This window comes from Pungitius pungitius, chromosome 5 (genome assembly GCF_949316345.1).
Source record: "Pungitius pungitius chromosome 5, fPunPun2.1, whole genome shotgun sequence".
NCBI classification, from domain to species: domain Eukaryota; kingdom Metazoa; phylum Chordata; class Actinopteri; order Perciformes; family Gasterosteidae; genus Pungitius; species Pungitius pungitius.
The window spans coordinates 13,131,620-13,275,798 of NC_084904.1; the positions used below are offsets into that span (position 1 = coordinate 13,131,620).

At 43.2% G+C, this 144,179-nt stretch overlaps 1 protein-coding gene across 12 annotated transcripts; it reads right to left on the minus strand.

The window, feature by feature from the left end:
- Positions 1–6,145: 6,145 nt before the first annotated feature.
- Positions 6,146–70,677, minus strand: mef2cb (myocyte enhancer factor 2cb). 12 transcript variants are annotated; one of them, XM_062562374.1, is made up of 12 exons: positions 70,442–70,677; positions 63,130–63,259; positions 40,935–41,148; positions 33,015–33,218; positions 19,546–19,689; positions 19,206–19,343; positions 16,674–16,851; positions 15,831–15,878; positions 11,060–11,232; positions 9,590–9,719; positions 9,247–9,382; positions 6,146–8,846 (listed from the first exon to the last, which is right to left on the minus strand). In XM_062562374.1, exons 3-12 carry the CDS (start codon positions 40,986–40,988, stop codon positions 8,600–8,602), a joined length of 1,452 nt encoding a protein of 483 aa, XP_062418358.1. In that variant the 5' UTR covers positions 40,989–41,148; positions 63,130–63,259; positions 70,442–70,677; the 3' UTR covers positions 6,146–8,599. The 12 variants fall into 12 exon arrangements, with proteins under 12 accessions (XP_062418358.1, XP_037339515.2, XP_062418354.1 ...); XM_037483618.2 differs by having other exon boundaries at positions 6,146–8,942; XM_062562370.1 differs by having other exon boundaries at positions 16,674–16,854.
- Between the last annotated feature and the right edge of the window lie 73,502 nt (positions 70,678–144,179).

Below are 144,179 nucleotides of genomic sequence, written 5' to 3' on the forward strand. Positions count from 1 at the left end.
CACACACACACTCACACACACACACACACACACACACACACACACACACGCACACACACGCACACACACACACGCACACACACACACACACACACACACACACACGCACACACACGCACACAGCCTTGAGAAAGAAGGACTACGAAAGATAACAAGTATTTACCGTAAAAAAAAGTTGAATGATGCGACCTGTCAGTAGCGTCTGCTTTTAGCTAATTCTCATTTATGTTTTATTTGTGAAAATGTCATAATACCGGACTTTTTTCTGTAAAGGTGTAGAAGTGTCTTGGGAGCTATAGCCGCTACATTTCCCCCGGTCTCAATTTTTCCAGTTATTTTTCTGAATTGAATGTCTATAACAAAAGCATCTAATCGTCAAGTGACTGAAATTACATTAAACTGGGAACGCACCCCCCCCCCTCTCCCCTAATTGCAGGCGTAACCATTGGATTCACGTTTTAGTTTAGTAGCGAGGGCACGTTCAATGACGTAGACAAGCATATCAGCTACGTGCAGCCATATTTAAATACATCAAGGCAATTAGCGCATCAAAATATGCAAATCCCGCTTACTACATAGTCCGCCTGACTGCAGTCGGAGTAATTTCCCCCCAGCCAGTTCTTGGGTTTTTGTTTGCGGTGTTGAAAGCCGACATAGCCTTGTTTGTTTTTTCCAACGGGCTTCGTTAATATGAACGGGACGGACGGGAGAGAAGAGAAGAGAAGGGGAACCGCGGCTCCTGCGTGGAAAACCGCCCATGCGTAATGGGACGACCTGCTTCACCATTCGCAATATTCCAACGCCGTTGGCTCTGGTTTGCGTATTATATTTAATATTGATGCACATTCAGTTTGTCGATTTTTCACCACGCACTTATCGTTCAATGTTTATTTTGAGTACTTTACATTGATGTAAGCCGTTGTGTATCCAGTTCTGGCGATTACGTGTAGTACCTTACAATGCCATGCTTCAATTCACATCGAAGATGCTGCAGTGGCACGATGTCATTGTGGTCTTAATAGCGGCTAAAGTTATTTCTTTAAGCTGAATTATCTAATCGCCAGAAGGCTTTGGACACTCATATGCAGCATGCATGCGTGAACAAAGAGCTCTCCGGTGGGCAAACAATAGAGGAGATCCAGAGGTAATACCGAGGAGGTGATGCTTTAAGACGGAGACAGCTGCCTCGAAATAAGACAATGGCACGGTCTCTGCAAAAACTAATAACCCCAAAAGTATCATGCCCAGTTTGTAAGAAACCCAGTGACGCAGCGCTGACATTTAGGCGACAATTGCACCGGCTGTCTGTGCACGCGCACTGTGCCAGGGACGAGCGTACGCACGCGAGTGCACTGCGCATGGAGAAATACATCTTCTATTACGACATAACATAACACAGAAGACAGATATTTCCATTCAACTTTCTCTTTTGTTGTTGATGCTGTATTTGAGACGCACTTGCTGCACGTGTGGATTTTCCACAGAAATCAAATGTTATCACTTACCTCTAATTAACTAAATCCAACCGTCCCGCTGCTGCGACTCGGCGCATTGTTACGATCGACGTTTCTTTGAAGGTGATGACGGGACGTTTCGCGACCTTAATGGCTTGCCTGCCACAGTAGATGCGGTCCCCGAAGGCTACTTACTCACATCGTCATCGAACCTTGCCCTTGCTCGTGGCTTAACACCAGGGGTCAAACCGGCTCATTTAAAGATGCTCAAAGTCCAAAACAACTTTTTAAGTGTTCCATACAAAGTCACGTTCACTCATTTCTTGATGTGTAAAATGAACTCGTTTGGAGCTTGAATAGCGATCATCTGTTCTATCAAAAAGGGACCACATAAACCTTTAAAATAAAAATAACCAATTTTGCTGAGTTAACAGTCTGGGCCAATGGATACAATTACAGTATAATACATCCGGTAATATAAAGATGCATTTATTTTAATGAGTTTATGACAAGGGATCAGGAAAGTGTGTGTTGTTAATTGAACTAATCAGCAGCCTATAATTCCTTCGATTGGTGGGTGTCATCTTCCCATTTAAAAAAGGTGCAACCACTAATTTCTAGGAAATGTGCACCTTTAACATTAGCAGGACGACTCGCACGAGGTTTATTGCTCACCTTTATTTTTTAGATACCACTATATCTCTCCTGACTGTAGACGGATCGGAATGAGTCTGTAAGGGAGTGAGGGCGGTGCTCATTTGAGTCATGAATAGAAGAGGGGCCATTTATGTACACCGGCTACTCTCCGTGGTCCTGTGGATTGAACGACTTACGGTAGTATTTAACGGCGTTTTGTCAAAGCACAGACACCAGGCCGCGTGTTCGAGTAAAAGAAAAAAAAACACATGCTTCTAGATTACAAACCAATAAATTGATCTGAATTTAAAGAGGAAAAATAAGAGATTTTTCCGTATATACATTTTTCTTGTACTGTGTTCTGTGCAAATGGGATGTGAGCCAATCATTTGGAAACCGGGGCAAAATGAGACTGGGCACTGATTTTTTTTTTCCAGAAATCACCAGTAAGAACAAACAACAATATATTAAAATATGCGTTTCTCCCCAGTCTGTGGCCACACATCCGCGTTATGGTGTAATATGATTTGGTTTGTGCAGAAAAATTAGACCCGGAAAGGTTTTTTTTTTTAAATTAGTGTATAAAACACCTCCAAATAATAAAACAGATTTCCGTGGCTTAATTGTATTTGACGTGTCTCGCGCACCGTACACTTTGTGCTGTTAAGTTATAAGGGAAATATACAGATTTCCATAGCTCATGTGTTTTATAAATGCATATTTTTGTATTGTTGTTATTATTTGTATTGAAAATAATGTTTTAATATTATCAATTTATTATATTTAACGTTCTTCGGATTATTATTATTATTTTTATCATTATTTCAATTGATTTCAACTTCTTTTAAAAATCGGATCAATAACAACAACGTGTAGATTTGAATGGTCAGTAAGGTATATATGACATTTACTTTCACCATGATATTAGTTTCATTACGCTGATAGTGGAGAATTAACAGGCAAATGTACGTCTGTTCAATCAACAAGGAGACTGAGGATGAGGACGGTGAGGGTTAAGGGGCGTTGACTAGACAACTAAATGGTGACATCTAGCGGTGGTGCTGGAGAACGTTGATGCAAATGCCCCCCCCCCCCCCCCTCCGCTGGAGGTAGGCAATATGGACACTTGCTGGCGCCGCTCCTCCACGTCCAAATGAATGCATGCATAATTACATACCCAGTGTATGCACGTGCACACTATTTAAATGCAGTTGCTTTTTGGTTAAAAAAAGACTAAATTGCCGCAGCCCAGTCGGATACACATGATTGCTGTGGCATTAAATCGGATATTCAGTTGCAGTTCAGCTTTCTGCAAAAAATATTCTGGCGTACTCGTTAATATTTGTGCTGGCTAATATAAATATGCTGCATTGTTTTTTTTGTAATGGCATTTAGATTAAAACTGAAATGGCCTTGTTCTTCTCTGACCTTCTTCATCGTTTGTGGCCTTGCATCTCTAGCATTTAACGAGTGATTGGCATGATTTGGTCAAACGGGGACGAGCTTTGCATCAGCCTGACCTTTTGAGGAAATTTTTAGATCTGATGTAACAATCGATTATATGTCACCCATAATACATTACCTCCACTGAATCTACGAACCTGTGGTTCATCCAACACTGGCGACAGGAAATTAACCCTTCAAACTCACGAGGAGCTTAACGTGATAGAGGTAGAGGGTGGAGCGCGGCCTAATTCAAACCTGTGAGTGACACGCGAGGGATCTTAGAATTCATGATTCGTTTGTTTACATTTATTGCAGTAATACTTATGGCACACGAACTACCAATTTAGTGCCCTAAATCATTGGATGGTTTTTAAAGGGAATTATTTTCGGTTGCAGCATAAAGAAAACGGGGAAAGGATCTAACTGCGTTATTATTTTGTTCTCTTCGATCGTTTTCACGCTTAAAATAAAGGTATTTGTATTCTTAGTTCCATTAGATATATTTATGAAATTAAACAAAACATTCTCGTCCGAAGTTGGCTGGGATAGACTGCAGCCCCCCCCCCCCCCCCCCCCCGCGACCCTGAGTGCAGGATAAGCGGTTTGAAGATGGATGGATGGAACAAAACATCCAAATAGAGATCCCCCTTTTGAAGAGACGTTATGACAACATGGATATTTCTTAGATTTTTTAAATTCATTTTGTTACCATTGTTTCTTGCATGTGAACGTATACAATCATATAATGTATACGTCATCATTAATCTCTCTATATATAATCGATGTGATTGTATATATTTTTATCACGTAAAATATGTGTATAGCACATAAATGTATAATACTCTAACGAAAAACCAAACAATAACTATGAAGCCACCAATATCATACAAACAAGTCACTGCAGGGAATTTCTAAAGGGAATGTTTTATTACGAAAACATATCTTAACTCAAAAGAAAGGATAAACCCTTGAAAAATGGGTGAATAAAAAAATCAAAATTGCGTTCCATTATGTAAGCAGAAAATAAAGTAGTTAATGACGCATCAAACCCCCAGCTCGCATCAAATGACCCTAATTTGTATAAGCAGTGATTGCGTCTCAACACCGTCATTTAATCACACCATTATCTCTTAATAAATGCACGCGTACTTCCATTTTCATAAGAAAAGGTGACATCCACTGTCGTTATTTTTTAATACGCAGTTCTTGAAAGCTCCACTGCATCTTGTGTGCGTCAGACGAACACACGCGATCGTTACATGTTGACACGATAAAAAAAAATAAAGGACATGACTCTTTCTAATTTCATTCCCCTTTTCTTGTCTGACTCACTCTTCGTTTGTAATATGAGACAGTCCTGAGGCCTAGATCGTTTGAATGCAAGTGGAATTTGATAAGCAAATTACTGTTAGGGACATGCACCGTTTTGTTAAGTGAGATGGACCTTGGCTTTTAATATTGAATATTTGTTTAATGAGAAAGTCATAGTTTTGAATGTAAATGGAAGGAAACAAATATGAAAATGGCGCCATTGTCTTTTTTTTCAATGTAATAAACATGAAAAGGGAGGTGCTACCTGGCACCTTACTCTGGTTTTCATTGATGGGGTATTTTCATGTTGACATTTTTATTTTCTGTTTGAAAGTCTATCCATAGTTTGGAGATGCATGCAGAAAAAAGTCAAACACAATGAAATCACACAAAGGCACATCAGGGTAACTAAGAGAGCCAGCAACTTTACTGAAATCCCTGCAAAATACAAATAGCCTTCCCCTCCAGCAGATGAGATTTTGATTTCATCCCCAAACGTTTCCACTATAAAGCTGAATCTTGAGTTACAGAGATGTGGATTTAATTTAATGCCATCGTAAGTCTCAAGTGGCGACAAAGGCCAGCTTATGCCGCTGAAAGCCGCTCTCGCGTTCCAGAAAACATTAGTTTCAAACCTCCACCATGTTCAGGTTTATGCAAGCTAAATTTGGTACTACATACTGACTTTTTAAGCATTTCAACATATTAGTCTTTCGGAAAAAAAATGTACTTTTTAGCTTTCGGATACAACTTAAATAAACCACAAACACGGCACAGCAACAACGTATCCCAGGTGAATGTAGGGACCTTAAGCAATGGTATTACATGGTTATTACACATGGCTGTACAGGTCTATAGTCTCCTCTTTTCACTGCAAGTGACTTCTCAAAACATCAGTTGAGGTACTGCCTGGGTAAATTCTGAGGCACCAACATTTGACCTATTATAAGTAAAGACAACAACTGGTCAACAGATGATGATGAAGAACGCCTTCAAATAAAACAATTAAAAAAGATACAGAGTTTTTTTTTTTTTTTTTTAGTTAACTTATTGTCGAAACTACAGCAATGCAATGAACCGTCATTATTTCCATGAGTGAGCCAGCAGGATGGTAGCGTGTGGTGGCTTTGATCAAGTGGGCAGCAAGCATGTGTTCACTTGATCAGAACTGGATGATTTTGCTGATCTGAGCAAATTGTGAATACAAAATACGTTCTTGGATATAATCTTTTAAATGCACTGAGCAACATAACATCGACATCGAAAGCTACATTTGACTGACTGAAATATGAAACCGATTGTACATTTGAGCAAATTCTTTTATTGTCTTGTTTCAATGCTTGCAAAAACCATAAATGAATGTGAAAATAAAGTTGAGTTTACAACACAGAAATGCCACTGGCTTTGGTTTCTCCACACTTTTGCTGCCTGAAACATCATGTTCATTTTTTCTTAACCATTTTGTATTGAATAAAAAAAAAAGAGAAGAACACCATATAGAGGCTCTGCCCCTTTTTGACTACACAGACTGTATACAGTAACAACATAGTGAACCTGCATGAAATATGCACATAGAAATATTATAACACTTATGTGACAGCAGATACGGGAGTGGGAGGCAGAGAGATGTGTGGCTAGTTTCATTGTTTAAAAAAGAGTAAATCTAAACAGCTATTTATTTCAAAATAAACAATTGTGCTTCTTTCATACCAGCATGGTCAATTAGTCCTTGTGTATCTGACGCTGAACTGTCGTGTGAAATATGGTAAATTATGTGGAACCCTGTTCTGAAGAGTGGAACATGAGGTGTCACAGGACGACACCGAATCAAATTAAGGTTTGTATATTATTGGGGTAGTTACTCAAAAATAAACTGATAAAATGACATATAAATATGATTCAAAAGAAAAATGGTACTGATTGTGTCAGGGCTTGTGAGACGTCTGGAACACAAGCTAAGAAGATTTGGAATTGAACTGAACATTGCTACTGCCAATAACAAGTTTCACAGGATTAACGTATGCCGTGAGATAAATAAGGCCAAGGATGAACTATCTGATGCATTCAAATACATCTAGACATGGATGGAGGGTCCTATTTTCCTCGTCACTATCACAATCGTGCACATCATCATGTGTCAACTCTTATTTCTGTGTCATCCCCAGTTCCATTCTAATGACATTTTCCACTAGCAGGTTGTGTTTTAGCTTTCAGGCCTGTCTCTCCTCCGTCACACAAAGCCCAGCGATGCTTTCCAGCTGGTTTTGAAGGTTAGACTAAATACACGCCCCAAACAACACCGTTCAGGGCTCAAATGAAACCAACCAGACAGCATGTGCCACAGCACATAGAAACTCCACTAAGAAACCAACAAAATCATTAGTATATATATTTATATATTAGAAAGCTATACACAAGCATGTTAATTTCACAGATTTTTTTTTAAAGAATCTTAATTTTACCATTATTATATATAATTAGAAATACACAATTAAAAACAAACCTCTACAAAGATAAAACAGTTCAGCAAAGCATTGGATCTCAGTCTGTCTTTAATGGCTTAGGGCAGCAAAGCCCCGTCAATTCCCCTCTGGGCAAACTATCCTTCTCTTATTAGCAAAGCTATCAAAAAACACATTCTGGCTTATAGAAACTACAAAAAGCCACAAAAATGCTTTGCATTGTATTCCTTTCATATGAAAATATAAGCGAGTGTATCGTACAATTGTTTTTTATTTTAAATTTTTTTTGTTCATTAATACTGAATATTAATACTAGATCCAGAGTTTTCTTGAGTACACGAACGCAGCTCTTAGATCAAAGGCTGGTCCTCGCTCAGCTCCGGTGGTTAAGGGGAGCGCTAAGATCATCAAAGGTTCCACGCCTCTAGCATTGGGTCTGCCTGTTTACCTGTACAATTCTTCAAATGTTGCATAATAGCTTTTCATTTAGTGAGTAAATAAATCTTGTAATGTCTGGCAACTTTTGACCCCTGTCCTGTCCCCCTCGACCCTCTATTTACATAAATACGTTGAACCTGCAACATGACATCATCTAATGTTAACACACATTTTTGCAAGGGAGAACTGCAGAGAAGGTATATAGCATGAAACTGACACTGTACACATGTATTGTTTGTCCAACTCAAGTGCTAAGGTGTTTTCCATTGGACACACTCACTCTGATGTTTTTTTTTTGTTTTTGTTTTTTGTCACTAGTCATCGCTGAGGCAAAGTGTAAGTACGTTTTATGAAACAGAGTACCTGACTATTTTTTTTTGTTTATTTGTTGATATGCATATATGTACACATACACTCACGTGTAAAGATATATGCATACGTGATTCTTTTTATCCACACACAATACAATTTATGCATAGTTCCCCAACGGAAATACCCCAGATGCCATTCCAGCCAACACCCACCCTCCCCAAACCCCCATTACAACACCCCACTGCTTTATATAATGTCAATATGTATAGCACACACACTCAGCAAAAAGAAAAGAAAAAAAAGGAAAAGAAATTACAAACATATTTTAGAAAAAGGGCTGTCCCTTTTAAATTCCTTCAGCGTTAACGAGATAAAAGGAGATAGGCCTTGGGGTTGGGTGCTTACTCGTGATATTAGATGAGAAGAGGAGGAGGAGCTGACTCAGGGCGGGGAGAGGGGGGGGGGGGGGGGGCATCGTTACGCTGCGTTGCCGGAGGCTTAGGCTAACTCGGGGCAGTGCCGGGGGACGGGCCGGAGCTTTCATGTCGCCCATCCTTCTGACATGCGCACCCGTTTGATGGAGGGGCTCTCGCGCTCATCCATTGCGGGCCGGCCCAGTCCCAGAGGCGAGTGGAACTCGTTCCTGTGCTCATCGCGGTCGCTGCCCTCGTGGGAGCTGCTACAACTGCTCAGGCTATCAACAGGGGAGCGTCCCGAGTCCTGGCGGGACGAGGGGTTCTGGGGAGGTGGCACCCCACCGTAGCCCCCCGTGCTGCTGGTGCGATCTCTAGGAGGAGAAACAGGTTCGGACTTGATGTGCAGGCTTTGAGCAGAGGGCAGGGAGAGATTTGAACCCTGACATAAGTGAGAGCTAGAGCAATTTCTGTAGGAAGGAAAGGACACGCAAAGGGGTTACAGAGTTACAGAGCAAGAAACAAAGTGATTTTAAAGGCAATCTGTCAGAACCAAACATGCACGCCGGCATGCGCACACACACTCATACACACACAAACTCATATTCAAGAAAACAGGGAGTTGTGACATTTATATTGGATCTTGCGGGGGGGGGGAAGTTGAAAACAGTGAGGGAGTCTCGGGCGTATCTAAAAATTCTCTCTTGTGATTCATGTGTTACATCATGCATTTCACAACAGCGCAACACCTCTAATTAAGTTCAATGCACTCACCCTAGCTGGCCGAGGGCTGAATGCTGCATGTTCTGAAGGTGTTGCTGTTGCCACCCGCTCATTGAGCCGAGGTGAAGGGAGCTGCCACTGTTGAAGCCAGACAGGGAGGACAGGTCTGCGCTATTCAGGGAATACTCTGTGTGCAAACACACAGGAGAAAGAGGGAGCAGGAGGAGGATTAAAAGAGTCCAAGTTGCCAAGAGAGGAGAGCTCTGATGAATGCTCCTGTACTCTGGTAGATAGTAGCGCCCTCTGCAGTTCAACCAATGTATTATATTCACAATTGGGAAATGTGTGCAGGTTGAAAGTATTTTAGACCACGTTGATATGACTCGGTACTTACCGGTACCATAAGAAGTAGAGATGGCAGACGGGTAACCGCCCATACCCTGTCCTGGCAGTGTGGGAGTTGCTACTGATACCACTGGAGTGGCCAATGACTGAGCAGACTGAGAGTTGTTTATTCTCTGGTTCTGTGACAGAGGAAAGGAAGACACAGAGAGCAAGAGAGAGGGAACAGGCTTGAGAACATATAAACCAACTCTAAGACAAAACCAAACAAAAAACTACAAGAAATGAAGAAACTTTTTGTCTTTCATTTTCTATAATCTCTTTCTTATACTCAACAGATGCTGATAGAATGAATTTGATGCCAACTTCTGGAGAAATTAATCACTTGACATGCGGTACGGCTGAACCCTGCCAACCCTATCATTTACCACCCTTTCCGAGGGCCCACTGTCGCTATAGTAACGCCATCGGTCTCCAAGGCAACTCAGGGTAGCGACGGCAAGGGAGAGACACTTTTCTCAGCACAGGGGCAGATAATAATGGTGGATTCATGCAAAATAAAAAAGTGCTGTTCTGTCTATTCTGAGTTTCTAAATTGAATTATTATTATTTTTTATTCTATCAAAAAAGATGTGAACTAAATGTGTGCTACTCAAGTTTGTGTATGTTGCTGAAAAGAGTAGGGTCAAAACGGCTAATGCAGAAAAGAGGCCAGGCTGCTTTTACTCTAACGCACCACTGGATGGCACTACGTGCCCTCACAAAACGTCTTAACGGGGGACATTGTAGCCTTCAGCTACAGAGTCAGAAACAATAAAGGTTAAAGTTGCTCTGGAGTCAAGACGGCTTTACCCAAAAACGTGTGTTGGTTGATGTGAACACTTCAGTAGTGAGGGAAAAAAATTGAATTAAATTCCGGATGTCAGACTCAGATGACTGCAAGGTGACTGCAAGGCGCTCAGTTCTAAAACCACATTATTCTCCCAAGAACTGTCTTAACCGTCTCTTAATAGTAAATCTTTAAGGTTTAAGATTTCTGAATCTGACAGTCAGTCTGACTTACCAATAGCAGATTGAAATCCTCAGACTGACGGCATTAAAAGGGGAGGGTAATAGATTCAAATTAATGAGTGTGACTTAATGGAAGTAGTGGCGCATCTAGGGAAGGAGCAGCCATAAGATTGAGACAACAGACATAGGAAAGTAAGTAGAGAATGCTATTGTGACTTTACTCATTCCTACTAGAAAAAGCGGAGAAATATGAGGGGCTAATGTAACACTATACGGACATATAAGGGGAAATATAAAGGACAGTATATCAGACTCGGACTAAAGTATTTTTTTAAGATGCTGCCAAAGAACATGGAAACACAAAAGTCCAAGGACAATCTCATCGACCTCAAGTCTGATATAAAGCGATGAAAGCAGCAGAGGGAACATGACAGGTAATCCACGACTGCAAATATACCCGGAAACCCCCCCCATCCCCAATATACACCAGCGGTATTGAAAGATTACTCACGATGGAGGGCATGTTGTTCTTCGCGCCGGGAGGGATGAGCACACGTAGGTCAGGTTTGCGGTTGTTCATGCCTAAATTCATGGGCGGGGGAGACTTAGTCTGCATGTTCTTGTTCATGCCACCTGGAGACACCAGCAGACCTGGTGAGTTGCGATGGTTTCCATATCCATTTCCTGAGAGAGCAAACAAGGGGGGAGGGGGGAGAGAAGCATTAAATATACTTGAATGGCACTTGAAACAAAGACACAGCTACATGCTATGAGACCTGCTTTTGAAGTTTGATAAATGTTGGATATCCTGCTGTTCATGACAATGAAGCCCGATGAAGAACTGCAGGACTAGATTTTCCCTTTGAGCTCCTTTTCACTGTTCCGCCCCCATCTATACTTCCTGTGGTGGACATTTTATTAGCTCACCACTCTGAAGGGAGTTATAAATGGTGTTTTATGAAAGTGGCACACACTGGCAAGGCAGACAGTCAAACAAGGGTTCTGTTTTTTGCCTCGGTGATTACCACTGTTTGCTTGGCAGACGTACGAAGGAGGCACCCGCTCGAGAGGACCTCACCCTCCACCTCTGTCACTGTCAATGAAGGCAACATGTGTCCTGCAACAGCCAGTGAATCGTGTAAAAACATCTAATTACGGGTAGCAAGACCACTGAGGGATGGGACCTATCATTTGGCCATCAGAGCTAAACACATGTGTGGTTCTTCCAGACAAAGACCCTGCCTTGGGGTTTCCACCAGTTCAGTCCCCTAAATACGGAGGACCAAGCGCAGCACCCATTTCCTCCTTAAAAACCGGTGGGGCAAAATCCAAGCAGATCATTAAAAAAAAACTGAAAGTGGAGCATTCTTGCAAGGAACGTAGTCTTTGTTTCTAACCCAATCCCACAGGCTGTTTTTCCCTCTGCTTTCCAAGGGGTGGAACACAGGCCACTGTGTGGACGTTCCCACTTGAAAGAAGGGCAGGAATTATACGTTAGACATGAATGAATTTCCTAATCATATACTCTAGGGGAAAATGAGATGCAGATGTCTTCCTGGGCAATTTCCCTCGCTGATCTTTGTTTAATTTGAGAGCGAGGTTTTGTGTTGTTTGGAAATGAAAAGTCTCAATAGCTCAATTTGATCAATCTGAAGAGTAAACGACCGCTAGCGGTGAGAGAAAATGAGAAAAACAGCGCGTGTGACTGCCGGAGTGTGTTCGTGTTTGTGCCTTTGCCGCCATGTATGATGCGTGAGCACTTACAAGTCGATATTAACAACCTGCAATTTGTGTGATATTCCATGTATTGCCGTGTACAACTTTCAGAAATTGCAAAATTCTACACAAGTGACATTCCACTGTCATGCTGAAAGTACACATGCACAGTAAGACTTGAAACTCCACGAGACATGCTGCATGACTCCTTAAGCACGGATCGTGCATATGAATGCACGTGTGTGTTTTGTATTGGACCCTCTTAGTTCCAGTGTCAATTTCACATTAGCAAGGAGGCAGCTGCCTCTTCAGTTTTCCCGCTCTTTCATTCTCGTGGCTGGTCCTTTGTGGAATTGAGTGGGTGCATGTGGAGATAGATGAATGAGACCTCAAACACACATAAAACACACCCACACCCACACCCGTCCACACACACACACACACACACCACACATACACACACTTTTGTAAATAACTCAGCAGGAAGTACATCGGTGTTTCTGTACAGATGAATTAAAAAAAAGGCGCTGAGCTCCAGAGAGACATTAATACACGCTTTGGTCATGATAACACGGACTTCATCTTGGTGACTGTTAATCAGACATCTGTGTATTGCCACCCCGTGGAGCTGGCTGCAGTCCAGTCAATTATGTGCTGGATGGCTGTGATCATGAGTGGCAGAGACCAGTCCTTAGGCTCTTAAAAAGTAAAATCACTGGCTAATTAAGCTAACAAGGCAAGAACTGCGACTCAAATCCTTCTATTCTGCGGCTCGATCGCCGTGCTTTTAGGAGTTTGGAATTAAAGACGTTCACATTGGCGCAACTATAAAACCAGTAGAGCTCTTTTCAACTCCCTTCTTCAAATGCTGCTCTTCACAGTCGAGGTGCGGCGCATGCTGGCGTCAACCGTTCACAGGAAGTACCAAATTTAAACGCATCTTAGCAAGGAGTCTGTTTTTCTGCAGTTTTGAATTCACACAAAGAGAACAACATCTGATCTGAGCTTACGATAAACAGCTTTCGGCTATTTCTGAGGTGTGGAGGTAAACTTTGCGGTCAAAACTGAAGGATAACGATCTGTCTCTATAGGTGACATGTTGATAACTCATTGGCTCTTTGAGGTACATGTGTTTGACAAAAAAAACCTGGAGCTTTTATTCTGTCTCTCCCTCCCTCTGTCACACACACACCTACACACACACACACACACACACACACACAGGAGAGGTGTGTGGTTAAACTCATACATTTTACTGTTACTGAACAAATTTCTGATGTCCTGTTGTGGTCTAACAGGCGCACTCCGTTCTATTCCCCAAACACACACACTCTTCCGTTTGCGGTTTGGCTAAATGTGCATTCGACCCTGAATTCTCCAACTGAACTAAGGTGTCAGAGTGACGCTTAACACTCGAACAGTTGGTGTGAGGTGCTGCCAAGACGGAGACAAGCATTGTATGATCCGCTGGAGCCGACTTGTTGTCACTGCTTGCATGTATGCCCATTAGCTTGTAAATCTTTTTGTTTTTGACCAGAGATGTCTTCAAGATGCAGTTTGCGCGCGACCCATTTGGGGGAGTAATCGTTGCGTGATAAAGCTGAGAGGTGGCTTGAGTTTCTCGTTAGTTCCTCTCAGCGCTCTGGTGAGCACGGGGCTGATCGGAGCCCAGGCGACAGCTACATAATTGCATAAATGGAGGTGGAAGATTTTTACAAGCTGGGCCCGCAGTCCGCAGCTCTCTTCGTCAGCTCTCTTTCTCTCCTTGCCTCACCTTCCGTCCCTCACCTTGCACTCTCTGCACGCCAGCAAAAGGTGATGACGAATTGCCCACCAGCTGTACACAAGCATTCGAATGCACGTACACATCCACATAATATTTCCATTGGAGCGACACAAGGACTCAGTAAAATGCCCCAATTATGCACAGAGATTAATAGTTATACATTAGTAGCTACATTAAAAGACATTTTCCAGAGATGAGTTTTGTAAAACTTAAATCAGGTAAATTCCCCGATTGAGGACATTGCTGATAGTTGTGTGATTAAACTTCCCTCCTAACTACAGGAGGACCCAAGGCAATGCTAATTTCTTTTCAGCTGTTATTTTCTGTCTCCATAAGTGCAACATGACATCTGAGACACATAAGAGGTGTTATGTTTATGTGCATCTCTGAATCACACACTACACACACACACACATATGCAAGGCACCTCCTATGCAACTTGGGCCAGGCCACTTAAGACACTCATAGACAAGCCAGACAACTGCTTGCACTATCAGCTCATCAAAACTTACTGTGAGGAGAAAAGGGAACATTTAAACGGACTTTGTGGTGCCGCAGCGGCTGGACCACCTCACACTGAGTCACTTAGAGGAACATCATTAAAACGGCTGACCAAGTTCACCGAACACTTCCATCTGTGTTCCCCCCACTGTTTCTGCTTTGCACACATGCTTCCACCATCAGTGGATATTCATCACTGGGGTTTCCCCCTATCCCCTAACCCCCCCCCCCCCCTCTGGATGAGATTTAAGAGAGCTTTGAATGGAATCTTTTAGCTCCCGCATGACTCTCTCTCCACGTCGTGTTTTTCGCCGCTGCTGAGCGACGCGCGGCTCTCACAGAGCGCCTCTGTTCCTTCGCCGCGGTTACACAAAGGCTACATTTGAAGCATGCTCTGCAGCACGCCGTCGCCGAAACACACGCCACAACAAATGGTCCTGTTGTCTGTGTGTGTGTGTGTATGTGTGTGTGTGTGATGAGTGACCAGACAGAGAAGCCAGGCATTGAGCCTTTGTGATGGAGCCCTAGGGGCCAGACAAGGCTGCCCAGCTGTACCCCTCTGACTGCCCCCCCCTACCCCCCCACTCTCAATTTTTACACTCTGCACAGTAGGTCAGGGCTGTAAAACTTAACCCGGTTGAATCGAGTCTCTTTGGCGTAAACGTGCGCGTGACATGTCCTCAGGGACAAATACATGGACACAGAAGCTAACACAAAAGATTCCTTACATATGGTCCACATGATCATTACGGCATGGTGAGCCACTCCAAACATTGAATTCATTTGGTCGCAGACATATGATAGTGGTTACTCTGTAATGGATTTGTGTAAGCTCCAAATGGTAGTTAGGGGTGTTGACATTTTGAATTATCATCCAAATCTAACATGTGGTAGAAAGGAAGAGATGGCTCATCACACAGAGAAACAGAAATAATTCAAGAAAACATTCAATGGTCAAGAAACTCTTCTGACGGCCTGTCATTCAATTTGGTGCTTCACTATTTAGTGTGATTTTGTTTCCATTTCGCCCACACTTGTTTTATAGCAGAACGCAGGCAGGATGTGTCGCAGCCCCAGCACTGGGCAAACATTCCCAGATGAACTCCGCGACCACTAACATCAACACATCATGGACAAGTCTCCACGTGGGTTTGGGTTACTATTAGTCATGCATTTTATGGCGCAGAGTGGGTTAGTGAGTGCCATGTATGCGTCTGTGTGTGTGTGGGTGTATGTGTGATAGCAGACAATGTGAGCGAGAAGAGGAGGCCATTCTTACCAGCACTGGTGCCTGCGCCAGTGGTGAGGTCAGCACCCATGAGGCCACCTGAAAGATGAAAGAGAGGAGAAAGAGAGAAAACCATTAGAGGATAAACGCCCACGCAACATACCCGATGCCTCCTGTCTCTTACCTAGGTGGCCTTTTAGAGGCTAACTCAATTTCATCACAATCCATTTTGTGTGTATTTCTGTTTCAGTACATCATGATACCACCAAGTAATACAACTTCCCACTCAAATCGTACAACTCGGAGCAACTGGACACAGCGAGTGGATACGTCGAGCTGTCGTCCAAGAAAAATGACACATTATTATTTTTAAGCCATGCGAGGTGGAAGAGTGGGAGTGTCCAGAACATGCGCGGTTTGGTGTGGATGCTGCGAGCGCCAAAACTCATATTTATTTTGTTCTAGCATCGAGTCGTAATGACAGGGTTAGGGTGTGGGCAGCAGCTTTCGGACCAGAGGGACAGAAAAAGGACGTTGGACAACAATAACAAACCAACAGACTAGATTTGCATATGCCACCACTCAAAGCCTCTATGACTAGACATCCAATGTGTAGAACCTCACATTAAAGCAATACGATTAAATATGTTATTAAATCTTCAACTTTCTTTGAAATAAGTACTGAGGGAGAAATCTCTGAATGTATATATATATATATATTGAAATTAATTAATTCACTGCTTTGAGGTATTGCAGGTTGCTGTGAACTAATACATCACACAAGATTGTATCTATCAGCATCACTGAAGGGTACACAGAGTTGAGAAGGTAGAGAGATTGGATAAAAGCGTGTACGTGGGTGCATGAGTGCATCAGAGGTCCTATTTGTGTTACCTGCACTGGGGGGTCTGTGAGTAACTCCGGGAGACATGCTGTTTCTCTGTAAGCCGTGGTGAGCCAATGGCAACAGGTTGTGGTTGCCTAGGGAACCACTGGGATGGCTGTAAATGAGATTGTTCTGGTTGCTAACGGGAATGGACACAGACATGTCATAGTTCGATTGGGGCACGGCCTGCTGAGAAAGAGACAGAAAAAGAGACAAAGAAACAACTGTGATTAGATTACAGTAATGAGAAACTAAAACAAGGCCTTCGAGCAAAGGAATGGACACTGAAAAAGAGAAACACACAATTCAGAAACACTGTAGGAACACAAAGGAATTTAAATTGTTTGGCAATCTGCACTTGAAACAGTCAAAAACAAAAAGAAAGAAGATAGGGACAGCCAAGTTTGAAAGGACAAACGAACAACAGCGACAAGAACAGTTTCCAAGACTGAGACAAAGACTAAAAATATGAGACAAGTATGTATAGTGGAGGGGAGCACTGAAATGAAAGGGTACGCATCCAGAACACTCCTCCTAGAGTTACTCAAGTGACCCCATGATGATTGGTTAGAAATTCTCCCAAGTCACTAAAACTTGAGCTAAAACTGGTATACATTACATCTCCTGAAATGTGTCATTGTGGCGGCAAAAGGCTGACTTGGAAATATTAAGTTGTGGACACTCATTGCCGGTTTATTATATTAGAGAAATAAGAAGGATGTGGCTCAACGGGAGGAAAGCCAATGGCATCCTCATGTTCTTAAAAAGCTAAAGATAATCCAGTTGGTCTTTACCTCACTAAAAAAACAAGCAATGTTTCTTGCAAAAGTAGCTGTAGGACTGTAGAATTGAACGCAATTAGGGATCCTTTGTTTATCCCTAACATGGAGCTAAGGCAAAGTGTTGTTAAGGGGTGGACTCAGATCAGTCAGCATTCTCATCAGGAGCATGGGCAGAGGTAGCCTGTCGGCCCCAGGCGTCTAGTTTGTCATGTTTATTGTGTCAGTTGGCTTTAACCTAGGGAGTGCCCTGGAAGTGGTTCATCCTGCATGTTAGCTTAAGGAAGTAGAAAATAGGGCCTAAAATTACTGCCATGTGTCTCAAAGCCATGGCGGGTGTGCATCGGGGGGGGGGATCATCGGTCTGTAAGTGGAATATGTGCTTTAGCCGCTTTTTGCCGGCAAATATTGTGTCACTGCATGCGGGCCTCTAAACGTTTGGCTTTTACTGCAGCTCCCTTTTAAGTGAGGCGCTTAAATTTGTTCAATATTTTCAGTCATTTCTCTCATTTTGGATTCCGTTGTTGGAGGTTTTACACCTCGAGACTTCCCCGTGAGGTTTCTTTTTAAGCGTGGGGCCACTGTCTCAATGTGTGCCAATTTGGGTACACACACATCCCTTCGGTGGGTGTTAGGGCCCAGTCGTTGAGCTGTCCTCTAACTGGTGCCATCCTTCCTGTTTTCACTGATCTTCCTCCTCGCCTCTCCCCTCAACAGTCTCCTGCAATCCAGAGGCCCAGTGTTTGGCAGCCACCCTGACCACACACTGAACTGCCACTTGTTGTCTGCAGAAACCCCCACACCCCCCCCCACACACACACACACACCCCACACCCCCCCGACACCACCACCCTGCTGTTCCACCCCCATCCCCTTCCAGCTCTGATCCCAAAACCACCCTACGCCGCCACGCCATCCCAGCTCACCAACCCTTGCATTGCTTCTAACCACATCTCCCCCTGCTCCACGTGGCTCAGACACTACTGTTCTTTTCTAAATGATGTACCATGGAATTATCTCTTTCTCTTTTAAGGCTACGGCCCTGTAACCATTCCAATATGGTGCTTTCTGAGTGAAGGGCGGGCTCAGTTTACATGGAGAGCGGCCTTCATTTTGTGGTTTCTGGCCACTGGCAATGGATTCGATTCTTTTGTAAAATGAACACAATAAAATACAGATTCAGCAGCTTACATGTTTTGAGGTCTATTAACAGAAATGTTATTAGGCTACTGAAGACCTTGTCTTCTATTATTCCGATGGAGTGGAGATGATTCAGTTTTGAGAGGTACAGAGATATGCTTCAGAGTTTGTGGATTTCTGCTGCTGTTTCATGGCCACAATGCCTGTCCATGTTGTTACGGGAGTACTGTGTTTTGGTGCAGGAAAGGCGCACACGGACCACACCTCCCCTGGGAACCAGGCAAGACATTGTGGGTAACGGGTTCAAGGAGGGAACCCAGTAAGGTTGAAATTTGTCACGAGAGAAAGTCTGCAATCATACAGAAGTAATGCTTGCTAGTTATGGTTACAGTTGTGTCAAATTAGAGGACCGCTCCTCAACTGTAATCAAGCAAAATCAAACAACTGTAATCCTTTTTACTGTAAGTATACAATATCAATTCACTGTTGTCTCCCTCTCACTTTCTGTATTTATTCCAGAGGCAAACAACGGTGGTTAGCTGGGTTAGCTCAAGAGTTACTGGCAAGTCAGCATTTTGTTAGCCTGCTGAGGATGCGGCGTGGCGTCCACCCAGTACTTACAGGTATTTTATGAGTTTTAATCATGTGATCAAACTCCTCGTTAATCTGTTTGTATTTCTCCTCAGTGCTTGGGGTGAGGAGGAGAGCAGTCTCGAGCTCCGGGCTTTCGCTGCCTTTGTTCTCCTTCTTGCTTAATGCCTGCCAGGTCCCACAACCACAAAGACGGACAAAGGGAGACACAAATGAGGGGACAGATAGATGGGTGGCAGGAAGATGGCAAAAAAAAAAAACGAGGAGACAAGGACGAAGCGACAGAAAGCGTGGGGGGGGGGGGGGGGGGGGGGGAAAGAAAGGAAATAAAGGTGAGAAGAAGGTTCGGGGATTAACAAGAGGTACTTACACACAGTCTCTGTCTGCTGATCATCAGATCAATGTCCTCGTTTATTTTCCTGTACTTGTCCTCGGACTCAGGGCTGTGACCGACCGAGTCGTCTGCGTCGGGGTCCGGGCTGTCACAGCCGTTTAGGCCCTTCTTTCTCAATGTCTGCAAACACAGCAGTTGCACAATATAGTTGAAGGGTTTTGGGACGGGGAACATGACCCAAGTGAACGTCTCGGGAGGGACCAAAACTAATAAACGATGAAGATGTACCCTTTCGAAAACATACAAACATTAAGCACTAACGATAGAAAACGTAAAAAGTATTTTTTCATCATCATTCTAACCTAAATGAAAAAGTGGTGATGCCAGGATACACTGGCTGCTTTCTGAACAAGAAAACACTGAAATGGCACAAAGGACTTGATCACATCTAATAACGTTACATTAAAACTGATCAAGCTCTTCCCCAAATAACAAATCATTGGACCTTAAAACCTTATAAATACAAAGGAAAAGGAAAAGTCGTACATTTTACAACCGTAATCATCAGTGTTTCATGAAATAGAAGTGAAATGCAGTTGAGGTACTTGAGTTTGTGACCGTGGTATATGTGCTTTACAAGTGGCAGTTTCTGTTTTGGCCACCTGATGGCCACCTGCCCCCATTAAAGAGGCCAGAAAACAGCAGCCAGGCAGAGCGGCGCGCACTCCCTCCGAGTGGAAGAGGGACACAGACAAAGAAAGCTCACGAGGGAGAGAACTGCCTCGGTCCCTTTTTAGATATTGTTGACAACCATAACAACAGGGATACGTTTCAGAGGACATTACTGTGTGTGATGGCACGAGGGTGTGTTTGTTTGAGCAAGTAGGCACGTACCGATAGGTGCTGTGTTCATTCGGCTTAAAACGAGACAAAGACACAGCGCAAGAGAAAAAAAAGTGCAGTACCTGACAGTTAGAGATCTCATCAAAGCCCCCCCCCACCCTCCCAAACCCCCCTCCTCTCCAGCCTGCTTTCACCCTCCTCTCCCCCTCCTCCTCTCCTCCTGGCTTTAATAAAGGAGATTAGTCTACAGGCGGAATATCACGGGCCTGCTCCTGTCTGTGCCGTCGTCGCTTCACACCGCGCTCTCCTACTTTCATCTGAAGCTCCATATCAGACAGACGTAATTAAATTTACTTTAGCACACCCTGTATTTGATGCTGATCAAGAGTGCGGGGCTCTCTCTCTCTCTCTCTCTCTCTCTGTGTATATGTTGTAGTGTGTATGTGTCTGCTGGTGTGCGTGTGTCTTTGTGTGGGATGGGAAAGAGAGGAATGAGTCTGCGTATGTGTGGGTGTGTGAGAGTGGGTGCTAGCGTCAAGAAAAAAAAAAAAAAGACAAGAGAGACTGAGCAGGAGCAAGGAGGAAGATAGATGCTAAGATAAGTTAATCTCAGCGAACTTCTTCCTCTCATTTGTTTGTCTTCACTCACAGAAGGGATACGTGCGCTAGCTCCTCCATCACAACCAGCAGCCAACGTGACAGGGAGCGATCTGCCTGCTTAGAAAACAAATAACAATCCAGTCATCTCTCATGTCAGCACAACAAAGGCCTGTTTCGAGTGTGGTTTTAGTGAACTTAGAGGGCTCCTTTTGTGTGTGAGATAACCGTTTGAATCCTAAGGCGTCTCGTGGCGAGGCAGCTACTGTAAGCGTGTCAACATTTGCTGGCTCTCCTCTTCTCTCTCTGAATCCTCACTTGGCCCCCAGAGTGGATATCTGGAATTCTGAATTTGAAAGCGTCCCTCACATCTTTGACAGGCTTCAGGAAATCACACCAAACAAATCAACCAAGGCGGTGCAGGAGATCTGACTTCTAACAGACCCACAGTGAATCAGGCACTCTTGCTCCATCAGAGGTGGATGAGTCAAAAGAACAAAGGGGTTGAAAAGGTTTAGCATGCTGTCTTTTTTGGCAAAGGCGTGAGATGTAAAACTTTTGCTGTTTCTTTGGTGTAGTTTCGTTCTGGCCTTGGCGATGCATCATATCGAGCTGACAAGAGCTGAACCGATGGCCTTCTTCTGTTCACATGAGAATGCATGCAAGGGAAGAAAACTTTTCTTCCTTGCACAGATTTCTACCACCTACCGCCGCCAGCTGAATTCATGAGAGATTCATTTCCATTCTTGGAAGAATAGCAGGGGGGCACTGCTGAGGGAGGAGGACGGGGTTAAGGTGACACCCATATGGGGCAACAGAACTAGTAGTCTGATGTAGGGTTGGGAAGTGGTTGCGTTGGGTGTTGATTGGCTGCAGGCCACGGGTGTTATATGACTTTGGAGCATGTGGCCGAGGCTAAGCTTTCCATCGGGGCTCAGCACATTGAGGGAGCGGTACAAGGACGGTATGCCACTCATCCCAGTTATGCCCACCTGTTTAAAGACATCGCACCTGTTGCCAAAGGCTGACACACGAGCTACCAACCAATCAGATCTGCTGGAGTGCTCCCAGAGCCATAGAAGGGCCTCTCACTCTTGCGCTCTCCACCTCACCGCCCTCCTTTCGCCTTCCTATATATCCGTCTCTAATAGCTCATTGCTTAATCTGTGCCCTGAATTTGTTATGTGTTTCATGGCTCGGCGCCACAGGCTCATGGACGGCTGCTCTTGTTCAATGACATCAAGACTATATAAGATCATTGGGGGTTTGTAGAGCTAGCATGAAAATATAGTCTTTGGGGAATATGCTAATAAGATGAGGATTAAGCAAAAACACTTTGGGGCAGATCACTTGTTCCGAGAATTCTTTGCACAAAATATTTCCCTAAATGATCATTCTCATATTTAAATAATATGAGAATAAAATAATATAATTTCTTTCTATAGGACTGCTGGCACAAAAGCATTTTTATAGAGCATTGTCCACATTTATGGCAATTGTAATGCTTCTGATGACAAAAAGTAAAACATTGTCCCTTTTATTTTTTATCAATCTATCAATCTATCTATCTATCTGTTTTTTATTATCTATCGAGTTTTTAGTCAGTCACTTCATTTTAAACTAGAAAGAAGGCTAGGATTCAAATAAAATGTCCTGTACAGTCTAACCCAACAGAACATGTGGAAATGCAGCTCATGTGAGCAGTCAAAGGGCATGCTATATGTGAGAAAATACAAGCAAGAAGAAAACGCATTACAGAGAAGAGAGACTGCAAAATAAGCTGTGTAGGCTTGCTTGGCTCTGTGTCTTACTCTGTGGCCCCTTTGGAGGCTTGCTCCTAATTAAACTCCTTCTTCATGATGCTCCCTCATGGCTGGAGTTGTCACAGGGCCTGTGTGAAGCCGGCCCCGCATAGACACGGCGTCCTACATATTTAGACACGCGCTACTCTTCAGCTCTGCAGCCTCGGCTAGGCTGGGCTAAGATGGGCTAAGATGGGCTACAGGACTACAGTGAGCAAGGCTGAGTAAGGCGGCCGGGGCTGGATTGACAGAATCAGACTCAGGTGTGCACCACAAGGGGACCCGATCATACTACATACTGCGCGGCGTTAGTACATCTGTCAAAGAATTATTATTTTTTTTGATATTTTAATTGCAGGAAAAGATCCAGCCATTTACTCCTTTCATAGTTTAGTGTGCGGGTAATAACTTTGTGTAGCTTTTGAAAAAAAAAAAGCGGCGGAGAGTATTTGGGTGTGAATTCAGGGTGGCCCCAGGGGGTCTACAGGGGACAGCTGACGCCGGCCCAGAGCTCCTGCCATACCAGGATCCGTCTGCTCGGCATTCTGCCACCCTGCTCGCCCTCTCTATCCCTCTATCCATCTTTCTGCCCCCATCTTTCTGTCTCAGTCTGCTGCGCAGTCTGTCTCTGTCTCCCTACTTCTGTCCTCCCCCCCTCGTGTGCCGCAGTGCTGCTGCCGAGTCTCAGCAGAAGCCGGGTCAAAACATTGTTGGCTTGATGGGCACATCTTTATTTCTGATAGACTTGGACTAGTGGATGGGTTGTGTTTGGAAAGAGCGTCATTTCTGACCATTCCCCTCTGCAGTTATCTTGGCAGTGGCTGAAGGGTACGACACATTCAATATTGTGTTTATGGCTATTGGCGACAGCGAGGCTAGTGAATGTTTCTCAATGTCTTCAACCCAACGGCTGACAGCTTCAGCGAAAAAAGAAAAAAAAACACTCTGCAAAAACAGCTAGTTATAATAGGCCTTTTATATCTTTGCCAGCACTGAATGGTCTTCAGAATACACATACTATTGTAATCAAACCCAAGACTTGTAAAAGAAGATGGTTTAGCACCAAAGCACAAAGCATTTTCCCCAATAAATGGAGCAGTTTATGGTTTACAGTATATTTCAGCAGGCGATGAAAAACAAGTTGCCGACACATGAGTACAATATGAAAGCGTTATAGTCCGTGCCACTTGTGGATAATCCTATTTCATAAGCTCTTAAATTAATAAAATTGTTAATATACGGCTTTGCCTAGAAGGGTCTCAGCCTCTGTTTGTCATAATGTTAAAATTGGTTTATAAGAGATTGAGTCACTCACAACTTGACAGCGGGCAATTTATACAAACCTTCTGTCACTATATGTGAGCATTTTGAGGTGGAATGATACCACAAGGTGCCTCTACCGTATGCATCACAATAGAAGCACCTTGCGGTACCATTTTAGGACGGAAAACTTAATTACAATGGAAAAGTTCTCACAAATAATCTTCAAATAAAGAAAAGGTCCTCCAAAGTTTAGGCCTACAATATTCTAATCATCATTGTAAAATCAGACAATGTATACATGTGTGAATGGGTTATAACCATAAACAGTCTACGGCATATGTCCTTTGACTGGTCTGTCCGATTTAGACTGTTTAAGGGTAAAAATATCCCAGAAAGAGGAACAGTTCGGAAAGTCACGTGACCAAGGAGCAAACTCAGTTTTGTCAGAGCAGGGAAAGAGCAATGCTGGTCGGTGTCAGTAAGGGTGAAGCAGTGTGGAGGAGTGGTGTTCCTGCACATTACAAATCACAAGATGGATGTAACCATGTAGTGGTGCTGCTGCGGATGAGGACCCCCCCCCCTAGCATTACTGCACAATAAGCGCACACAGGGAGGCCTTGCAGGCGGCACAGATCGAGTACCAGCATGTTTGAGAGCTCCGATTTGCTATTTTTTCTATTTCTTTTTCTGTCTGTCTGGATCATTCTGACTTGCTCTCGTTTTGTGTCTCGCCCTCACTTTCTCTCCCTGGCTCACTCTTTCTTTCTCTCTGCTTTTCATAGTGGAGGAAACATCAGAGGGATCAGGCTGGCTTAGCTTATTGGAAGCAGATGGCAGACCAAAGGCAAAAAGGCCACAGTTTCATGAAGCGTGGTTTGAACATGCCAGGACCATGTCGAGGGGCATGCCCACGGATGATGGCTACACAGTGTGTGTGTGTGAGCAACATTTTGAGGGGAGGGGTGGGGCGGGGGGGTAGTTGATTTTGTAGGTTACCGATCTGAGGAATGGGACCCCCAAATCACAGCCTGTCATCATCTGTGCATCCGTATTCACTGGTTGAGGCGACGTTTGAAAAACTATGCATCAATGGGCTGGTGGCTTTGAAGCTCCCTACTTCTGGTGCCCTGCTGCACTATAATCAGGATTCAAAGGCTGGCGCCTGGGATCCATCATCCTTTGCAAAGTGGTCGCGTGTTCAGTAATAATGCTGGCTAACTGTGTATGTAATGACTATTGGGAATACTGGGTTGACCAGCCGTTAAACAGGGAGTGAGAAGTGAAGCACTAATTTGAGAGCAGGGTTAAGAGTATAAGTGAGAGAGACAAAGGGGACTGTGCGCAGCAAGGTCGCTTCACATTTCTCAAAACTTAGGTATAGTGATGGTGGAGTTGCTAAAAACACACCGTTATGAAGAGCAAAGGAGAGCCCACTCACAGACGGACAGTCTTAGCCTGCCAGTACATAACACAATACCAGATGGTGCAGTGTTTCCCATATGGAATAGACAAATACTGTGTCTAATGTCAGAATCCAACACTGTTTGCTCCAGCAGCATCCCTGCCCTGGGAACAAAGTGGTCATTCAAACTAGTCACTACACTGTATAATTACCCAGATAGACATTATGAGACACAATGCCAGCTCAGTGAAACTGGATAAAGAGGGTACTTATGTCTGCACCCCAACCTACCCATCTTCCATCCTGTCTACGCTCCAGTTTCATAATTTGTCTGGATTTTAAAGAGAAAAAGGAGAATGTGGCTCTATGTATTTCTGATTTGACATGAAGATCAATTCGCCAGGCCTTAATTGTATGTGGAAAACACTCTTGTACTTGCTTAACATACTGTAACCTCATATGAGCATATTTCATTTATTCTCCCATGGCTCTATCTGAATGCACCAGATGAAGAGTTGAAATACATAGTTTAAATCACCACTAGATAGTTATGGTTTCATCAACATAAGTCCTGCTCTGGTTGAGTGGCAATGGGTAAAGCTCCAGCGACCCTCTATTCCTTTTTTACCCCCCCCCCCTCCCCTTCCCTCCACCAATCGTCACTTATCGTCTTTTGTCTCTCAGTCTCTTATCGTGCGGTGCCACAGCAGGAAAGGGAGCCTGAGGGAGGCCTTGAGTAACAATGACCAGTCAGTTGAACTCTATACTGTGCCCTTGACTTTCCACACCCTGTCCGAAGCTGTAATCGAGGCAGGGGAGGGGGCTGAGGCCAGAGGGTGGGGGGGGGGGGGGCTCTAGGCAGGGCAGGGAATGCTATCTGTAAAAATAGATCTTCATTATTCGGGATTTTCCAGAAATAGTTTCAAAGAACAAGGCATCATTTCATCTTAATGGCTGGCGTGAATTGTTTCGGGGCGGTGTAATGGAAAAGCGTTGGCTCTTGGCAGCGTGGCCTCAGAAGTGGCCTGCCTTTTTCACCGCTCGACACCACAGGGACCACATATTGGCACATTTCAACTGGTCTATTTTTAAAACCTCTTTTGTTGTTGTGTGCCTACCTCAGACTTCCGCTTCAGTGTATTGACCTTAAAAAACACCTCTGACAGAAATCCAAGTGCTACTTAGTTTATTGTCTGAGGTTCTGCTTTTCTCCGCAGCCGGCGTCTGATGTGGAATAAAATGCTGAGACTGTAGATCATATGCATTATTTGTCATGTTGCTTTTAGCCACTCTCAAGAAGTGAAAGAGGTGTCTATAAAAAAGGAACTCAGCAGACTTGCTCGCTCTATCTTGGTGGCTGGCAGACAGATGTGTTGCAGTGCGCCAGCCTAATGTTCCGCTGTTTGAGGAGAAGGACTTGGTTTTCTCAGGGTCTGTTACTTATATCACACACAAACTGGATTAAAATGCATTGTATTCTATTGACACAGATAACGTAACTTTCCAGGAATTTATTTTCCCTGTAATACACAAAGTTTTTGAAAACAACAAAGTGTGGGGGCAGAAAAACAAGTGAATTAAATAATGGACTTCTTTATCCAAGGGATCTGATGTTTAGACCCAGCGGGGTCTCAGATCAATGGCCTTACGCATGTGGTCGCCGAGGGCAACTCTTCATGGTCGGTCCTCAGAAAGAGAGTCTGAGGCTGAATGAACACTCAGACACTTCGCTTACTCACTCCTCTTTTTCAAAAACAACCCCCACCCACCCTCAAACACAACGAGTGGGGAATGAAAGAGAGAGAGAGAGGGAGTGATTCCATGCCTATTCTCCTACCCTCTCCCAGCAAAGGCCGCCGGCTGGGCAACTATTTTTAGCTTCACTACACACTATTTTTAGACCAATGCCACTTTTTTTGAGGCATTTAAAAAGAGCACATCAAATAAAGGCGTGATGCTTGTGGTTGTTTGGGGGTGGCGCTTTATTTTCACGATCTGACAAACTATTGTGAAAGACATGAAGTGACTAAACATTGGTTCTTTTTGTTTATTACTTTATGCTTTTTGTCTCACCACCCTTTTCCATGCATCATAACTAACAATTGTCTATCTTCAATACTAAACCAAAGACGACATGGACGGGGGGACGAGGTCAAAGGCATGCCTCTGTTTGATATATTTACCAGACTTTGAACAACAAAAAGTGCTTCCCATATGTTTAAACTCTGTGGTTTCTTAACCCAGGAAAAGACTTCCAGAGCCAACTGCACCATTGTTATTTATCCTGTAAATATAAAATATAATCTGAATTTAAACATGTGTGAAAGGTTATTGTTAGCCAGTGATTCTCAACCCTGGCATATATATATTTTTTAAGTTAAACGCTGGCTTGTACACAAACCGTGTTCAGAGTTTTTGTTTTAACAAACTGTAATACTGTTAGCTTTCCAATAAGGTTAATTTACTTAGTTTGTCAAAGAAGCTAGAGACCTTAATCCACTGCGCACCGGGAAAAGCAAGCCATGCTGCTGATCTCTCCGTCACCGGCAAACACGGAGGCCATGTGATCTCTGTCACAACATGCAACATCCTCTCCTTAAATCCTCAACATGACTCCACGCACAATTACTGTGGACAACTGGAACACAGAATATATGATATGACCCTCTTATTTCTCCTGGATGCTTACACATGTCAAAGTCATACAGGGGTAAATTAGTAAAGGCGTTCAAGGCCAGGGCCAATTATACAGAGTTTGAAAGCCATGAGAAGAAGTCATTCAGTGGGTTGATCAACACGGAAAACTCCTTAAGGCTAATGTTCTCCACGCTGTTTAGAAAACAAACACGAACATAGAATAGCACACATGCTGGAAAATATTTTCACAAGAGCGAGGCATGAGAACATGAGCACACTGGCACTTCAGAGAGGGAGATCACATGTCCTGTTGACTAGCGTGAATATTATGGGAAAGTAGAGAAAAGGATGCTTGAATCAATAAAGACAGGACGTTTTAACTAATGAGAGTGAAATTAAATCTCTGTAGTGTTTAAAATGTGAAGGAAATCAAGTTGTGTTGCTAATTAAATAACATGGTGCAAGGCATGCGTTGAGCTGGTGTGGATTTGCTACATTACTCGTTTTCTTTTTGCCATCTTCCAGACATCCTCGCTTTCTCTCTGTGCTTCTTCATTTCCAGCCAAGCACCCCCACCACCTCTTACTTTCCTCCGCCTCCCTTCCTACATTCTCCCTCCCTCCCTCCCTCCCTCCCTCCCTCCCTCCAGTGGACTGTCACTGTGGTGAAATCACACCTGTGCTTCTCACACATCTCCGCACGCGGGTGAAACATACGCAGGGTGAAACATGGTGAGGGAGCTTTGCTGAATCTCATTAGCCAAGCGGGTAGTCATTAACAGAATGACCTTTGGAAATAATTACCAGCCTTCCTCCCTCCATCCCTCTTTCCCTCCCCCCTTTCCTTCTCGCGCTCATCCATCCCTATGCCCCCCACCCCCTCCCCCTCCTTCTCCCCCTCGCTCAATAGTTCCTCCTAGGTGCGAGGGAGCGGGCAGGAGAAAAGGAGGGAGAGAACGGGTGGTGAGGCAGGTCCCTGCTCCTGCTGCTGTTTAAGATTACAGGGTGAGCTGAACTTTCAGATTAGGTTAATCTGCTGGAAATGGGATTTGCCAACAACCTTTCCTCTGGCAGGTAGGCAGGTCAGCTCAGTACCAAGAGAGACATGTGCCGCTCCATGTGATACCTGAGCCGGTGTCATCGGGGTTTGCTGTGCCGGCAGAGGTCCGACCAATGGCGTCGGCCCTGCAGGGTTCGAGTCCATTGTCACCGCGTACGTACACACGCCGCGCAGTCACACGGGCTCTTTCATTTGTTAACGCAATTAACAACCCCGGTACTGTTATGATAAATCCTCAGAAAGAGGTCAAAGTGATTGTTCTTAAGCAGATATGGATAAAACAGAGACGAATAAAGGAGGATGGATCCTTTCCCAAAACGGCTTCTCAGTTCTCCTCTGATGCCGTTCGTATGTCCAGGAAACGGGCCTGGCACACAGCAATGGGGAATCTATCTGCGTGTTTGACTGTTTTATCTGGAGCCAGACCCAGAGTGTACTCTAGTAGAGTTGCCAAGATGACACATTTGAAGCCCGCTCGGACATCCAATAACGGGAGGGTCCCCCTCTGTGTTTCCTTTCATCAACCTACGAGAGCCTTGATCAGTTTACAAGTCTCTTGGAACAATTGGCATTAATTAAGGGGATTTACCTGCTTATTTTTTGCAACAGCTGAAACAAGCATGTAGTACATGTTTTATCGTTTTATCACAGTCTCTAGGGGGGGGAGACTAGATACAGCTGTATCTTGCACATGTGAGTGTTTGAAAAATATATATTTAGGGAAAAGGCCTAAACTGTAAGTGGACCTCAAAGTACTTTTTGTGTTTGTGTGACTGAAGTTAAGCGTTTCAAAAACACACACCCCCAGTTTGTTTCAGATTGCCACTGTATTCATGTGATTATTCTAGAGAGGCATCATACACAATAAATGTGACAATACCTATTTGGATTAGCAATGCGTCACCTGATTTTCCCACTTTGCTACTGATTTATCAATGCTCTCTCTTTATATCTTTCTTTCAACCCGCTATTTCGGGTGTCATACATACACCCATTGACCCATTCGTAGATTGAACCTAATACAAAACAATCTTTATAGAGATTGTGTGTGCAAGAGTAAGGGAGGGAAGAAGAAAGCCCTCCAGCCTCTTGTAAACATGCTGCAGCTAGAGGGGTTGTGCACCGCTCTCAGTGGCACTCTCTGAACAACGCTAATTATCAACCAAAGACATCCTAATTACATAGAGCCTTATTGCTAATGTAGCAGGCCTCTATGCCATCCGCCCACACTGTGAGCTGCGCTCCCCTACCTCTGCCTCTCCTCCCACTACACCTTCAGGCACAGCAACAACAGAGGGACTGAGATGCAGGCAGTTTGTATACCTCCAGATAAATGAAATCCCTACAAACTCCAAATTAAATATGTCACCTATCAAATGTCATTTTTAAGTTCTGTCCCTGTATGGGTGTATGGGTGGGAGGGGCCTGGATTTTATGTACACCTGTAAATCCTCTCGTGTTCTTGAGCTACTCCTCATCATCCTACCATCTTGCAGTCTGCTTTGCTCCTATCTCCCCCACAAACAGCCCCACCCACCTGCCAGAACCGGTGACGTAGCCTCCCAGCGGCACACACATGGCTCGGCGGGAGCGATCCAACCCCTCGCCCCCCCTCCCCCCTGCTTCGCCTCCCTCTGCACGCACCCTCCCCCCACCCATGCAAAACGTGCTGGTGTCAGCCCTGTGGCCAATCCCGTTAGCACGCTGCAGCTGAAGATGAAGGCCTCTTCAGATCGATTTCTGCCGCTGTGAGTTGCTCGGAGTCCTCCGGGGGGATCACAGTGTAGGTAGTGCTCCGCGGCACTCGGCCCCAGTGGGCTCTTTAGCGTCTTCCCCTGACGCATCTGTTTACACGGTAGCCATCCTCTCCTCTCTAATGGAGACGTTGTTGAAGAGCTTCAAAGCAGGGAGCTCTTGTCACAGGCACTTGCTGAAACATGTGACAACTGTGTTCATGGGTCCAGCGTGGCCCGGGTAATGCACTGACTGTACAGTGGCTGAAGGGCTTGTTGCAAGTCAGTCTTTACAAGCAGAGGGGATGCTAGATGTCTCATGTAAAGTATATAATCCACTAATATTTTCCTTTTTTTATCCATTCTGATACGCAGTACTTGGATACGATCATCATCTTTATCCTGGAAAATCATATCGATATTTAATACGATGCAAAGCTTTTACCGTGCAGAATATAGATTAAGCAGCGCTGCTGATTAGTTAATGTTTTAGACTTGCACATCCTATTATAACTAAGACAAAGCGGATATTATGTTTTAAAAAAAAATCGAAGCTTACATACACATAGCGCTATCCAGATTAACAATTAAACAAAGGCTCAGTAATATAAATTATAGGAAGATTTCTTTGCATGAAGGAATAAGCTGTTTTGCCGTCTCTAGTGGATTTTTTTGGGAACTGTCCATTCTCTCATCGACACTAAGGGTTGTTGTATGTAAGTGCTTTATACTTTGATGTATGAGTTACATTAACTAAATGAATACTTGACTACACGGAACAAATGCAAATGGTGATGGGAAATCAGTAGTATGTTTATCCTGTTATTCAACCACCAAATACCATTGGAAAATTAATTATATAAAGAATGGGAGCAAAAAGACCACATTTTTTTCCAAAGCAAATGACATTTGATGTACAAATTTGTGAGTTCAAAATGTTTACAGTCAGGTGCAGTGTGCCATCTGGAACAGCAGCCCTGTCCCCGATGGGCCTTTCCACCCGCTGGCAGGTGTCAAGCACAGCAACATATGCGTTAAGAGAAAACCCCGTCGCATGTCTGTGCCTGTGTTAGAGTGGACAGTCAGCTCCATAGGTGTGAGAGTGCTAAGAATATATATTCATTATATCTCGCTGAGTCCACACTTTTCATTCACTTTTTTAAAATCATAGGTTTTGTTACAAACTGCATTGATAGACATTACAAACAAGGGAATATATAATAGAATTACAGTCAACAAATAGAGTTGAGGTTTTCTAGTAAGAATTGTACATTTTCAATATATTATTATTATCATTATTTAATATTTATTACCGTATAAAGCCCACTATGAAAAGATAGAAATGAATGAAATGAAAAGAACTTAAGACCAAACTTGCATGTTCATCTGGAAATGCATATTTTACACAAAAAAGCATCACATTGCTTTAAAGAATTCATGTGGCAAGCACACATTATGTGAATTGGGACATTTTCATATACTTGCAGAATATAATTTATTCAACATTAATTTGTGTGACAGTTTAACCAGCACGCACGTTAATGTGTGCGCACGAGAAAATGTGATATACCCTGAATGAATGCATGCATGTCTGTGTGTGTGGGGCCTGCCAGTTTTGTTAGAGCTACAGCGTGACCGTTGTATGACAGGTTCACGTTGGGAGCTTAAGGATCTTGGAGGAGGCCAGCGTCATTTCCTGCTTAATCTACCTGCCTCGTGGCTGGCCTGACAGCGCTGTTAACATCGCCTTGAGCCGAACAAGTGACATGTGTCCAAAGCAAGTCAGATCAACATCCTTGTCTGAGAGGCAAATCAATGGTGACAAGACACCCGGGGCGGGGGCTGCTGAATGCACACCTCAGGTCAATGATAGAATTCCACTCAATACAAAAAGGAGGCAATTTAAATAAACATATTCTCTTTTTTTCACTGATATTGGGACTGAACTTGTGGAAGACGAACAAGCTATGAAAGCAATTATTTCTTACACTATGTTAGGTGTGAAGACAAAAAGAGAGAAGTAAGGGTTGCTGAATGAGTCATAAATACTGTAACCATCTGTCTGCTTGAGCATCTCTGTGTGTTTGCATGCGCATGTGTCTGTGCATGTGCGGGTGCGCCTCCTTTATGTGTGAGCGCATTAGTGCGTGCTGTTTTGCGTGTTCTTACCTCCACAATGTCAGAGTTGGTCCTGCTCTCGTGGGGCTCGTTGTACTCTGTGTATTTAAGCAGGACCTTGTCCATGTCTGTGCTGGCATACTGGAACAGCTTGTTGGTGCTGTTGAAGATGATCAGGGCAATCTCACAATCACACAGCACGCTCAGCTCATACGCCTTCTTCATCAGCCCGAACTTTCGCTTTGTAAATGTCACCTGGGTAAAAGAAGGAGACAAAAATATATATATATATATATAAATATATTCACCGTGAGGCGTTGAAGATTCATGTTCACAGGTCTAGTGTCACTGAACTGAATTGATTCACCTATATTACAATCAATATATTTGCAATGTGTTTATGATTGAACTATAGAAAAACAAAAGTCTCCCATTCTTGCGACATTAATTCTGAAATGAAAAATAAAAATCAGACAATCCTTTTTAAAATTAGTACTACTCAGAGAAACTAAGTAAAAGGGGAGAGGTTTTGTTTTCTGAAGGTTCAACGCTCCCTGACTGTAACAGTCCATCATGTACACCGGAAAAAAGAAGACCCTAGGTTTGTATTTAGGGAACTGAAAACTCTCAGTGTCAGACAGATAACGGTTATTGCCTCGACATCAAAGCACACAGAGGTTCATCATGGAACATATGTCACGTTAAATAGAATCTTTTTCACCGCCCAAATGTGCTCGCTTTCCATTCCCGCTTTGACACAAAGAAATACACATAACTATTATCCCCTAAAAAAAGCCACGGCATACTATTTATTTACGCAATGGGACATTAATTCATGTTGCTCAGTTGTTTAGTTTCCCAATTAACCGCCTCTCATAGTGAATAACAAGGCATTGATATAAATAACAGATGGGCTCCCTGACTGCACTTGAAATGATTTTTGAGAGCTCAAATTGGGACAATAAAATCAACTTAAGTCACAAAATGTGTCTTCAATAATGGGGCCTTTCTCTGTCTGGCTATGTGTAAGTGCATGCATGTGAATAATGTACTGTATGTGTGCAGGGCACAAAACTGCAAACAATAATAACACCAGCATTCAAGTGCCCACAATGTCAAAATATAAGTTTAATAGAAGTCTCAGATTGTTGATTATCTTAATAAAAAACATAAAGGCTGTAGACTATAAAAACCTTGACAAAGAAAGGCGTGTCGGGAAAATCAGGATAATGCATGATCTGCGGCATAAATCTACCTTGTTTTTCCCTTCACATTTTCATTTTACTACTCTGAGGTCTGAATGAGAAGGTTGGGTTGAATGGATATTGATAGATAGTTTTGGATTTCCTGAAACAATATCTCCCAGGATGCACCGGGGAAACTGAATATCAAACTATCCCTCACTTGCACCCTGTCTTTCTCCCTCTGGAGCATGAGTGGGTAAAAGCCTGCATGAACTGCCGTACCCTGGACGAGCTAAAGTTTCCCAGTGATGTCCTAATGTCACGGTAAGCTATGTGTCAGGAGGCAGAGGCTGAAACCAGGGAAACGGCATTTTAACTCATTACAAAGTAGCGTGTGCAACGTCAGGTTCAGAACCTCAGCACAAACACACATCTAATTCAGCAGCAACATCAGCAGAGATTGCTCCCCTGGGCTCTAAATACCATGCTGACATTTACGCAGTCATACTGAAATATGAAAAGAATTCACATTCCTAACGCCGTAAGATCAAAAACCCTCTTAAAAAATTACTTATTGTATCCAACCCAATCTAGGCTGTTCCTCACAAAATTGAAACCTGCGCTCCCTAAAGGGGTCTGCCAACCTTACAACCACAGAGCAACGCCAGCAAGTGAATAAGATCACAGGACTGTAGGACATAAGGTCAAAGAAGACTATTCAGGAACAGGACACGAAGAGTGTTGTCTTCCCCTGGTGTTTTCATGCAAGGGGCACCGGGGCAAATGCAGGACGCGGCAAGCTGCCGGCCCAGCTCCGTTATCACCCTCTCGCTGAGTCGCACACTGTGCTGGGGCCATTAAGGTTTCAAAAGGTGGCACGTGGCGGACATAATGGGCTGGGTGTGAGTCCCAGAGGTCCAGAGCCGCTATTCTCCAAGGGGAGGTCCCTGAGCCCGCTTGGATCGTTATCCACATATTACTGGACCACTTGCAAACATCAGCACACACACACGCACGCACACACACACACACCCACGCACAGACACACTTACAAAGACATCAGTGTTTGTTTAACCTGTACAACACTCAGTCGCTGCTTCTCATTTTGACCCGTGATGAGCAGTTTTCCAATCAAAGGAATTATGTCGGCCATCTCCGTAAACTAGAAACTTTGGGTGCATTCCGCACATATTATTATTTCTCACACATACTGACTTTAACAACTACAAGAGGAGATTGAGTGTGATTATGAAAATCCTTGACTGACCAAACAATAACACCTACGTGAATATCACACCGCACCCCCACATCTGAATCTGACACGTACAACCTGCTACCTCCAAATCACATATTACTAACGCTATGCAAATACATCCAGAAATACACAGGCATCAATATATGGCGCAAGCTTGCTTGCACGACTATGCATGTTTTGATAATAATCTTGATGGGAAATACACAATTACTGTGACTTATTTGTGCTTTAACCTCAGCTATGTAATCGTTATATTTAAAAGCAGCTAAAATCATATTGTAAAATGATAATTTTTGTTTTTCACTATTTATATTTTATTTTGCATTCTTATTTAGATTTTTTAAGTATCATCATGTTGGTGCTTGGGGTTTAGTCTTTGGATTATGTTGGACATTCTAAAACTTCTGTTTGACAGAGAGTATTTAATCTCTGTGTCTTAACCAGTGGGTGCTGTTAGACACACCACTGTGTTAATAACATTTGGAACTGTGCATACTGGTGAAAGGGCTCGCTGTGAGTGTGTAATATGGGTGTGAAACCGGTCTTAAAATTTTGATTTATTTAGTTGTTTCTTTAGGTAAAGACTAAATGAATAGCCTAATTGGCAATTTCACAAAACAGCTCAACCTTTTATGAGATGACAGTTATGGAATATTGTGAAAGACAAAGAGAATTTTGGATGCTTTATGGTGACAACCCCCTCCTCTGCTTTACCCCATCATATCTACTTACTATACATGAATACGTCTTTATACATGCTACATAAATCGTAATGACATCTGGCTCATAATGAGCTCTCTGTGAACCTGTATGCATAGGCATCGCGAGCATACACTGTCGACTCATGGTAACACACAACCCTTATTCGTTTATTCGTTTACCCCTGTCCTCCTACGCCCACGTGCACGTGCATGAATCCCAAGAGATTAATGCACGTGCACACACAATGGACACACAATTGTAGCCAGACACCTCCCCTGTAAACCCCTAAAAGTTCTTTTTTTCCCGTTTTCTTTTCTTTTTTATTAATGTTTATGTGTGATAGTAAATAAAAAGTATTGTTCCACTGTAAAACAACCAATAACTAATAACTTAAAATAAAATGTTACGTTCTGCACTAGACAATTGACTCGTCAAATTTCCTCTGGCTTAACAGGAGAAAAAACGCCCAGAATAAACATAAGGACGGAAAGAAAGTCGGGATAGTGGCTGATTCTCTGCCACATGGGTGAGAGGGGAGAGAGAACGAGGGGAGGGCGGAGGAGGGAGAAGAGAGGGGGCGGACGCACAGGAAGCACATTTGTATGCATTTCCTCTCATAACAGGAAGAGGCCAGTGGCTTCCCCTTCACAATGGCTTCGCTTCTGCTTCCCACCTCCTGCCTGCTTCCCTGGGGGAGGAGGAGGTGGAGGAAGACGAGGAGTGGAGAGAAAGGCACCAAAAACTGCTGGTTAGCAAACCAAACATGGCTGTGCTGGGACACACACACACACATGCAAGTACGCACACACATAGATGTCAGCCGGCTCTGGAGCCACAGGATTTGTCTTGAGACAAACACTTATCCCATTGTCAGGCGCCGAGCAGGAAGACACGAATGGAATAAGAGGAGCCCAAGACCGGGTCCTGAACTCTCCTTCGAAGCCAAATAAGCTGTTAGAAGGGGCATTACGACAAAAGAGGCTTGTCCCACCTCTAATATATGCTCTGATCTTCTAAAACCCCACTTATCATCCTTTTTTTCAGTGTGCCTTCATTATACTGCAGGAAGTGGAGGCAGCAGTCTCCAAACATTTCTTCTTTTGAAAGTCGGAATAGAAAGTGCCCACTTGGAGTTGTTAAAAACAGACTGCGGAGTGTCTTTATTAAGTGGTTTTAGTTATAGCTGTCTAAGTTTAAATTGTTCTTTCTACATTTCAGGACAGCAGTGAGCTCCTACTCAATATGCTCCTGTTTATGCCGAAAAATCCAAATTGAAGAAAAAGGATGTACCCACTGACAAAAAAAAGTGGATGTTACATTGCACGGCCGAGGTAAGGGTCCGGAATGACAAAAATAACTTTTGTTGTCATTCACTTGATGTGTAAAGGACATATGAACGAGAACCAAAACAACTAATAAGTTGAGATGGCAAAACAATACAACAACACAGCAGAGAAAAGTTGGGAGCTTACTGAGCTATTTTCAGTCGAGGTCTCGAAGCGCTGAACATATGACAGAGAGGAGTGCCACCCGCTGGGGTAAAAGAAGGAGATGGTAAAAGGTGGGAAACAGGGAATTAGAGGAGGGGCGTAGGGGTGAGGAGCTAGCCTGTGGGCCTCATTATTTTCCTGCTGTTAATTTCACTCGCACATTTTCTCACCCCAGTGCTGTTGATTGGAGGGAAGGAGGCTTTGTCGCAGAAGAGCATAGAGACCCTTTATTTCAGCTTCAGTTGATATGGTGAGGCAAGAGGAGCGACACGGGAAGACATTAATAAACATGTATTTTTTTCTTTCTTTCTTCCAGCCAAGTAAGTGTCAGTGTGACTGCTGTTTGTGGGAGCTGGGGGGATCCTGCTGTTTTACTTCCTGTCACTGATGACCTGATCCATGTTTAACCTTTGGCCCTGGGTCCCTTCCCCCTCGAAAAACAGTGTGTCTCTCCCACAAACACAAACACACACAGGCACAGATCGGTCCAAACAAGTCACCCTAAATTAAGCCCTCTGAGTGTACTGGCTGGAGAGGTAACACTAATTAGAGCCAATTGCAGCAAATTAGTCGATCAACAAGACCGACTCCAGAGAGATAGACACGTTTTATGTACATTGCCTACAGGTTCATACAGCGCAGACCAGTGCATACAAACCTGGGACCAAAAATAGCATTTAAGTGTTTGAGTGCATAATCCAAATGTCTCAAATCTATACCAGTGTGTGCGCAAAATACCCGTGCATGTATCTTGAACTTTAGGTGTGTGCCTATCTGAATGTGTGTGTGTGTGTGTGTGTGGTAGCTGTGGCAAGAGAGTCTGCTTTCTGTGTACAGCCCATGAGTTTATGGCACAGGGGCCTCTTTCATGTGCCCGAGGCTGAGAGAGGGTCTGAGTGGTCAGGGGGCTTGGAGCCAGGTCTCCACACTGCTGCCTACTGTCCAGCGCTCCGGGCAGCCAGTCAACGCCAGGGAGGCCTGGCCCTTCTGTCCATGCTCTGGGGAAGTGTTTCGGAGCCTGGGGGTGGCAGGACAAAGTGGCCGCCCAGAGAGAGCGCCGGACCTTGTGCCTATGATGCTGCCGCTGCTGGGGTTTCGGGAGGCACTGTAGTAAGGTGGCAAGGTAGCGTCGACAGTCTACGTCCATGTCTGTACTAAGACGTGTGTTTAGAAACCAGCAGAATTATGTTAATGTTTTCTTTTTTTATTACTGCTATCATGGAGGGAAAATGCTTTGTACTATTTTCTATTTCATACAACTTTAAGAGCTTCTTAACATTTAGATGGTATTTAGATGTTTAGATGTTATGTCAAATAACTGTATACTATATGTTTTGTACAAATCATAAAAACAACATTAAACTCCTAAATGCAGAATAGTCTGGTGTTTATTTGGCTTGAGCTTTGGGTTGTTTCCTTAAAAAGGAAGTGAAAATATGCAAAGCTTCCGTTTTTTTTCTTTTTCATGACGAAAATTTTTGTTTTCTCTCTGTCTTGTGATGGCCGCTTCTACGAAATGTAGGCATGTCATTTATTTAGGCTGAAGGTTCCATGGCACCGAATGGTCCATGCTCAGCGTGCTTACAATGTTGACCACATGACTGGATGACATCATAGCAATAGGACTTACTATTTAACGAAAACAAACAACTGAGAAACTAATCTATCATTTTAGAGATCAAAACAACAAAATACCGTGACATATTGATTTTTCCTTTCCCTGAACCCTTTCTTTCTCCTCTCTTTCCCCTCCTCTCTCTGTAAGTAAAGCCTGGATATCTCAGGCATCGATCCCCCTCAGGTGTCCTTCCTGTCTCCCTCTTTTCCTCCTTATCCGCAGGAGCCAGAGTGCCTGGTACAACCGGCGGGCCCAGTCTAAGGTGGGATGAGAGAGAAGGGCTGAGATAACAGTAAGGAGGAGGTGTGCGCACAGAAGCAACATGATCCTCATCTGAAACTCTGTGACCTCCTCTTTGCTCTTGTCTCTCTGTCTGTTGCTAACATACATACCTTAATCAGAAAACAGAGGACGCCCGCCTGCACATTTATTAAATATTATTTTATATATATATATATATATGAATAAGTATCGACTCTAAAGGCATCTGTGTATACCAGACGCTTTCTTCCTCATCTCAGGATGACTTCACATCCTCACTCTCCCCTTGGACGTTACACATTACACTCGGTGAGAGAAGTCTTGACAAGTGTCGCAATCTGCTTCAATTACTCTTCCAGCACTGCACAATCAATTCATTGAGCCTTTTTTTTAATGTCACTTTACTCTGACTGCAAACGGACGAATTTAACAAAGCACTCTGTGAGAAACCATTGAGGACCATTCTTGTGCATGTCGGACCGTAAAGAGGCTAAGGCGATGAAGTGGGTCTGTGGGTTCATTCAACTTGTGTTTGCCTGTTTGACCTGTGATCCAGGGGCCACGTTCGCAGCGTATGGATCCAATTGGGCTGCCAGGATGCTGACAAAGTGTCAGTGGTAAGTCGTCGCGCAGGAAGTGATCAATTGTTGGCCTGGAGGGCAGTGAGAGAGCTCTGTCTCTATCTGTTTCCTGCCACGGAGGCAGTGTCTGCTTGAATCGCGCCGTCCACAATTTATTAGGTTCTCTCTCTCTCAAGTAGTGCCAGCTGTTGTTAAAAGATTTCCATTGTTTTCCAGCTCCATCTGTAAAGTGACTTTGGTTTGAAAATGCATCTCGTGTGCAATGGAAAGGTAAGCTGCATGCAGCTACAGCAGTCCCACTGTTACTGATTTAGCCCAAGCAAAATATTTGTCCAGAGTTTGTCTCCCAGGCTGCTCTTCATCTCCACCCTGTTGGCCCATTGCAGTGTGTCACCACAGACCATCCCATCTCTGTTTGGTTGTTTGTTTGTGTTTTCTCCGGTGCTACCACCCTCCTCCCGGTAATATTCCACTGCTATGGAGCTAAACTTGGTGGCATGGTGTGAGATGCTGGGTGTGTGAAGGGTGTTAGAGTTTTGAGGCCGCAGCCCTGAGAGCACGCAAGTGATTATTATTTTTTTTTTTTTAGAACTACAGCTGTTCTCATGCAAATCCCTTTTTGGAAAATTCTACCGGTATGTCGAGATTTTGGGGAAACAAACCTGCCGTTATAACCCAATGGAACTCTTCCACCCAAAGCAATAACTGCTACCTCTGAGTGCACCACTTGGTCGCCAAGTTCACATATTGCCCAGACTCCCTGAAGACCTTCATTGTTGAAGACTATGTGGGGTGTAGGGTGTTTCTCTTTCCTCCATCTTACACCCCTCCCATTCTTCACCCTCATACTCATCCATCCTCCCCTCCCCCAGGGACTCACCTGTCTGTTGCGTTCATCCATAATCCGCGTGATCTGAATCTTTTTCCTCCCCATCGTCCCCGTCTCTTTCTTTCTCTCCTCTTTCTAAAGAACTTTATGCTTTCTTCTCTCTCCTCTTTCTTCTTCTTTCTCCTCACACTCCTGCTCTTCCTTTATCTGACTTTTTTCTGCTTTCTATTTGTTCCAATCAACTCAAAGACTCCAGCATCCGTACCTGCAAGAAAGAAATGGGGGAGGGGAAGGAGAGGAGAGGATAAGCATTAAATGAAATGAAATATGGCAAAATACTGAGAGAAAAAAAATAATAAAAGTGGCATCATGGAAGCCACAAGGGAGGGTGAAGAAAGACAAAGAATCTGTCAACAACGTTGTGAGAAGGGCTGTGTTTTTCACTGTCGATATCATGCAAATCAGTTTTTGCATTTTTTTCCCAGGCACAGACTATGAGAAGAGACAGCGCTGTCAGGATCTCGCTTCGTTCACAGGGACTTTGACAGTGTTTTGGAAGTGCCGCTAACTTAAACGCTCTAATCACCAACACTGTAACATTACCTCCAGACTGAGGAATACATTTTATTTCTTCCCACGAACTGCACTGTATTGACAGTGGAACTGCCAGACACTGCTTTTTTCTATTTTATCCGCAGCTCATCTCCAACATGGCAGACATGAGCCACAGGACAGAATACAGATGTAAAACCGAGATCACGTTTTGGCAAAACAAAGCCATGAAAAGATAGCGAGAAGAAAAGTGCTAAGAGGTCTTTTTAAACAGGGCAAAGGGACATTTCTTGGGGACCAAAGTCAAACAAATTTCCAAGCGGGAGGCATTTAAGAGAAACTTTACACATGCACTTGCGTCTTGGATGGTTTGCAAAAGAGCGGCGTGCGCCTGTGTGTTTGAGGAGTGGGGGGCCAGCGGCGGATGAGCTGGACGGCGTGTGCAAAGATGAAAGCTGCGCTCCGAAAAGTTTGCGTGAGTGAGTGACTGTGGTGTCCGTGTGTGCGCGCCTGTGTGAGCGTGCACACGTTGGTGTGCGTGTTCTTGCCTGAGCTTGGCTAAGCCAAGAGCTCCAGTGCATCTCTCCAGAGTGCTAAAGTAGGCCAACCCAATCTATCTCAGGGAGGAGCAGAAGAACTGTTGTTGTGTTTTCTTTTGACAGTAGAGGTGATAACGTCCCTCGTTATGCAAATGAGCATCCCATTATTTAAGCTCAGTGCAATGCAGGGGAGCTGTCAGCGCCGTCACATAAAAAAAAAAAAAATCCTCCATCTACCCTGCCTTTTTTTTCTCTACTTTCTCCTTCTTCTCTCTTCTCTCCTTTCTGAACCAGATTTCCGGCACCTGGCAGCACAAGCATCAGACATTGATGTGGAAGACGACACTGCTCCACCAAAAGACATGTCAGTCTCAGTCGCTCTCTCCATCACTCTCTCTATCTCTCTCCTCTCATACAACCTTGCTCTCTTCCTCAATCGCTCATATTCTCTCCTTTGCACATTCCCACACATACATGCATATTGTAATGCACTTCCTTTCCCCTTCTTTCCTTTTTTTTGTCTCCTCCTAACCTGAATCCATGTGTTTATTGAGTAACATGCATGAGAAAGCACAGGAAAGCTCTAAACCCCCGAGGTGAGCGCAGCACATTGCTGTGCACTTGACCTCTTTGTGCAGGAGAGTAGGACATTGATAATGAAAGTGCGTAATAGGGACATCAAGGGATCCTATGTCTCCTACTGACAGATGGAGGCATGTAGCGGAGGTACGTAACTGTAAATCTTTTAATTTGTCACAGAAGACACAGGCTGTGTGATAGCTGTTTGGTTTTAGTGGTCTTGTAGTATTTTGTTCAAGAAGGGCTTACTATGATAATGTGATTTGTGTTATTTGCATAACACAGATTTAGCAAATATAATACATTTATTAGGAACCACTTTGATTATTGTGTATATTATATATTATAAAGCCCAAAACTTCCATCATACAAATAATGGACAACAACAACAACGTGAGACAATACAATTTGAACCATAATAAAAAAAAACATGACAAAAAAACCTCCTAGGCTGGTTTGAAATACGCCCACTTCATGGAAGTAATGAGATGCAAACATAAATGCACCATTCAGCAGTTACTGCACCATCATAATAATAACAAGATCTAGCATTGCTCGGCGCAAGCACACCCATCCATAGACGGAAAAACAAAGAGCTGCCCTCCGGAAGAAAATAAAGAAGAATGTTGTCAGACAAACTGGGATTACAAGCCAACACTAAGGCGCTTGGCACAAGACAGCCAGACAAGGATATCAATCAAGTTGGCGTACTTCAATCACAGGCTGACAGCATCGTCCCTTCCCTGTCTTTGTGTTCAACGCTAGCCAGCCCGGACACCGCTCCAAACAGGGAGGCGTTACCTCCGTGATCCCTGCCGCCTGGGCCTCCGCCTCCTCCTCGTTCCCCCCACAGCGCACTGAGCAGAGCCGAACCTCTCAATGTCAACAGCCACTGGGGCAACACCTTAGGCCTTACGTAACATTAAGGCTAAGACTAAGCTTGTGTCCTGAACATTTAATCCCTGCTTTTGGCTCTCAGCACCAGCCAACGCTCCCTGAGGTAAAGGTTCTGCTGCCGCTTAGCCCCGCGCCGTCGCCTCCCCCCCCCCACCCCCTCCTTTTCCATCCCTCCTCACTCTTACCTCTTCTACCAACTCCCACGCAACAAAGCTAGTTCCCCTCCCCTCCATCCCTCTTCCGACTCTCTCTCTCTCTCTGTCCCCGTCTCCCGCCAAGACCCCCCCCCCCCACACACACACACACACACACTTTTCCTCACACCCGCCCCCGTCCCATATGAGTGCCAGGCAGCTTCTGGGTAAGAACTGAGTGCCCACCTCCTCATCGGGCTGCCTTCCCTCTTATTCCCTCATGGTGAATAAAGCATCAGTTCACTTAACAGATTACCACTGAATCACTCAATCCAATTTAGCTTCATTATGACAAGATTGCAGAATGGAGGGAAAGGCAGGAAAGGAGCTCTGCTTAGTGAGGACGCTCTCGTGGCACAGGTCAGTAATCCATCGCAGAATTTTTTTTGAGAGGGACTGACAACGACACCTGACCTTGAAAGGGGAAAATGCGGGGCGATAGAACCAAGGGGATAAATGAGGACAGATCGTGAATTAAGAAATAACAAGCCTGTGCACATCATGCCACTTTGCTAATCCCAATGCCAGGCGTATGGAAAGACGGAATGAGCTGTGAAAAATGACAAATACAATTAAAGGGCGCCTTTATCTTCTCTGTGGAGTCAGGCTAATGGCATGCCTCCATTCACACCGGCTCGGTAACTGGATGGAAGCCGGCGCGAGCGACCGCTGAGGTTGGAGAGCAAGATCGCACCGAGCATGCAGAAGTACAACGATGCTGCGCTTGTTTTTTAACCTGGGTCCCAACTCTCCGTTGTCTTGCGTTGGAGAGGTGACAATGAAAGAGGAGGGAGGGTTGGAGCGCGGGAAAGAAAACACAGAAAAGGAGAGAAGAGAGGGAAATTTGGTGAAGCGTAAAAAAAGGGATCTTTTGAACAGGCACCAGGCCTCTCCAGGGGGAGGGGGAGAGCTGTGCCCACGACCCTCCCATGTGTTAAGCAGACGGACACAGACAGAGAGAGAGAGAGAGAGAGAGAGAGAGAGAGAGAGATGCAGGTTGGGGGAGGATGGAAGAGATGGAGAGGGAGCAGCGATTCAGCACACAGATCTAATGAGCATTCTCTCTCTCTCTCTCTCTCTCTCTCTCTCTCTGAGTCTCAGAAGTACAGCGCTGAGAGGACGATGAGAACATATACACTCAGTGCACCACAAGGCTTGATTCTAGGTCGCCTTTCTCCCAAGTGTTTAGTCACTAAAAACTAATATACAGCGCACAGAGCTTTTTCACGTCCTAATAGACGGTCTGCAGGGTGCTTGTTAATGTGGCTTTGTTATCGAGGAGAGACAGCGGAAAAGACAACTCCTTTGAATCAAGGGGACGCGACGAGAAGGGGAACTTTACCTTTTACTCATGCTCGGGACTAATTTGTCACTTTGAAAGGCAGCTGGATGGTTTTGTTTGTTAAAAAAAAGGAGAACTTAGAAGAAATGCACACGAAACACGAAGAAGTTCCAAGAACGGACATTTTGCTAAATTGTCGGTATTTCCATCAGAATTTGAAGTTGAGGAAATGTTCAAGTGAAACTGTGAATGCAGCATGTGTAGAATTGTGCTGATGCCGATGTTCTCGAATCCTAATTCTATACATGGTATAGCAAATTGGGGAAGGTGATTTATCATGAAGGATTGAAGATGTTTTTCTAAGAAGCCCCACCTCGGCAGCACAGCTCCGGCTCATGGTACATCTGCAACACATTTGGTAATAGTATCTGTCCCAAATATATATATATATATATATATATATATATATATATATATATATATATATATATATATATATATATATATATATATATATATCCGTAGTTTCTCCTATCCTCCTAGGAAATGTGGTTGTGAGGATTTGAAATAACATATTACACTGCAGTAAGTAAACCTTTTAGGAGGTGTATGGTACATTAAATAAACGCTCTCTCTTTTTAAATAAACTCCCATTTCCTTGTAGAGGAGGTTGAAAAGAAGTGCTTTAATATGGTTTTCCAAATACAATCTGAACGTCAGTACACACACACACACACACACTGCGCCTCATTTTTTACTGGAGCATTTGTGTCACGTAGAAGTTTATTTATTTCCTCAAGAACAGGTTTCTTCTCTGGGTTTTTGATGCCGTTGTATATGTGGATGTGTTCGTGAGCGTGTTTAGTATGTTTGTGCTTTACTTGGAAAAAGTGGTACACATCACTGTAACTCCTGTTAGGATGGATGGAGATGTACCAGCAGAAATGAGAGGAGGAGAAGGATCAAGCAAAAGGAGCGAGTCGATGGCCAGGCAGGATGGAAACGGAAAAATATATATAAATATATATGTGTATCAGGTCTCATTGTGCCTCTAACGTCATTACAGGCAGTGACTCCTCTGTGTGGCACGCTGCACTACCCATCTGTCAGAGCGAGATAGGCAGGGTGACGAATGGCTATCACTGCTACTTCCCTGAGCCCCCACCACCCACCCACTACTCTAATGTCTGTATCTTTTTGGAGTGCTGAGGGAGAAGAGTGACCTAAACCTGGGCGGTAGCCCACGCGTAGGTGGGCCTCTATGGCTTTGAATCCCAGCAGTTATTAGGGCGAATTTAACATGTTAGCGGCTAAAGAGATTAGCAAAATGTACATCTGGGGATTAGAGCGATAGTGGTGGATCATCTTATAATGTGTTCATTCCTTTTTCATTTTCCAAAAAGCGTTCTAGCTAAACTTGAATTTGAGACGATGTGTGTGTGTGTGTGTGTGTGTTTGTTGGAGGATTTGTCTTCACCTGTCTCTCTCTATTAGCTCATGATTTAGTTGGATCATTAGTGAGACAGAGACAGTTTTATATCTATTCTATTTCCAATCTCTATGCGGTTTTAAACTGACACACCTGTCTATTAATGAGGAGCAAAGTAAGCCAATAGCCTGTAGTTGAGTTTTACACTCTGTCAAACACTATCAAGTCTGACTGACATTATGGAACAAATATACAGTATATATATTGTTATAAAGAGTTGCTTGATTTTTTAAATATTAGTGTAAATGACAATACACAGTTCAACCCATTTCTCAACTTCATTCTTTAACTTTTGGGGATTTTGTACTAATGGGAGTCTGCGGTAGGTTCCGCTCTTATCCTTCAGTCCAGCGGCTCTGCCCTGGGCTCTTGGTGGACAGAAACACAGGAAACACACTCACACACACATACACAGTCAGCTCAGCGGAAGGATGTGACATCAGCAGGCACAGACAATCAAAGGTGCTAAAGGTGCTTCCTTCCCAAATAACTTTGTGAAGAGAGCAGAAATTGGGAATTAAACTAAGCAACAGCAGATGACGTGCAAATAAACAGAAGCAAAATGCTCTAATAAATAGTTAACTACATTTAACTTAACATAAAAACCTTTTTTAATGAGGCAACAGTATGTATAATTAGTTAACTTGTACATATTTATATATATATAAATATATATATATAGTTTATGGCACTGTACTGTACGAGTAATGCCAACTGTAGAGAGATAGTGGAGGGTGGTAATGTGGTAATGAGCCTGCCCTTCATTTGGGCAGCTGGACGTCTCACTCAGCACCAGCAAACAGGAGCCTTGAGCCATCAGAGCCGCAATGGAGGCAGGTAGTTATCCGTCAGAGACAGTATGCAGACAGGTGAGAGGCATCTTTCCATAGTCCATTGCTGACTTCCCCGAGGACAAAATGACTTGACACAATGTGTCAACCCCCCCAATTTTTTTTCAAAGGAAGGCCAGAGGCGCTAAAGCCGCAGCTGCCAGGCCTAAGGCAGACAAGCAAGGGGGCACAGATGAAGCCGGGTGAAGCCAGACACACGGGGACAGGGAGGAAGAGTGGCCCGTTGTGGTTAAAAAGAAATCCCCTGTCCATTGTCAGCAGCTTTGTGTTGTGACAGTGGCTCATAGCCATGAGTGACAAACAAATAAACTTAAGAGGACAGCAATGACAAACTTGCCACACTCGTACCCTTGTGCCAAGCTAGAAAAAAAAGGCAATCAGAAAAAAAAAAGCAGAAGAGAAAAAAAAAGCAGAACCATAGGCGAGCCACAACCCGGAAAGGCTGGAATGAATCACCATTTAGTGCATTCACTCTTTCCATGGCATGAGCATAAGGTGGGGCATTGGACGCACTCCACATGGTAGAGGTAGAAAAGATAATGGAGAAGAAAAATAAGAATCAACTTTATAAAGGTGCCACAGTATGAGGTGTAAACGGTGAAGCAGCAGTGAAGGAAATAGAGGGATGGAAATAGTTCTGAATATGGAAGTGGCGCAGATTGTGGTGAGACGCACATCTGATGTTTGTGAAAAGTTTCACTTGATCAACACTGCCACAATTTATTTCACTTCTTCCTCTCTGTCCCTCTCTCTCTCTCCAGTTATTGTAAAGTATTTAAATAAGCTCTTCTGGGGGTCATGGTTTCCAGTGAGAGTAAACCTCCGCCTCCATTTGCCGCAGGGCCCAGGTGTGACCAACGGCTGAAACTGAAGGAAACGGAAGAAAAAAGGATACGCACTTACAGGAATTATCACACACTGGCACAGCAGTGGGTCTAGGTGCACAGATAATCCCTTGCTTATCTATTATGTTCACAAAAAGAGGTTAAAAAACAGCTCTATAATGAACAGCATAAACCCTTCAATGAGTGTACCCAGCCCCCACAGGAACAGCCGGGAGTCATGTCACTAAGAACACAAAGCGCTGACATATTCACCCAATTATGTTCCCTGCCGAGTATGACAATGTCTCAGGATGTTAGCGATGTTCTTCAGTGGGGGGAGAAGGGCAGGGAGTGTGTGTGTGTGTGTGTTTGTGTGAGAGGTTGAACCAGAGGCTGAGGGCTTGCTGCTGCACGGCCCTCTCAGCAGACCTCACTGTAGTGGTGTGCACACGCCGCCTCACCCCAATACTGTATCTACAGCAGACATTGTGGTAAAGACGATCCGCTGATGATTTCATCACCTCCACCCCTTTCTCTCTCGCTCTCTCTCTCTCTCTCTCTCTCTCTCTCTTTGCCACGGCATTCTAATCACCCTAATTAAAAGCTTTGTTCATTTAGGAATCTCTGATGACAATTTGTTTCACTCTACCCTACAGCAGTGGTGGCTGTGAGGAGAGGAGAATTAAATCTGATCTTCTGACAGCAATTATTAAATGCTCCCCCCTGGCCTCAATTAGGGCCCGCAGGCTATTGCTAACATGGCTAACCCTCATGCAACCACGAGGCATACTTCCCTTTTCTTCACCAGCTTTGTTTTGTCACCCTTTGGAGCATGTCATTTTGTGTGCATGTGCATCCGTGCGTGTCTATTAACGTGGTGGGTACGGAAATGCATGTTTGCTCATGGGCCGTTATGTGTTTTGAATAAATGCTGATTGAAAGGGGTTAATTCTATTGTTTCCCTTTTTTGGAGGCTTTGTTTTGTAACTAAGTCAGCATGCTGGAGCAGGCAGCTCTATGGTGAAGTTGTGGAATTTACTATCTTTCATTGTTTCGCTTCATCTGCACATTTGGATTCCACAATGAAACTACGTGGAGGTTTTTTTTTTTTTGTGGTTGTGATTGATTTAACTGGCAAATACCGAAGCTGCTGGCAATCTGCTGTACTTTTTGACTGTTTCGACTTGAGTTCAGTGATCTGAGGGCTTCAACTTATAAATGTAAAATCAATGAAACAGGCACTCATCATAATTAGCATAACTCTATAAAGCAATTGGCACACACATTTTCAGGCTTGGCTAACTCCCCCCCCCCCCTCTAAAAAAAAATGTCAGTTAAAAAAGACCTCTGCGTCTCCCTGTAATTGTGACGCTCTAACAGCAGCATGTGTCATGGTCGCAGCCTTGCTGAGCTGAAGTGAGATCCACAGCCCTGCTTTGAGTCTATGCACAGCGTGTGGGTAATTTGCAGAGAAGTAGAAGGTTGCACACTTCAACAAGGATGTCCTTCATAGATTCGACCTTCTGTTTTTTTTTTTTTTTTTTCTTCCTCCGGTCCCTGTACTCTGCTAGGAAACCGTGTAACCTAGATCGCAGAGCACGGGGGAGAGAGGGATTGTGACAGAGAAAGAGAGACAGAAATAAGGAGAGATGAGAGAGAAATAAGCAGAAGGATTGAAGAGAGACAGAATTTGTCACCCAACCACCCCACCAACACTTTAAAAAACTCCACCGTTCACTCCTCTTTTCTTCTTCTTTTTTTTTTTTTTTGCTACAGCAAGCTGATTGTGCTGATTATTGGTGAGCATTGTTTCCCAGTTGACGCTGCGCATCATTAAACAGAAATTGTTCCCCTGTTCGTGTTTGTATAAGCAAGGCTGGTATTATGTTTCCAACCACTGTGCCTTCGCAACACACACACACACACACACACACACACACACACACACACACACACACACACACACACACCGACACAACGTAAACTTAAGTCGTATGCATTGCATCCATAATTTATGTTCCTCCCTGTGCTTTGTTTGAAGTCAAACAAACAGTTAAAGTAAATTCAATCAAAAAGCTAAATAAATTGAAAACTTTTCCCATCTCTATGATGAAAAATGTTTGTAGAAGAAGGTCTTCAAAATATGAACCTTTATCTGATGGTATACTGAATTACTCTCACAGCGCTTTACAGTTCCCAGAGGAGCGTTTTTGGGATGGGGGAGGGGGGGGGGGGGTGGATGAGGATAAAGGTTGCATGGAGTGTGGAGGGCGTGTGGCGGCATACGGTACCTACAGATCAGCCTCTGTGGAGGGGAGTGGCCCCGCCGAGGCCAGAGCCGGGCCGGACCCAGTCAAAGCCTCTCATTAGTCATCGGCTGGGTGCCGCGCTCCTTTTTGGAGTGGTTAAAGGGGGGGGGGGACCGGCGAGGGTCTGGCAGTCCCACTGTACTCCACTCCCAGCTCCATCACAACCCAACCTCATCAAAGCCAGCGCTCGTAATTTGTCACAGAAAGCAGCCCATTAACATATGTTAAGGGAGGAGGGACGTCGTGAGGAAGGGAGCGGGAGGGGGGGGGTGAAAAAAGATAGCATATGATTAAAAAGTCTGCACAGCTGCACAAAATCAAGATGGAAAAGGGTGGTTTGAAAGAGACCTCAGACCCAGTAATCCGATAAAGCTTACTGTTACTTAACCCCCATAAGCAATGGAGAGAGAAGGGGAATGAAATAATAGAGAAACAAATATTAAATTACTTCTGTGAAGCTACATGCTTTGGCAGAGTGCCTCCGCTCTCAATATGCAGCGACAGTGAAGGCCGCTGTATCACACGGAGATCAACCTCTTGTCAAAGCACTACTGCTGTTTGACCCAACTCTATTTTTAGCCAACCTTTCTCAGCAGGAACTCCTTTTTCGTATTTTGTTGATGTTTTTTTGTGTGCCCCACAGAAGTTAGTCGCTTAAATTCTAATTCTAACACAAAGCGTTTTTTTTTTTTCGTTTTTTTTTCAGTCACCGAGTCTCAATTTGCTTACATTCTGGCTTTAAATTCTTGTTCCTCGTGGTTGGTTTTTAACATGCTGTGTGGTTATTTATGCACGCCCGTGTGAGACTGTGTGTCTGCGTGTATTCGTGCATTTACGTGTCTGTTATTGTTGATGTTGTTGTTGTAGGAACATCTTGTGAAGTGAGTTGTGTGATATTTTGCCTTGTTGTTGGATAGGGTGGCAGGCTGAATGCATTAGCAGTGCACGCCGGTGCCATTCTGTGTTCTGTCGTCTCTCAGCCACCTCTGCCTTGTCTCGCTACCGCAGCTGATCACACAGGCTGACAAGCGAGTTCGGGTCTTCGTCTGCTGCACCATCCTTCGCTACGTGGGCTCCGATTCTTTCAGCCAAAAAAATGAGAGCAGCGGGGAGGAAGCTTTAAACAAATTTGATTGATTTTGGAACGAAAAGGATGCATATTATTAACAACAATTCTCCATTGATAATAATGATGATAATGAGCAATGTTAAAAATAATAAAAAATAAGATATAGGCCTATCCATGTTATTATTATTATTATGTTATTGAATAAATAGTTTTGACTGAAATCAGAGATATAAATTGAAATTAAAACATCAAATTGCCAAACAAAGACTCGTCACTATGTATAAATCATGACTGTTTATTTTTTCCTTCTCTTCCTCTTTCTTGCACTCTTATCCCTGCCATCAAGCTTGAATCTTTTATTTATTTATTTTCTCTATTTGGGAAGTAAAGGTCTGGAGTGGAGGAGTGAAGGAGCGGGGGGGGGTGGAGGGACGGCGGACGGAGGGGGCGGCGTGGAGTTGCGTTTGGTTCACAAGGCCCTCTGCTTGGTTGAATTTTTATCTTCTCTGTTTTGCGAGCTGGTGGTTCAGTGAAGGACCTGGCTGCATGGAGTTCCCCCCCCCCCACCCCCAGCCCCCAGCCCCCAGCCCCCCCCCTCTGCACTCAAATCCCTCTGCTGCGAGCACAGCTGCACCGTTCACATAACCTCGCTTGCCCCCTCCTACTCCCTCCCCCCCGGCTAATGATAGCAAAGCACGTCCCCTCCACAAGGCAACAGCTTTTTCCACTTCATGTATATACACACACACGCACATAGTTTGCTCGCATGAACACAACATCGGACACGCGCATAGACTAGCGGGCACATCCTATCCCTTTTCCTTCTCCTGGTTCCTTCCCTTCATTTTTTATTTTTTTCTCATATCATTCAATTTCTTCACCCTGAGAAAAGTCTCCTGGCCTTATGACCCAACAAAGGCCTGAGAACGTTACCCCCCCGCCTCCGCACACACACACTAAACCGACTCCACTCAACTCCGAACTGTTTTTTCTCCCTTCAACCCTGCACAGAAAGTGACCTGCATCACAGCTGTGTGTGGGAATTTGTATGAGTGGGTGTGTTTGTGAGAGGGTTGAGTGTGTGAATGTATGTATTTGCACATACCTGTGGACGTCAGTGTGTTCACACCGCGTGTGCTGCTCTGATACTGCACATGTTAGAAATCCACTTGATGTGCAGATTTCTGTTTTGTGTGTGTGTGTGTGTGTGCGCGTGCGTGTCTGTGTCTGTATGTAAGCAGAGGAGGAAGGAGGTGAGGGCCGCTCTGGGCTTCTCCTGCACCTTCTGTGCATTATCCCAAACAAACAACTCATTACACGTGTACTTAACCGAGGGGAGCTGGCGAGCAGTGGAAGCTAATCCCCGTTATCGCTGCTAGCTTTTCTCCACCGATTAGGCTACAGGGGAGAGGAGCGCCGGGAGGTAGGCTGCTCAGTGCAGAAGAGGAGTGAGGAGGCGGCAAGAGGGAGAGAGAAGAAAGAAAAGCATTTGAGTTAACGTCCCACAAGTGCCTTTCTTACTTATAGTATCCCTTCTCACTCTTTCTTTCTCTCCCCCACTACCCTCTAGCCTTCTCTTCTTCTTCCTCCTCCCTGTGGATTTTGAAATTTTCTTCCTTGTTTTTCGACCATCTCTCAGAAGTGGGTCATCGACAGACTGTGCGGCAGCATTTTGAAGAACATGGGAGGGAAAAAAAGCGTGTTCTTTCTATGAGAACAATCCCAGGCTTCTTTAACCAGTAGCCCGCTTATCAAATTAAGCTGTCAAAAGCACATTAATAACAGGCAGCACAAGGCCCTTCACGGAGAAAGAGGGAAGAAAGCACATTCGGAGAAAAAAAAAAAAAAAAAAGGAAATGATTTCTTTCACCATGTGAAGAGACGGTCCACCAAGGGCAGTAAAGCTTTTCTAAGATGTCTCCTTCTCTCTGTTGCCCTCTTTCTGCTCCATTCTTAACGTGATTACCGGGCCCCTGTTATGAGGGAACAAGGCGTAGAGTGCGATCATTAAGAGGGTGACAATATCTCGAGCTATAGGATGGAGCAGAGGTGGTGCTCGTGTTTAACAGAATTACGGGCTTAACGTGCGCTGAATTTCTTCTTTCCTACAAGAACCAACTCCACTTGCGCTGGATGACAGTTTAACAGATAAAAGAGCAAGGTAATAATGTTGATTCAAGAACAAATAATTAGATGGTTTGAATATAATGCAGAGTAAAGGGTAAGAGCAACAATAAGCAACAAAACTCTTCCCTCGCCCACATAATTGTGATATACACAATGAGTTTGACCCTGGATGGTGTGAATCCTTCATAATAAAACAGACTACTATGAGTCTATTCTACCGTAAAACCTCATTGGCTGTGAAGGAAAGGTTTGCTCACACATTCTGGCTTTATTGAGCACTCCATCATACCCACAAACCGATTATACCATCAATAATGTGGAGCTGGATGATCCTGTATGAAAGTGAGAGCGGAATGTGAGGAAAACCGTGTACGTCGACGCAAAGAGAGAGAGAATAACACCCCCAGTGCTGTTCACATGGCATATGCCTGAGATGTTAAAACCAAATTAACGAGACACCTCGGCATACAGATGGAGGAGTGGAGAGAAAACCACCCTATGACCTTACACTTGTTACAAGAGATCTCATTTTAAAGACTATTTTGTTTTACCATCTTGACACTTATACATCTCTCAGTGCTCGTGAGGAGAAATCAACTTGTTATTTTGTTTCAATGTGTACTTTTATAACAGAAAGCCCGTTTTTAAGTCTCACTGCAGGCTGATCCTAGAGACTGATGTTCTCACACCCTTAATTTGAGTCTCATCCTGTTTGCTGGGGCCTGAGGGGGCTGCTCCGCCGTACCCCGGAGTGGGCCGGCGGGGGATGGATGTGACGTGGAGGCTCCGGGACTCTGCTAGAGGGGGGGGGGGGTGGGGGCTGGAGCCACGACAGGTATCCCCCCGCACTTCCTCGGCTATTTATAAGACAACGAGTCCAGCACGGGGCCAAAAATAAGACCGAGGCCATTTTTATCCCAAATAATAAATGTGGCTCGCTCCTTGCCCGAATACACAAACGCACACACAAAGAGCGTAAAAACAACGCGGATCGTCAACGCTGCATAATAATTTATAACAGATAAAAACATAGTGAAAAACAAAACTATCCTTGTCCTCTTATCCAGCAAACTCACATATGAACACACACACACACACCAGACAAGTCAATATCAAGGCTGAGCTATTTATGTAGAGAGCACTATTTAGGAAGTGCGGGCTGAGTGCCAGCATTCTCCTCAGTATCGTCTGGGCGTCATCGCACTGCCACTGTTATACAAACTCACCTCTTTCCTCTCTTGCCCGCTCCTCACCCTTTCCACCCGCCCCCTTGCTCCATTGTCGGTGCCCTCTCTCTCTCTCTCTCTCTCTCTCTCCCTCTGTGTTTCTCTTCAACACACACACACACACACACAAGGTTATTTGTTTTTCCACTGGGTCGAACAACAGTGCCAGGTGAAAGCATCCATTGGCAGGGTAAAGAGAGTGGCCGGTGTGAGATCACAAGGCCCCACTCTGCCCAGCAAACCTTGAAGTGAAGCGCCGGGCTGGAGTTTCAAACAAAGTGCCCCCTCATTCATTATACATGCAACTGCACTGAAAATCTCCTTCCGCAACACCATCTCTTCTCCTCCTCCTCCTCCTCTCTCACCCTGCCTCTCTCTTTCCCTCTATCTTCTCCTTTTTCGCTCGTTTTTTTTATTCTTTCTTTCAGACAAAGCATCCATAAAGTATGAATAAAATTAATGACATCACGAGCAGCACTTTGGAAGAGCCACTATTGGAAAAAGCCATACATCACATGGCAGAAGGAGCCGGGGAAGAAGAAAAAAATTGTAAAAAAAAAGAGGATTTGAGAGAGAGAGATAGAGAGAAAGATATAGAGGGGGTTGGGGGAATGGGGGTGTTAGGAGGTTTTGCTTCACCATTCTCCACCCTAAGGGAATTTCATATTGCTGTATGTTATTTTGTGCTATTAAGTTGAAGATTTCAGATACGTTTTAGCTGAAAAGTTTGAGCAGAATTAATTTCTCTCTTACTCTCTGTTCTTTATCTTGTTTTCTCCTGACTTTCTCTCTGGTCATATGAGTAATATAAGTGTTCAGAACAGTCTGGTGCTAAGCATTCTTTTACAGGCTGGCCTTTGGTGTGGGAATGGCACAGATGACAGTGGAAAGGAACACTGGTGTGGACTTTGGCAGGACACCGCCTGGTTGAGCTGTGTTCTGTGCCGAAGAGAGAGAGAGAGCACCGGGGGTTGATTCGCATTTAGCCGCTTGTCGACTTCGACGGTGTTAACAGCGTTTTCAGCAGCACGGTCCCCTCGGACCTGTGCAGCGAACCTCCCGATGCCGCAGACTGTATTCGGAACACTGAAATGCTAGATTGAAAAATAAATATCGCACTTAAGACTCATTCTCACATCAAACTATTAGTGGCAGTTTAGTGTGACTTGGTTTTGTTGAAGGGAGAGGCATCACACAAAAGCCTGACTAGGGTCTAATTCAGGACCCTATTCCTCTGAAACTACCGTGAACAAAAGATCTGCTAAAATACGCAACAGCCACGTGAAGTTTTGCAGCGGCGCGGATGGGGGGCCGTGGCGGCGCGGATTGTGGCAGCGGTTTCGGATGGATGTGAGCTTGTGTGGGGCCAAGGCACAGAGCTAACTCTGTGCGTCTCACTGCACTACGTTGGAGAATGACTCGGCTATGTTGCAGCCGTGACAAAGATAAATTACAGCTCCTGGAAAACATTTCTTCATATTTCTCTCCCGTTCTCCCTACCTAGTTTCTTTTTCTTTTCTTTTTTTTGGCATTGGGTGTAGTCCAAATGTGTGTCACGGTGAGATTGTAAAGGGGCGGAGGGGCTCTCTGAAATTATATTGGTGGGTATGAAGTTGCCCCTTAACGTTCACAGGTCAGGCAGTGTGTTCAGGCCTTCTGTCGCCAGATTTATCCACATGGACAGTAAATACTTTGCCCTTAAACTGACCCCTAAAACTTAAAGTAAGTAAGTTAAAGTAGCTGTTACAGATGTGCACTGTAAACATGTGGTATCAAAGACAAGGCTCCCTGGATTCTGTCTCTTAAGACTACTACTAAAAATGACAAATCTCATGTAAAGCCACGTAAAGTAGGTGTCTGTTGGGCAAGTCAATGACCAATTGAAAAAAACCTGTTCATTTACCACTAAATTTCCAATTCAAGTCTCGATGCCGAGCATTCAGCCTGATCATCGAATGTTTAGACTATGAAATCCTACCTCTGTTGTAAATGTTTCTCTTTGTCTTATCGAGTCCTCTGTTCACTGTACTCTCCCGGCCTTCTCCCAGGACCCGTTCCCTGTCCAAATATTTCAGTGAGCAGGCCTCAAGTATGGTGAGGTGTTTTGGGTGTCTCTTTAGGTGGGCTGCAGCTGACTATATGATTGTGTGGTCAGCACTACCGAGCAGAGACCACCCAGCAGGCAGCTGCTGCAGCCATAGAGCCCAACAGGCCAGGCAGGAAACAGGAAACAGGAAGAAGAAGGCAGGACATCCCGTTCATCAGTGTTAAGCGTGACATCACGATAGCATCACTCTTTAATAAGGAATACCTGATCAGAGGCCAAATATTGTGTTGCTATGCTCTTAAGTCGCCTAAACTCAAATATTTTTGCATCTATGTTTTATCTCTGAATGTTTCGTTCTCATTCTTCCTGCGCATCTGTCTCCTTTTGCCTTTTCAGCCCTCACACTGACACTGTTTTCCAGACTGCTCCATCATCCCAGACATCAAATCCTACCCTCTTCAGAGTGAGAATAAAGGGGAAGAATACACGCATTTTCATTTGAATATACACCAGCGACAACCTCACAAAACTCAAGACAAAAAAAACAAACACAAAAGCACAAACATTCCGACGCGCAAACAGACAGAGACGAGACACAAACATGAGCGCGCACACACCTCCCAGACACACAGCACATACTGACAGACAAACACACAAAGAAACAGCAAACATAAAGCACAGCACAGCCAGAAGAGTACTTTATGCAGAAATATTCTAAAGTGTGTTTTACAATACAATTAAACATCAAAGGCTGATATATTCCTCTGTGATCTTTAACACCCCAGTGAACAAACCCAATACACCCCCATCCACTTACAGTGTACACAGAAACTTGCTGAACGTCACCGTTAATTACTAGATAGAGACAGAAGAAGACTTGCATCATTATGCAAAAAAGAAAACAGGACATATTCAAATAAATGCATTCAATCCACCGTGAACCATTCGAGGACTGTGTTATTTACTTTAGATTATTACCTTTTGAGTTTCACCTAGTAATTGCCGCTCTTCTGAAGGTATACGGACTGTACTCCAAAGGCACAGAAAACATTTTCTAAAGTGCACAACAGTTAGGATAAAAAGGCAGGTCTGCCCGAAAATCTGTAAATAAACACGTTTCATTCGTACTATTAAAATGGACAAAAAACTAAATACTTTTCCTTCCATGTGGCAAAAGAGGGAACACTTGTCATTTGCAATAAACAATAATACAACAAGCCCTTGAGTTACTATGAAACTGAGGTATTTCCATCTGCTTTTTCTTTGAAAAACGTATGGATGTTGCAATATTTTCAGGATATACAGGGATGTCTCTTGACAGTTTAGGATTTTATATGCTTCTTATATATGAGGTAAATATGATCCTTCACAATTGACGATACCTTCTTATTTGAGCCAAAGGGCATGAAGTCCAATTACAGTACTCCAACATCTACCGGCAAATCTTGCCAACCTGTAATCTGCAAATGAGAGTTTTATTGATGTTTAGCTGAGCAAATTCTGCAAACCCTTTCCAAAATATTTGAAACTATTAGTGAAAAGAAAACTTTAAAGCATAGCAAAAGGGGGCATTAAATTATTTGCTCAAACAGAAATGCGTCTGATGTTTCCGTAAAGAATAATGTTTTCATAGAAGGAGGAGATCTTGAAATGTGCCTGCTGCACAGTATTACATGTCCTCCGAGGCAGCACACTGGCTCACTTCAGTCATATTCTTTTTAAGTCGCAGGAATTATAGTAGACATTTATGATTAAAATATATAAGCAGCAGTCCATTCCATCTTGATTTCCGCTGAACACTTTCAAGACCCATGAAAAAACTCTGCGCATGGCACACAGTGTGTCCGTTCCATTCACTTAACTAAAGCTTCACTGAGCCCCTGGTGTACAGCAAAGTGCCCTTACAATCGGCTCAATGCCCCGGCCAATCACAGAGACACGTGACCTTCTAATCCCTCTCTGTGTGAAGGGGTAAGGGTTTGTCGTCAATGTTGGTTTTGTGAAATCAGCGCCCAAAATCCCAAATGATTTGTGATGAAGGAGAGGTGTTAAAGAGAATAAGGGAAACAAAAGCAGCACGGGCCAGTGTGGGTGTCGGTGTGTGTGTGTGTGTGTGTGCATTTGTGTGATGGCGTGTGTAGCTGTGTGTGTGTGTGTGTGCGTGACAGAAAGACAGCGAAGGGGGCAGACCATGCCTTTGCCTGTGTGAATTTGCGTGCGGCTGCATGTGTGTGTGTTTGCACTGGGTCTCTGAGATTACAGAGCCTGGTTGACAGAGTCCTCTGTGTGTAATCGTGGGGTCCACATGCGAGCGCTCACCTTTCTGTGAGCGGATTAACCTAACGCTAAATCCCAAGAGAGCAACAGGCCAGACAGGCCGCGCACAACAATTTCACTGACGATGTGCAAGAGGGAAGGCCAATGCGTGAAAACATTCTTTTAATATATATTTTACTTCAATTCATATTTAACTGCATAAATGGTTGTAAAAAGTAATGGGAAAATGTCTTAAATTGTTCCTTGCACATACTTTGTATAAACTGTGTCATTTTTTAATTAGGTCCATACGCTGTCGTGGGCAGAAACAAATTATGACTTTAAAAATATTCTGTGCCCTCAAAATATCACACTTACATGCCTTTTCAACTTTAGTATATACTTTAAAATGTGTTGTGAATATCACATCAGATTTATTCATTTTGATATTTCATATTTCTCTACATTAATACATTTTGTTTATTTAAAAAAAGGCAAAGGATTCATGTCGGTACTCTAATTGTTAAATTACTTTCTAACCGATTTACAACTGTTATTAACGTGCATGCTTATATTATAAAGCATCCCAGTTTCAAAATCTGTTAAAAAAAAAAAAGGTGTAATTTCAAATTTCATAACCATCATTAGGTAATCTGCGCATTTCCGAACCATACTTTAAGTACAGCACAAATACATCTATCTGGTTTTCTAAAGCTGCAACATTTAAAGGGTGCCACAGGTTAATTATGGTGTCAATATTAATCCGCTCTCTGCAACAGGTTCAATTAAGCCACTGGTGTGAACTAAACCCACTTACTAATAGTAACATTCTCAGTGTAGTGAAACATATCTCAACAATCAGTCACTGAATTAATTAGAATTCAGTCTAAAAACACCAAAACTTGACTCTAAAACCTGATTCAGATTGAAATCTGCATGAATTCCGGCTCAAACTGTCTGTGTGTAAACTGTGTGTCTCTTGTATTTTAGTTTGAAAAAGTTTAATGTTCACACCATGGAATCTTTTCTAATACATTCACGAAAGTTTCCTATATGTGGGTTATCTTTATTTTATGTGATCATTAATGCACATCAGTTTAGTCCATTTAACAAACTGCCTAATGCATACATATTAACTAAGTAGGCAAGGCCACATCATGTGCACGGTGTTTCCCTGCATTATGTTGCATTCAGCAAATTACCTGTAGTAAAACAAGCAAATGAATTCAGCCTGTATTTTTTATTTTTTTTATTTCAACCAGTCTTTGGAAGAAAGTTTTAATATGATTTCACGTGATGTACTAAAACGGTCTACATCGCTTCGTTTTAATGTAAGAGTGCAACTTTTTCACGTGGCACTCCACAGCGCACAGGGGAACAACTTATTGTATTATGTTATTAAGGAGGGCAGCGTGTTCGCTGGATGAGGCTCCGGGGCTGCGCGTCTCCATGTGGACACGAGAAGGCTGCACAAGGTCGAGACAACACTAACACTGACTAAAACACGAGACACACCATAAGCAGCTATTTGATATCAGCCTGTAATAAAAGGGCATAGCTGTCACCTGCGTTAAGTCGATCGGGGTCCCAAAACAAATCAATAGACGCACTAACTGTCCACCGGGTGAGGAGGAAGCGCGCGTCCAAACAGACCTTCAAGTTTCCCCTCCGCAACATTAAAAAATAAAATACGAATCACGCCGAATGCAATGAGTCTCTTTTTTTTCTTCTTTTTTTTTAGTTGTTTGCGTGTGAGCGCGGTTACTTACTTTATTCTCGTGTAAAATCGTGTCCGGGATGAAGTGAAAGACACGGCGAGCGGTCCGCCGGTTGGTTCGGTCCGGCTGACGGAGCGGTCGGGGAGCTGCTGCTTGGAGGAGGGACGGACTTGGCCGAGACGCACTTAGAATCCAGGAGTGCAACTCAGCTGAGGACGTCGCCGGGAGGGGGGGTGAAAAAAAGTAACCCTACAGTACGTGGTACGAGTGTCTATAATGCCAGAGACAACTACTCTCTCTCTCTCTCTCTCTCTCTCTCTCTCTCTCTTCTCCTCCCTCCCCCTCTCTCTCTCTCTCTCTCTCTCTCTCCCTCCCTTCCTGCCCCCCTCTCCCTCTCCCTCCCCCCCCCCCCCTCTCTCTCTCTCTCTCTAATCGGACAGTCTGCTCGGGACGCGGCGGAGACGCTTCGCCTGGAGTCTCGGCGAGGTGCCGGGGAGCGCGGAGGGGCCCGGTGGAGCGGTGATGGTGTGCGAGGTGGTGCTGCCACACGCCGCGGGTCCGGTGGATCTCGGTGGTAATGTTGAGAAGCTTCTCGGTTCCTTCCCCACAATCCCCGTCTTTTCCCCAAACCCACTCCTCTCCCAGTGCGACGAGAAATAATCGATTTTTTTTTTTGACTCGTGAAAGGGGCGGGCTCACGTTTCCCAACTCCACTATAATGAAGGAGACACGGCTCTTAATGCTTTATTATTGCGCCAGCCCCGATTGAGTGGACGCACAATTAACTGCTCCGAGAGGACCACTAGAGGAAGATGATGGGGGATGCGCGCTTAACTAATGAACCAACAGAGAGCACCTCAAGCATCTTTAGCCGACGTGGAGCTAAATCCAGCAGCCAAAGTTGATGTTTTACTTGTGGCATGTTGTTTCATGCAAAAAGAGACTCAAAAGACACATCTGTATGTGCAGGAAAACGCTATAAAGAACGGATCTCTCTTGCTCAAATTGGATTTGTTATTGCAATTAAAGCAGCTTCAACTCACAAATCTTGCTCAGTAGAACCAAAATAAAACAATCATTCAGTCCTCCACAGATTCATCCTACTTCTGTGCAACATGACTGCTGCCTGCTGTCTAAGTCTCTACAAACTCCCCACCTCCAGCACGCTGCCAATCATTCCGCAGGACCCTGCTATCTCCTTCAGATAAGCCCTGACACAGACAGTAAGCATGGGGGAATTACCAAGCCTTTATCCACCCGACCAAATGATTTCAAAACATCCACTCTATTAGTGTGAAGATAACAATTAGAACAGCAAGTTTGCCACTTCAGATACGATCCAGACAGGCAGTCTGTACAGAGATGTATCCCAGATAGGTCTTGTTATTCTCTGGTTCTATTATACTCACATTATATGGGCGCCGTATCAGTTTAAGGAGCGGTTGCCTTGAATGGGGCCTGTTATGCACCATCAGTTCTCACTCTGGAGTTTTCATCAATACAACCTCGGTAAAGGGAAATAACACCAGGTTCTGATTCTCGGATTGCTCGTCCGTGTTATATTTTGGGATAGTTTAAGTTTTACATACAGGTGATAATTATTTACAATTTCTTTTACTGAAACCATTCAAGGGCGGTGTTGCCGGTCCTTGTTAGGGGAAAAAACTTCTTCTTTATTGGCAGTTCAGCACCATCACTTTTTACTCAAAATGTTAGTCGGGGCACACTGTTTTCTAAATATAGACACACAATTCAGCATTCTTTCTATGAGGCTCCAGCTTTTCGGCATGTCACTGCAGACTGCAGGAGGTGTAAGTGGACACTGAGAAGCATCCTAATCTCCCTTAGAGGTTCACCTGTGAAGCATAAGCAATGTATGCAGCCACACCAACCCACCAGGGTACGAAATGGCAAGACAAGAAATCAGTTAATAAATAAATCAAGCTGGCTAATCTGCTTGACGGGCGGACATTACAGCTCGTAACTCAAGTCACTGGTGTCTGATGACTCTGGATTCCACCTTCACATTACATGACCCTTGAATCTTTAATAGCTTTTCCTCTGCCTCCCCCCCCCCCCCCCCCCCGAGGTCTCTATAATAATCAATAAGGTGTAGTCTGTAAGAGACAGTCGGTTCATAAATGCAACATCACGTATCAGCCTGAATGGAGCAAACATATTTGACACCCTCAGTATATGAGGTTCTCCACTCAGGTTGTACGTTCCACGTACATTAACGTGCCACTGACGCATGAAAACCAACGGGTACCTGGACGGTCGCACATACCACGTTCAATTTCTCTTTGTCAGCCGTCTTGCGTGCCCTCAGTCTGGTAGATGTCTGTGCTGCCTGTCAGTAATTCATCGGAGAGGTCCTCTCCGTGTTCACAGTACTTGGGGTTGTCTTTGGTTGGCACCTGGGAGGAGAAGTAACACAGGAGGAGATGAGAGAGTGTACCTGCCAGTAAAAATGGTAATTGTTTGCATGCACTTGGCACATAGTGAACAGGATCCATGTTAACAAATGTATATGTGCGTGTGTGTGTGTGTGTGTGTGCGTGAGACTGTGTGTGTGTTTAATGTCCAAATGAAGTACAGAGAAATAAATGGGGGGAGGTGGATTGAATATATTGGAGTGGTGAAAATACATTAAACGAGGCAAACGTTGGCCCATGCATATTCATAACTCGTTCATAACAGTCTAACTTGTCTACAGGGATGAACTTATAGTGAAGGCATACTTAAAACCTCCTTCTGCGCTCACACATTTGATGCAAAGTAGCAAAGACCTACTGTATATTTTAGTCTTGAGACTACCAAATGAGGGTCCGTGGCTAAATCTGAATACTGAAACAACTCGGAGCATTAAAGCCAGATCATTGTTTCATTGTAATACGTCATTCCCACTGTGTGCCTTTTACAGCTGTTAAATTTAGACTTAGCACCACAATAACTGTGTTCCAACAAACTGAGCGTGCAAGGTTACATTTGGTAGGTTGTGGCATTTGTGTTATTGTGAGCCAAATCATGTTTCTCCTCAATTAAAACATTAGTAGTCCTGCTATCTGAAACTTTCCTTGCTCAACTCATTAGCCAGTGTCCCTCCCTCCTACACTTGGAACATGCAATCCTGAACTTGTGTTCTGATGTGCGTTTGCGTTGTGCTTTGTGTGTGTGTGTGTGTGTGTGTGTGTATGTGTGTGTGTGTGTGCTTCAAGTGTGGGTTGCCTCTCATCAAAGCCTCATGGAGAAAAATCATCAGTTTGCCAATACGATTAGGTAATTTAAAACATATTATAGTGTGCACACGCACAAGTTAGGCATTTGGGTAAATGTAATTTTGCAAGGTTTGGCATCAACTGCGCATAAAAAGAGAAGAGGGGAAACTGCGACTGCATGTTAAGTCAAACACATAAGTGCGGTTTGCTGATATTGATCTTGCTTGGATTGTTCCTTAAGCCTCTGCTGGCAGTCACTTCACAGGAGCGTGTCACACACACACACACACACACACACACACACACACACACACATGCAAAAGAGCTCGCCTCAAAACGCGCGTGTTTTTTTTGTAACGGAGGGAGAAAGAAAGGAATGCCTCTCACCAGCAAAAGATAAACACTAACACATTTCCAGGGCAAACAGGAACAGCCCGGGCTCCGTGCAATCTGTTGTCGATCACGCTCACGTGAAAACACAATCTGCCTGTCACAGTAGATGATGCTGTCAGGCCCTGTGCCTCACTGCTCCTGAGAATTAGCTCAGTGCGTATTACAGAAGCACTACCAGACACACGGAGTACTTGATGTATATCAGCCACGTCTGAGGATGCTTCAAGCTTTGTTTGGTATTTACTGTTTTCAGTCATTCTCCCTGCGTTCATTCCCTAATGAATTTGAGAGACGATTGGTGTTTTGACAGTAGATTGATGCGACACAACGTGACGACCAAGCTTCACAAGGATAACAGAAAGACCTGCAGGCCAATTTAACTCCCGGGCTCAGCTGGGGATCTGTGGATCTTACTCCTGCACAGCTGTGTGTGTGTGTGTGCGTGTCTTTAGGGTGGAGCTTTATGGTTTTGAGGGACAGTCCCAATAACTAAAGCTATTATAAATCTGGCCATTTAATTGGGACCTTAGGAGTAAAGATATTCATTATCATTGTTGTAGGAAATACTAGGATAAATGACATAAGCCTCAAGAAATAAACTATGAGGTAATATAAGGAATTGTGTGCGTTTTTTATGTGTGTTTGATGCAATAATGTATAGTCTCTATACATCTTTGAGTGTTAATTATTTGCACAGCCTGGAAATATAAGTGCTTTTCTTACGAAAAGGAAACTTCTAAGTAATCTCACACTCAGGAGGAGAGATGTGAGACATTTCCCTGCTGATCTGAACTTGGTCTTTGTGGAAGTCAGCGTTATGTTACACATGATTTAGAGATCCTTATTAATAAGGTTTATAATGAAACTCACAGGGCAATGTCATCAGTAATTATAGTTGCATGAATTGTACCTCGCTACACTATTATTAGGGGCACAAAGGTGAGAACGTTTTAATTAACTGAAATCATATGTCTTTATATTAAAAAATATATAAAACAAAGAAATTCACAGAATTATTTGTTTGTACACTCGATTGAACTTTTTTAAAGTGACCTTCGTCTTCCTGACTTTGGATTGCAAGTATTATTACCTTGATAATTCTAGAATGTAAATAATGCAGTATTTGAGTATGTATATAGTATTAGAACCTTGTGGAAATCACCATTGAAAAAATATCATATGAAAATGTATTATATATTTGTATATGTTATTTAGATAAGTTACATTGACTACTACTGTCATCCAAAGACTTAAAAGACAGATTAACTACTGCAGTAGTGTTATGTTTTATTCTATTCTGGTTCACTTATAATAAAAGTAAAGAAATCACAAATGAACAGAATTGACTTGAACATTAAATGATCACACATCTCATGAACTTTAATCCACGTCAGTAATGGCCAAAGCAGCTCTGGCCAACTGGAATCCTTGTAGTCTTAGTAATAAAAAAACAACAGAAGCAGTTTCTACTTTATTATCATAAGCTGCTGTGTACTATAATGGAATGACTCATTCTGCAATGAGCCCTATTTTCAATAAAATGTTTCTGTGCGGTTTGGCCATTAACTGTCTAGCCAGCAATAAGTTCACTGTACCATTTCATATATTTCCTTGTCCCTGCGGTTCAGACTCAGAACAGCAACCTCTCGGATCAAACCACACAGAACCGACTTGAATGCAATAATAACAAGGTCAGAAGGCCTCTGAAACTGCAACAGACAGTAACGACCCCACGCCCGGCAAAGTTAAAGGAGAGACGGTGCTGGTGATTTGCATGTGTCGTGTTTAACCAACAGTATTCTGTCTGGACACCTTTCGTGCATTATGGATGAGGCGCAAGCTGAACAACAAGCTCTCCCTTTGTTTTGCTGGATGCTCCAGTTACATCATAGGAAAAGCCCCGTGGTCCTGTGACTGCGGCCAAGCTGTTGATCAGACCTGTTGCTTCTTCAACTTCTATTCTATCTTATGTGAATATGTAGAGAAAAACGGACACACACACACACACACACACAGACACAAGCACATGCAGTATCTCCTGTTGAGAAAAATAATATGGAATATATGAAACTGAAAAAAGTCAAAAGCAGAATGTGTTGCCCTTTGCCCATTTAATCTATGGTGATACATTGTGTAAACAAGAAAAACATCCAAATAACTTTTTTCATATTTGATTATACTTACTTGATATTTGCACATGAAAAATTTTGATTAAACTGTCAAAACCTCTCACTGATTTCACAATCAAAATGCTTTAATATCCTGTAGGTTATACGCATGCCAGGGACCATCAGTCCACCACCTGCTACACGTGAAAAGCACATTTTGTCTGTAGAGGTGCACTCAGCTGTAATGAAATGTGCTGCCTGCAGGGGAGCTCTGCATCTTTCTCACAACAGAATGAACTGGTTTCATGTATGTGTTAATTGGAGGTCTCCATGCAAAGTTTGAAGACTTTTCTTTTTTCCACCCTAAATTATTCTTATTCAGTATAGTAGCATGAAGCCATTTTCATTCAGAGACATCTTCTAAACATTTAAGTAAAGTAATGTTGCCATAAAATAAGTATCAGCTCCAGTTATCCCATTTAAACCATTTAAAATATTCTTATTTTGATTTACTTGCTATTTTTAGTTTAATCCCAGAAACTATCTCTCCTTTCCTTCTCGTCTTTTCTTATTGTGTAATTGCTGGACCTTCTGTCACTATATGGGCTCATAGTTGTATTGTCTCCACTAGATTCATGCGAGGAATGAAAAAGAAACTCACTCTCTAATTATTTTTCCTCCTTTGCAGTTGGGATGGATGGAAAGTAATTCCCTATGAACTGCTCCAACACAGGCCCAGTTATTTGATTGTTGTCGCTGCCCTTTCTCTTATTTTGCGCATAAAGAACAGATGCCAGTGCCAGATTTCATTTTGGGTCCCGCCAGGTGTTTCCTGAAATGGTTAAAAAGCTCCATCCCAAAGAGGGTTATTGTTGAATGCAGAAACGTAATTGATTACATATCCATTAACAATTAACATTAAACTGTATAAAGTACATGAATTTAGAACTGTTATACTATTATTACATTTTTTTTTCATTCAAGTTTGCTGAACATATTGCTCAGCAAAAAAAGATAAAACTTTTAGTTTATTAAATTGTTACGGTTTACTTCATTTGCTGGTTTTTGATGAACTTTTCCCGCTGTTTGTTTCACAATTCCTAAAACTGTCGACATACGCTTTGTTTAACTATCTTAGCAATCAGTGTTCTTTTAAATAAGAACTTTCTTAAACACGGTATGTTCGTCCTAACAATAAAGTGGTGGCAGTTCCAAAAATAGCCATATGAAGACATTTTATAATGTCTGTTTAGAAAGGCACAGCATTACCAAATGGGGAATACAGGTTGTTTTACAGGTTGTTTTGAAGGCAATTACAATACATTTGGTTGATTTGTTTGGAGGGCATACAGTGTCTCACCGATTGAAATCTTTAACTGCAACTCCAGGAGACTCCGTTATCTGTGACTGTATGAGAACTTGGGGATTTCAGACCACTTGATGGACTAAAGCTGTTACAGCTCACAGTCCTAACCTGTATATGCTACAAAAAAAAGCATCCAGCTGTAGCACAGAAGCCTACAGTCATCACTGTTTCCAATTCCCATAGTAACCATTACACAGCAGAAGCCCCTCCCGCAGCGGCTGACCTCAATCAACTCCCCAGACAATTAAAGATCACTCAGCATGGCTATGCAACTTCTCCCACACTCTCATCAAGCAGCCGATAGCATCTCACTGTGAAGTAAAGCGGAGTGGAATATGATGTGTGTCTAAATGAGGGTTTCCCCCAGCAGATGCATGAGCGAGGCCCCGGCGACCATCGGTGCACGAGCGGCAGCGTTTTAAGCTCTTTGTGCCTCCCGGATCACCCCCCCCACTCCCCCACCGACTCATTCTTATTCAGACGTGATCAGAGGGGAGGCAGGCAACTGAGATTAGCCGCAGATCAAAGAATCTGCCTCGCGCCAGCACCCGTGTTTTGTAGATTTGGGCGGCCCCGGCACACGGACGTGGTATCGTGACAGCGGAGCGTCATGCTGTTTTCTGGCCTTCAACAGCGCTCAGGGGGGGGCAGATGGAAGGAGAGCTTTCATACAAGAAGCTAGACCGTCGGTGGAAACGTTCCAAAGCTAAATATTAAAGACAAAATAAGAGAATAATGACTGTTAGCCACCACAGTGGAATAAATAAGCAATTGAAAGTGCTTCATTATGTGTAATATTTCTTGGTTTCAGTGCTTATTTGTTTTACAAATTAAATCCAATCTCTGAAGTAACACACATAGGTAACTCAAGACTCTCGGGATCAGTGTTTCCCACTAGATAACCATGGAAACTAAGTACTACCCTATCTGTTGCCTTGCTCTTCTGTCAGCGGGTGTTACAGAGTAATCAAACAGCAAATTACTACTTTGCCGCCTCATAACCTTCCCGTTCCTTTATGAACTTTTTATTCAATCTATATTCATGTATCAGACATTACCAGTGGAAATGAACAAACATGCCCCCCCCCCCCCCCTACTCGGCATGAAGAAGCAACAATGAGACTAATGGCAGAGTGTGGGGGTGAAGTGACAGGATGAGCGTTTCAAAGGCAGTAAGAGCGCCCGCCGCCCTACAGAGAAAGACAACAACTCGCTTCCTCCGCTGCCCTCGCCATCAAAGCCGTGGAATTCAGGGGCAGAGCGTTTGTTCCTCTCAAACTGGGTCAAAGTTTCTCCGGTCCTGTCTATTCGGCTTGATAGCAGGAGGACAGGTATCAAATAATGCAACTTGAGATTTTTTTATATCTTTAAATATTTTTTTCTGATAATTTACTCTATTTTAGCTCGTTACTATAGCGTTTGTCCCGAGAGGATAGAAGAAAACTGTTTCCATTTTCCTTATTTGTTTTTATTTGTAGTTGTACCAGCAGGTTGTGCAGTAAATCTTAAGTAAAATAAATAAATAAATAGAAATCACTCAACATAAAAGTAAATCCAATCAAGGAACAATATTCTCTGTTCCTTCCATCCAAGAACTACAGTCAGACGAAATGTTAAAGGAAAATGTCCAACACAGTCAATCACCGCTCAATAAAATCAAACAAACCCTTCAGTGTAAAATCCCATTTGGTTGTGTTTTGTGCGCCGCAGTGGAGAGTAAGTAAGAAAACCTTCTTCTGTCCATTTAATATGACAAAAGTTTTTTCCTTTGTCTCCAAAGTTTGCCAGACATGTCTTAAACACACAGCTGTGTGACACATACTGCTACTGAAGTGTGTAGTTGCCACTTAGGTAGCTACCTTGAGGGAGTGAGTCATTTCTAAAGCAAACAGCATGTTAAGGTCATGCTCTTTTCTTTTTGCTGATGATTCCAGATTGTGCAATGAGATGTTCTAAGCAATTACCCTTAAAAGTACCAGCAACCTAAACTGACTGTGAAGAATTAGAAGCAGCGAAACACAATATAAAGTTACACTTTAGCGAATGAAACAATTTGTCTTGCCTGGTGAAATAAAGTAGACTTTTAAAACGCATGCACACTTTCAGCAGTCTAAATAAGTGATTTTCCAAGTGCTTAACAGAGGTAATTAGCAACTGCTGGGATGGGACTCCTCCCTCAGCTTCGCTGGTGTCTTTTCACTTTGTCAAGAGCAGGAAAAACCCAACGTTAACAACAATTAATAGTCTTTTTTGCCTTGTTCATACTGGTACAGTCTTTTTGTATCGGGCAACATGACAAAGGCTCCTTCCCTGAATCCAGTAAGGCTGTAATGAAACCGGCTACAGCGCATCTAAATCAATTTGGGTTCAAATTGTGCAGCTCACATCAGGCTGATTCTGTTTAACACGTTGTGACCTACTGTGCGGAGCATGGTTCTGGATCCTGACTGAAGCAGGTGAGATCCGGAGGAGATTGAAGGGAAGGAAGGGAATCGGTGTGCTGTAAAAACTCACCCGTGCTGTTTCTCTGCTTCCCCAGGAAGTTACACCCCGCAGCACCAACTACCGACCAGCTCAATCAAACACTTCAAAAGTAAAAAAACAAAAAACCAAGACAAAGAAAGAAGATAATTGACTTAAAGAAAACACCAATTTGCCTGAAATCAATGTCCTGCATGTGATAAAGCCAGACCAGCTGGCTTTGAATAGAAACCCCGATTTGGGTTGCGTTTGCCCCCCGATCTCCGTCTGAACTGAAACCGGGTCTGACTCTCCCCCTCCGACCCCACCCCACTGTCCCAGCTGACTTCACCTGTCCCCATCACTCCTCCATATATTTAGCCTTCTGGGGGACCAGTGACACCCAATCCCGCTCCAACCCTGTTCCCCTTGCAAGCACGCACACACGCACGCACACACACACACACACACACACACACACACTCACACACCTCAAACCTTTGCCAGCACGGGGCATATGGATGCCCGGGATTATTGCCCCTCTAAGAATGTCACCATCTTCACAGTGGCAAAAAAAGACCTCGCTCCCCCTTCACACACTGCGCAACTTACCCGCTGTACGGACGGCATTCTTCACAGAGGGAGCTAAATAAGTATATGCATACTTAGCACACACTTTTCAATGTGTTTCTTTAACCTTTCAGTAAACATTTGACAGAAAACACACTGTGCTTTATTAAATGGGCCGTATTTCCAAGAGATGAAATATGGGCAATTGGAGATTAGGAGCTCATTTAAAAGGTTATTATTCCTAAATTTGATGACCTAGGGTATCACAGCTGCAAAACATATTAAATAAGCTCTGCTGTAAAAATACCATTACTGCTCTCATAACCCAAATTATTGTAATCTATGTGAATCATAAATAAATTACCCAACGGTAGAGATTAACCATCATTGATAGCATCTTGTCAAATGTCAAAATACCAGGTGCAGCGGTATACACACCTATCATTTTGTAATTATAAGCTCATTTAACTAAGTACATCCATGACTAAAATCTGCCTACAGTTTCGGAAGCAACCACAATACCCACAGAATGTCAGTTTTTCATTAATACCTGATAAAAATCTCACATCCCCATCACAAGAGAAAACATTTTGAGTTTCCCTAAGCTGCTGGCACCCTGAGCTGACTGTAAGCCATTTTTCCATTTAAATGATACATTCAGTCGAATGTACATATCAACAAGCTTAAATCGCAATATCTTGTGTGACTGTTTCACATCAGAGTTCTGTGTGGGCGGTAACGGGGTATAACTGTATTTCTATCAAGTATTTTTTAGTCATGTTTATCTACCCAATGCCCAAATATATTCATAACAACCGTGAATCATACACCCAAATAAGTGTTTCATATATCCGTCTTAAATCAACGCATTTGCTAATGTGAAGATTGATAATTTGAGGGAAAGATGAGTAGAATACAGATTAGTATTTTCCCAGAATGCATTCAAAAGAAGGAAAGACAATGAGAGGAGATAAAACAGTGATGTTCCCTTGATGATTTCAATTCACACTCTTATGACAGTGAAATATATTTTGTATTGATCCGGTTGTATTGTTTACATGTTTCTGGGCACAGGTAATCAACTAAATGGTTTATTTTTGGAAACTTGGGTCGTGACTACCTGCGGCCGTATACATCGAGGGATCAGTGCCTTCCCACTCTGGTATTTGTGATGATCTCATGGCCAGGAATTCAGTGTCTTTGGGGTGGGGAGTAGTAGATGGATGTTGTTGGGAGTTAATTTAATTATGACAACCCTAGATGAGGGAGGGATTCAGTTGTCTTGATCAAATATCTAATATAGTGATTTGATCTGTGCTACACACACAAAGCTACATTTTTGAGTTCGATACAACAAATAATACACAATCATTTGCAAACGTACAACCAGATACCAACGTTACGCTGCGTTCTTATTTATTACCTTGTGTGTTTTTGACTAAAGACTTCCTCTGCTGCCTTGCCAGTAGAGGCCTGGCGAGAAGTCATTTTTAGCCCTGTCTCCCTTTTTAATGGGGCTTGCGGAGCGACTATGTAAAGAGACGGAGGACTAAATCCCGGCTGTCTTTTTATGAGAGTGGCAGGTTCAAGGAGGGGGAAGCAGCGAGCAGCATGGCAGTCTCTGGCAAACCGTTGACCACAAGAACCAGCGAGGCCAAAGTACAGCGGGGAAACTTTGAAAGTATACATTCTGTTCTGATCAAATGTTTGGTCAGGTGTAAAGAATTTGTGTATGTTCCAGTATTGAATTCACTCATTAGTGAACATATGTGCGTTCTTGCCCATATTAGCATGTGTCCCCGAGGGGGGCTGCGAGGGGGTGCGTGTCCGTCTTTTGGCTCACAGGACTCTGGGCTTCGCCAATGGTGAAACACAAAGTGTTCTGTCAGCGAAGCGTCGACAGGAAACGTGGCGCGGCCTCTCCTCTGAAAACTCCTTTTACTCTGTTTTGTTTTTATTTTATTTATTTTTTCTGTTGCTTTATCATTAAATCATCAACAGAAAATTTAAATAATTATTGTAGCGAACCCACTGACAGGTTTATGTAAGTCGGGTGGATTTACGAGAGCTTCTTTGACAGGTCCACAGCAGTCTGGGGCACCCGTTGAGCCTGGCTCGGAGCTGATGATTATGGGAAACACATGAATATCTTCATGTGTATGTTAGTCTTCACAACGTTTTTTCTAATAACGCAGAATGTCATGGTTGACATCACCATTTTCTCCCGGTGGATCGTTCCTTCTCTTGTAGACAAAGCGCCGAATGGCGTGAGCTGACTTCAGCGTGTCTGCCCCCCCCCCCCCTCTCTGATCCACACAAGGTTGCACTGTGTGTGTTCGGCCTATGAGAACGAAGGGCGGCCACGGCGCACAATCACCACTAAGCACATACTTTGCTGCCCCACAACCCCACCGGGCCAGACACAAACCCAGGGGCTGTATGTTTATCAAAGCGCCTCAGGGTAAGACTGCTGATTTAGGACCACTGCTCTGGTCGCCGAGCGTTTTTCTTTTTTTCATCGCCAGTCGCTCTTCAATGAAACGGATTCGAAGAGTCGACGTTGAATCGGCGCTGCAAATCTGATACGCCTCCTAAATACCGGGGAGACGTTGGATTAACCAGGGTCGACCGGACCGGTCCTCTGGAGCTCTTTGCGGATGAGCTCTGTTGGTTTTACGAGAAGCTCCCTGTGAAAGAATCTGATAAAACACCACCAGAGGAGTGTTTGAAAGAGAGCTGGAGAGTACAAGAGAGAAAGATTGAGAGAAACAAGGACACAGAGAGACTGAGAGAACGCGGGAGTCAGGGAGCAAGTCCACACCACAATCCAAAAACAATATTTTGAGTGAAACTTTACCCTCTCCATCTGGCTCCTTTGAAGGGCGGATTATGACTGGTGCCTTGGCTAACTCTTTATCCCACACTGTTCCTTCTGTGAGTCCACCCTGACGTTTTTTCCTAAAGGACAGTTACACAGGAAATAAATGGGAGTTCTGTGATTACTATCAAACATTCAGCATATACAGTAAATCACACACAATATGCATGTTTTTTACCCACTGGCTGTGTGTATATATATATTTATATATATATGTATATAGTTAAAAATACTGACAGTGAAAGTAATATGAGCCATTCTAAACTCATAAGTAAACTGAGTGGCAGCAGAAGCTGTCCTCTCCTCTTTTCTTCTGCCCCAAGGCACCGTGTATAAAGTGACCGCCGATTGAAATGTCAGAAACGTCAAAGATATTAACAAAAAGGGTAAGAAAGGGCTAAAGTAGGAGGACTTCTTGATTAGCCATATCGCAAAGCTTTAACATGTAAATTGAACCAAACCTCAATACAATATATAAATGAATACTCAATTAATATTAACGCTTTTTAAGTTTTAATCACTGACATTGGACACAGTATAACTACATCATTCAATTAGACTTCAATGCTTTAGTCCTCATTCTTTCCTCACATTGCTCTTTGAGGGTTTTAACCCCCGAAGTGAGATAGTCGTGAACATGTGATGCCATTTGAACCCAACTAAACAAACTGTGCCATGTTAAATAATGACATATTAACTCACTATATGATACTGTCTTCCTTTGAACGCATGCCGAGCAAGAAATTGCCCATTAGCGTGAGGCTATATTTAGCATTAACGCATCAGGAGTTGATCATTAGCTTGTTAAATCACTGCAGTGCATTTACTATTATCCCATATGTTTGTAATATTGATGCATTTACAGTATGTTTGGATAACAACTCGTTAAATGTTTTTGTAGCCACCTTATTACAATTAAAAATATTTGAACAAAGACATGTTTTTAGCAGTACTTAAAGGACTGTGAATTAGTTTTAGAATTAGTAACTTCCACATGTAGAACCATTCACACACACACACACACACACACACACACTCAAACTAGGGTCATTTATGTAAAATATGTGATGATAAATATACTACAAATAGTGAAATAAATTAAAATTGCATGATGAAAAGTATCTTGCAAAAGAGAATGAATACATTTGATATGTGATTTTCCATTAAATCCCCAAACTATACATATTATGTCTGCAAATCACTAATCCTTCACATATTTCCAAATTGCTGGCTCCATTTCTCCCTATTTCACACTTTACAGGATATTCAGATGTTAATGTTTTCCAACTTATTATTTCCATGTTTTTCAGAAGTTAAACATAACTTTGAAGACTAATGTTATATTACCAACACCAGAAAATACATATTTTGAACCGTCCGTTCATTGTTTACGTTCATTCATTTGCATAAATTGCTTCTTTGTAAGGATTTCACACAGCTCATAATTGGGAGGTCTTTGTGGTTTTGCATTAATATATATGACTTTGATGTAGATGGGTGTGGCTGTTTTTTAGTTGACAAAGTTTTTTTTAAAGGGCTTGCTGTTTTCCTGAAGGCCTCTATAGGCGCTAATTCTTAGACATTGAGATTAAAGTAAACAACAGTTTACACCTCGGCCTCAATGGCATTTCTGAAAGGTTGTTGGGTTGACATAGTAATGTCAGTAATGTCTTAGGAGGGTTTGGTGTCATGGCCACAGCCTGGCTTTAGGTTCCAGGGGGTTAAGAGCTAAAGGTTTTGTGTGTATGAATGTGCGTAGGAGTGGGTAAAGTGGGAATATAATATAAGAAGTAGCCTAAATTCCAAGTGTAGTTGTTTGTCCCATTGAAACATTTGTATAAGTTATGATGAAATGTATTTTCTTGTCTTGCATGCGCCTTATAATACCCTGGGTAATGCAAATTTCGACAAACTACAGTCACTATTTGTAGAACCAGGCGACACCAGACCTCAGATCAGATCTCGGACCAGAGGTTTAGGGTGTTGCCTGGCTCATCTGTCGAGTTGAGAACACAACTCTTACCCAGACCACAGTCAGGGGGAAATGTGACATGTCGGTCTTTTCATTGTGGCCGTTTGTACGATTGCCACGCAGGCGATGAACTGAAAGTCGTAAAATGATTAATGCATTAAACAAGAACAGGGTCAGTAACAACAATGAACCTGTGGTCTGTGGTGATTTTAAGTATCTCTCTGAGAAAATGAGAGAAATGTACATGGGCAAAAAATGTTTGTAATGGTATTGATGGTTAAACATACAAAATTGCATTGCCTACATGCTGTGGAAAATACAACAAAAGTCCAGTCTGTATAGTTTCGACTATATTCTAAAGTAGTTTGAAAATCATAATTTAAATGAAGAAGAAATTAGCATTAATAGATGGTAATCTGGCACTGAATATAACTAAATAAAGCAGCACTTTCCTGTTTCAGGCCACATCTTCCCAACTATGTTGCATCTTTGTCTTTCATATTCAAAATTTTCAATAGATGTTTCAGAGTAGAGTGGAATATTTCTTCAAATCTTCATTAAAAGTTGTTTCTTCCATCAGATGCTGTCATGGAGACAGTGCTGTAATCATCTGTAAGATGTAAATCCTCTCTGCCTTTGAGTGGTTGTGAGTTTGGCCAACTGTGGGGCTTACACCTACTGTACAGCGCCACAACAATCACACACACAATCTGCAGAGGAATGAGTACAAACTAACACACACTGTACATGCATACACGGACACTTTATGCATAGGTTCACAGAGACGAAGAGAGAGCCACACTTGTCATCCACCTGTCAGCAGCAGTAATAATTTCAAAGTGTTTCTCTCTGTGTCCTGCGCTACATGATCACGCCCTCCACGTTGAACACTGGAGAATAATCATTTAAGTGTCTCCCAATCAGCCCTTTTGCCATCTTCAATTACACCTTTCCACCGTTTTTGTATAATTTTCTAATCTAGCCAAAGCGTGGGGCTGTCAAATATGCCAGCGAAAGCAGCAAAGCACCGCCAAAGACTGACAGATGGATCCACCAAGATGGAGAGGCATGTCCCTCCATCTTCCATATGTCCTGGCACTGCTGGTGGATTATGGTCACATCCGGCTGGATCTTATCTATCACCATTGTAAGTACTGGTGGGTTTTTTTCTGTTCTGTTGCCAACCATGTGAACCACTTCTTTAAAAGAAATAAGGGAAGACTTGAAATACAAACTTGCCAGCTGAAAGGCTCAGGATGAATAAAGTGTCCTATCTTATGAAAAAAGTGAATATAAAATGTTAATTTCCTTCTTGGTTAAAGTGATTTTGTGCCTGCAGTAGACCTGACGCTTCTCAGTATGGATTTTTTGCCATTCCACAACTCCAGAACTTACTTGCTTTGTGTGGTACTAAGGGGTAAAAGCATTTTGAAAGGGCAGCTCTTGGTGGGGCTTATTTTCTGTTAGTGCTGTTCTGAGTAGATGGATGTGGAATTCCACCCTGAGTCATTAGCCATTAGGGTTTAAGGTTGAAGGGCTGCCCACCACTCTCCTAAAAAAAATGCACCTGCAAGGACAGTGAATGGTGCAGGGCAGCAACTGCTTTCTTTCCTTTTCTTGGATTTCCAAGAAAATAAAAGAAATACACAGTACATTTACTTCTTAAATATACTGCCTGGCGAGACACATTCGTTCTCCTTCTACATTTACTGTATTTCGCCTTTAAAGCATTTAACATGTATGAGTATATATTTAGTAAATAGGTAGAAAACTAAAAAGCTCTTATGACTAGTTGACATCAGGAATGAATGAGGAATGAGGAATGAAAATGTAATCTGTGTGATTGCCTCCATTGGCAAAGTAAATACGATTTCAAATGAGACATCAGCAGAAATCACTGCCACAGTAAGTTCCAAAGACCGGTCAAGTACACACACATACACACACACACACACACACACACATCTGTTGAAATGGAACATGTGTCGATGGTTTCGACTCAAATACCTGATCCAAACCATCAGCTCTCAGAGTGGGCCAGAGGCGAGACACATTCAACTGCTCTAAAAGTGTGGAGGGAGAAACACAAAAGGTTTCATTCTGATTAAAAAAGCTTTCTACGAAATATATATGTAATACAATAAACAAATCTGCATCGGACGAAGACGTTATGGCAGGATCCAAATAGGGATGAGTTAGCCACAGTAATGGTCCACACAGATTGAATGTAGCTCAGAATTCTTGAAAGTTGTTCATCTTTTCTCTCTTTTTCTCTAGATCCCTCCATGCAGCACCAAATTGCCGTAGTGTATACGCCACATGCTCGTATGCGTCTGGTTTTGTGTTATTATTATTTTGTTGCTAGACTGCCACATGGGAACCAAGCAGTGTTTGACCACAATGAACCATTTTTCATGGTCATATAGTAATGTAAATATGTATACATAGCTCAATGGAACTATGTTGTTCCTCAAAGCAGTTACGGCTACACTTTAAATACCGACTGTGGTCTTAAGGTTTTGATCCAAGGCTCTCATACTAGGAATTACACATTCTAATTGAAGTCAAACAGGTTTGCAAGAGCTGAACATTTCTTTAAGGATACTCTCCTTTTAGGTGATGTGCCAAACATCACCGCTACTTTGACTACCAGCATTTTCAACTTAAACTTAAGAGTAAATAATAATTTCCGAATTATATTACAATACGAAACAACGATATAAATGAATAGGGGAAAAAAAAGCAAATACATATGTTCAACAGCTTGAGGAAATGCATCTACGAACAAAAAAAGAGAGACAGTGAGAGATAAATATGCAAGGGGCAGTTTGCGGGAGCGTATGTTATTATTTTTCTCACTGCGCTGCTGTCTTCTGATCCATAACACACGCAGGCTTGGGTTATCTGATAAGTAATACCTCCAGTCATTAGTCTTCCACATTGAACAGCTTTCTGGTTGATGTCAGGTAAAGCTGCTCTGATTCTCCTAACTGGACTTCTGACAGACACTTACACAAACAGAAATGCAACACCTCTCCATCAGATTCCTCACTGCGGCTGAAGGAAGGAGTGAGAAACAGAGGGGGAGGGAAAAACAGACACAGAGTGGGCACTAATACTTACACACTGCGCATATACTAGTAAACTAGCATAAGATTGTGTTGTTCCCTGTCTATTCTGAAAAACACACTGGAGAGTGGCGTAGTGATGAACATTTAGTACATAAACACACTCTGACTAGTTAAGAATAAGAGTCATCTGTCTACTCTATTTGCAGACGCACTCTGCTGCGAGGATCAAAACTAAACTGGGCTCTCCTCTATGAAACCAGGAGCCAGAGTCGACACATATCACACAACATAATCTTTATGTTTAAAGACAGCTGTTCTAAATCCTTAATTGAAAGTATGAACTAAATGAACCATGATCAAAAGCACACAGAAATGTGAAGTAATCCATTGGAGCTGTTTATGTATTAAAGCGTATCAAGGCACTTTTATGCTTTTCCAATAAATGCAAAATGACATTAAAACGGCAAAACTAATGTTTAACACTGACATGTTGAGTCGGAATATTGTTCTTTACATGAATTTTACATTGCAGGGTAGTCATAGTGAGTCATGGAGCAACTCAGTCTCCTGCTGTTTGGCACAAAACCTGTCAAGTGTTGAGTGGTGTTTTTATACTTTAGCTTTAAATGCAATCAACTCGGTAAGAAAATAAGTTATATTTGCCATCCAATCACAAATGTTCATGTTTCAGTGAAGTGTGTAGATTTTTTAACTTTTTTACTTTGCAATCGCTTCCCATTCTTTCCTTCCAAAAACACATCATTGAGTAATTTGTTCAATGAGATCCTCCAAATAAAAAGCAGCACATGATGTCACAATTAGAACTATGCATTGTATAGGAAATGCCTTTACTAAACCCCTTTGAGTTATTAGTGCAGTGTGATTATTGTTATTTATTTTGAGAGAATTTGGGTAATTTGGGGTAATTTTTGGATAATGAGGAAATAAATCCAGCAATACATTTGATGAGAATAAATGTTAAACATCTATTTTCTACTATCTACCATCTACTATACTTCATATTGTTTTTATAAAAGCAATATTACCAAAAAAAACATAATGCAAAGACAGCTAAACAAATGAACGTTCAGCATGGATTCAGTGAGCTGAGAGAGCAAAGGATGGAGAGAAAATCATCTGCTGGTAATTGTCTCAGCAAAACTTCCTTCTTGAGCTGAAAAGCAAGAGCTTGGACCTTGGACGCTGCAGCTGATAAAGCTTTGTTTCAGTTAGTTCTTTTTTTGGTGGAGTAGAGCAACCCGGCTGAGAGACTTTATTGATTCAGATTAATTAATCCACTTATAGAGGAAGGGGATTCTGTAGCTCTGGAGCGACTTAAATAGTCCACACCAATTAAACTGTAAATATGTTGCCTTTAATGATATTCCCAAGTAATTGAATTGCAGGATGGCTTCAAAATATGAGGCGCAAGGATCATAAAAAAATGTGTTTTAGCAATGGATAACCCAAATACATTTGATATTAATTATTTTTTTGATACGGTTCAAGCCTATTTAGCGTGATTGTAATTAGCATCTCTGCGGTAATTTAAAAGCAGGTGGGTTTAGTGACAAAGAGTAGATAATGCTAATATATATTCATGTTTCGGATGTTCGCAAATAATATAAGGAAAATGGATCTGCAAAAGAACGTTATTTGTTCATTTATTACTGAAGAGCATCATTTAAGTTTATATAAGAATGATGAATTATTGTGTTCGTGGCTCGTTGAACTGAAAGTCATTATTTAAAGTTGTCTGTGTTGCATATCACCTGAACTCTTTATGTTTATGTGGTGAATTTGGGGTGGCAGCAAAGTTGTAGTGGTCCCGCATTACTCCTGTTCCTCTTTGTTCCTCCCTAATATTTTGTGACAGCAGTACAACAGAATCCTTGGCTTATCCCAACAGGAAAGGTATACATTAGACATTTTAGCCTGCACAGGTGATTCTTAATCTTCATCTTAATGACAACTGCAACTACCGATGGCAAAAAACAAAAAAAGTGAAAAGATACAAAGACTTAAAAGCACAAAGAAGTTACCCCTTTCTAATTGACTGAATAAACTTGGGATAATTGATGCAGTGTTGCTCCTTGCACATCTGTTTTCCATGACACAAAGGGTACTTGCATCTGAGTATACAGTACTGTAGTATGTGTGAGGGTGTGCACGTTTGTCGTGTGTCTGGCTTGAGATCAGGGAGAGTGCATTCACACCTTTGCTGTGGATGTTTTTGTAACACACAGAAACACACTCACATCTCGCTTTGGTTAAAACCCGTTGAGTTTGTGAACACAGAGTGCATTGCATATTCAGTAGAACTTACACTTGGTAACTCATACTAAAGTTTGACCTCTGCAATCGCTGTATTTGTACCAATGATGTTCTTACATACATGAAGTCCTAAGCTGCACAATATGTATATAGCACAGATTAGGCTTTAACATTTGTATACAGAATTAGCAATAAGAAATGTGTCATCCATTGAATGTTGCCCTAACAATCATCATAGACATCATTCAGATTTGTTCCTGAGGGCCAAGGTTTTCCAGGAATGTGTGATGCTCGTGAGAATTTACGGTTAGAAGAAAATGTACTTGTGTATTTCCAACCTGGGAATCAACATCGCTCTGGTTGAAAAAAACAACAATGGCATTTATCCATTAAATTTGGAATTATTGCACTAAATACTCATCCATCCTCTCAGCACTATAAAATATAGATCTTCTACTTATTGGCACAATATCAAAAGTCATTACTGACCCTGCTCCGAACATTCATTCAATAAAGCATCATTAGCATGCCATGAAATTGTTATTAAAGTATACGTAATTCTAGACCAAATGGAGGTCTTACTAAAATCATGTCAGTGTTACTTGATTTAATTCAAATTGTTTTATTTTTCTAATCATTTTAATGCTCTCAGCACGCAGGTCCTTATAGAGATGTGGCCCACCCTGGAGGTATTGTGTCTATCCTATTTTTGCCACCGATGCTGAATCACACAGTTGATAGCATGCCATTATGGCAGATGCAACAGGATGACCTCCCCAAATCAAAGCTTAATCCCCCTCTTCTTTAAAAGAACCCCATGGTGAGGGCTAATGAAATACAACTGCTCTTCAGCTCCCCAACGATTTGAAGAGGATTTTTCTGATTGAAAACTTCCTGGAGGTGTCTTGCTTGCTTTGTGAAACGTTGTAATTACTGCTGGGGGGTCTCCTCCCGCTCTGTTTGCAGGGGGGCTGAGCGGCGCTCGCTTGGCGCTCCGGGGTTCTCCCCGAGTTCAGCACACTTAGGCCCGTCTAATTAGAGTCTCTGCCACGTCTCCATTCTGCTGTCTCCAGCGTGCAGCTGGGGACAACCTCCAAATCAAGCCGTGGCACGCAAACGCTCACCTACCCATGTTCCGCAAGCGACAACCGGCGACACTTCCAAAGCGATGGGAAACATTATCTCCCTCCGTCTCCCTCTCACTCTCACACTCATCTGCTCCCTCCTCCTTTCTCATCCACCCCAACCTGAGTCCTCTTTGCTCCATCCCCCATTTTTTCCCCCCTTCGCTTTGTTCACCCTGTTCTCCTCACCAAACTCAGGCAAGGTAGCTACAAAGAGCCCCACATAGGAAGATGAGAAGGAGCGGAGAGGGAAGGCGGTTCAGATGCCGCGCAGCGCTTGTGTGCTCGTGCGTGTGTATGTGTTTCCTTGTGTGTGAACGTCTGAGAGTGTGAGGCGGCGGGAGATCGCCATGGTAGTGAGAGTCGGTATAGTACACCCGGAGGCACTGAGAGAGAACAGAGAGAACACTTGCCCCCCCTTCAAGAGCGGTTGTTCAACCCCCCCCCAGGCGAGGTGATGCAGGGATGGGGGGGGGCAACAAAGGGCGGAGAGGTGGCAGGCAAAGCTAGCTTTTCTCTTTTCACCTGCTCACCTTTGCAGTCTCTTCAAACTCTCCCCCACCCGTTCCTTATACCCAATGGGTTGATGGAGACTGGTGGTAGAGATTTTTTTTTCTACATGTCTCCTCGTCTCAGATAAAGTTGAGAAAACACAAGCTGCCTGTGTGGTTGGAAATCTATAATGTACAAGCAGGTACAGTGGTAATGGCTTGTAGAGGTGAAATTCCATGGATTAGTGGACATGTGTGAGTCTCCAAGTGCATCGATCCGTAATATTCCCGTAAGCACTTTCCATTGCAATACAAACACTGTACAATCCGCCATTTACATTAGAAACATATAATTATACTCAATTGCTTTTAATTCTGAGTGGCAAAATATGTTTATAACAAGCCTGACCTTCTAAACATAGAGAGAGAAGAGGATGTTTGTCCAGTCTCCTTGTTCTTTGTGTATACTGCTCAGATGTTTTCATGTATGCATGCTTGTGATTTTGTGCATTTGTGTTTGATTCAATCAAGGGGAAGGGACCGATAAACCTGGACCGCAGTGTTTGAGTCCCATCAAATGATGGATGAGACAGTGTGCAACATAGAGCGTGATGTACCCTATGGGACTCGTTCACATACACAGTACACAGGACAAAAAAACACATATAGTCTGCACATCCCGACATCCCAATCTATTGAGAAAAACAAAGCGGACCGAAGAGCTTCTACGATTTCAAGAGACTCTTTGAGAATATACATTTTTCATCCTCTATACAAAATCATACAAGACAGTTGCGTAAAGTGACCACATCTATCAGACACAGTTCATTCTGGCTTTCCTCTCTCCCTCCATCTCTCCCGTCTGAGGACAAACAGCTGCAGCCAGCCTGTAACCACGTGCAATGCTTCAGTAATCTGCCGACTCCCTCTGATTTACAGCCTTACAGTATGTCTGGTGAGTCGCCAAAAAACTCTGAGCTGCCCGGTAACTTGACGCTGTGAGACGTATAATAGGCCCACTGGCCCACACCACACAAAAAAGGAGGGCAACATACAACGCGTGGTAGTGATTGATTTCAATGAAAGTAGGACACAAAATAGCACATTCTCCTTTATACACGGTCAACTTAGAGAAAGGATGATGTTCCAAAACAGGACGCTGACGGGACATGAATGTTGCAGTTATATCACCGTTATCAAGACACCCCTCACCCCCCAAATTCATATGCTCACTCATAATCAGAAATTAAAATGTAATTCAAAAGAAACTTAAAATAATGTCATGTGGGTTTAAGGGATGATGTTCTTCCTTTTGTAACACAGGTTTGTGACATTTTTTACACAAGCAAATGATGTTTGGAAAATGTTTTGGCCAAAACACCACTCCCACTCCTAGGAGCACAACATGCTGCTTGTACATTTCTCCTGCATGATCTCACCAGTAGGCGAACACTGTCATTAACACTGTCAAGAGAGCAGCTCTTAAAACAAAGCCTGTCTTGCTTCTCCTCTCCTCGGTGTAGTGATGAGCGAATGGAGATGTCATCAGTTCAGTCCTCGTTTTAACACATCTCCAGGGATCACGGCTTATTGAGCAGAAAATTTACATTTACTCATTTAAAAAAAAAAAAATGTTTTTTCCTCTTTAAACTTTCTTGGCAGGTTGACCTGTGGAAGGGGGGGCGGGGGGGGGGTGTGGGGGTGGCGCAGCCGCTCACAGACAGTTGAGCTCGAGCTTTGAAAGCTGTCTCTAGTTTCAGCCACTGGGGAGCTCAGGATACTCAAGAGAACATCTTTACCATCAACGCTGGGCTTGAGAATATAATAACACGTACAATAAATGATGTGGCAGAAGAAGAAAAAAAAGGCATTCAAGAGTTTGGTGTATTAACACATTAAAATACATACAAAAAGTCCCACTCATTGTGGTTTCAGTTCATTGGATGCATTTCACTTCTGAAGTGAAATGCATCCAATGAGCAATAAGTGAGAGAGCGCCAACATGAAACACTTATGACAATATATGACAAAAACTGTCGTTTGCAACAAGTCTGATTTTGTTAAACTGGTCCTAATCAGATACTAATGTGAGTGCCGTGTTTCTCAAGGCTAGAGAATTGAAATCAGTCACGGTTTGTGAAAGAGGGTGTATCTCTATTGCCTTCTCCTCAAAAGCAAAGATAATCGCATGCAGGCGACCATGCGAGTGTAATCTTGAAAAAGAAAAAAAAAATGTAGGCAGTGGTGTAACATGCATACACGACACACACACACACTCACTCCCAAAAACACATGTTAAATTATCAACCAGCTTAACTAAGCAACACTAAGCAAGTACGGCGTGTGTTTGTGTGCATGTGTGTGTGTGTCTGTGTGAGAGAGGTGAGATGGAAAGTGAGAGAAAAGAGAAGCAGACAAAGAGAGCCACATAACCTCCCATCCAAAGGAGCGAGAGCGATACAACTGAGAAAGCAGGATGACGTGGGAGGCGAGCGGTTGCGCGAGGGGTTGAAGGGAAGCCCATCTAAACTCATTTCAAAAAATCAGAACTTCTTTTCTAAAGTCAGCATTTCAAATCAGAGCGTGTCCCCTCTCATTTAATGCATCATTTTGCGAAGTGATAAATTTGTGAATTAGACATACATTCTTTTTGCTTTTAAGATACTGCGTCTCATAAGGGAGGGAGCAGTGTGGAGGATTTAAGAGCGTTTCGCCGTGTCAAACATTAAAACCCACAGGGAGAGCATCAGCACAATTAGACTGGGGTGAAGGGAAGAGAGGGAGAAAAAAAAAAAAAAATCCACCGACAAAATCAGGATCTTAAGAGCAGCGGCGTTATTCGTCTGTACAGTAACGTGGTTATCTGTCGCGGGTGATCCTTTTAAACGCTTCGTTTGCAGGGATAAAAGCAGAGCGGAGGAAATAAACTTAGTTCTGCCTCCAATCTGCAAATCCTTGGTGGTCATGGAAGATGATCCCAATTTGCTTCTGAGCAGCCCTGTCAGATCTCACAATAATAAATAATTTAAGACTTTAAGCAGCAATTATGCTCGATAAATGTGTAAAGCATGTAGACCACTGCTTGCCATGGAGCAAACTGAGGCTTCTACCAAAATACTCGCTACTTATGTCATAGCCAATAAATCACACAGAAAGGTTGAGAACTGTTTGATACAATATCAGGTACATTCCTACAACCTGCATGGCTCATATGTATTCATCTATTTGAACAAACACATATAACGTGGTTTTATCAGTTCACAGGAAGTCTGACTGACCTCAAACATGTCTCCATATGAGATGACAAACTGAACTTTTCATTTTAGCAAAATATGTTTTTACAAACCAAAAGGATTGATTTATTTGGTTTTACTCAATAAAACATATATTGAGTAAAAATATACTCATCATTTTTTGGACAGTTTTATGTCATAAAATGTGCAAATCCAATTTGTCTCACATCACCCCCTCACATCTTCCACCGCTTATCCGGGGTCGGGTCGCAGGGGCAACGATTATATGAGAACCTTAATTGCCTTAAATATTAGAATAATCAGCAAAATCATTTTTTAAAGAAAGTCAGCAGACAGTAATACTAGTATAACGTAACCAAATAAGTGTTATTTTAGTTGTAACTAGTATATCTAATAATAAAGATAGAGTCTGTGTGTTAAATGTGTTTGCAGGCTTCCACTGTAAATATACTAACTATGCAACAATGGTTAATAAATACATGCCAGAAGGGGCATTAAAACTGGCTCTTCAGTACTCCCCCCAAAAATTAAACATGTAACTTCATATCATTACACTCCCACTTTGGATTGAAACCAATAAACCAATCAGTTGAACAGCCCAATAAACAATAAGTTGAAACAATCAGAGCCAGGGGGGCACGGAGTTAGTGCTGTCTGGTTTCACAGGGTATTTGCAAAGGCTTGATTTCTATCTTTGTGGATTTGTTTGTTCTCTCGTGAGCTGTCTGCCTCTTCTGTAGCCTTGTCTATTTGCCTTTTGTTTTTGCTAAAATGTGCCAGATCATCAATTCTCCTCCAGCTTCCCCAGCTGCTTAGGTGAGACACTAAATGTAGAACAATAAATGTGCAATTTAACAATAACGGATGAGAAATTACTCTCTGTTGCTTAACATGTTTTTTTTAAAAACGTAATGTCATTCAATTAATGTTTTTAGAAAAACCTATTTGAAGTAAAATCTACGACTCGACTCACTATTAGTACCTTTTTGAGGAGGTTAATAGCACCCACGCAGCATTTTACATTCATCACTGACTGGGAGCATTTCATTCCAGGAGGTGCGTTTAGAAGCATGTTTCCCAGCATGCTCATTTTCATTTTTACGCTGTTAAAGAGCGAAACAATGTTCGAGAGCTGAAATGAGACCTAGATGCTGAGCAAGAAAGAGAGGCTACGAGGCTCACATTTTTGCACTGACCACTATTTACATAGAAGAGTCACTGTGTCCATTTGAGTTAGATATTTTGGTGGCCACTGGAATCCAGTTTGTGAATACCTGCATTGAGCCACTGGGTCAGAGGCAGTGCGGGACAGACAGGAGCCACTGGTCACCACAGTTTGAACATGGTGCCCTCAAGCTGTTAGCTCCTCTTCCGCCTCCCCCTCTGTAGGCCAGCTCTGTGTTTGCTCATGCGTGGATACAAAATAGCAGCAAACACCATGGGATGTGTGAAAATGAGTGCCACCTTGCACAAAGGGAGATGTGTGTTTATTTGACTTCATTAAGTTTTTCTTATGTCCATGTTAGTCTAAATTGTGACATTTCTTGTTGGAATGTGAATACGGACGGATGTGTCTATTGAAGCATCAGTACTGGTGTGTGGTTCAATTTGATTTTAATGAGTTTACAAATCATGTTCTGCTCCAGTAATGTGTCAAAATTTTGTATGCATTGCATTAGTCAGGGGTTGACACATATAATGTTAATGACGATTGCCTTATTCTTTTTGGATTCAAAACATAAATCCAAAATCTTCACATATAAAAAAAATCAAGTAAAATACCCAAGTGCAGAAAAACACAAGAACAGTAATTTAAACAAAATATCAATTATACAACTATCATGCAGCAAGTACAGTTTATTTCTCAGAGACGTAAACATTTCTTGGTATTTAATTGTCCTAACAGAAAATACACTCTAATTCAATTAGAAAATACTCAGTGGTTATTCCATGCACCGGAAGCATTAAATGCAGTAATTTGTTCTTCTTAATCAATGATAAGGAATTGCACCGGTATCTTGCAGTATAGGCAGACATAAAGGAGCTTCAAGCCTGCGTATTCCTGGAATGCCATCCACGTGGCCACCGGGTGTATGAAAAGAGCGCAGACAAGAGGAGAGTGGTTTAAAAAAGAGATCAGAGAAAAAGAGAAAATTCCCTTAAAGACTTAATTCTCCATCATTCTCTTTACCAGGCCAACAAGGTTTGTGTTTTCCCAGAAAGCTGGAATTCAACAGTGAAACGTAGAAACACGATATGGTATTATATGAAATGGCATTTCTGACACAATCCGCCGTTGACAGAATCTTTTTAAGTAAATAGGCCATATAATTCATCGTCTAAAATATTAGTCCTTTTCCCACAGGCTGGGGTTAGTCATGGAGAGCTTGAAGGCCCGCTTGCCGTGTTTTCTTGTGGTGGGGCCTGAAATAAGCTTATTATCAAATTTCTCTCTGAAACTGCCTGATTTCTTGGATGCATGAAATGCCCTGTCTCTTCTGTGAGGGCGGCTGGTAATGCTGAGTGGCAGCTACTCCAGAACAGCGCCAGGGTCCAGCCTGTCGCCAAGGTGATGACGTTATGGCAACCAGCTGTCAAATGGCTGGATAACCGCCGTCATCGGCGAAGACGCACACCAGAAGCAGCTGCTGCTAGCATTACCACCAATTAGGATTCAGGAGCTGGGTGAGGAGGAGAAGGTGGCCAATGGAGAGCGGGAGAACAACACCATCGCTGTCAGCTCCAGACACAGGGCATCGACCAGAGAGGGACAACAGAGCTGCGGTTAGATTAACGAAAGAAATAAATAAAGTACAGTGAGTAACAGTGTTAGTAAAAAGAGAACGTAAATTCCAGTGAAGTCCAGTGAATCAATTAAGAAACTTAGTCAACTTGTTCCATGAAAGAAAGTGAGAAAGGATAATAAATGTAATTGAAGAGGCAGAATCTGCCACATGGCCTGCTGACGTTTGCCATTTGGATTTTTGTGACAGTCCACTAGCTTCATTCTTTTCATTTGTGGCTGAGATTTATAAATATACAGACGGACATAGATGGAAAAAAAAATGAGAGAAGCCCACTACCTGAGTCACCGTTGCCATCAACAGCAGTGAAAACTGATGTAATGAGAGGGAACAACAGGACAGGGCCGGACTTTGCACAGCGCCATTACAGCAGCATAGAAGTCCTGTGAAAACATGAAGAGTTCTGTTGACTAGCATGTTCTGTATGGAGAGTAATTTCATGTCCTTGTGTAAAAGTACACCCTATTGTTTGAGAATTAAGCGCAGAATACAGGCCTATAATTATACCTCCACAGTAGCGGGTTTTCAGCAAAGAGCTGGAAATAGCATTGGAGGGTTCCGGTGTGAGCTTCGAACTACAGAGCTACAAACGGGCTGACAGACTGTAAAATGGCAGCGAGCGGAGAGTAGAATCAGAGACATTTTATTGCTTCTAGATTGAAAGGGTTGCAGCTATTGTCCATTAACTTCCTGATTTTCACTGTGGTGTCTGGTTTTTAAATGCGGGTTACAGAGCTGTGAAGGCTATTGTTGCAAGAACTTTCAGAGGCGATGATATCAAGAAGAGAAGTTCTGATTCGCAGCCATTTCTCATCCTTGGAAATAACGTCCTGCCATTACCCCAAATTCATAAGTGAGCCGCTTGGCATGGTGCCTAACTGACCAACAAATAGAGGGAATAATATCATTATATCACAATACGGGGAAATCCCAGTGGTGAGCAGACTGCATGAGCAGCTGTCCGATAGAGACAGTGTGTGCACATATGTCTGTGTGTCTATGTGTGCCGGTGCACGTGCTGCAAAAAGGCATGGGGGAGGTGTACAGCAGTAGAGTGTGTGTGTGTGTGTATGTGTGTGTGTTACCGTCGTCATTGACTTTGGCTTTATTGTAGGCTCCCGGCCAGTGCTTTACCTGGGACCTAATCAGTCAGTGAGCCTCACTGCCTCCCGGGACCTCCCACCTGGAGGGAGGGATGTGTGTGAGTGTGTGTGTGAGTGTGTCTTTGGGTGTGAGAGAGGAGGAGAGAGAGGGGAAGTCTAATGGGGGAAAAGAGGGAGGGGGGGGTGCTGCAGACGGCTATGCAGAACAGAACGGCCTTCTGGGAGCCAGTTCGACCCTGCCTTCTCAGTTTCTGTGCCCACGGCCCTCTCTGACTGGCCACAGTCAAGGTGATCTTCCGGTCCACAACACACATGGTCTCAGAAACACACACAGACACACACATGGAGAGGCAACGCAATACGGACGGATTGGAGAGCCACTGTCGTGCTGATGTACCGGAGGTATAACTCTCATCCACACCCGCACACGCCACACACATCCAGACACGAACGGCAGGAAATTGCTGAATGGTGGCAAAAATGGCCGTATGATTTATTTCCATGGCCAAATCTGGTTGACGCCCACATTTTAGGGGAAATGACCCACACAAATTAATCAGTGTAACTCCTAACTGCTTCTGACAGTATTTACAGGACATGGCAGTCTTTGTCTGGAGCTGGAAACGTTAAGAGCGGCCTGGCGGCGGTCTTACTCAACGAGGAGATGCTGGACGTCAGCCGCGTTGAGCTTCAACAGCCCACCAGGCCTTCAGTCCTGCTGGGTGAGCACAGGTTTGAGGACAAAACCGCGCACCAGTCAACCGCCAGTGCACAGGCTTCCAAATGGCCGACCTCCACCTGGAGAATTACTCTACACGGGGAAATAGAGGCGACAAGGTGAAGGAAAGGAGAAAAAGGACGGTGAGCAGGAGAGGAAACTTTGCAGGTTGCCATGACGAGGAAACAGTGGAGTAAAACACAAACAGAGTTGGGTGGCACCGGGTTTTTCACCAGTGAGAGCGGGGACAGCTTCCCTGGCATGCCGGGCACCCTCCGTTTGCGGAAGTCTGGCAGACAGAGCAAGTCAGACTCCTCTTTTTTCCAACGATACAGTCCCACATCTAACAGCCTTTCGCTTTTGTTTTCATTGAAACTAAAGCTGCTAATATAACCTGTGTTTTGTGGTACGGTACCTTTCCAAAGTAATCCGTCATTTTCATGGTCTATTGGTTGGGACGGGAAGGCCACCTGTGGCTGTGCAGACAGTGACCTAAATGTAGCTTATGGCTACATGACATATGGTGTGTGTGTGTGTGTATGTGTGTGTAGGATAAGGTTGAGTTGTGTGATGTATGTATTTGTTCATTTGCATGCAGTCTTGTATTATTGAGTATGCCGAACAGTATGTTTGCATGTGAAATGTGTGTATGTAAATTAGATTGTTATCAAATCTGTTCTCCAGACTCACAGATGGGTATGCCGGAGAACGTTGGAAAGACAATAACTGCCGAGGACCAGCCGACATACTGTGGAGGGCCGGGCAAGGGAGAGACGGCTATTTGTAACGGGGGAAAACAAAGATGATATAAGATTTATTGAACCAATACAGCAGAGCAAATGAACAACAAATGAACAGAGCTCAGTGAAGGATAAAATAACACAGTGGAGAGGAGGCGTTCACAAACAGCAGTAAAAGCAGTCCTGTATCGATCTGGAGAAGAGAGCCTGCCAGCTACGGCTACCTTCCTCTTTCCAGGAAGACTCTGCACATAAAGGATAGACCTTAAGGCATCTTAGTGAACCACGTTTGTTTGCTCGTGTGTGTGTGTGTGTGTGTGTACACAAGTTAAAGAATGTGTGAATATCACTACTCAGTCTGTGATCTCAGAAGTCACTGAGAGTCAGTATAGCTCTTCTATTTCTCAGATGTGTACTGTGCATAACTCAAAGCACCAATCCACACCGTGAATATTTTTCGTGATCACTTTCAATCAGGCCAGCGCGGTGTTAGTCGACACAGAGTAGCGCCCTGACTCAGTGAACCGCCTGGAATGTGTGACACCCCGTCTCGTGTGTTCAAGAAAGGACATTCTTTGCATGGGGGAACTAGTTCATGTTGAAGATTCCAGACTCACGGGTTGTGTAGGCGCGTGTGCGTCTTTGTGTTTAATGTTGTCAGATGGTAAGGTGACAGTAACAAACCCGTTTTATGTCTTCGTGCTATTATGTGGTCACCACAGTGGCCCAAACCCAGCAGAGACTGAGGTTATTTACCATTTCTTTTAAGGCTAATCTTCATGTGTATGGTGACGTATTGAGCAAGGTTTGCGCTTTAATTATTGTTATTTAACATCACGTGGTATCACTCTTAAACAGTCTTAACTTGCAACAGTACAACATGGCCAGTTGCTTAACCAAGCGCTAACATGGCTCTTTAGAAGGTGACCTCTCCCCAGCATGCACGTATGCTACAGCTGTTCCTGTGTCCATGCCTGTTTGAATGACGGCATCTCACAGAAATACTTCCATTGGTCATTGTGTGGGATTTTGTCAGGGTCAGACAGTAACGTGCAATTTAAAAGTATTTTTCCAGAAGCAATTGAGGGAAAGAGGGAAAGTCATTTTATGGCCTTTCTATCAATCCCTTACAGTATTTTAACCAGAAGCATTTTAAAAGGCATTCATTTCATAGATTTCAAATTTTCTCCAAACTTGAATACAAGGGATCCACAGCGGGGGGGCAGAGCAATTTAAGACTCATTCTTATAGGTGAGGGTTTTATTGGTCAAATTTATAGTAAAAATTCTGGATAAAACATTCACTATTGTCAAATGTAGGTCACCTGCCTGTTCAATGTCATGGACAAAATATTACGTGTTTGTCAATGCAACTATGAAATAGAAAGTGGGTTTACTCAAGTTTAAATCAACACCCTCTACTGCACCATCCCATCATCACATTATGAAGTAAGATTTTAAAAAGTCCTGGCGGTTCACCTTGCCTGGCGTTCAAAATGTTCGACACTGTAAGCAGATGTTATTGCCAAACAGGAATAAAGTTTGTGCTTCCCAAATGCCTAGGTGGAACAGAAAGAATCAGACTCAGCACTGTTCTTACCTCTACTTTACACCCAACACGCACACATGCCACACACGCAGACGGTGAACCGAGAACACAGCCCCGGCTCAGCGGCACAAACAAACACACTAAAAATACAAACTACGCATATCCAAACACTCCCACTCCTTAATGAGCTAGCACTTTTAAGAAAAGCCTGCGCCCCGACTCCACACACTGATACCTTGAGGAGAACTCGCGATCGGAAGAGGCGAACAGAAGAAAAGAAGCACTCTGGGATATGAAAGGGGAAGGGGAAAAAGAGGAGGTGAGAGGAGAAATCAAAAAGCGCTTTGAGAGGGGGAGGAGAGCAGGAAGAGTAAAGTGTTGCACCTCGCTCCTCATATCTCTAAGGAAGATGATAGAGGGGATAGGAAGAGGGGGGGGGGGGCTGGGGGGGGGGAAAGGAGCCGGAGCAGAAAGTGTTTGGGGTGGAGGGGGGCTGGGAGGGTGGTGTGTTGTCGCTCTTGGCAAACAAGCGGGTGAGTAAATAGACTCATGGGCGTAAGGGGTGGTGAAGGTAGGTGAGGCAAAGGGGGGGTGGGGGGGGCTGCTGTTTTGCAGGGGGGAACTCAGCTGTTAGGGCTCCATCTAGAGACCCAGGCTCTGTATGTTGATGAGACCGGCGTATCCGTTTCATTTTACTCAACACACACACACACACACACGCACACATCGCCAGGCCCTCGCATCCCCCCCCCCCCTCCTTCTTGCACCGGTCTCCCATCAGCACATCCCCCGATGTCTTCAAACATCCCTAACTCCCCTTTTCTCCATCCTCACCCACTCTCGTCCTCCCCAGCCCTGCAGGTCCTTAACCTAGCTCTCATCTCCCTATCCCTTAAACCATCCCCCTCTTCAACAGCTTTCTTCACCCCCCCCCCCCACTGCCTCTCTCTCCTCCGTGTCTCTCTCTCTCTCTCTCTCTCTCTCTCTCCCTCACTCGCTCTTTTCCCTCCCCTCCGCCGATCATATCCCTCGGGTCTGTGCACTGCTGCTCGGCTGATGAGGGGGAGGATATCGCTGCCAGTGCTTTGATCCTATGAAAGCTGATATCCAGAACAGAGCTGCAGATCCCGCCACTGGGCACCCTGGCATTTGAATGACATGGCTCTGTGTAAAGCCTCACTGAGGAGGCCATTCCCCTATAGCCTGCCAGCTGGGAACGTTAAGTCTAGACAGGTGGAGCTGGCTGGTATTGAGCCAATCATACCTGAGAGGTTGGATGGAGAACATTGAACAGTAACCTGCAACCTTGACAGATTTGTTTATACAGGACTTTGTTGATATGAGTGCATGAAGGAAGATGCCATGCAATGAATGATGTATAGAAAATTGATTGTAAAAATAAAGAGACATGAAAACAACCCAAAGACATTCAAATGAGTGCTGATAAAGTTAATGCGATGAAATCGCTGTCACGAAGATGCATCCAAATTTAATAAAAATAAATACAGTAATATAGAAGAAAACAGTGGGAGGACCACAGTTGTATCCTTAAAGATACAATCTTCACTCCAGACCACTGTAGATATTCCAGACCGGCAGGGTGTGTATACACTTCCCAGCCTTCTTTTTATTTGTCCCTAATGTAATTATAGAGGGGCATTGTCTTCATTGCAGTTTAAACCCATTTTAGGAACATTTGATTTCTTTGCGGCTTGGGCAAACTTCTCTAAAGAGTGCTGATCAGGTGTATGTTAACTGAGGAATGTGCGCCCCGCTTAGTTACAGAAAGCCCCGTGAAGAACACATCGCCTTCCGCCCAGCTCACTCCAAGAACCCTTCCCGTTATTTTATTCAGTAGCAGGCGAGTGACTTCTCATTTGTTATTTATTTAATTTAGTTTTACAAATGCAACAAATTAATGTAAAACACATGCTCACCTCAGTGTAGACAAAATGATAATACTGTCCATCGGTGCTGGGAAAGAAATTTGAAATGTTTGTCAGAAGAAATAACAATTTAGAATACGCCAAATCATCGTGGTACTGAGCAGGACATGTAACGTATCTATTTAACTTACTTAAATCCTCATGTGGGAAACTGAACTTAAATAAATTTGAGTGGAATGACACATAATAACCATATTAAAGGCATGTACTGGAAAATAGTCAGCTTTCAACAGACTTCTATAAGTGTCTAGCTGGTTACATCAAAGCAATTGTGAAGAAAATAAACAATTAGCCATGGACTGGGAATATGTTCATAAATAATGGATTTCTTTTCTATCTTAGAAAAATAAGTTCTGCAATGAGTAACCTTATATAGATCTAAAAGTTCCATGCTGTGAGTTGACACACAAGATATTAGCCTTTCCCCCACAGGCCACCACAAGGAGAGAATAAAAGAATGCCAATGTGATTAACCAAACAACCACTGGAAACATAGGAGCAAGTTAAGTAGCAGCATTATAAATCGTAATATAATTGAGAAAGGAAGGGACTGCAAATACAAAGGAGAAAGAAACAAGTAATGAAAAGTCACATTTCTTATTAAAAGGTTGGAGATGGAGGTTTTTTTGCCTGTTTTTTTTCATCCCTGCTTCAATTTTCCGAGGCTGTTTTCTTCATTTCCAGAATTCATCAAGGCAAAATTTCAATGTATAATGTACTTTCAAATAAAGTCCAACCCCCACTCAATGCTGCAATCATGAGCGCACGCACACACATACACACACCCACACTCACATTTACAGCAGGTTGTCATACTATTAGGTTGGGGGTGGGGGAAAGGAGAGCAAAGGAAGAAAGTTTCCCGGCTGTCCATCACTAATCTATCATAGTGTTATCTGTGCCAGACGCCCACCATCCTCAGCAGCGACACCGAGACGGCATCCAGGACCTCAGGACGCCGCGGGAAACACAGCAGGACACCGAGAGAGGTGTGACAACGTCACTGGATACAGCAGGCGCACAGCTCTGAACACACATGTGTGTGCGCGCAAACACACACGCAAACACACAAACGGTCGCACAATGGATACACACACAAAGACACACACACACAAAAAGACACACTCCGGGGGGAGACGCAAAGACAAGCACCGACACCATCTGATGTAGTAAAATTATCCCCCCTACGCAAAACAGACCTGTGATGCTATATCATGTATGGGCATTCATTAAATTTCCTGAGGAAGAAACAATACTTAAATAAGAACTATCAAAGCAAAAAATGCATATATTGGGAAAACTTATTTTCCCCATGTTCCTATTGGAAGTACACCTCCATTAGCATAGAGGCAGTATACGGCAAATACAAATATAATCAGTCCATAATGAAATGGAAATGTATTTTTGCATTATTTTGGCTATAACATGCAAAAAGAAGATATGAAGCCGCAAACAAGGTTCAATCAAAAGAAAGTAACGAAACGAAGAGACTTGTCAAAGCCATGTCCTGCCAGTTTTGCGCCATAAGAAGAAGAAGACGAAGAAGAAGAAGAAGAAGAAGAAGAAGAAGGAAACAGAGGCAGAGTCCAAAAATCACTTGGAAAAAACCTGCTATGTTGTTCAATATTTGGAAGACTCTGTGACTGTCTGCTCAAATATTGCCCCGTGGCTGTTGGGCTTGAGCGAGGAACAGAGTGGCAGTGAGACTGACAGTGAGATCTCTGTCAGTAGCCAACACTCTGTTTATCCGTCTGTCTGTCTGTCTGTTTATCTGACTGTCAAATTATCCCTCTCAGCAAACAGCTCGCCATGAGATGAATGTAAATAACCCGGTTCACGTTGGCCACGTGAGCCTGCTGGTTGGGCTCCTCTTTGGTCAGCTGAGTCCAAAGGAAACATACAAATCAATTGGAATGCAGATCATTTCGGGGAATTTTGTCACGTGGTTTGTTTTAATTGCATATTATAGGTAGGTGCCAAAGAAGAACGTTACCTATCTTTGCAGTTGTTAAAAACAACAACAAATGACTTAACACAAATTCTTCACAATGCTTCCTCTTACCTAAATGTTATAGGCCTGCCAGCTCCCATTTTCTGCCTCAAGCCACAGTTTACACAACAAATAACACAGGTTAGTCAAGTGAGTGACAGAAGCATTCATTAAAATCAGATCATCCCGGATGAAAATATCCTCCTGTGAAAATCTTGATTCCATGCGGCTTATAAAGCAAACATACAGCGGGGGGACATAAACAGACCCATATCGCTGAATTGATTTATGAATAGCCTCATCCATGTCAAACTGATCTCTCGATACATCAAACAACATTCACCAAAGTCCTTCTTGTCAGTTTTGAGATTAATGGTTTCAATACGCAGCATGTCATAAAAAAATATCGATGCCTTGAGAGGTGATAAACAAGGTCATATTCAAAGAACTTCACATTAGTTAAATAGTTTGACAAAAATATGTTTAATGGGCAGAAACATTTTGATAGTTAAATAAATAAAATGGTCAACAACTATTAGTGCATTGAACACCTGCTAAAGTGCTTTGATTAGATGAGCTGAAAACCAATTAGATCGAAAGGTTCTTCCCCAATGCAGATTAAGAATTACTTCACAATGAGGTTGTTTGTCATTCACTCAATAGCCAAAATCCAAATGAAATAATTACTGAGACGTCAAAGAAAAACATATATACTTCACTGAACAATGTCACTGAACAATGTCTTAAGGAGCTGTGCTTTGAGCTTTAACAAGGAGCCGCATTGTGTGTGTAAAATATGGTGCTGTAAAACACGCACCACAATGACACAAGATAAAAATGAATTTCTCATTCCTCTGCAGATTTCAATGCAAATTGAGAGAGATTTTATATTGGCTTGCTTTTAGCATTATCACCTCTCCCTGGATCATCTAGAAGTGAAGAATGAGATGTTTCACTCTCTGCAGAGAGCCAGACAGCTGAGGTCAGAAAAGGTGAGGGTGGAGAAGGAAGCGTAGCAGGAGTCAAGGAGACGGCCCTTTGACTGAGGCCTGAGACCCGATGCCACCCAGAAACGCATGCCAGAGTGCTGAAAAGGGGCAGGGGGAGAGGGACCAGCACATGGCCACTTCACAGGAATGAGCAGGATGTTTGGACACAGCTCTGTACATCACAAACACCACTGGAGCCTAAATCCTCCACTGCCTCCATGTCAAGACCGACTCGCAGTATTGGCCCAGACAAAATATATGGACGTCTGTGTGCTGGACCTCTACCTGTCTGTGTACATCAACAGACTCGTATTTACCAGTGAGACTAACGGCGGGGCTCGTCTGTCAGTGTCTGTGCATGATTATGTTTGATTATGTGTCTCCATGTGTATTTATTAATGAAATAGAGAATTTGGTCTGTATGTGTGGGTATGCCCCCGCGCATGTGTGTGTGTGTGTGTGGGGGGGGGGGGTGTCTGCCTCGGTTTATTTGTGCGCGTGTGTGTGCGTTTCGTATGATGGAGAAGGAGAAAGGTGGAGTGTGGAAAACTAGTCTTTCTCAGAGCTGCTGCAGCCTGAACCTGTGTGGCTGCCAAAGAAAACTGTGGTCGGAAGAGTCTGCTAATAGAGCATGAGGCATGTCACCTGAAACTAGAATCATCTGAAACCCAGAAACCACAGCAGGCCGGCATCTCCATGGTCCTCTATTAAGGGGGCCGCCAGAGGCCCTGGGTGCGTGCCACCCTCCCAACGGGGTCCTCCCATTAGCTAGGCCCCTTCCGTTCGCGTGCCTAGCTGCTCCATGGGACATCTAGTCACGTTAGATGCGCTATTAACGCCTGTTCCAACGTCTGAGCTCACCTTACCGCAGTTTCCCCAGGAAAAGCCATCACGCGAAGTAGGAGATGTGTTGAGAACCGGGTGAGTTACACATTCTCATGTCCGTGCTACAGATTCACAATAATGTGCGTACAAGAGCATAGGAGCACGTGTGAAACTACACTTACACTTATGCACCTAGCGTGTACACACACACACACCCAGTCACACATTCGGGCCTTCTTGCTTCTACACATGCACGTCTGTTGTTGTGTTCACCAGTTTCTAGGAAACAAGGGTGTCTTTGTGCGAAGGCCAGGTATCTAAACAGCGGGTGCAGGACACATTATTCATTCATAGGGTCTCATGGCTTTCCCACCTGTCTGCCCAGCTTATTATTTCAGCTTACATGAGAAGTTTTAACTTGCAGGCTCTTTTTAGTCGGATAGTAATATTACAAATGGGAAGGGACAAGCTAGTTCAATGTCTGTTGGATGTAAAAGTCAAAAGATTTCTCATCAAAGTGAGATTTTTTTGCAGGAGATATCAGGTTTAATCTTGCAAAGTAAAATACTGGATCCTCAAAGACTTTTCTTTTCATACATTCCCAGTTGATCAACCTCCCAATATGCCGTAGTGTTGACAGAAATGACAACTTTCTTTACCCTCTACCAACACATGGGCCTCGCTCCGTTCCAGGCCAAACTTCTCAGATGCAAGAATGCACACATCTCATCTTAGCACAGGTGCAATAGGACGAATCCCCAATGCAGGAGTAGCAATTTGGTGACAGGCTGTAGGTGGCGGGGAAGACGAATTGTGTCAATGGCGGCCATTAAAAAGGACCACACACTCTCCAGTCACTGGCGGGGCATGATGGATGATTATCTCAAGGTGTGACAGGTGCTGCGATGGTGGGAGGGGAGGGGGAGGCACTCTCCCTCCTTCCCTCGCTGCCACCCTTCTCTCTTCTCTTCTTTCTCGGGCCTCTCTCAGCGTATCTTGGTCAAGGCTTTAACACCCCACTAACATGACTCTATTGACACACTCCAGATAGCGTCTGCTGGCTAATGAGTATCAGAGTGCCTCTCTCTCTTTTTCTCTGCCTCTCTCTTTCGTTCTCTCTCTGCTCCTCATCTCCCGGTTATCCGCTTTTCACTGTCAGAGCAGTACAGTCTGGCCTATCTCACACACAAGCCATTAGAGCTTGGCTGGTCACACACACACACACACACACACACGCACACACACACACACACACACTTACAGAGACATTTCACAGAACAACACATAGATGCATATCTACCAAAATCCTTAGGTATTGCAATTAAAATATAAATAATACGTCAATATTGAGACTCAACATACATTTTGGATCATGAGAAGTGTCCAAAGGCTGAGAGATATTCTTTTTTGGGTTCACGCACAAAACAGGAAGTTTGTGCCATCTTTAACATCTGACCCAGACAGGAATAAACCCTTATGTACTATATCTTCCCCAGTCACAGGGAGTCAGGGGAGTTTCCCAACTGGAAAATTAAGAGAGATTCAGTGAGCACAAGCATAAGAACTCCTAGTTTCAGACAAATATGCCTATAGGTTATTATTTGCAGATGTTTCAATGACTAAGCGTAAAGCCAGTTTAATGACTTTAATGAGTTTATTTTTACATGTTATTACTTTATTTTAACTTTAAAGTGCAATTTCAAAAAAACGATTTCAAAATTCACATTTCTTAATTCATATTGCTGTTGGCTTACAGAGCCAATCGTCGCCGAGTGTCGACTGGAAGGCAGCCATCTCCTCCCAGGCTGCCAACAGTGGGCTCACAGTCTTTGGCCATGTGGCACAGAGCCTTGCTCATTTCCCCTGCCAATGATCGCGACATATTCTATTCACTTGGTGAAAGAGCTGCAAATCTTGTCATTTGTGTTACACTCCCAAACGTCTAATCTCACACCTTCAGCTTGAACAGCAGAGGTCTGAAGAAGTTTAGACTGGTCAGATATTGCCAGAGTTGGTGTTAGCATCTTGCCGCAACTTCTTGTTTCTGCAAAGATGCTAACAAGACAAAATAACTCTGAGCTATTTCAGCCCTTAAAGATACAACATTGTGTTGATTAATCCCAAGTGTGGACAGTCACAGTATCCTTTCCTGCCAGGATCTCATATCAGGACACCTTTGCCATGCTACTATATTTTACACATGCAAAATGAATACAGGCAGAATGTGTTCCAAAACATATTTTGATGGATTTAAATCATGGTGAAAGTAGTTTAACCAGCTATTGTACAATGTAGCGGTTTAGATCTGCGGGTTAACTAGTTGAGTGACCCTGGTAGATATTAATAGGTGATACCAGACATTTAGATTGAAATTGATTGATGAAATTGTTGGATCAATAAATATGCTTCCCATATAAATTTCGGGTTGTTGTCAATCTGAAGTTTGAAGTAGCACTGGAATAAACTAATAAATCCAAACCTCTAATTATACAGCAAAAATGAAGTAATTGCAATGCCCTAATTTGAAAAAAAACCAAAACAAAAAGAAGAAATATGAAAACAGCCAATTAACATGAAGAAAAGACCAAAAATAACACAAATAAATACAATACGTTCATTAGTCAATGTTGAATAATGGCGTTTTAAGAAAAAAGAATATGTTAATCCCCTGACAATAAGATCCTTCTGATACCTTCATTAAAGTGTTCTTCCCTGCGCTGCATGCTAATAAGATGTCTTAGTCATATTATTATTTGGAAAGAGAATATTTTAATATCCATCTCCTGAATCTTATAAAGAAGAACAGTGTTTTTTTATTAAGATCTGTTAACCACAGACCTTCATTTAAGTTGAATCATTTGTTGGTCACACACGCTTAATAAAGACCATTCGGGTTGTGATACACATGTAGTAAACTTTGACTGAGGGGACGCTGGATTCACGTGTCCTAAACCATCATGGATGTCAAAGATGTCCCTTATTTTTATGAAATGAACCCCTCAGTCAATAAGTGTCTACAAGCTGGCTGGATTTAAGCCATAAGGACAGACTGTGAAATAAGCAGGGCCCCCCACTCCCCAGCCAACCCTTCCCTCTGGGCTGATGGTATCTCCCTCAATATATCAATTTCACTGTTGCTGCTCAAATTTCCAGGCCCTGTGAAATGGTCCAAATAGCGTTACAAATGGTTAGAGATAAAAGGGTTAAACTAATTGCAGTTAGATAGTAATAAAAGTGATTCTTTTTTATTCTATGTCTGCTATGCAAGACTGTCTGCACTTTATCCTCAATAATACCAAGGCTGATTAAACTTTTTCCCTCGTCTATTTCATTATTAAATGAAACATAGCCCTATAAGACACACATCTCAGAAGACAGAGAATTCGACATGCTAATTTTGAATTATCACACTTACAGTAGCGCCGTATACTCAAAAGATATATGCCCACAACTATCTCTTTTATTCTCCAGTTAACAAATCCTATTGTGTTCTTGGGTTTTTAAATCAATTCCACTGACAAGACGTGACCAATCTAGAGCCACGTACGTTTGAATTTCCCTTCGAAACTGCACAATATGCTGACATGGCTTTGATTTTCGTTGAATACGACATTTTCACCGTGTTTTATCCCGGGTCTTTGTGCAAAGTGGTCCGTCAAATGTCAGCAGTAATATCGGAAATGACTGCTGTCATCAAGCGCTGCTCATCAACGATTCAGACTTAGACTACAAAGAAAAGGTAAAATAACAACAAGCTGTGCTGCTTGCAGCTCTTGATTTACGTCACTTATCCTGATCATGTTATTATATCCCACTGCAGCAACAAATGGCAAAAGAATGAAATCCTCAGTGCTCCTCTTAAGTGTAAATGTGTCTGGATTTAAAGTTGTCTAGCTCCCTGCAGGGCAAATATTTTGTTTGTAATCTATAAGGAAAAAAGTACTGTATCTAAATTATTTACACCCAGGTCCGAGTGACAGGAAACCCGTTAGGTCTTTGGGCAAACAAAGCCATAGCAACACTGTGCCAGTGCTGTCCCTGTTTATGTAATGCTGGGCTAAACTCCATTATGTCAAAACTCATTTCCTGCAAAAGAAAACTTAACATGACCTGTCTAAAGAGGGAGGAGAATATGGTGGATATTGCATTCAGCTTTCCACATCTCAACCTATCAAGGTGTTTTAAAGAAAGGCAACTCAATGTTGAGTACAGTTGTCATTAGTGTTTGGGAAAAAAAAACAATTTATTACTCATTACCGCTGAGTGAACTATAGACAGCATAACAACAAATGATTTTGTATTTTAATATGTACAGTACGTGGAGATCAAATGAAAAAAAGTAGTCAAATTCCATACATCCACGAAAAAATAAATCAGATTCTGACAATTTGATTTTCATTGCACATACATTTTGGTCATCTCAAAAGTTACAGTTTTTCAGCGGAGCTTTGTGGTACTTGGTGGTTTTCTTCAGTCCCTCAATAAAGGAGCTGTCACATTGCAAACATTTCAAAAACTTACCCACCTCAAATAAACTTTTTGATAGTTCCCCAAACAGAACTAATGACCTTGAAAAGAGAGCAAATTAGCAAACATACAGAGCCATCTGTGTGCCCCGCAGGCAGGCAAATTATTCTGTCTTTGCCAAGGTAGTGTAATGAAGCTCGTACATTTTACATGCAAATCTCTGCCTAATCTTACTCTTCTCCATGCCAATGTCTCCACCAAATAAATATATAAGACCCAATTATGATTTAATTAATAGAAATCTACCGTTCCGTGGAATTGCTACGTTGGCTGGGTTGACTCGGGGTCTTTGGCGTATTAGTTGCACCGTTAAACCAGTATGTGGCTCCACAGTGAAGCCTCATCAGCTCATGCTCTTCAAACAGACCCCCCGGGAATTACAGGAGGCATCCTGAGGTATGAGCACCACAAACCCACCGACCCTTACACTCAATGCACGACAAACCGCTGGGATACTGTCATTCTTGCTTCATTCCCTTCTTGTTCTTTTTTGTTCTACTGCAGATGTACAAATATATTTTTGAAGTCACATCCACTATAGTGACCTCCAGAGAGCTGTGTGTGTGTGTGTGTGTCTGAGTCTCATTCCCTGTCAGGAGGAAGAAAGCAGACATGCTTCATTAGCCTCTCAATGGCAAGGTGTTATTAGAGCATCCAAAAATCCTGAAACACTGTTTTTTGCCACTACGACACAGAGGACGGCAGATTAAACGCGACACACACACACACACACACACACACTGTATATATGTGCACACAGCAATTTAAAACTTTGCTTTGACATCCAGAGTCACTCAGCTCAAGTGAAGCACACTCCATCTGCATGACTCATTCACTCAATCAGAGGCTACTGGCTGCTCCTCCATGACATACGTTTGACTCACATTACTCCTTCGGCACTTTACACACACACATTTACGCATGTAGAGACTTTTTCAACAAACACAAATGAATGTAGTTTGTTCACGCTAAGCCGCCACACTCACAAAGTTCATCCCAGTCTGTTCTCTGGAAGTCATCCACTAAGAGCCGTGCATCCGGCGGCTCCAGTGTCCCCCACTGATAGGAGGCCACGCAGCTTAGCACCACCGAGCTGGCCTCTGCCGTGCCAGTCAAGTGTCCGCCCATACAAGGACATGTCTTTGTACCCTGCTGGAACGTCCCGTCCTCCACCTTGCTCCTTTCAGACCTGCAGACCCTTCGCCCCACAACCTGAATGACCTAGTTTCCCAGGTGGGGGGGGACATAGTAGAAGTGGGAAATGAAGGATAACACAGACCTTGATTGTGTCATTGTTAAATGCAAACAACTTGGTGTTGGAGGATGAAGATCTTTTCTGTCAGATGGTATAAACTTTGACTTCAGAAAGGCGTGCTGATATCTGCTGCTGTCTCCTCTGGTACACAGCATGACGGCAGCAAGACAAAGACGCACACACATCGACTTCCTTTTGTCTCTCTCTGAATTTTTCTCCTTCCGTGACAATCTATGTCACTGCTACACGGTTTTCTCTTCTTGTTTATGTTTCCCCACTCTTAACTCTCACTAGGTGTCTAACCTGCCTTTCATTCTCCCTTTCTCTGCCGTCTCCCTCCTTCTCGCTGTTCCCTCTGTCTCAAGCAAGGGATCCAATGACTGATAGAGAGGGATTTTTCCAGGGACTGTGGGGATCGCAGAGTAGCTATCAGGGCCTTTCAATCTCTCCGCTGTGCAGGGCGATAGCAGGATGCTAATGGGCCTGTTCTATCAGCCGACGGCTGGTCCCTGCTCTGGAAGCAGACAAAAAGAAAGAGAGGGACGAAGAGAAAGACCGCGAGAGTGTGTGTGTGTGTGTGTGAGAGAGACTGATCATTCTGACGCCTCCATCTGATAGCACTGGAGAGGTCCCCTGTCGAATGATACAGCCCAGGCTCCTGTCTCTCTCTCTCTCTCTCTCTCTCTTTGTGTTTCTCTTTCTATTCCGCCCTTTCTTTCTTTTCTCTTTCTCCAGCTCATTTGCCGTCCTCAAATGTGCTTTTCCCGTGCACACTGATGTCCTTCTTTTCAGGAATTCTTTGCTAAACCCACGTTTTCACAAACGCTGAATACCAGCATCAAAAACTTACTGATTTTATGAGCTAATCCACCATTACACCTTTCCCATTTGAAGTGTACTGCTGTATATTCAAAGTTTGACAAATATGCTACTTGTATCCCCTCGACAGCACAGAGACAGCTACTTATCCCCCCATAAACACCTTCCGCCCACTCTTTCTGTTCTCACTTTGCAGCAATTATTAGGAGCTAATAGATTTGCAGTGTTGCCATTCAGTGATCCAATTACTAGGATCTCCATTAGCAATTAACTTCTAGCTAAAAATAACAATAATGCCAATTACATGCACACTTAATCACATAATCAGCATATTCTGTCACTACACAGTTATTGTGATTACCTCTATGTTTCATGAATTGCCTTGCCAGAGGGACGAGAGCACACATCAATGATAATTTTGATTACATGAGAATTACAAATGCAGCATCGTGTGCTAGGATAATGAGTGGGCCAGAGAGGCCATTCTCTGGTTCCTAAATTGATTTCTGTCGATGACAAAAGAGGATGGGTTTGGATTCTGTAAGTGGATGGACTGTAAATTAATTGTGAGCACTAAGCTGACAAATGTTCATTGACAATCAAGCAATATTTTCATATTTCTCTGATTTGGGTTAGCTGCTCACAATCCCGGTCTGTTCATAAAATGTGCCTTTATCCTTGCCAGAATTTTGGATGGAAGATGTTTCGGGAAAACAGCGTCCAATTGCATACACAGAAGTTGAAAGCTTCAGTTGTACAGGCTGGCAGCTATTACCTTATTGTTTATAACATAGCAAAAAATGATATTGAACAGTAGCAGACGTGGAGCAGTTACATATTACATTAATGCTTGGCACAACACCAATAACAACAATTGCCTGTAACATAAATTATTTGCTTAGTATAACCCTAGTATTACCCTATATTATTTCTTTTTTTGAAAGATTTTTACGAGGCAAAATGTCTACCCAAAATCTAACCTTAACAGTGTTTCTAATTACTTTATTAATGATGACAGATCTTTCCCTCGTTGGTGAACTGTTACTTTTGATTTTATGCAATGTTGGCTTCTCACTACATTCTGGTATTTTTAGATATTTAAGTTATGTTTTAACTAGATATGACCCAGAGATAAGTTGGATATTACTGGTCCAACGTGGGACTTTCCCTGTCATCTTGCCAACAGTTTGCATACTGACCACGGGTGGGGCTGGCATCGGCCCATTGAGCACCAGTAACATGAGCAAGTATGTGAAGCTTCTGATTACCAGTGCCAGTCTTATACAGGGCTGCAAGACGGGCTTTGATATTTGCCACGTTTTTTGTATTTGTATTGAACCCTGATGTTGATCTCGTGACCCCTTGCTTGCGAGATTTCTTCCATTTAGTCACTTGCGTGTGTTTTGAGATGGTGCGGTGGTTAGCAAGAAGGTCCTGGCGATCAACCTGCCTGGTGGCTGCGGCCATTCTGGGTAGAGTTTGCATGTTCCCCCCATGTCTTTGTGAGTTTTCTCTGGCTACTCCGGTTTCCTCCCACAGTCCAAATAGGTTAGGATCAGTGAATCATTGCCTCTACTGTATGCCGGCCCTGTAATTGACCTGTGACCGGTCCAGGGTGTACCCAAAGCTTCCAAAAGGGAAGCGCTATAGAACAGCATGAAATGTAATGTGTTGTGAGTACTAGTTCTCTACTCTCTCTGACATCTCCTGTGTGGGCCTAACCAGCACTTCAATCACACACGCACACTGGCGACGTCGATGCCCAATATGTTATGATGCCTTTCATACAACTCAACGGATGTGCGGGTGGACGCGCAGACTTCAGACTAAACACGATCGCCATTCTCAAACACAAATTCTCCTGCTTGTCTGCGTGACTGTTGTGCTATTCCGTGGCGCTGAGTGTGAACGTAAGAATGCAACGCGCCTCTAGATGTGAGTTCATCTGTCCGGAAAGCGTCTCTCTCCACAAGCTACTGTGGGTCAGCAGCAGCCAGGCCGGCCCCCCTGTGGGGATTGTGGCAGCGATCCTGTTGCGTCTACACGGTGTCGGGTGCTTGCGCAGTAACGACCGACAGGTGTGTTCTATTGTTAGTGCCTGCTGTGTACTGTATTGATGGGACAAAAGTGCACAACCATACATGGCTACAAGCGTTTGTGTGTGTGTGTGTGTGTGTGTGTGACTGCATGTTAGCCAAAATCCCATCCTCCACCACTTCTCCCCCATTCTTCTTCTTGCCTCATTGTGACCAACACACCCAAAGCGGTCGCCGTGTCTTACTCATCCCTGCCAAGGGATCAAAAGATGCTTAACCCGGGCCAAATACCTTACCTACCAGATTGGATGCCATGCGACGGGTGGTTCAAGAAGCCACCGTGGTAATACATACTGGAATTTGTGTTGTCTGCTTTCGGAATGAGGACATACGGAGAAAAGCATTCCTGGTGCTAGGGTTTAAATTCCTCCACAACACTTGCGTACAACCAAACCAGGCTGGTTGCATCTGTTCTTGAGGTCAAACTGTTGGTAGGACATGCTGAAATGCTGGCTTCTGCACAGATCTACTATAAACCCATACATTTTTAACCAGTGATATTAAATGAAACAATTGACCCTTTCTCTTCTTTGTTATAATAGCTTTAACACACATGGAAAGATTCTTTAAAAAAACAAGCAATTAATTTATCATTGCCCTTTATTTTACCATTTAAATACCCTCCTATTTCACAAATATACTATTTTGCAGTTGAATGAGCATGTCCTTCTCTTTTTTATAATGTGAATGGAGTGCTTTGTTTATAAGCCATTCGAGCCAGTCGGTGTACTGTGGTGAGTGCCAGTGAACCAGTTCTGAAAGCGGGTTGTGAGAGAAACGAGGAAGTCAAAGCTGCTGAACTAGATGAAGTGGAAATTGGCTGAAAGTTGGTGATAGACAAAAGAACCGAGGTGGAGGCTGCAGCAGGGCACTGCTAGGGGGGCAAAAAGGTGGCGTGGTTGCACCATCCAGTTACAAAAACAGAGAGAGAGAGAGAGAGAGAGAGAGAGAGAGAGAGAGAGGGATCCTGTCCGGACAAGGCGACTGAGTATATGTCACATAATATAATTAAGTGAGCAGGTGATTGAGTTTAGTTTATTTTGTATAGTTACTTATTGTTTGCTGTGGTCTCTATATATTGTTTGCTGTGATTTTCTTAGTAGTTGCTGTGGTTTTGCGTTATTGAATATAGCTGTCAATTTGTATTTCTTTCCCTCTCACGATTAATTGACACACCTGCACCTAATTAGCTCGGATTGGCCAGCTGGAAGATCCCTCCCAATAAAAGGAGGTGAGATCTCTTTCCAGGGAAAACGGATAGGCGTGCTGCACGAGAAGCAGCGGCTCGGACGGCTGGACGTGTGTCCCCCGGAGTCACTGGCTGGATCCCCTGTGCCCTGCTGGAGCCGTTTCCTGGAATCCCCAAGGGCAACGTCCGCAACTCCCTAATGGAAGGTGCCCGGTCCGGCAGCTGACGGCGGAACAATATTGGGGAGACGCGTAGTGAAGGAGCAGAGTGGCGCCCCGGAAACCCTGGTCCCCGGACTCCTTCATGTAGAACGGACTCATTGAAATCACGTGAGAGTGATCCATTCGGTGCCTGGGACTGAGGAAAACCCGGATCAAATCACACTCTGGACTGAACCTTAACAGGTTCTTTTACGCTGGATCGAATCATCCCTCGGGTTTTATCGTCTCCTGGCTCTTTACTTGATGTGTTTTAAAATTCTTAAACTTATCTTAAATAGAAATAAATTATTGTTTTGATACGTATATAATCTGTCTGGTCGTTTTCTCGCTGTGTTGGTGTGGCCCGGGAATCGAGTTCTATTTAAAAGTAGCCCGCTTCTTTACGGACAAAGAAGAGAAAAGGGGGGGGTTACATTAGTGGCGTTGTCGGCAGGATTCCCTTCCCACACCATGCAGCGTGGAATGGCAGACGAAAATGAAGGGCAGCCTGACGGTCCAGGGTGTAGTGTGTCACAGGGAATTGGGGCCAGATCAGAGAGTGTTCCGCCTAGCCCGCCTGTGATAAATGCAATGATGATGCCTTGGTTTATGGGAGTCCCCTGGATCCCAAGATTTAATGGGGACTCTAGTAAAATGAGTTTTGCTGAATGGAGTGGGCAGGTGCAGGCAATGCTGAGGGCACAAGGGTTAAATGAGGAACAGAAAGTTGATTTTATATATGGGGCACTTGAGGGTGACGCAAAGAGAGAGATGAGGCTACTGAACCCAGGAAGATGCTCCGCAAGCGTCGACATGCTGCAGGAGCTAAAGAGGCTGTATGGGCATGTAACCCCAGTAGCCCAACTCCGGGCATGTTTTTTTAAATGTCTCCAACAGGAAGAGGAAACTGTTGCTGCTTTTATTCTTCGTCTCCGGGAGTTATTCTCTGCATGGAAGGAGCAGGAACCAGCGGGGTCTGCCCAGGACCAGATGACTATTAGAGACCAGCTTGTCCTGGGTTTGAGGCCTGGTGTGGTACAACAAGAACTCCAAAGGCAGGTGCGTAGAATGCCTACACTGACCTTTACCGAAGTGTGTAGTGAAGTGAAAGCATTAGAAGCTGAGCTCAAGATGGAGCCTGTCCGTGCCTCACGTATCTCTGTGCCACAGCCAAACCCATCCATGGTCGCACCTAGCCTAGAGGAGTGGAGGGAGACAGTAAGAGCCGAACTTAGACAAGAATTTTTAGACCAATTTTCTGTCCTTAAAGAAACCCTAACTGCTGAGATTAAACACCAATTCTCTTCTCAGACTATGGTGCGTAGAGACCCGCCCTTAACCTCTAGGGGGGCTGTTCGGGAAGGCCACTATACTACCTCCCCTAGGCGCCATCACACTCTGGAATGGGACGACCGGGGCAAACCAATCTGCAGAGGCTGTGGGAAAGCTGGTCACATCCAGAGGTACTGTCAACAGGGGAGGAGGCATTTAAACTAGCTGCCCCGACCACTGAGAGCCAGGTGGTTGGGGAGGTGGACCAAACGGACAAACCATCCCTGGTGGGGATGTGTCCAGGAGTTGAAGTTGTTGTTGCAGGAGTGAAATTGCCCTGCTTGCTTGATACAGGCTCACAAGTTACGCTGTTCAGTGAAACTTTCTTCCAGAAATGGCTGAGTGGAGAGCAGAAGCGAAGCCCACAAGATCTGCTCTGGCTTTCTCTAAAAGCAGCTAATGGACTACAGATCCCATATACTGGCTACGCCATCTTGGATTTTTCTGTGGGAGGAGTCACAGTGCCAAGTAAAGGTGTTATCATTGTAAAGGATGAGTGCCTGAGTGCTGAAAGGGGAATCCTAGGGATGAATGTCATTTCACACTGCTGGAAGGAGCTGTTTCAGGGAGTCCACCCTGGCCTGACTGTCTTTGGTGCAACTATGTCGCGTGAAGCAAAGGGGGAATGGCAGCGTGCTTTTGCTGTTTGTCAAAAAGTGTCACAGGATGAATCATCTGATGGACTGATTGGAGTGGCCAGGTTAACCCGCCAAGATCCAGTCTATTTGCCTCCTAACAGTGAGATGGTGCTGTGGACACACCTCTATGGTGCGAAAACCAGGTCGGATTTTTGTGCTTTGGTGGAAGGCCCAGAACGAGATGATGAGTGGCAGGTGGCCCGGACTGTTACCACTGTGGTGAAAGGACGCCTCTCTATAAGGGTACGTAACTTAAATCCTTACCCTGTATTGATACCTCAACGGCGCCCCCTTGCTAATGTCTTCCAGGTTGACCCAAAGCAAATTCGAGGGGAAAAGGACCTTGTCTTGAGGACTGTAGATCCAGGTGTGGTGGAAGTGGCTGTGCAAACCAATCACATCAGCACAAAAGAACAGCATCCAGTCGAATTACTGAAAGGTGATGGCTTAACAGTAGACCAACAACAGCAGATGGACTCACTGCTACAGCGATGGAGAGACATCTTTGCAGCGGGTGACGAGGACTTTGGCCAGACCAGTGCAGTCCTCCACTCAATACCTACAGGTTCTGCACCACCCAGCAGGGAGCGCTACAGGCCAGTTCCACCAAGCCTTTATCCTGAATTGAGAGAACTTCTGCAAAACATGCTGGACAATGATGTCATAAAGGAAAGCTCCAGCCCTTGGGCAGCACCAATTGTCCTTGTGAAGAAGAAGGATGGATCCTGGCGTTTCTGCGTGGACTACAGGAAGCTCAACGCCCTAACCCACAAAGATGCCTACCCCTTGCCAAGGATAGAAGAATCCCTCACCAGTCTCAAGCAAGCTGCTTGGTATTCTACCCTGGACCTGGCCAGTGGATATTGGCAAGTAGATGTGGACCCGAGGGATCGAGAGAAGACTGCATTCACCACACCCCTGGGCTTGTATGAGTTCCAAAGGATGCCCTTTGGCCTTTGTAATGCACCTGCAACGTTTCAACGTCTGATGCAGCGGTGCCTGGGCGGGCAGGTCCATGACTCTCTCCTGATATACTTGGATGATGTTGTTGTATACTCCCCGGACTTTGACACTCACATCCACCATCTGGAGCAGGTTTTCGAGAAGTTGGCATCCCATGGCTTAAAGTTGCAACCCCACAAATGCAGCCTGTTCCAGAAGAAAGTCACGTACCTTGGCAATGTCATCTCCGGTGAGGGGATATCCACAGATCCTGAAAAGACGGCTGTCGTTGAGAACTGGCCCATCCCCTCTACCATTAAGCAGGTACGATCATTTCTCGGGTTTGTGGGGTACTACAGAAGGTTTGTGAAGGGGTTTTCCAAAACGGCAGCACCCCTGAATGCTCTCCTAGTAGGTTCTGCTAGTATGCGGAGAGGAAATACTGCCATCAATTGGACTTCAGACTGCCAGATGGCATTTGACTCTTTGAAGACTGCTCTGGTGAGTGCCCCAATCTTAGCATATGCTGACTTCTCAAAACCCTTCCATCTTTATACTGACGCCAGCCTGGGGGGGTTGGGGGCTGTGTTGGCACAGCTACAGGATGGTAGAGAGAGAGTTATAGCTTACGCCAGCAGGAGCCTTAATCCCAACGAAAGGAACGATCAAAACTACAGTTCTTTTAAACTGGAGTTTCTAGCCCTTAAATGGGCGGTGACTGAAAAGTTTAAAGACTATTTGTGGGGGAATAAATTCCTGGCCTTTACGGATAATAACCCTCTCGTCCACCTAAATACAGCACGCTTGGGAGCTACAGAACAACGGTGGGCTGCACAACTGGCGAATTTTGATTTTGAACTTAAGTATCGCCCTGGTGCTTCCAATCGTAATGCTGATGTTTTGTCTAGGTTACCTCAGGAAATGGAGCCTGACAAACAGGCCCAGGTGGGGACAGCCATGGTGGAGTCAGAGGCCAGCACAAAAGCCAAAGACAATTGGAAGGATTGGCAGGAGGAAGACCCGACGGTGGCCCAAATAAAGAATTGGGTGGATGGAAATCACTTCCCAGGAGCCGAGGAGAGGAAAGCGTGTTTGCCTGCAACAAAACGCCTCCTAAAGGAATGGAACCGACTACACATCCAGGAGGGTGTGTTAAAGCGGAAGGCCCAAGAACATCATACAGGGTTGAGCCTCCACCAGATCGTGGTTCCCATGGACAAGACCCAGAAGTTGTGGGAGAAGTATCACAACGCCTCAGGCCATATGGGGATAGCAAAGATTGAGGGCTTGCTAAGAAAAACCTTCTATTGGCCCAGGATGGGTGCTGACTTGAAAGAATGGGCATCTAAATGTTTAACTTGCACTCAACAGAAAAGAGGACCAGAGGTAAGGGCACCGATGGTGCCTATTTTTGCATCATATCCTTTGGAAACTGTTTCGATTGACTATTTGTCGCTTGGTAGACATGGTGATGCCTATCCTTATCTGTTGGTAATAACTGATCTGTTTTCCAAGTACGGATGGGCTGTCCCTACAAAGGACCAGACAGCAGCCACTACGACACGTGCTCTTTGGCGACACCTAATCCAGCCATGGGGATGTCCAGAACGAATCCTTTCAGATCAAGGAGCAGCCTTTGAGTCAACCATGATGGCACAGCTGTGCAGTCTGTATGGGTGTACCAAAATCCGGACTACACCATACAGGCCCCAAGGAAATGGGGCCTGTGAAAGGTTTAACAAGACTGTTCTTTCTCTGTTAGGAGCATTGAGCCCAGAAGACCAAGTACGGTGGCCAGATCACTTGCCAACACTCCTGCAGATGTATAACAACACCCCTCACGAGACCATAGGATTGACCCCTCACTTTGTCATGTTTGGCCGACACGCTCGCCTGCCAGTGGAAACGGTTGTCAGTGCACCTCCATTGACCCAAAGACAAGACTTGGAGGGTTGGGTTTATCAACACAATCAGACCCTACAGAGAGTCTACAGACAGGTGGCAGTAAAAACCAGAGAGAGCAGAATGCGGGACAAGGCCAGGTATGATCAGAAAACAAGGAACCTCCCCTTGTTGCCCGGAGAGAGAGTGCTCTTGCGCAACTTCCGTCGCAGAGAGCAAGGGAAGTTGGCACCTCACTGGCAACCCCAACTTTATGTGGTTATTGACCAACTACGCCCAGGCCTGCCAGTTTTTCAGATAAAGCCTGAAGGAAAGGAGGGCCCCATCAGGACAATCCATCGGAATCACCTGAGGCCTTGTCTTTTCGAACCCCCTGAGGAGCCTCAACAAGCGCCTGAGACTGAAACGGTGAACCCTAATATTGCAAATGATTTGTATCCTGGGCCCTTGTTGTTCCCTCTGACCCTGGTGCCCATAGCATGCGACCCCCCTGCAGTTTTAGTGGACGATGACCCAGTAGTCCCTATGGCGGGACTTGAGCCAGGAGATGGATCACCCCTGCGTAGGTCCCAGAGACAAAATAGGGGTAGGCCTCCAGACAGGTATGGACACTAGGACTTTGTCGGGACGACAATGGTTAAAGGGGGGAGGAGTGTCACATAATATAATTAAGTGAGCAGGTGATTGAGTTTAGTTTATTTTGTATAGTTACTTATTGTTTGCTGTGGTCTCTATATATTGTTTGCTGTGATTTTCTTAGTAGTTGCTGTGGTTTTGCGTTATTGAATATAGCTGTCAATTTGTATTTCTTTCCCTCTCACGATTAATTGACACACCTGCACCTAATTAGCTCGGATTGGCCAGCTGGAAGATCCCTCCCAATAAAAGGAGGTGAGATCTCTTTCCAGGGAAAACGGATAGGCGTGCTGCACGAGAAGCAGCGGCTCGGACGGCTGGACGTGTGTCCCCCGGAGTCACTGGCTGGATCCCCTGTGCCCTGCTGGAGCCGTTTCCTGGAATCCCCAAGGGCAACGTCCGCAACTCCCTAATGGAAGGTGCCCGGTCCGGCAGCTGACGGCGGAACAATATTGGGGAGACGCGTAGTGAAGGAGCAGAGTGGCGCCCCGGAAACCCTGGTCCCCGGACTCCTTCATGTAGAACGGACTCATTGAAATCACGTGAGAGTGATCCATTCGGTGCCTGGGACTGAGGAAAACCCGGATCAAATCACACTCTGGACTGAACCTTAACAGGTTCTTTTACGCTGGATCGAATCATCCCTCGGGTTTTATCGTCTCCTGGCTCTTTACTTGATGTGTTTTAAAATTCTTAAACTTATCTTAAATAGAAATAAATTATTGTTTTGATACGTATATAATCTGTCTGGTCGTTTTCTCGCTGTGTTGGTGTGGCCCGGGAATCGAGTTCTATTTAAAAGTAGCCCGCTTCTTTACGGACAAAGAGAAAAGGGGGGGGTTACATATACTTCTTCTGTAAATAGTAACAGTGCTGTGGTAGCATGCCTCTCTGGTCCGGTCAACGTTCCTCCCTCTTTCTCTCTCCTGTCTCCCCCGCATCACTGACATATGCTGTCTGGTTGGGACACACTCTATCATTCAAAGGGAAGTTTATTAATAGGCCCTGAGCAAACACAGTCAAGTCTAAAAGTTTCCAAAGGGCTGTGCCACAGGCTAGAATTTCATAATGGGATAATGGCATGTATGGATTATTACACATCCTCTTTATTTATCTGTAATAATATTAGGCTCATTTAAGACGTGTCACTCATTATGAGTGACAGCTTGCAACATTTTGTGGTTTGCCAGTCTGGAAATGATTGATTTAATTGAATGAGAGAAGCAGAGGACCATACAGTGAGGTTGCGGTGATTTGGTTTTTGTTGCCCCGCCAAGCTGAGAACAATGCGGGTGTTTATTCATGACTCTGATGAGAAATGGGCATTTGTTGTGGTTATTAAGTCTCGGTCACCACATTCATCTTTTCCGAAATCACCTCCTGCACTAAGTTGATACAGTTTTGAATCAGGAAGCTGGTCCCGCTAAAGAATCCAAATAATTTCCTATTGGCAAGACAGCAGTAAGTTTACTGCATAATTTTGGGATTTTAGTTCTGTAAATAATTTAAAAGCCCTTATTTCAAATGAAAAGCCTTTTTGTGCACACGTCATGCTGTGTGCATGGTTGCACAGAGTAATGGTGGTTATTTGGTCCGCATCATTAGAAAGCCAAGCCATTCAATGCAATGCAATGCATTATTATAAGATACGGACAAAAAATAACTTCAACATCTGTTACTAAAATGTCATGCGGCACCTGTGGCGGTCTTCACAGGCAAAGTTCTTGTTCAGCATACAGGACATTTTAACTACGAAAGCTTAATTGAACGCTGTCATTAAGTCATGTGATATGATGTGTGAGAGTAAGAGCAGGACATGATAAGGAAAAGTAAAGTATGATAACACATTGTAGTATCCACATGTTCCAAAAAGGTAGCGCTCCTCAATTATTTGAAGAAAAAAAACCCCACATCAAACGCTCTCTGTTTACGCCTGAAGAAAGGAGACCTTATTGTAACATCTCTTCCTTTGACCCTGATCACGATCATTTCCACAGAACAAAGCAGGCAAACTTCTGTGTTCCCCAGCCACCACAGGACTGACCGCTGCCCCCACCCAGACAAACTAGACGATCCCATAAGACCTCGCTGGATGGCTGAGCCAAAGAACACAAGTCCCAAGGCGGAGCACCCATCCCTGGTGAGGATTCTCAAATGTCCATTTAGGTTGAGATGATCATAGATCACGTCTAGACTGGAAGGGTTCTCTGTGAAATCCAGAGAAACAGATATAGAATGTTCCACTGTGACCACTACATTAACAATGACCACTGCGACCGGAGCCTCCAAGCCATACTGCAAGTCAGCACATTTGGAAAGTGATTCTGCAATATTTTCTCTGTTCCATTTACATTCAAAATTCTACATACACTCCATCTTCAATGGAAAGGTTGTGAATGTAGAAACACTGACCACATTGTGTGCTTGACTCACATACGATAACCTGCAATTATTTCTGTCACGTGATCTTGAAAGAAATTGGAACAATGATATTATTCCCAACCATCTATCAAAAGGTAAATTTTGGCAGGGTTGGGTTATAGTTTGTGATTCACAGTTTGTAGAAATAGTTTATTATTAATCTAAATATACACATGATCTGAACTAAACTTATGTTCATTCATCAAAGGAAAGGTTTTATACTTTCTTATTACCATGTCTATTGCAAAATCCTGACTTTTATGGAAGATTTTGCACTTGAGAACCATAATGAGACCCAGGCTTGCTGTACTGGAACATACACCTCTATGTTTAAATAGTCAGGCAATTTGAAAGTGTTCTTTGAGTTGAGAATTTATTGTCAACAGCAGGCCTGCAAACACAAGTGAGGTTAAGCTTCTTCTTTTTTTTTCTAGGGGCAAGAAGCTCTGTCGTTGTCTGACCACAGGAATCTGGCCATCCGGGCCGGCCTCTCTAATGTGGCCTGCTACCACAACCTCATACATTCCAGAGCGCACAAACATGTTGACCAAACGGGACTCATCAATCCAGATTACTCTCGGACCCAGTTCTTAAACATCTACTTTGTTTTTCACTTGTTCCCTTTCATCAAACCACCTGTCTATACGAACAATATGGTTCTCATTAAGCTGAAATTACTCGCAATACACCATCCCTGAGCAATGCTTATCCATTTTCCTGTAAAGCTTTGTCGAGAGATGATATCATTTGAGGCCTAAACAAAAATAGTAAAATCAAAAGAGAATTTCTTAATTTTAACTTAATTATGAAAAATTGTTTTAACAATGTTGTGTGAATCAACTTGAACATGTCGTTTCTTGACAATGAACCAATTTAGTTTCTGTTACAAAAAATGTAGATAAATGCTCTGCAGTGAAACACAAGGCGTCTCAGGCATTGTCAAAACAATTATATTCCATGTGCAGATGATAATATGCACTACAACTAATATAAATATGTCAGCAATGACGGTGATTAAGGTTGCTGGGTAGGGTCAGCCTTCTCCTCTTAGTGAGCGTCAAGATGCTGTGATGACTCTCACATTAGGGTGTCTGAGTTCCAGCATTCCTATTCTTCTTTCAATTTGATAGCTAATCAATGAGGGGCCTGAAGGAGGACCAGCTGAGCTCAGACGAAAGGATCCTAATTGAATCTGACAATAATTTTCACATATTTCTCTTGCTCTGTCTCATATGCCATTAGCGACATCACTGTGATAATAGTTGCCATGACAGCATGAGCAATGCTCATTAATGACCTGGCTGGTGGTAATGTACAGGGCCATATTTCTTTTTCTTTTTTCTTTTTCTTTCCTTTTAAACCTTCTCCCCTTCTCCATTGAAGAAAAAGAAAATAGTTTTCATCACACAAACTTGCAAATCAACACTTTAATCATGAAGCATGAAGATTAAATTGCATATCATAATCCTAAACAAAAAAAAATCAACTAATAAGAAGTGGAAATATTGGAGATTTAAGTGTGACATCGTATGATCACATTTACTCTATAAAGGAGAATTTTTGCTGTTGAAATAATTCATCAAGCACAGAAAAGTGGCTCAGTGGACAACAACCTCCATAAGAAATGTATTCCTATGCTCACAGCGTAACAGAGCAAACATCTGTTGAGGACAGGGCTGTGTTTTCATTGTGGTCTGGAGCTTTTTAAAAAGTGCTGTGGACAGCTTTCCAAGAGGCTTGGAAGGACAAACACCTCCTCTTTTACTGAGGGCAAACGTTTCTGAAGGGGACCGAGTCTGTCTGCACTGTCTGCACTGTACACACAAGGGTGTCAAGAACCAATGTCACATTCGGCTGGTGGGGGACTTCCAACATTGAGGGACAAGCAGGCAACCACAGATGCACTCAATGGAAGAAGCAAACGGCTTCACACGCATGCACCAACATGCACATTGGCAGGTACAGTACATGTACACACGGCCATGTCACTGTGCAACTTACATAACAAGAAGGGTACTAAATAAGAGAATTTCAAGAAATTAAATCTCTTGTATGAATTTAAAGTAATCTTTCACTCAGCAGTTGTATTCTCAGTATGACTAACAGTGTGCTGCCAGTAAAAAAAAATGTTGAATTAGGGAACTGAGAGACAAGCCAGCTGCAGTCCGAAACCTTTCAACTGAGATCAGCTCCCTTGGAAACAGCAAGTATAAAGAATCACAATGTATTGCCGATGAGGCTATAACAATTATGAAACAGAAAGTAACTCATCACACTTTCAGTTAAAATATATTCTTCCTTAGAGCATTAAATTCAAGAATTCTAAGCCGAGCCTCATAAAGGGGACATGCAAACTAGAGGATAAAAGATCTCTTGCCGCCCGAGTGGATACACATTTGAACCCCTTTGTTACAACAGAGAAAAAACGTTTTGAGGTTTGCTGATGGATTCCGTTGGTCCTGAGGCTGTTTGACGTGCTGCATCCTGGCAAATTAAGGTTAAGCGAAGGTAGATGGAATATATCAGAGCTTGACGCTCCCTCATCAGATGGAACAAGCAGCTGCGGGGCATCCCTCGTCTCGGGTCTTGTCATTACACACTTGTGCAGGCACACGGTCGTCCACGTGTGCACACACATGGACACATACATAAACACTGTGTACTCAGAGTTTTTATGCATTTGCTTTTTCAGTCAGACACTACATTGCACAATACTCATGCTATTTTACACATAAAGAACACACAGCAAGACAATTATCAATTTCAAAGAAGTTATATGTGCCAAATATGCTAAAGAAAACATATCACTGCAACACAAACACATATTCACAAAAGTGAATTGTAAACCACAAACTACATATATCTTTTAATGTTTAGAAATTAATTTCAAATCCCTGTTCCATGGCAAGTATGTGTTTGGATTAGTGCTTTCTTGATTAGGTAGATGCACCCTAATGGGCAAAATAAAATGCAATTGTAAAGAAAATGTATAATATAATGACAAAAGAATCGCTATTAAAGAGGAAGCGAGACAAAAAGTGCACATATAAGGGAAGTTACTGCAGACAACGAGTATGTTCACCGCTCCCGTATGGTAACTATGAGTAAATACTGTATAAATGACAAGATAATGATGAGTGAAAACATAACATGGATACATGAAATAAAACAATAATAATAGATACACCCAATTCATACTTGAACATGTAACACAAACACAAATTGAGCACACATAAGAACTAGGCTGGCCGACCCCTAATGTCTGTTCCTACGGTTTCAGGAAATGAAGTGTTTCAACACTTCTGTCTTCTTGCAGAGCAGCTGAACAGACATTCAGGACTGAGAGGGGGTTTCCAACACACTCATACACTCTGTATACGTATAGGTTAATGTTGAAAACCAGACAGACAGAGAAACAAACAGACATGCATTCCCCCCCAGCCCACTGCCCCCCCCAAACACACACACACACACACACATACACACACACACACGCCTCCAGCATTACGAAGAACGTGCTTCCCCTTTTTGTGGAGCCTTTTGTACTACTAATGCCTGATAGACCACAGCCAACCTTAACTGATGAGCCACCAATACCACCTACAGCATAAGATGAACTAATATTCTTCATTTCTCTTTTATGCCATTATGATGAGATATTCTGATAAACAATAACCAGTGTACCAAACATCAGCTATTTTGATGAGTCGATAGACTGGTGTTTACAGTAAGTAGGCCTTTTGTCTTCACTAGTAATGGTGCACAGGACCATTTCTTCTCCACCGCTGCTATGTGAAAGAAGACAGTTAGACATTGCTTGTATTGACTGCTGACAATGGAGGATTTGTAGAGAATTTGATAAAAGGAGTATACAATACTAAACTATTATTGCTGGCCCTTATCTTGATGGTTCTACTAAACCTTCGGCTCCCGTTTTATAATAATAAAACTGATATAAACAAAAACAATGCTAAGAAAATAATTAAATTCAGTCTACCTGCATATGTCCTAGAACTTATCCACACTAAAATAAAGCATAGCTCCATCTGAAAATGTCATTTAGTATAATTAAGTAGAGGATAGCAGTTTACATGTCTAACAAAAGAGAACGTACACATCTCATTTGACTGTCTTTTGTTTAACTGAGCAATTTAAATATCAGGGCTAAGACAGGAGCAGCACATCCAGTTAATTATGTCTAATAAATCTTGGTCCAAATTGCCCTCCAGGGGTGGAGACGGCTGCCGGAGAACGGAGGGACCGAAGTGGCACTTTGGTATTTGTTATTCTACCTTTAACAGATTACGCACGCCGACTTGTCATCCCTCATCCGGCTGGGCAAGCCAAGTGAAAAGAGAACGTCAACGCGCCGTTGGTCACTGCTTTTGTTTACCTTGCTGTAGCCCGGGGGTAACAGGCACTAATCAGCATCCAGCAAAATGCTCTGTAATTGGCCATTTTTACTCTGTTTTAGCATGATTGTATGCCTGATTGGATTGTCGTGTCGCATTTGAGAAAAGAGGGTCTCCCTCCTATTGTGTACAAGTGTTTTGTTACTACGTGTGTGCCTGTCTATGTGCGTAGGCGTGTGCGGGTGTGTGGGGGGAGGCGGGGCTAAAGTGCAGAAGTATACCAGGTCTGAGAAGAAATGGTAAAAAGTTTTCTTTTTTCTTCTTGAACTAGGAGAAACATTGAAATAGCTGATTTTTAAATTCTATTCAATTTCCTTTCACTCAGCTTTGAAATAATGTGGTACTGATGGTGAAAAAAATCTCCTTCTTTATAACCACCACCGCTGTTCAACTCTGCTGACCACAGAAATTAATCTGAAATATAAAGAAGAAGAACAAATATTACCTCAAAACTATGATGAGGTTTACTGCGCAAATGCACTATGCAGATCATGTGGGCTCTGAGGTCTTTCTCCTACTGTAGACCACCAGAACACTCGGCTCTTTGTGCAACAGTATGTAAAACGAAACTTGATAAATCTCCGCCACATACACTGAATCGTTGGCGTGCAGATTTGGGGTTAAATTTTGTTGAAAAATGTTCCGTAACCAGCTATGTTTTTATTGAGGTTAAAAAAAAACAAGGCTGCGGGTTAGTTTCAGAATCAAATATTCACGAGTTCAGTGGACACAGCAGTGAGTTGTCATCCTGTCGGACGCCCCAGAGGACTACAATGAGAAGTAGTGAATTTTTTTTACTCAGTTTACATTCAGCCACTGAACGGAAATGAGAAATGACCTGCTGTGTTATGTGCAAGTGAATATTAAATACAAGTGAAAATGTATTGTAGAGCCACACAGGCCTTGTCTATGTGTAAAACCTGACCTTCACATACTGAACAGTGGGTTGACAGCAAACTGTCCTCTGGGATTACAACTCAGGATAAACTAATTCAGTGTCTTAACAAAAGGGATATGAAGCAGTAGGACCACATCTCCAGAGAGTTTCAAACACATTGGTTCACAAGGGGTTTTCAATGTTTTCCTCCTAACACCCTGTTTTGAGCCAAACTGATACGTGTCTTCGGGGTATTTTTCATTCTATCTGTTAGCGGTGAATGTCTGAGGGAAAAAACTTGAACTGCACCTTTCCAGAGGCTCTGAAATGTTTGAATTGGGAGCCATGAAGGGGGCTAGGTGGGGTAAAACTGAAATTTTGCCATGAGGTAAATTGGCAACAAACCAATGATGGAGAGATGTCATAGATATGATTTAGAGTTTGGTTTTAAGGGTGCGGCGAGTAACCTAGACCGATTCTCACAGATCTTGAGAGGGACATAACTGCAGCGGTTCTGAACCCAGAGATCAAAATCAGATCAATGAGTAACTTGAGGCCTACAATGCAGACAAAAATAGACTGGAGGTATAATTTGTGTGGTGAAGATTGCTTCTGGTGTTGGAAGTGGTTGTACTGAAATGTATGGTTTGAATTCTTTGAAGAAAAAAAGAGAATATACAATATATGTATATATACTGTATATATACAGTATATATATATATATATATATTTATATTTATTTATTTATTCATATCGTTTGCCCATTTTATTTGGATATTGTTATTCAAAATGTCTTCAGTGAACATTTGAATTATACGGTAAAAAAAGGAGTGCAAGTAATTTAGTAGAGGTTTCTTAACTCAGTAATAATTAGGACAATGAAAGTTATTTGACAATAAAACTGTAACTGAAAAATCATGCAGATGAGAAGCTTGTGTAATTACTTAAATAGAAACCTATGAAGTGTGCAATAAACGTTGAGTAGTCCAAAGAGAGTATTTACACTCATTATTCAAATTAACCCCATCCAAGTGTCTCTCTGTGTCTGTGGTGTAATTGGTTTGCTACTTAAAAAAGGAAATATTAGTACTTTGCATTTGCCTTTGTTGTTTTTATGGTCCCCCACACTGATTAAAATGGCCAAGGTGTCTGCTGGGGTGATTTTCAGAATTACCCCATTTTACCCAACAGCTACCGAATCAGAAAGAGAAACTTATTTTTTTATTTGTCATAATTTTAGAGGCTTCAATCAGAGAGCACTGGCTAATTGCAAAAACAAACCTCTCTGTCCACCTATGCAGTACCACTGTCTTGTACTGACCCCAGTCCTGTCCCAGTTGTGTTGGCGTGGGGTGGGGCTGCTGTGGAAAACTAGTAAGCCACAATGACCAGACTTCTCCAAACATGTCATTCCGAATCCCGCTGGTGAGCTGTGCTGAACCTTACCCAGGGCCCTGTTAACACTCCAAACATTCAGAGTCACAGACCCGTGTCCCCAGCCGTGCTCTTTAAACACTTGGTAAAACTTACACTTTTTTGCAATGTCAACAGCCTGAGAATGAGCCTTCTGGGACTGCTACTGCACACTGTGTGCACCGTGGAAAAGAAAGGCGGAGAAGCAGAAGGCGAGAGAGGAAGAGTGGCACAGGAAAGCAATGGAGGGAGGGATGACTTTGTCCAGTTGGAAGTAGCGCCCGTGCTCTTCTCCTCCCCCATGTCTGCTTCATGAAGGGTCTGATTGAGAGACAGAGCAACCCAACTCGGGGGCCGTTCAACCAAACAGCTCCTACGCCCCCCCCCCGACCCGCTGTCCAAACCCCCTAAATTAGACTACTGAGACCCCAAGAGCGGGGGCTTACATTACCAAAACCTGTGAAACCTTGGCAGGCCCCGTCACTGTGAATGGAAATGCTGGGCAAATAAAAGCAGACCTGCCTGTCTGCACTCTCTCTATGTCCACAGATGCATGGTGAAAGGCAACATGAGCCTCTGCGGCAGGGACTGCAGGAAAGGTTGGTGAGTTCCCCCCTCTGGGCCCCTATAGGTCTCAGGGTCTAGTTTAGTATAACCCATGGAAAGTCTAGCCCGTCTCGGGAGCTTTCTGTGTTCGCCGGTAGTCAGGCTCAATGAGAAAGAGCAACTGGAGCGGAGAGAGGAAGACGGCAAAAAGAGAGTCAGAAAGAGGACGTGAGAACAATCGAAAGAAAGAAAAAGAGGGAGAAAAAAAAGAAGCGCACAACTCAAAGATTTCCTTTTGACAAGAAAATAAGGGACGAGGTGAGTACCAAGGCCAATATGGCTGAGGTCCTGCTATGATCCTGCCCACAGGCTAGGGATAGCGTCGATAATTCCCCCTTTTTGGGGAAAACGTTGGTGGCAGCGGCGAGACTGCAGAAGGAACTGGACAAGTGGCAAGCCACCCTTACACATTCAGGCCGAATGATGTTATTCCATTGTGTCATAGCAACGGCGGTACCAAACACAGACGCACAAATCTGCGTACACGCACACTCTCGGCTGGCGATTGTTTGTTCATTGTTCAAGCTTAGAAAGATACATGCATACATATATATATATATATATATATATATACAGTATATATATATCTGGTACTTTCTCAAACGTATTTTTTTTTCATCCTTGATGTGATGGAGGAGAAATGTAATTCATCTGTGGATTGGTGAAGATGAGCTTCCTCCTCTTTTGCCGGCACAAGGTGGCGGAAATAAGAGAAATGATTATGAGAGCAGAGGAAACATAATGGGGGGAAATCGTTCAGACGTTAGAGTAATTTCAATGTCCTCATGTCTTTTTCAAATCATCGTCGAGGGGCCAAACACACTCCTCTACCATAAATAAAGTGTTTTACTTATGTTCCAAGATAAAAGAAATCTGAGGGGCAGGATCAAACCAACAGGATCAATACAGAGGACTAAGTGCAGTGTGGGAAGTTATTGTTTAATACAAAGCTTAACAGTTTAAAGATATAAAGTGCAAAAGCAATTGGTGCTATTGTCTTAAAAAGAAGTGCATCCATAATGTAATAGTAAACATGATGTGGGATAATATCTTTCAAACATGCTCTGGAAGCTTTCTTTTGCACGTTAAGTAAGATGCCCTGTAGTGACAGCCTGAACATCGTTCACCCTGCCTGAGGCCTTGTGTCTTCTAAAGACCCGTTTGTTCACAAGTAGAGCACAGCAGGTGTTTGAGCAAAGTGCAAGGTGGAAATGTGGCTCCCTTTGCTGCGGTGGGGCTCATTTATTGAAAGGCTCTCCATTTCTCAATACAATGCGCTAAGCTCTCAGGCTAGGGCGTTCAACAGCGTCTCCTTCCCATTAAGCATGAGCAAAAGATGCCAGCGGTGGAGAGACACATCTAAGTGGGTATGCAACCCCTTGTTGCAGAAGATATTGCCACAGTCTGTTCTAAAGCAGATTACTCAGCTGCATGCTTTCTTTTTACTTGTCAATAATGTGCTTGTAGCTCACAGGCGCGGTGCATTTACAATACACCTGCTCCTTAGTTCCATCACCAAATCTGTGCATGGTTTCAACACAACCTTTGCCAATAATAAAGTGGGAGCCTATCAAAGCAAATAGACCGGTGGATTTTTACTGTGTAATTGGGGATCTGTGTAATCGTTAACCTTGGCTCAGTGTAGGAAGTTAATGAATCAAATCAATACCTCTCTCTACTGATCCATAATTTTTTGAAAAGAGATGAAAAATTAAACAGGCCGAGCCTATGAGGTTTTCAAGCCATGCAATTAGTCCGCCGGAGGGAGATTATGTTACCTAGATACCAATGGGGAAGTGTAATTTCTCTTACAGATGGAGTTTTTTTTAATGAAGAGTGCAATTACCTAAATAGGTCAGCGGAAGACACGCTGCTGCTGCTGCTTCTTCTTCTGCTGCTTCTGCTGCTTCTGCTGCTGCTGCTGCAAGCCGCTTCTCAGCGCACCTGAGAGGGAGCTCCTGAAGAAGGAAAAAAAAAGAAAAGCGAGCACTGTTTACCAGTGTTGTTACCCCTTCAGTGTCCTCCTTGCTTTCTCTCTCTCTTTTTCCCCATTCTCCCTCAGAGGCTCCCTGGATGGCGCATCTTCTGCTCTTCCTAATTAAATAGCATGTACGTAGAAGTCTTTGTTATTCAGAGAATCCGCAGGAATAATGTTTTCTCCAAATCGGGCTCAGGTGATACGGGGCCTGATTTGTTGAGACCATTTGTTGACTGCAACATGTGCACCGGTTCATTCCGTGAAAATTGTCAAATGTCCTTGACAATAGACGGATACGCAAAAGATTTGCAAATATGTAAAATGACTGGTTAGGAAGTTTCTTAAATTTAAATTAAATTCAGTCATTCAGTAAAGTTTAGTAGGAATGGGAAAGATGTATGGGAATTTAAATATCTTTTTACAATAGCCCAAAAAACCTTTAGAAACCATTAACACATTTACAATGTAATCCTTATATTTACCTGAAAGGCAATTTACTTTTAAATATGGTTAAGTATAAATAAAAACATTTCACCTGAATAATTGACTAAGTTCTGTTTTCTTCGTGATTGAAGAAACACTGCTGTGATTAGTGTGAAATTGCCATAACCACTTCAGTACAGTGTTAATATGTTGCAATGCTGTTGCAATGAGGAAAGACATAGAACACACAGCAGGCCGCTAATTCTGAAAAGCAGGGAGCAGATACTTAATGAAACAGAGCTCAGGCTGCAACGCGGTGAACTCGTAATAACTGTGAGGTTCACAAAACGAGTGATCCAGAGAACGGCTCTGAAGGGGTGCCACTAATAAGCAAAGTTTTTTGTTAGGTCTGATCCAAAACCAACCGAGTAAAAGTGGGTGGTACTCTCTACACGAGCTATGTGATTGAAAGGAGTATTTGGCACATCCTCTCTCTCCTCAACACAGAGCGAGTGACCTTGTGAACTGCCAAATGGTGCCTGTTTCAGGTTCTCAATGTGGCAGGTGCTTTGATCATGATTCAACCAACTTGTCAACAAGCGCTATTTTCCGGAAACTTGGCACAGGCTCCACAACCGATTCCAAGTTGAAATATGGATGATCGCATTCCAAGGCTGGAGGAGTTTTCTTTTTTTTTTAATTGTGGTACACCCATTAATTGTGCTGACCTGCCCTTAATTAAAAAATACACTTTACCAGAGCAGGAAGCAAAACATTGCAACAGGCTTCATGTACCCTTTTGGACAGTCATTTTAATGCAAGCAATACAATCTGTAAATGATAAAGAGCATGTATTCATCCTGTCTTTTTTGATGGACAGGCGTGGCCCAGCCCTCCTACGCACTGACAAGTAGGAAATATGTTTCAGGGAATGACACTAGCATACCCTTTCTTACACTTAATCATTGTCAATCACTCTGCGCACTTGGCTCGTTGGGTAAAAGGAACAGATCCAGCATCACATCCCCTCCAATCTGTTTGGCTCTCACACGGGAGGTGCATGCTGTTTTCATGCCTGTGTGGGATGGCTTCAAGCTGTTTTCTTATCAAAAGGCCCATTCAGACATTCTCTTTGAGAGGCATTGCAAACCTCAGATCTTACAGCCTCCGTTCAACCACATGTCTTGATTTAAAAGGCCAGAATCAGATTTGCTGCCACGAAGAGCTGTCGCTGCTAAAGAATGGGATGTGATTTATCATTCTGAGCCACACAAGACTGATAACCAGAGCACTGGCATTTCTACCCATATGTGCACGCACACGCCCGCATGTGAGAGCGCACACACACACAAACACACACACCGACTCCACACCCCTTCCCTTCTTCTATCTCAAATAAATACCCCAAACAACAGATCAACACATGTTCTAAAGCTCTGGCTCAATTGCTCCTATATTCTCTCACACAAAAACCGCAATCTCGCAAAGACGCCGTCTCGCCCCTCGCTCTGTTGCAGTGTGGAGTTGGATCGCATGTTTTTCACAAACTGAAACTACATCACCTTCCACCCAGGGATCCTCTCTAAATGCTCCCTTTTAAACCTCCACTAACAGCCTCATCATTGATTTTATGTCTCTGTTTTTTTTCCTCCTCGGGTTGTAAGCAAGCAAACACAGTTGAACCCTAACACCCTGTGTCCCGCTGTGCCTCCCTCCGGGTGTTCTCATCACAAAACAGCTACACAACATCTCTGAGTGAAACACCCTCAGCAACACAGGCCATAGAAAGGCAAAGGTGACGGGAGCAAGTTTTTCACCATTTCAAACGTACAGAGCCATCAAATAAACTGCTCTCTCTCTCTCTCTCTCTCTCAACATTTGGAGCTCGAGCACAGTTCCTTCTCCAAAGAAGTAGTTTCTCTTAACTCTCTATCCGGTGCTCACTTGTAACCCTCCCATCTTTCTTCATCTCGCAATTTCTCCCCCGCTCTCTCCAGCTGCTGCTTTTTATTTCTTTGTGGAACAGAGTGTGTGATTGCCAGGATTGCTTGGTGGCTGCCTCTTCTGATGTTTTAAAATTCAATGGAAGAGAAGAAAGTCTCAGATTCTCCATTTCTGATCCATCACCTCCTCTCTCCTCTCTCCTCTGTCCTATTGCACTCTCTCTGCCTCTTTGTCACCCATCAGCAAAGTGGTGCAGTGCATAGTTGTTTCAGTGGCATGAATAATCATCATTAGGAGACTGAATTTGCCGAAAGTTAGAGAGTGCAAGCTCAAACCTTCGCCTTCTCTCCTGTCCCTGTTAGCTCAGCCATTTTTGGGGCGGTCAGCCTGTCTTGCCACAATCACACGCTGGCGCCACAATTGCCTAGCCCCAACTGCAACCCTTTCACTGTGTAATGAATACATCCAGAAATAAACTTTAACCGCTCAAGCCCCGCCGCTTGCCCCCCTGTGCGCGCATGCACAGGGACAAGACCGGAGTGATATTTGCGCCGGATAGCGGCACGCTCACCTGTGCCTTCGGGACAAAGTGCGGTGGGGGGTACGGTTGTGATTTGACACAGAACCAGTGAGTGAGGGGAAGGTGACAACTGACCTCTGTCACCCTCTGGTGGGACCACGTACACCCGTGCTCCAGGGAGGGTAGAGACATTGTCAAGAAGTTTGTTCTTTTCTCTACTTGAAAGTTGTGTTTGACTCTATGTATATGTGTTTCTGGATTTAGATGAACTGGGAATGCTTAGAAGCACACGGAGGACATGCACCCATGTAGCCGCATACTGAACATGTTGCTGAGGTCGGTCGCCACAAGAGATAAATATACCTGCACCGAGCACACAGGCTTAAGCCTTGATTGTGAAAGGGGTGGTTGGATCAGAGCAGTAATTTTCCACATCTACACTAGTCCAAGTCCGTGGAGGGCGTTTCTATGAGGATAAGTACTGTACGGTTCCATGTATGTTTGTGTGTCTGCACCGTCAGCGTTCACACATTTTTTCTTTGTCTCCACCGGTGTCTTTTTTGTTATTGGTCATCTAAAAATTTTCATTACAAATTTCCGATGAATTCATTTCCATCTTGTCTCTTGAAATAAATAAGCACACCTACAAAATCAACGTTTATTTTGTATTTCCATCCATGATAAATGAAACCAATTAAGCCTTACTTTTAAAATTAGGAAGGAGGCAATCCTAATTTTCTCCTTAAGTGCGGTTTCCACGGCAATCAGAGGCCTCTACAGGGGGTCGGGAGTGGAGGCGTTGGGTGGGAGCGCACACAGCAGGGACAAACTGACTGAGTGAGAGAGCCTACTGCACTCGCAGCTGAATCTTCATCTGGCATGCATTCTCCCTCAAACACACACACACACACACACACACACACACACATATGCTGGAGCTCACGTCCACACACACAATCACACAGCCAATACCGCACAAGCATTTGCACGTATTCTGTGTTAACTTGGCCTCATCCATAGGCTGCATGCAGTGAAAACAAAGGTGATAAAAGTGTTCATGTTAGTATATTTCTTGTTCGGGATCATTGACAAAGCCGAGGATTGTTCAGTGAGTGATTTGTAATGTCTTTCTAACATGCGCTAGATTAACATGGAGCGACATCACCTCGTGTGAGTAGGCCTGTTATTCTTATTTTACTGTAAATGCGTTGGTCTCTGGGCAAATGTGGATGTGACAACTTCCTCAGTCTGTTAACTATGGACGTTTTTACAGTTCCAGTAAGAATATTAGGGAACTTGGCCCTGTGTCATTATTTATTGTCATGTCTGACTGGATTCTCCCTTTTCCTCTGATGAGTAGACAACAATTTTTATCAAGAGAACAAAAAGAATCTCAAATGCAGAAATTTGACATTTAACGTATATTTTTATTGATTGATTAGTGAAGGTCTGTTGCACCTGAAGATCAGACAGCTTGGAACTTGATAGAGCAAAGAAATTGTATGAAACTTTAAATTACTGTGTAATGAATTAAACCCGTTGCAACATCGTTCCATCCAGTTCTGCTATATTAATAAACCAATTTGATGATAAATGAAAGATGGGCAAAATTTCGACCCAGTAAACAGCCAGACGAGTAGGCTGGCTTGATGGAAGTATTTATAGCTTTGGTTTAGCAGCTCAAACTGAGAGCTGTTAATTGAAGATTTTCTAAAGTTCGGAGGTAAACTCACTGCTCCAAGCACTTTTGAGTCATTTTCTGTTCAGTGTCATTTCATTACTACGAAAAGACATTAAGCAGCAGACCACCATCTAGATATTTACCGTAATTAGAAGTGATGTCTAAAACCCGAACAGTTGCATGTATTATTGCACAGTGATTTAGAATGGTTGACATTCTATGGGTAACAATGCGTTTGCACAGCAAGCTCGTCTGGCTCGTCTGAATTCTTTGAGGAAGGAAAGATCATGAAACAAACATTGTGAATATTACGGCGTGAAATTTTGACGCCCATGCTTTCAAACATACAGAATGACTGATACAGATGGCCAAACTTTTTGAACAGACAACCGGGATTCCAAATCCAACTTTACTAATACAACTCAACAGAACTTTCCCAATAAAGTTTCCTCTTGTACATGGCTTTGATACCCACAACTCCTGTAGTCTAGCAGCCACTTTGCTCTTCTGCTGAAAAAAAATGAAAGAAAGGATAGAAAAGGAGGGATTCAATCCGTCACATCGGATCTGGCGTTGCCATTTTATGGTTTGAGAAAGCAGCGTAGAAGTTGAAGCTCAGACACAACAGTTGTTAGTCATAGACAGAAGTGTTCCATAGGCACGAGGATGGAGAGGCAAGGAGGGAAGGAAAGAGAGAAGAAGGCGTAGATAAAGAGAGGGAGGAAAAGAAAAGGGAAGGGCGCAGGCCCTCGTCAGAAGTGTAGTCATGGAGTCTGGCTCTTTCAGGTTCATCTCTCATTACTCCTGGGTGCTCTCTCAAGCTTAGCGGAAATGGATTATGCCACACAAAGAAAGGAATAATCACTGTTCTCCTCCTCCTCTGATAAACACGTAGACACACGTATGAACACACACACACTTTCTCTCTCTTCCACTCGGTTGTTTTGACGCACACACTTTGACACACACACACACACACCGAGTGAGCCAAGCTTTGTCTGGCTGTGAGTCGCTGAGTGTGGTGCTCGTTCTCTCGCTGCATGCCAGGGGACTCGTCAATTATCTCCCCAAACGCACCCAGCCCTCGGGGGGGAAAGGCGGTGAGGGAGACGTCCCTGTTTTTGAGGGAACCTGGAGTTTGCAACATTCAGTTGAGTGACAACACATTCACGCTCTAATTCTAGGCTAGCAGATGTAATGCTCTTTTTCTCTCTCTCCCTCTCTCTCTCTCTCTCTCCCTCTCTCTCTCTCTCTCGCTCTCTTCCTCTTCCTTTGTCTCATTCTTCCTGCTCTCCTTGTTCTTCTTATCATTCCAACTTTGAGAAGTTGGAGCTCCTAAAGGCTTTAGTGAATGTGTGTGCTTTGGGTGGTTTTGAGTGGATTTTGAGTGTGCGTGTGTGTGTGTGTGTGTGTGTGTGTTGGATTAAAGGGTGTATGCTTACAGTTAGATCTTTTTATCCAATGCAGGCAAGGTGGTACTCCCTGAAGATGTTGTTTCCCTGAGCAAATTTAAGAAATGTCTGCAATGAAAAAACACAATAACAAACAAAAGAAAAACAACAATTTTATCATATTCATGTAATTAATAGTGCAATGATTAGCATTTTCCTCTTTTCAAGCACAAAGCTGTGTTATCTGTTGTATTATAAACAATCACATCAAGCCTTTCACAAATTCAAAGTCTTAACTGACAATTATCTGATACAGTAGTAGTTTGAAGACTTTGTGCCAACTAAACAATATAGTTAACAGATGGCACTCGTATCATTACAGTTTTGAAGTCTTGAATCTTGAGCTGAATATATAATTGTCTCCCGACAGCCAGCAAGCAGATTGCCTCGGTAGGAACACCTTCAAAAAATAACAAAGAAAAACTCCCTGTCCATGTTTGTCTTGCGGGGTGACTCATTGTATCTGTGAGTATCAAGCTGCAAGGCCACTTCTACCTGGTTAAATTAAAGATAATATGAATAATAGATGGAGAGAATGACACTTCCGTAGCCAGGGGTAATGAAAGACAGACTCCTCTGTCATGTCACTCCTCTGACTCACCGAGAGCGCTAATAAAGATGTCACTTGACAGCGAGAAAGAGGAAAAAGAGGAGGATATGAAGAGCAGGGGCCGACCATCCTGTTACGATTAATTACAATTAAGCAACTTAGAAAGTCAACAGATGACCGTCATTCATACGAGGCTTTCAACAAGAGGGAGAAAAAAAGTTGTTGATGAAAATGAATGTGTATTTCACGATGAAGGGAGTGGAAAAACGATAAAAAGCCAGTGAGTGATATTTAAGTCTGCCTACGGGAGCCTGGCGGTGTGCTGGAAGACCGGAGGTTGGAAGTCGGAGTAAGCCCTGCCCACAGCCTGATCTCCGGGGTCAGCTTCAGCGCCAGCCTCCGCCGCAGAGCGCCCAAGAGAGGGCGTGCCATTGTTTACTGTCCACAGTGCGGGTAAACAATAAACAATGAAAAAGACTGAGGGGTTGCCAGCTCCTCACCCGAATGTTGCCATTTTGGGAACTCAAACACACCCCCGTGCTCCTCGCAGCCCCTACTCAACCCACACACACACACACACCCCCTCTCTCCCCCTTTCAACCTTCCGCCACCCCCCCCCCGGTTCAGATCCATCCCCCGGCCCCAGAAACCCAAGAGGGGCGGTCGCCCACCCTTTGCCCACCCTGCCCACCCTGCCCCCTAGGAAACCACGAGAGGGTGTGGTTCCGCTTGGAACAGGAAAGCCATTTATTTTGGGCGCATCTCTGCTGACTGACTCATGTGTTGACTGGAAAGTTGGCTGCGTGCTCCACGGGCCGCCGCCACCAGCCCTGTGGGCTATCAGTCGCTGACCTGCCCTCCCTCCTTCTTTAGGCCCCCTGGTCCTCAGCCCATCACAAGTTCAAATGCACCAATGGCCACCCACTCCCAGTCCTTCACCCACTCTGACCAGCCCTCATCGCCATTCTATTTTTGTATTGTCGGCCCCGCCTGCCGCCATCGTGCTCTTAGTCTCAAACCTAAGAATTGCCATTGTTTTGCGGTTGTTTTATGATAAGAATGTGTTGTTTTTCTCCTGAGAATATGCAAAGTTAGGAAAGGGAGCGAGCAGATTTATTGAAACAAATCCCTTTACTCATAATCTTGCAGATGTTGTCAATGTATTCACAATTAATTGTTGATGTTTAGGCGTGTGGACTGTGAAAGGTTGAGACTTACTGATGAGAGAGACTCACCCTCTGCAATTTTAAAATCCCTCCGCATATATACATAGTCTATTTTGATGCAGTGGCTATAAACAAACCAAGTCCACACTTTAAATACATCTATACTTTCTAAAAATGATCCTGAAGCCATATTTTTCTGTGGTATACTGTTTACACTGTTCTTGGAATTAGGAATTCACACAATCAATTTCAAGGGGAAAAAAGGTCTTAATAATAGTAGTACCCATTAAATGTCAGTAATAGGACACCATAGAGAGCTAATACAAATGTGTTGTTGGCTATCATAATACACGGCTGTTACTGGTCTTAGTAGAGAAACAACTGACCCACACAGAATCATTTTTATACCATGTGTGGAATAATTGAACATTAGAATTGAAATTGTGCTAATCCAGTTAAGGAGAAGGTGCGCTTTATGCTCAATGTTGCTTTGTATGGAATTACGATGCAAACTACAGTAGACAAATTTTTCACAGCTGGAGCATTCCAGATGGCCTGTAGAAGATGACCAATAAAAACCTTCTAAAAATGCCCAACTGAAACAGGACTTTTATATATCTTCCTGTGAATGAATGGAGAGTATTTTATATGGTCTGGATCACATCATTTTCCCTTCATCCATATAATGTTACTAGTGAATAGAGATTTAAATGGACCAGACATTTTCCTCAATATGAAGGCTTTTGCATTGGTCATTTATTTTAAATATACTCATTTTTATTTTACCCGGATAATGAGTTAAATTTAAAAAGAGAAGCCTCTTGCAGCACCACCGTCATAACAAAACCTAAGCAATGGATAACATTTGATTGTAATCTGGAATAAATACTAACCTACTCTACTGCCTCTTTATTCTTTACCTATTTTCTATTATGTAACGGTCAAAGAAAGCTGTGAAGTAGGGAGCTCTTGATCTTTTCCGTTTTTCCGCAGGGTCCCTGTATTGCTCTAGAGATGTCTGTGGGTTCCCCGCTATGGCGTGGCGTTCTGACATTCCCTCCACACCCACACTGGCAGCCAATGTACCAATTAGTGGCCTTCTCCGCAGGGGTGGGTGTATGGGAGGTGGAGAACACAGAAGAACGAGAAGAGTGAGAGAGTATATGAGCGTTTCTGTTGTGTGTATGTGTGTGTGTGTGTGTGTGTGTAACAAGGCCTCAGACCTCAGACATTCCTTTCGCTATGACCTAGGGTACAATTAAAGGGATGTCCCTCCCTTGCCTCCCCTCCTTGGTGGACCACATCAACGGAAGTCCTGGCCCAGCTGGATGCTCTAATGACGGGAGGGAGGCCAGGTCGCGACCTTGGTGTGCCACCTCAGCGTCACACCCTTCCTGTTAAGGTCCAGACAGGGTCTAGGCCAGCAGAGGAGGAGAGGAAAGGGGACAGAGGAGAAGCAGAGTAGAAAAGTGATTCGGAATTTTTCAAAATCTGTAAGAGTTCACACAGCAAAAAACACAGTAGTTGAAGTATGCTAAAAGTGTATTATTTCCCCTCACCTGTATGCTTCGCTGTAAAGGAGAAGAATTCACATCGATCACAGTATTGTTGGGTTTGCCTACTAAAAAAACACCAACATCTGATGTAATTGAATTGCGCATTAGACACAAGCATAAGTAAAGAGTAAAGGGTGACATGAAAGCGCCAAATGGGCTTTACAGAATATGGGGGACTGGGCATTTCGTAGTGTGCAAAGAGGTTGTGTTAAAGCGTCATGGGATGGAAAGCTGTGGTCCTTAGCTCTGTTATCGCCAGACAACCCACCCTCACGGTGAGGCCGGGATAATGATACGTCTGTGAGTCTGTCCGTCTGTCTGTCACACCTCTGGATTCGCTTGCTGCGCTCCTGTGAGTGAGGAACACGTGTGGGTGATAACGTGTGTGTTTGTGTGTGTATGCTGTATCTGGCTTTGTATTTATTTGGCGTGTACGCTGGATGGTCTTGTGCGTGTGTGTGTGTGTGTGTGTGTGTCTCTAGAGATTATAGATGTCGTTTTGAAACCCCTATAATTGTCACCTTGCTGAGGTAGGGGGGAGGGGAGTGACGCGCGTTTCGATAGACCTCACCAAATACCAGCAATCAAAGAATAAGAAAAGGTTGAGAAATATGTCATGAGATGAAGAAAGAAAATGCAATATACCCGACCCGAGAGAGAAACTTTGTTGTGGACATCTCAGTGACCCTCTGACACAAAGGGCCATTATGGTGCCATTTACACCACATGTGCGCTCATGTAGAGCATGCATTCAAACCACCTGAATGAGGCCTAATTAAACTCTATCCAGTGATGATGCCATTACATTTTTGTGATCAATAACACTGACTAGGTTTTCACTTTGTCATTGAAAAGATCAACCTAATCAGTTGAGTTTCTATGCACTTTATTAAGGCACGAATGTAACTCAATTGTATGTAAAACCTGTTAATTCTCGATTCTGTAAGTACCGGTGCATAATGTTGTCAACTGTAGTCTCAAGTCTGACTTGTATATTTTTGGGGCTTTATATTGTTAAATAGGAAAGAAACGGGCCGAGCATAACTCAAATGATTGCTGCTTTTAACTATATTATTAAATATGTTTGACTTGATGACAAAATATGGGTAAAGGAACTATTAACAGCTTATTGTAGCATGCATTGGTTAAAAAGTATTGAATGCATTTTTCATGTTACCCATCCATACTAACACCTAATGAAAGTATAAAAGTATAATAAAGTATAAAAGAGAGAAAATTATTTATATTCACTTTCTATTTTGTCTTTGTGTCCACGTGTAATGTAATTTAGGAAGCATCATGTATGTTTAAGTTTTCCGAGTATATTTGATACCTAAAAGATATTATTTGGCCAATAAAACGTCAAAGCACAGTGTATGTACGTGTGTTAAAACACTGTCTTCCTACAACGTCTCACCGAAAAGTACAAACGCTAATTAGAATGTATTGACTGTACTGCGCCTCTACCTCTCGTTAGCTTCTATTAATCTACTTACCCTTCACAGTGACCTGACACCAGCCCCAGAACTCCAGCCTTTGCCAAAAACCAAAGTGACACTGGCTCCGCGGGCGAGGTTGGGAGGCCACGAGGTCATAACAATGATGGCACTAGCTGTCGACCGGTGAGATGTGGCGCCCGTAGGCGGAGGGGTGCGAGGTGCCTGCGAGCGGAGAGTGAAGGGAGTAAGCCGGAGGAAGTGAGACATTAATTAGGAGAGCCAAGCTGACGCTGTCACCCTCACCCTCGCCTGCTTCTAAGGAACCTGCTAAGACACACGCCAGCCTCAACTGCCACCAGGCCGTTGCTGTGCTCTGCACACTGTTTGCATGTGCATACAGTGTACTCTACACACCATGTTGTATTTTTTGTGTTGCGCTGTGACACACGGTCACACAAATTCCATTTCAACCAAAGAGGCAGATGATAGAGTGAGGAGATAAAGATTCAGATTGCAGAGAAAGACGTATATTGAGCTTATTATGATATAGGTTCAAGTGAATGGTTCATCTGCTGGGCTGTTTATTTCAGTCGGTTCTGATGACGAATGAGACAAGCATATTGTGTCAGTCATCTTGCACACCTGTGGAGGCAGAGCCTGTTTTATTGGATCACAATGAAAGGTCAGCAATCAATTACTGTTTACTTGTTCTCCCTGTGCCTGAACACGGACTTGTTAACACCTGCTAATAATGAGCTTGAGTGAACAAGAGGGTCGCACTAGACGCTTTAGTCTCTCGAAAAATAAAAACACTTTCCACTGTGTGCACTGTCGCAGATGCCTTGAACACAATTGAATGGAAGAAGAAGGGAACGACATGGAAAATGTGCGTCTAGGCTTGTTGATTAAATTAATCCTGTTTAGTGCAATGATTATGTAATGTTATTACAGTGGAAAACTGGGATGTTTAAGAAAGAAAATTCAAAGAAAATGTTGTTTTTCTTCTCAGAAAGTAAGAAGTTACCACAATATTGCATTGCTTCACAAAAAGGCTTGATTCACACCTGAATCTGGACCTGGCACTTTGTACCTCTGGCCAGCTGATACTACAAAGAGCCCTTATTGACTCAATACAGTATGTGCATCAGCACATGTTGTATCATGCAGTGGGCTAAACTCCTCTACAGACAACTCTGCCTCACACATTCTCCAACAAGTGAGATGAATTACTTTTGCAATTCTTAAGTAATTGAAAGGTTTAGAATTGGTCAAATCAAAAGTGTGAACTATTTTACAGTTTTAATGCTTGAGAGGATACTGTCTTCACAAATTTTATTTGCTATTTTATTTTACTTTGTTTTAATGCTATTACTTTCTTTTTAAGAATGATAAAATTGCTTTTCAGCTTCTGTGTTTCCCTGAACATATTTTGAGTAATATAATGAGTATTGGAAATAAGAAAATTAATTCCACTGGATTTTATTTTAATTGACTCCAAATGAGGTTGATCTTAAATCAGGTTATGAGAACCCCTGGCTTTGTTCATTTGTTTTAATTACACACAAGGAGAGGTGAAAGAAAAAAACACACTGGCACATTGTTAGTGTAATTAAAGATTAATTCCATAATGTGTGTGATAATGTCTCTAATGTTAGGCAAAGAGTAGTTATTTTATTCCTATTCATCAGGCATTAGCAGTGCCTCATAGGCCACAAATCATGTGTCATTTCTCCTGTCAAAAAGATGTTTTCATGTGAGGATACATTTTTTAGTGCTGAGTCAGTCGTTTTCTTCAGTGTGATTACATGAAAGAACAGGATTCAAAAGTTTCGTTTTAAGATTGATGGACTGGAAGTCCACCGGTATCACTATGATAATCATAACAATGATAATAAATCAGCCAAATTGCAAATGTCATTGTATGGCTGTTTTAACATTCACAGGTATTTTGAGGTTGGGATGGACTTATTCTTGCAGTAAAAGTTTTTTTTTCTTTTTTTTCTGTCTTTTACTGACATTAAAAGTATTAAAAGTCAGTTGAATAGTTATTATTCTAAATCTTTTTTTGCACATGCATGAATTCAACAAAGCATTAATTCTCGCTAATTTCTGTAAATCTAATTTTGTTTTAAATGTGTGCATCTGTCAAAGAAATTCAACTAAATAGAGTTATTTGGGGTACAAAAAGTCTAATTGGTTGTTTTACGGATCTGGATTATTTTGCTTGAGAAACATACAAACTCCTCAGGCCTTCTCATTGAGCCCTTTTTCATTCCCCCTGAATGCTTGCGGGCTCATTAGGTCCTTCAGTGGACTCATTTAACTATTTGAACAAGGTCAAGTCTGGTAGAGATTTAAAGTGATCCGTCTTTAGAGAGCCTGAGAGACAAGGAACAGCGTTGAGTGCCAAAAAGAGTAGAAAATGAGAGAGGAAAATAAATGATGGTGTACAAATGGGTCTCAAACCATTAATTATTTTCATTGTTAAATAACCTATTCGTCTTGTCAATAGAAAAACGTTCAAAGGTGTTTACCGAGACCAAGATTTCCCTCAATTGTCTTGTTCAGTTCTCAACTCAATGATATTCGGTTTACTGTCATAAATAAACCTCTAAATATTCCTTTTGAAGGCAATTGAATTTTCAGGTTAAAATAGTTAAATCAATTCATTATCAAATTAGTTGCCGATCAATTTAGTAGTTGATGACTTTTCTATTATTAATCTAATGAAGAATAACATGTTAGGAGATACAACTTGTTTTTATTTTTTATTACACCCAGAGCCGTAGCAGGAAGATCTTGGAAGTCTTCAAAGGAGTATCATGGGACCACGTCAGTGTTTTTTTGTTTGCCTTGCATTCTACATAATACACAACAAAAATGTTGGGTTTTGTTTGTGGCCACTAAGAGTTGTAAATCAAGATTGAGAGTTATTTTGCATTTTGTCGCGTTCCTTTGGCAAGGATGAGAGTGATGAATGAGCCGAAAGGGTAGAGGACAAATGAGTGAAACAACATGGCGAGGGTCATAGGTCCCATTTAATATTGTCCCCCTAAAATATACCTATTATACATTTTCATCTATAAAGAGCTTATATAGTATTGTTTGTTTTTTACATACAATGTATGTATTCTGCTTTATGTTTTGCAAGCAAATCAGATCCTCTTCTGTCTCCATCTCTTATCTGGCTCCGCTCGACTCCTGTTCCCGGGGACCATGGGGAAGGACAAGTCCTGGCTGTCCTGGCTCTTGACAGAGGAGATAAATCACTCAGCACACCGGAGGATAGCCTTCCAGTCGGCAAGCTGGGAACTTCATTATCCCGCCCCTGCCGCACATTACCATGCAGATCGTCACTGATTGGACCGGCACTGTGGCGTCGCAGCCTACTTCTGTCACCCGCCAGCAGAGTCTCACATCTCTCTCTCTCCGTTTTAAAGGATAAAAGATGAGAGGAGGACAGGGTTGTGGATGCATAAGGAAAATTGCTTGTGATATATTGAAGTAGAAAGATTTTAAGAGGGACAGGGAAAATATCATTAACATCCCCTCACTACAGGGGTATTTGCAATGAAACAGATGTAACACGAGTTGGTCTCTCTTGACGTCCGCAATATTCTGCAAATTCAAGTATCAAGCATATTCTGAGTAAATTCCACTATGGTTTACTTTTCTCAAGAAAGAAGAGGCCCAGGAAAACCACAAAAGCTACTTTTTTCTCACACTACTCTGCGTCAACACTTTCACTCTAACACCTTGTATGTTTTTGAAAAAGAGTCATTTTCTTCACCACAAGCCACCCATCTCGAGAGCTCATGATTTATTTATAGACGTCAAACTTACATATGAGTTAAAAAAAAGGATTTAATTACTACTGTTTCCGTTGCGTTATATGTTATCCATTGTGATTATATAAAAACAGCTTGGATTTCTTAACATTTAAAATGTTTCAGTAAAAATGTACATTGTTTCACAAAACAGGAGTTGGATGGCCAGTTAAAGCTAATAAGGAGATGTAAATACATAGAGAGCAAGAGTGTGGAGTCTGGTGTAGGTGTGTGTGTGTGTGTGTGTGTGTGGTCTTGAGGCACAGGGTAATATGATCTGTGCTTGTCTTAGGGTCTGCATGTGGGGGATCGGTGCCCTCCCATCTCACAAAGTAAACACACACATTCATACAATTTCCAGGCAGAAATCAGCAAACGATGGACAAATTGTTTGAGTGTCGACCTCGATTCATTTGAATGAATGCCTGTTTGTGCGGGACTGCCTGCTCGGACGCACACAGAGCAGGGCCCGTGTGTGTGTTTATCTTTTTGCGGCTTGCTATTCTGGCATCAGTGTGTTTAGTGTTAAAGGGACGATGACAGATAGAGAAAGGAAGGCGGCATATGAAACTGTACTAGACTACTACAGTCATTATTCCTTTAAAGTGGAACAATAGAATATGTGAAACTACAGCATTTACTGTAGTTCCTGTGTACCACAATAACAACAATAATTGTCATATACTCTATAGCAGAGATACGTACAGTGTAATTGACTAAGTATGTACTTTTCAAAGATAACAACTACTGTGGTTCTGCTTTTAATTTCATGTTGTTAGAAATATAATGTTATGAAAACTCTCATGTGTAATGCACTCAGAGTTCAATGGGGTCAGCCTGGCTGAATGAATGTCAGAATATTTTCTCATCCTCTTGGCACCAAGCTGGATCAATGTATTGAGGAGCTGTAATCTGAATGCTGTTTCACTTTTGTTTTAATTTATTGCCACGTAACCTGGGAAAACAGTGGGAAGAGGATAAAGACCAGAAAGAGAATGGGAAACATTTGAATTGTAATAATATATATACATACATACATACATACATACATACACATAAGCGATGGACCGTCAGGCTGCATATTACAAGAACGTCATCAAGCAGTGGGAGAATGGGCAGGAGTTCCAGGCTGTTTTTGACACGAATAAAAGTGGGATTTTAAATCATATTCCACACTTCCGAACCATGGGGTTAGTGCAAATGAGACAGAAAGGAGCGTGACTCCTCCACCTCTCAACCTCCAGTTCTCACTGCTGTCAGCAGATGTCATAGCTTCTGCTTGCCTCGGTCCTTCTCGTATACTCAAACTCATGATAATAGTCTGTAATCAGATATCAGCAGAAGTGGCATTGGGTAACTTCAAAGTGTCTTCCTCTTTACCTACGCTTTGTATTTCTTACACTACTGTAAACTTTCTATTGCTCTCCCCACGTTCCCCTTCTAACCCTATATCCTTACCCCCAGTCCAGGCATTGTGCATTGGAGGATCCCCAGGGTGCGTGTGGGCTAATTAGGGTGAGGTGAATCGGAGAGAAACACAGGTGTTAGCCAGACCGTACTCGCTCTACGGAGTAATGACTGTACCGAAGCCCCTTATCCCACCACCCTCCCCCAGGGTAATTTGTCGCTACTCCGTACAACCATGCATCTCTCTGCTCCACTTCTGTTTGCTTTTCATTCATTATTTTTTTATGGTTATTTGTTTGCCTTATTGATGGCCCACAAGAATATTAGCACTGTTCAATGGGTACAACAATGACTTACCAGATCAAGGTGGTCTGGTAATGTGTAAGTGTTAGCATGACCTTTGTTTTACAGCAGCTGTCAGTCATACAGTTTAAGTTAATTTCACATCCTCAACGCTGTCGAGTACTTCAGTATGACCTATGTCATGTATCACATTTCAAATGGGAAAAAATACTAATGTATCCTGAGTGATGTTCAAATACCTAATAATTTAGGACAAGAAATTATTGTGCAAAACTCGATAAAGAAACTGAGCAGGAGAACGTTCTTCTGCTTCTTACTTCTGATTATTAAATAATGACTAGGGAACCGAGTAAAGAATTTATGAGCACAAATCGACACAGGGTTGGAGTAACAGACAGTAAAAACAGAAAGCAGAAAGAATGACTGATGGGAGGAGTCTGAAAAAAAGAAATTGTTGAGATAACGGCAGGATAGACAGAGAGAGGTCGAAGAGGGGGAACGAGAAAGCACGCTACTGTTAAGTGCATAAGTGGCAATATGCACCCATTGAGGTGGAACTGGACCTGGTGAGAGAATATTGTCCGAGGTCAAGCCGAGTCAGAATCACTTGGGTGACTGTTGCTCACCAGAGCAGAATACAGCTGAGGGAGAAAGCGGGTGCAAACCTGAGTCAGCGCCATTTTACCACATGCTTTGTAGAAAACACTCTGCGTTGCCATCCTGATATGAAGGAGGCTAATCAAAACAACTATTCTATGCAATTATTCAATTCCTTCACACTAACCTGCAGCAGGGAGGGACTAATGCCCAGTCATACATACAAATCAGGCAAGTAATGTGCAGCATATGGCACCACAAATCTGAATTCCCATTGAACTTCAATGACAGCAGATATCGAATGATTATTGTTTCAGATGACGATCAAATTATCCAAAAACATTTTTTTTCATTTGACTCTGCTACCTTACTCTCAATACTGAGGGCCTCATGTAGTAACGTATTTGTGCCCACTTCAGGCATATTTGTTTTGCAACATGCGGATAACGTGCTATGTACAAACAAGTGAGGTAATGTGAGGTAAAAGCGTAGACTGCCTGTCGCAGAAACGGAAAAAGGCAAATGCCACTTTTCCTTGTCGTGCATATGCCTTCAGGGGAGGGTCAAGGGGAAAGTGTTCTATAAAGAGATGGGAGGTGATGCGTAAAGTGTGACTAATTATGTATTCCGCGCAATGTACAGAAAACGACAATGCGGTGAAAATTCTCCTCTTCTTAAAAGCACGTGTTAACAAGAATGCGGGTTTCCTCACAGGCATCAGGATCATTTCAAGCAGTCATAGCAACAGCAGTGGGAATATTGCATTCTGCACTCACAGCACAAGTTCTTAACGCTTTGCTCCAGCTCACTAGTCCATACATACATTTCCTCACCACTAACACATCAACTTCAATATCACCGAATTTAAGTTTTTGCTGTTTTGACTTTGGCTGATCCGTGATAGAAAGAGAGAAGGCCCATTCACTTTCACGTTAAAATACTTGCAAAGTGAGGTATACTGGGTGGAGAAAGGCGCGTATTACCTGATGAACTGCAGGTTTCATGAATAAGACGTAAGCTGAAGTATCACAGCGTGCGCTCTCTACGCGTTGGCCGTGGCGCTGATATCGCTGTATGTTCGCAGATGTACGCACATGAGGGCCCGAGACGACTCGAAGAAACTGCAGCTAGTGTCACTTCCTGTTTCATTCTTTTGACCACACCATTACCCCTCAAGAACCACTTTACTTTACCACCTGTTTTCTGTTTTTTGTTTCCCGCCCTTTTTCCCCCACACCTGAATTCAGTTAACCATCACCCCACGTATCCTAAAGCCCCAATCAGTCACTCCGTCCATGTCAGGTTATCCACCGTCCATTCCCGACCTCTGTAACAAGCTAGCAGTGTTTTTTTAGTTTCCTGTTTGTGTTTCTGTCTTTTTATTTACT

Bases quoted from the DNA above. Each gene is read 5' to 3' on its own strand.
- mef2cb (XM_037483613.2), bottom strand. From the start codon at position 40,988: ATGGGGAGGAAAAAGATTCAGATCACGCGGATTATGGATGAACGCAAC. The intron at 19,690-33,014 runs GTAAGAACACGC...CTGTGTTTGCAG, and splicing joins CCAACTCTGACATTGTGGAG to ACATTGAGAAAGAAGGGCCT. The intron at 19,344-19,545 runs GTAAGTACCTCT...GGGACCTGGCAG, and splicing joins TCAGCAGACAGAGACTGTGT to GCATTAAGCAAGAAGGAGAA.